The sequence below is a fragment of the Lutra lutra genome, chromosome 12 (assembly GCF_902655055.1).
Source record: "Lutra lutra chromosome 12, mLutLut1.2, whole genome shotgun sequence".
Lineage (NCBI taxonomy): Eukaryota > Metazoa > Chordata > Mammalia > Carnivora > Mustelidae > Lutra > Lutra lutra.
This window is the reverse complement of record NC_062289.1, coordinates 28,618,874-28,763,052: the sequence shown is the minus strand read 5'-3', so window position 1 is coordinate 28,763,052 and position 144,179 is coordinate 28,618,874.

Here is a 144,179-nt window from a genome sequence, read left to right as displayed (position 1 = left end):
CTACATGCTGCGATGTTCCTTTGTCATTTGGATCCTTTGTTGCTGGGTAACTAAGTGTGAGCCTGACTGGGGCATTATGGCAGGCCCTCCTCTACCGAGACTGGCTCTCTCAGCCAGCAGCTGGTTTGCTGAGTAGCTTGGTGGAGAGTACATCCGCCTTGGTGTTGCCCTGAATCTGCAACTTCATAATCATGCTGTGTAGCTCTCTTTCATAATCATGGTTCGTGATGGTGGCATTCTCATCACGCTTTATCTTTCTCATTTACTGCAACTTTCTTTTAAGGTAACACCTCATTGGGGAAAAAATCAGTTCTTTCACCTTTAAATTTTTAAAATTTATTTCCTACATTGCTCTAGGACGAAACAAACTAGTACGGTTTTCAGTATTTACGGTTAGGGCAAACTGCTTACCATTTTGTATAGCCAATAGCGTGGGGATTCTAAAGGCACATCTTTTACTTGAATTCTGGCTGAACCACTTAGTAGCTTTGTCTATGAACAAGCTGTGAACCTCTCAGTGCCTCTGCTACCCCATCTGTAAGATGGAAATAGTAATTAATTCCTACCTCTTATAGTTTGTGTAGGTTAAACTCAGCTGCGAACAGGGGTCAGAACAGTACCAGGTATACAAGAAACATTTAGTAAGTTATAGCTTTTAATATTTTTGAGATGTACTTAAATCCAAAGCATAGAACCTACACATTTAATTCCTTGCATCTTGGTAAAAGTGACTTCCTTTTGAAATTTAGCATTTTGTGATATAAGTTTTGCAATATGCCTGATCATGAGAAATATTCTTCTTTTGATGAAGTATTTTATTTTATTTATATTTATCTTTAGCCCTATCACCCATTTTTCCTGTCTCTTCACCCTCCCCTTTGGCAACCACAAGTTTTTTCTCTATATTTATGAATCCGTTTCTTTTTGTTGTGGTTTTGTTTTTTAGATTTCACACATACGTGAAATCATATAGTATTTATCTTTCTCTGTCTGGCTTATTTCACTTTGGATAATACCCTCTAGGTTCATCCACATTGTCAAAAATGGCAAGATTTCATTCTTTTTTAGGGCTGAGTAATATTCCATTGTGTGTCTATGTACCACATTTTCTTGATGCAGTCAGCTATCAGTGGACACTGAAGTTGCTTCCGTGTTTGACTATCATAAATAATGCTGCAGTAAACATTGGGGTGCATATATCTTTCCAAATTAGTGTTTTTGTTTCCTTTGGGTAAATACCCAGGAGTGAAATAACTGGATCATGTGGTAGTTCTATTTTTAGTTTTTTTGAAGAACTTCCATACTGTTATTCATAGTGGCTGCACCAATTTATATTCCCACTGACAGTGCACAAGGATTCCCTTTTCTCCTCCACCAACACTTATTTCTTGTCTTTTAGGAGGTGATATCTCATTGTGCTTTTGATCTGCATTTCCCTGTTGATGAGTGATGCTGAGCATCTTTTCATGTGTCTGTTGGCCATCTGCATATCTTCTGTGGAAAAATGTTCAGTTTTTTTGCCCATTTTAATTGGATTACTTGGTATTTTGGTGTTGATGATGAAGCATTTTAATCAGGGTATTGTTTTGGTGGGAAGAAAAGAAAGCTTTCTCTTTACGAGGCAGTCAGTGACTTGAAAAGAATCTGGTGATAGAACAGGCTTAAAAATGAAGAAATGGATTTTCAGCATACATCTACTGTTCCACATTTATTAAGACTTATTGGATACTTTAATTCCAGTGTCAAATGGTGCATAAAGAGTATGACCTTGGATCATAGGACCAAGTTCAGTGAGAAAAGAGGGCAAGAGTGTTTCCCTTACTGCTGTGTATGGGAACAGCTCAGTGCTGGACTGTGCACAGTAGCTGACCCATGAGTGTTTATTAAGTAGATACACAACTACTGAAGGTTTGAGAGTTAGAGTCTCTAAGAAATTAACCATATGTGGTTGCTGTGTTTATGCACATTCCTCTTATTCTAACATTCTGGGGATAAAAAAAAGAGCTTTGAAAGAAAATGGCATTGATGAAAAGCTCTTTGATTTAAAGTCAGTTATTTGCCAAAACATTGTCAAGGAGGAACTTCCCATATGAAGTAAGATATATATGTGTGTGTGTGTGTGTGTGTGTATAATTTTAAGTTTTACCAAGTTTTATTTAGTATTTTATGGAATTTTTGTTGAGACAATTTGGTGACCCAGTCCCTTCTGACATTGAGTCCTGTGACTGCCACATGTCACCTTCTGTAGCTGAGTCCATCATTGATCTGATGGCCAACATTAACATGCCTGGTTTTCACTGAGCACTCTCCCTCTCCTCTGCTTAATGAGTCACCCTCTTCTAAGGTTGCTCCTGCTGATGTCACCTCCAAGGCTCTTTGGTAGGATTGTAATCACAGTGTCACAGTTACATGAGTTTTTTATTTTTTTATTTTTTTTTTAAGATTTTATTTATTTATTGGACAGAGAGATCACAAGTAGGCAGAGAGGCAGGCAGAGAGAGAGGAGGAAGCAGGGTCCCTGCTGAGCAGGGAGCCCGATGCGGGGCTCAATCCCAGGACCTTGGGATCATGACCTGAGCCGAAGGCAGAGGCTTTAACCCACTGAGCCACCCAGGCACCCCTACATGAGTTTTTTAAAATGCCCCTAGCATAAAACACCTCTTTCGTGTGTGTCTCTCTTAATCAGTTTATGATAGGCTACCGTGATGACAGATGAATATAACAAGATATAGTGAAGTCCTACTCAAAACCATCTCTTTCCTACCACACTTAACCTGTGTTGCTGGTATCCCTGCTCCCTTTTTCTGTAGTTGCTTCTCTGTGCTGAACATTGCCCAGAGAGTGAAGGGCAGCCATAATTCCTTGCTTATGAAAGCCTCAGTCACTGGGTACAGCAAATGGGTGATACCACCTATCCTTTTCCTTCCCAACAGAACCCTCGGGCAGTTAGGAAAATTAAGTACTCCAGAGGCACATCCAGTCCCTTTGCTCTTTGCAAAGGGAATAGTTTCCTTTTAGAACCTTGCCAACAACAAAAACACAACCTAAAAAGCACTAAATACCTCAAGAGAGCTACAAATAAGATGTCTGGAGTTAAAGGAGAGAGAAAGAACATTTCTGCTGGGATGATGAGGAAAGCCTTTTAAAAAAAATGTGGTAGTTAAAGGTGGTTCTTGAAGAAAGAACTTGAGAAAGGCAGAAATAAAAGACTTCAGGGACATTTTGAGCCATGGCTCTGTCACTCTGCTACAGAGTGTCCTTGAATAGATCCAAGGTCCATCGTTTCTTCATTTCTAAAGTGATAGTGTCACAGTAGATTCTTAGGGATCCTGCACCCTTCAACTTCACAAACCAGGGTCTGGGAATAAGTAAGACTTAGAAAGGCAAGATAGTGAACATTAGAGACAGAGGCAGAAGAGCACACAAATGTTCAAGGTGTGTTTGGGAAATGGTGAGTACTCCATGCAAGGAGGTAAGACTTGAAAGAGAACAGACTCAAAATGGGAATGAAGTTAAAGTAAAGAACTTTATTTTGAGGAGAGAAGTTGGTTGGTACATTTGGTTTTCTGGAGATAGGAATATATATTATTGTATGTTTTCATACAGATACAAAAGGAACTCACTATCTTATGAGATTTTCAAAAACATTAGGGGTTCAGTGCCCTGCAAAATGGATTAAGTTAAGAGCAACTAAGACAAAATTGGAAAACTAAGAATTCAACTTTGCAAGTGATTTATAGTAATTTTTAATTCACTAGAAAAAACTAGATCAGTTTATATTTTTCATTGTAACTGGTAACAACTGATCTACTGTTGTGAACCTTAACGTTACTTTCCATTGAATCCCAATTTTCTTGTGGGTGTGAGCTAATGCGGTATGATTATGTTAGCTTGAGGAAGAAGCAGACTGTGATTTAGTAACTGGGAGCAAGCACATGGGTTGTGAAGGAGTCTTGAAGGAATCAGCCAATTATGAAATAATAAAAAGCACCATTGGAGATAGGAGGAGAAGCAAAATGTATAGCATCTACTTCTGTCTTTCACGGGACTAATAATCTAGTTAGGAAAGTCAGATGGACCCATATGGTCAAAATGTTGGAGAATAACGTATGTGCACATAGAAGGATTCAAAAGAAGTTCTGTGGGACTTTGTGGTTGGGAGAAAAAACTGGTCAAAGGTAAGGTTACTTAAGTTAGCAAATAAAAATATAGGATGCCCAATTAAATGTGAATTTCGGAAAAAAACTGAATAATTTTTAGCATAAGCATACCAGAAATATTGCATGGAATATATTTATACTAACACATCATTCAAATTTGAATTTTAATGGATATAGTACATCTTATCAGTCAACTTAAAAAAAAAGTCTATTTTATCCTAAAGCTGATGGATATGAAAACTTGCAGAAAAGAATGGGATATTTAGAGGAAAGAGAAAATGTATAATTTTGATAAGAGGCTACCATTTGCAAAGGGATGGTGAATAAAACAGGTAGTCTAAAATAGAGAGCTTATGTGGAAGAGAAAGGTGGACCAGGGGAATTCACCGTTCTAATTATATGGAAATTTAAAACTGATAGGTCCAATGACCTCAGAGTTGAAGATATAAAAGTGAGATAGATATAATCTTTATTTTTTGTAAATGTAAAAGTTCATGGACAATTAATACTGGAAGAAATCTTAACAGTCATCTCTCCCCTCATTTATGGATAAAGAAAGCACAGCCCAAATTCGCAAAGCTGAGATACAGTTCTGTTCTCTTAATTCTCAGGCCAACGTTCTTTCCTTTTCACCATGCTGCAGTTTCTTATTTCTCAAATAAACTAGTAGTTCCAAACCAACATTCTATTGGGACATAGTGGTGAAAGCTAAGTAAAGAAATTTTTTGCTAAGTTCCACCATGAATCCCTCAAATCATGTCTAACAATTTTGGAATCCTTCCTCAGGTGTTCAGATTTCTCTAGGGTACAGCTTCTTTTATTAGCCCTCACGGGGCAAATTGCCACTGATGTCCTAAATTTAGAGATGCTGTTTTCCTTCAGAGTTCTCCTGGTTGTTATTTTCCACTAACAACTAAATTCTCCACATACAGATCAGTGTCAGAAAATAATCTTCCATGTGTATCAATGTCGTAAGCAGTGATTGGCTTGGGTTGAGCATGTAAATAAGTCTCGACTTCACCCAAAGAATTATTCCCTTAGTTACTTTACTTCCTCCCTAACCTTTGTCTTGCACTCCCTGTAGGGACCCTCACATTAAGCTGGCAATGGAGATTTGGCTCAAGCTATTTCCCAAGTGTGGCCTCCTCCCTTCTTTATGCCCAGCAATATGTTCAGCCAAATAATTTATAGAAAAGAGCCCAATAATCCACAAAGATAATTCAGTGTTTCCCTATTGGGTGTGATGACGTTTCTTAGGAGCTAGTGTCATAAACACAGTAAATATATAATAAAAAGTCTAAGTGGAAATGTCATCTCAGTAGTAATCAAGGATGTTGAAATCCTGTTTTATCTGAATTTTCATGGATCTTGGTGGTAACTGGAACTTTTCTAGAAACCCTGAGCTCTACTAGATTATCTATCTTGTCCTCATATTTACTAGGTCATAGAAATTCATACTTTCATTTATTTACCATTTTTAGTGTCTTCCATTTGCAAAGCACTGTTGCGGCCTCATTGAAAGTTCTGGCTGGGGAAGGGAGCTATTTAGAGACTGTCCATATTCTCCCCCTTAGTTTACATATTGAAAATCAAGAACCAGAAAGAGAAGCGAATTTCCCTAAAGTCACTACTTGGGAGCAAAGCTGTTACAAAATCCTAGTTCTCCTGTCTTACAATCCTGACTCATTCATACACTGCCTCAACCCTAATGGAAATGACTTCGTAAAATGTAATTGTTGGAATTGTATCACCAACACAAAAATAGCTACTAAAGATTACAGCTGGCATTTGGAACTTTTACTATTAAATAAATACTAAATTGGTACTATTCAACTGCCAAATGCTCTCTCCTCACTTAGGATGAGTAAAGACAAGAGGAGGAATGGATCAATGTCACACCTCTTCTAAAAGGGCAAAGTAGAAGCGACTTACTGCCGCTGTTAAGATGCTGATGTGATTAGCTGTCTGTCAGGTAGTGAGTTCTCTGTCAGCAGGACTGTTAACCAACTAGCTTGCCCTTTGGCAGGAATGCTGCATAAGGAATTTTGAAACAGGTGAGAGATAGTGTTGATTATTTTTTTTTAATTTTTTTAATTTTATTTTTTATAAACATATGATATATTTTTATCCCCAGGGGTACAGGTCTGTGAATCGCCAGGTTTACACACTTCACAGCACTCACCATAGCACATACCCTCCCCAATGTCCATAATCCCACCCCCCCCTCCCAACCCCCCTCCCCCCATCAACCCTCAGTTTGTTTTGTGAGATTAAGAGTCACTTATGGCTTGTATCCCTCCCAATCCCATCTTGTTTCATTTACTCTTCTCCTACCCCCTCAACCCCCCATGTTGCATCTCCTCTCCCTCATATCAGGGAGATCATATGATAGTTGTCTTTCTCCGATTGACTTATTTCGCTAAGCATGATACCCTCTAGTTCCATCCACGTCGTCACAAATGGCAAGATTTCATTTCTTTTGATGGCTGCATGGTATTCCATTGTGTATATATACCACATCTTCTTTATCCATTCGTCTGTTGATGGACATCTAGGTTCTTTCCATAGTTTGGCTATTGTAGACATTGCTGCTATAAACATTCGGGTGCACATGCCCCTTCGGATCACTACGTTTGTATCTTTAGGGTAAATACCCAGCAGTGCAATTGCTGGGTCATAGGGTAGTTCTATTTTCAACATTTTGAGGAACCTCCATGCTGTTTTCCAGAGTGGTTGCACCAGCTTGCATTCCCACCAACAGTGTAGGAGGGTTCCCCTTTCTCCGCATCCTCGCCAGCATCTGTCATTTCCTGACTTGTTAATTTTAGCCATTCTGACTGGTGTGAGGTGATATCTCATGGTGGTTTTGATTTGTATTTCCCTGATGCCGAGTGATGTGGAGCACTTTTTCATGTGTCTGTTGGCCATCTGGATGTCTTCTTTGCAGAAATGGCTGTTCATGTCCTCTGCCCATTTCTTGATTGGATTATTTGTTCTTTGGGTGTTGAGTTTGATAAGTTGATTATAGATTTTGGACACTAGCCCTTTATCTGATATGTCATTTGCAAATATCTTCTCCCATTCTGTCAGTTGTCTTTTGGTTTTGTTAACTGTTTCCTTTTCTGTGCAAAAGCTTTTGATATTGATAACATCCCAATAGTTCATTTTTGCCCTTGCTTCCCTTGCCTTTGGCGATGTTCCTAGGAAGATGTTGCTGCGGCTGACGTCGAAGAGGTTGCTGCCTGTGTTCTCCTCAAGGATTTTGATGGATTCCTTTCTCACATTGAGATCCTTCATCCATTTTGAGTCTATTTTCGTGTGTGGTGTAAGGAAATGATCCAATTTCATTTTTCTGCATGCGGCTGTCCAATTTTCCCAATACCATTTATTGAAGAGGCTGTCTTTTTTCCATTGGACATTTTTTCCTGCTTTGTCGAAGATTAGTTGACCATAGAGTTGAGGGTCTATTTCTGGGCTCTCTATTCTGTTCCATTGATCTATGTGTCTGTTTTTGTGCCAGTACCATGCTGTCTTGATGATGACAGCTTTGTAATAGAGCCTGAAGTCCGGAATTGTGATGCCACCAACTTTGGCTTTCTTTTTCAATATTGCTTTGGCTATTCGAGGTCTTTTCTGGTTCCATATAAATTTTAGGATTATTTGTTCCATTTCTTTGAAAAAAATGGATGGTACTTTGATAGGAATTGCATTAAATGTGTAGATTGCTTTAGGTAGTATAGACATTTTCACAATATTTATTCTTCCAATCCAGGAGCATGGAACATTTTTCCATTTCTTTGTGTCTTTCTCAATTTCTTTCATGAGTACTTTATAGTTTTCTTTGTATAGATTCTTAGTCTCTTTGGTTAGGTTTATTCCTAGGTATCTTATAGTTTTGGGTGCAATTGTAAACAGGATGGACTCCTTAATTTCTCTTTCTTCTGTCTTGTTGTTGGTGTAGAGAAATGCAACTGATTTCTGTGCATTGATTTTATATCCTGCCACTTTACTGAATTCCTGTACAACTTCTAGCAGTTTTGGAGTGGAGTCTTTTGGGTTTTCCACATATAGTATCATATCATCTGCAAAGAGTGATAGTTTGACTTCTTCTTTGCCAATTTGGATGCCTTTAATTTCCTTTTGTTGTCTGATTGCTGAGGCTAGGACTTCTAGTACTATGTTGAATAGCAGTGGTGATAACGGACATCCCTGCCGTGTTCCTGACCTTAGCAGAAAAGCTTTCAGTTTTTCTCCATTGAGAATGATATTTGCGGTGGGTTTTTTATAGATGGCTTTGATAATATTGAGGTATGTGCCCTCTATCCCTACACTTTGAAGAGTTTTGATCAGGAAGGGATGCTGTACTTTGTCAAATGCTTTTTCAGCATCTATGGAGAGTATCATATGATTCTTGTTCTTTCTTTTATTGTGTTGTATCACATTGATTGATTTGCGGATGTTGAACCAACCTTGCAGCCCTGGAATAAATCCCACTTGGTCGTGGTGAATAATCTTTTAATGTACTGTTGAATCCTATTGGCTAGTATTTTGGCGAGAATTTTTGCATCTGTGTTCATCAAGGATATTGGTCTGTAGTTCTCTTTTTTGATGGCATCCTTGCCTGGTTTTGGGATCAAGGTGATGCTGGCCTCATAAAATGAATTTGGAAGTTTTCCTTCCATTTCTATTTTTTGGAACAGTTTCAGGAGAATAGGAATTAGTTCTTCTTTAAATGTTTGGTAGAATTCCCCCGGGAAGCCATCTGGCCCTGGGCTTTTGTTTGTTTGGAGATTTTTGATGACTGTTTCAATCTCCTTACTGGTTATGGGTCTGTTCAGGCTTTCTATTTCTTCCTGGTTCAGTTGTGGTAGTTTATATGTCTCTAGGAATGCATCCATTTCTTCCAGATTGTCAAATTTGTTGGCGTAGAGTTGCTCATAGTATGTTCTTAGAATTGTCTGTATTTCTTTAGTGTTAGTTGTGATCTCTCCTCTTTCATTCATGATTTTATTTATTTGGGTCCTTTCTCTTTTCTTTTTGATCAGTCTGGCCAGGGGTTTATCGATCTTATTAATTCTTTCAAAGAACCAGCTCCTAGTTTCGTTGATTTGTTCTATTGTTTTTTTGGTTTCTATTTCATTGATTTCTGCTCTGATCTTTATGTTTTCTCTTCTCCTGCTGGGTTTAGGGTTTCTTTCTTGTTCTTTCTCCAGCTCCTTTAGGTGTAGGGTTAGGTTGTGTACCTGAGACCTTTCTTGTTTCTTGAGAAAGGCTTGTACTGCTATATATTTTCCTCTCAGGACTGCCTTTGTTGTGTCCCACAGATTTTGAACCGTTGTGTTTTCATTGTCATTTGTTTCCATGAATTTTTTCAGTTCTTCTTTAATTTCCTGGTTGACCCATTCATTCTTTAGAAGGATGCTGTTTAGTCTCCATGTATTTGGGTTCTTTCCAAATTTCCTCTTGTGATTGAGTTCTAGCTTCAGAGCATTGTGGTCTGAAAATATGCAGGGAATGATTCCAATCTTTTGATAACGGTTGAGACCTGATTTAGGACCCAGGATGTGATCTATTCTGGAGAATATTCCATGTGCACTAGAGAAGAATGTGTATTCTTTTGCTTTGGGATGAAATGTTCTGAATATATCTGTGATGTCCATCTGGTCCAGTGTGTCATTTAAGGCCTTTATTTCCTTGTTGATCTTTTGCTTGGATGATCTGTCCATTTCAGCGAGGGGAGTGTTAAAGTCCCCTACTATTATTGTATTATTGTCGATGTGTTTCTTTGATTTTGTTATTAATTGGTTTATATAGTTGGCTGCTCCCACGTTAGGGGCATAGATATTTAAAATTGTTAGATCTTCTTGTTGGACAGTTCCTTTGAGTATGATATATTGTCCTTCCTCATCTCTTCTTATAGTCTTTGGCTTAAAATCTAATTGATCTGATATAAGGATTGCCACTCCTGCTTTCTTCTGATGTCCATTAGCATGGTAAATTCTTTTCCACCCCCTCACTTTAAACCTGGAGGTGTCTTCGGGTTTAAGATGAGTTTCTTGTAGGCAACATATAGATGGGTTTTGTTTTTTTATCCATTCTGATACCCTGTGTCTTTTGATTGGGGCATTTAGCCCATTAACATTCAGGGTAACTATTGAGAAAATTTAGTGCCATGAATTTAGTGCCATTGTATTGCCTGTAAGGTGCCTGTAAGGTGACTGTTATTGTATATTGTCTCTGTTTCTTTCTGATCTACTACTTTTAGGGTCTCTCTTTGCTTAGAGGACCCCTTTCAATATTTCCTGTAGAGCTGGTTTGGTATTTGCAAATTCTTTCAGTTTTTGTTTGTCCTGGAAGCTTTTAATCTCTCCTTCTATTTTCAATGATAGCCTAGCTGGATATAGTATTCTTGGCTGCATGTTTTTCTCGTTTAGTACTCTGAATATATCATGCCAGCTCTTTCTGGCCTGCCAGGTCTCTGTGGATAAGTCTGCTGCCAATCTAATATTTTTACCATTGTATGTTACAGACTTCTTTTCCCGGGCTGCTTTCAGGATCTTCTCTTTGTCACTAAGCCTTGTAAATTTTACTATTAGGTGACGGGGTGTGGACCTATTCTTATTGATTTTGAGGGGGGTTCTCTGAACCTTCTGGATTTTGATGCTTGTTCCCTTAGCCATATTGGGGAAATTCTCTCCAATAATTCTCTCCAACGTACCTTCTGCTCCCCTCTCTGTTTCCTCTTCTTCTGGAATCCCAATTATTCTAATGTTGTTTCGTCTTATGGTGTCACTTATCTCTCGAATTCTCCCCTCATGGTCCAGTAGCTATTTGTCCCTCTTTTGCTCAGCTTCTTTATTCTCTGTCATTTGGTCTTCTATATCGCTAATTCTTTCTTCTGCCTCATTTATCCTAGCAGTGAGAGCCTCCATTTTTTTTTTTTAAAGATTTTATTTATTTATTTGACAGAGAGAAATCACAAGTAAGCAGAGAGGCAGGCAGAGAGAGAGAAGGAAGCAGACTCCCTGCTGAGCAGAAAGCCCGATGTGGGGCTCAAACCCAGGACCTGGGATCATGACCTGAGCCGAAGGCAGCGGTTTAACCCACTGAGCCACCCAGGCGCCCAAGAGAGCCTCCATTTTTGATTGCACCTCATTAATAGCTTTTTTAATTTCAACTTGGTTAGATTTTAGTTCTTTTATTTCTCCAGAAAGGGCTTTTATATCTCCCGAGAGGGTTTCTCTGATATCTTCCATGCCTTTTTTGAGCCCAGCTAGAACCTTGAGAATTGTCATTCTGAACTCTAGATCTGACATATTATTAATGTCTGTATTGATTAGGTCCCTAGCCTTTGGTACCGCCTCTTGTTCTTTTTTTTGTGGTGAATTTTTCCGCCTTGTCATCCTGTCCAGATAAGAGTATATGAAGGAGCAAATAAAATACTAAAAGGGTGGCAACAACCCCAGGAAAATATGCTTTAGCCAAATCAGAAGAGATCCCAAATTGTGAGGGGGGAGAAGGTGGATAAAAAGAGGTTCAGAAAGAGGAAAAAAAAAAAAAAACAAAAACAAAGAAAAAAAAACAAAAACAAAAATAATTTAAAAAAGAAAACCAATAAAGAAAAAATATAAAAAGGAAAAAAATATATATATATTGGATAAACTAGTTAAAAAACGTTAAAAAAGAAAAGGGTAAAAGTTAAAAAAATTTAGCAGAAGAAGAAAAAAAATTGAAAAAGAAAAAAAAATTAAATTAACTGCAAGGCTAAAGAATCATGGGGAGAAAGCCATGAGTTCAGTGCTTTGCTTTCTCCTCCTCTGGAATTCCGATGCTCTCCTTGGTATTGAAACTGCACTCCTTGGTAGATGAACTTGGTCCTGCCTGGGTTTCTTATTGATCTTCTGGGGGAGGGGCCTGTTGTAGTGATTCTCAAGTGTCTTTGCCCCAGGCGGAGTTGCACCGCCCTTACCCGGGGCCGGTCTGAGTAATCCGCTCGGGTTTGCTTTCGGGAGCTTTTGTTCCCTGAGCGCTTTCCGTAGAGTTCCGGAGGACGGGAGTGAAGATGGCGGCCTCCCGGTCTCGGGCCTGGAGGAGCCGAGAGCCTGGGGCCCCACTCCTCAGTGCGCCCCCAGAGAACAGCGCCCAATGACTCCTGCCACCCTGGCCTCCGGCCGCGCTCCGAGCTGACCGAGCCTGCGACCGGTTCAAGGTAACCCCGAGTTTAGAGCTCACTCCTCGGCTCTGTCTCTGTAGCCGGCTTCCCCGTTCTAATACCTGTGAGCTCTGCGACACTCAGCCACCCCCGATCCTTCTGTGACCCTGCGGGACCTGAGGCCACACTGACCCTGCGTGGGCTTCACCCCGGTTAAGCCTCTGGAGCGATGTCCCTCCATGGAGCAGACTTTTAAAAGTCCTGATTTTGTGCTCCGTTGCTCCGCCGCTTGCCTGGAGCCGGCCCCTCCCACCGTGGTCTATCTTCCAGTCGCTTTGGATTCACTTCTCCGCCAGTCCTATCTTTCAGAAAGTGGTTGATTTTCTGTTTCTAGAGTTGCTGTTCTTCTCTTCGATCTCCCATTGGATTTGTAGGTGTTTGCAATCTTTAGATAAGCTATCTAGCTGATCTCCCGCTACCTGAAGCAGTCTTAGCCTGCTACTTCTCTGCCATCTTGACTCCTCCCCCCCAGTGCTGATTATTTTTGATGATTCCTCCATCTATAAGATTCTATAATCAAGCTTAGGAAGTCTTAAAGTAAAACCATTTCTGGTCATGGAAATCTAAAAGCAATGATAATAACAACAATGAGGCATCATACAGGATGCCCATCAGTAGTACCTGTCCACCACAGAAGGCCAATACCAGCTGAAGTTTTCTGCATGCTGTTGAGAGTTCAAGTGTCAAGAGTAGAGATCAACTGGGAAAGTGTTTATAAAGGAAAGAGAAAAGCAAGGCAAAACTTGATGGATGGGAGTGGGAAGATGACTCAGCAAAAATATCCTGACATTTAGCACTATAGGTCTGCTGCGAACCTAGGTGTTCGGGGTCTAGAGGGGCAGTAGGAGAGACAAGGGACTTTGGGCTGTGGCAGCTGGGAACACTGAGCACCTGACCTGCACCTTGAAGCATGAGTGAAGCACCACAAATAATTATTAATTATTTTTAATCCAGTGATAAGTACCATTTAAGTGTCAATTTTCTTTAAATGCTTGGAAACTGAATCTGTGGCCCTATTTGATAGCACCCTGGTTCTGTGGTCCATCAGGAATTCCCAGTGTAATAAAGCTGAAAAGGGGTCCTAAGAAGCCCCAACCTCCCCACACCCTATTTTATAGAACCAGAAACTGAGTCCAAGAATAGTTCAACAACTTGTTTTAGGACAAATGGTTGTTAGGTGACAGAGTTTAGTCTCCTGGTTTTACTCTGTTAGGTTGGTGGTCATATTTCAGATCATTTTCTGAGTCTCAGCTTAAATGCTATTATGGAGTAAACCATTAGTTCATGTGAGTGTGTTACCAGGTCAATTCTTGCATTTGATTATGCGTCTTTCCCACCCTAAACAGCCCCTCTACTGCGCTGGCTGTTTCTATTTTTAAAGCACAGGGTAGATCAGATATGTACACCTAGGGAATGAGTTTTCTTTCTGGCAGTATGCATGTCATCGTAGATCTCTCCCACCACGACAGCATCTCTATTAAGAATGACACTTACTCTACCTTCCTCCCTAGCGATAACAGAGTCCTGGCCATTTTTCTTCTTTGCCACTGGATTTCCAGGTGACTGACAAGTGGTTGTAAGGGTGATTCCTCCTGGACAAGTTCCCTCAAGTCCTATTCTTTGCTCCAACATTTTCCTAACTACTATCTTGAGAATAATTGTTCTAAGAAGACCACTCTAGGGAGGTTGCACATACTCTTTAATTTATACATTTCTTTCAAAACTGAGAAGAAATGAAACCCTGATGTAAGTGGAGAAAGTCTGTCAGAATCACAGATTTAAAAAAAAAAAAAAGTCAGAGCTTGAATGTCAGTCATAAATTGCCATTCCTTATTTCTTTTCACTTTTAATAATAGTCTCATTACTCCTTCTCCCCATACATACACTTAGATGTTTACTAATAGGGAATTAAAGCAAGAAAGGGCCCTGACCAAAAACACAGGGATTGAGTCCCAGGGTGTATGTTAGAAATTACAGAAGAAGGGGCTATGTATGTTTAAAATATCTGAGAAAAAGAGCAACCCGATAGATGGTACATATGAAATGTACCATGTTACATATGAAATGGTAATGCAAAAGGCTCTTATATGAAATGATGCACAACTCAGGCATAATAAGAGAAATGGAAATTAAAATTATACTCTGATCCCATTTTTTACTTATCAGATTTGCAAAAATCCAAAGATCAAAAACATACCCTGTTGGCAAAGCTGTGGGGAAACAGGCCCTTTTCAGACTTTGCTGGTGGGAATTTATATTAGTACAACCCCTATGGAGGGCACTTTGGTGATATCTGTCAAAATTACAAATGCAAATATGTTTTGACCCAGTAATACCACTTCTGGGAATTTATCCCAACGATATTCTTGCACAGGTGCAAAATAATGTACTTACAAGGTTATTAATTGCAGCCTTGTTTGTAATAGTAAAAGACTGGAAACAAACCACCAGTCTGTCAATAAGAAGGGCCTTTAAAATAAATCATCATATATCCTTACAATGACACAATATGCAGCTTTAAGAAAGGAAAGAGCTCTACATATTGATATAGAAAGATACCTAAGATACATGAAGTTTAAAAAGAAAGGAAGGTGAGAAATAGTTGTGTACATTTGGTAATTCAGTTAACGGGAATGGAGGAACAGTAGTACAAAACAACTCCAGAATATTTATGGTGGATAGATAGCTTTGGTTGCCTGTGGCAGTGCTGAGGCTTTTGAGTGATGGCTGGGCAGGCAGGGAAGGGGAATGAGCCTCTTCACAGCGTGTGACTTTTGTGACTTAGAATGGACTGTGTTCCAGGGAAAACAGGACCGAAGACCTAAGTTCTTGAGTAAGCTGTTTCTAAGGTGACAGGCAGGAAGGAATAAGACTTGGTTGGGTTCACTAAGTCACACTGCCAGCTGTTCATTGTGATGGTTACAACAGTGTGGAGTATTCTTGGTGTTGACTTAAGATTGAACCACAGGGTTAGCAACCTTGATGAGCCTGCTGTAAAGGGTGCTGACAGCATACTTTTGAAAGGGGTCATACTGTTTGAACACTTATTTGTTCAGGGAAGTAAAACATAAGGGTCTTATCAGTTTGCTGAGCCGTTAATTGTCAGTCTACGTGACAGTAATTCTATTAAGAGGGGCTGATTTCTTCTTTGAGAGCCTGTTCAGATAAATAAAATTTAAAAACTGTAGCATAAAAGAGTCTCTCTACTAATAACTTTCTGTTACCTCCATTTAAAATTTATATGAAGAAACAGAATAGATAATAGATTTTAGCAACCTGGGGAAGTGGCAGCAGCAAGCATACTGCCAGGGCGACTGTTGGACTGGTGTGCACAGCTGGTTGTCCACCTCTGCTAGCCCCTGGAAAGAGAACAAGCTTGTCCACTTGAAGTGAAAATCAGAGCTCCTGCTCACTGAGTGTTCCAGTGTGCTAGGCACTATCAGGAGTACTGTGCAAATATTAATTCTTTTAATGCTCACAACCACAACAGGTGATTAATTGTATTTTTGTTCCCATTCTGCAGGTGGAGAAGAGCACAGGAAACTTGCTCAAGGTTCCTTAGCTAGTGAAGAAGCAGAGCTAAGATTTGAACTCAGTCCAACTCCAGAACTGATGGGATCATTTTGCCTCATTACTTCCCAGTCCCCAACCCCTTACTCCCCATTCCCACAGGAGCCCCCCTTCCCACCTTTCCTTGCTCAGAAACACAGGATTTGCATCGTACAGAAAACTTCCACATGGTAAGTACTAATTGCCTAGCTTGGATTTTTCCCTTCACTTCCTCCCGCTCCTGGCTGGTACTTCCATTTTTATATGTACTCTCAGGTGGAACCCCCAGAATAACGTTTTTATGATCCTAGCTAGAAAGATAAGAAAGCTAAGGTGACAAATTTCTTGTTTGGCATTGTTGCCCATTAGTCCTTCTGGAAACCCTCCCTTCCTTTCATTCCTTTCACATCCACTCTCCTGATTTGCTTTCTACATTGTGGACATTGTGGTCTGATTTGCTGTTTCATGCTCTTCCCACAGCTGATAAATGTGAAGCTAGTTTCACAAAGCCCAGACCTAACCCACTTCTTGAGACACAACAGTTCCTCTTCCTCGGAAATCTCATGGGTGTCTGTAGCCTCAGTTACTGTCTATTCACCAAAGATTCACAAAGCCTAAAAACCTTTATTTTGGGCTCCAGATCTGGATTTTAGCTGTCTTCTTGACGTTGTTCCTTAGATGTCTCTATAGTTTCTCAAACTTGAATATTATCACAATAATCTCATACTTTTTCTTTCCAAATCTATTTTAAAATATTATTAAAATAATATAAAATAAATGAATAAATAAAATAAATATTATTTATATTAATATAAATATTTAATATAAATATATTTTTATATTTATATTTATAAAATAAAATATTATCTCAGTGAGAAACTACTGTCTAGCCAGATTGCACGAATAGGCATCCCTGACCTCCTCTCTCCTCCTACCCCATTTTTTCACCAGATTCTGTTACTTTTGCTTATCATATGTCTCTCCAGTCTCACCTCCATCCCTGTGCAACTAATCTTGTAGAGGCTTACTCAGGCCTTTAAAATAGCCTCTAGCTGGTTTTACTGTGTCCACAATAATTAGTCCTCTAATTCATTTTTTACTCCCCAAGCAGAGAGATTTGCTGAAGACTAATTCTAGCATATCACTACACTGCTTAAAACCTGGTTAGTGGTGCTCCATTGCTTTTAGAATAGAGATGAATGTCCTTAATAAGATGTACAGACTCTACCTGAGCTGGTCCGTGGCTACTCTCACAGAGCTTTGCATTCCATACCCCCCTCGCATTCAGTCCTACATCACTGTATTCACGTATATTCATTCCCCCATCTGGAACGCTCTTCCTCTCCTTCTATTGAATGACTTTAGTCCAGCCTTCTGTTATCAGCTTAAATGTCAGTTCCACAGAGAACTGTTCCTTGATAGCTACCCGCACCCAGTTTCTTTCTGCTCCAAAATATGTAATCACCACATCACTCTTTGTCCTTGCAATAGTCACAAATTCACAATTATATCTTGTTGATACTATGTATATGTGCTTCTTGAGAGATGATATCAAATGTATTTTGTTTTATCCCCAGTGCTCAGCATAAAGTAGACACGTAATTCATAGTTATTAAATGCCCATCTACATGAATGAATGAATGAGTGAAAGAGGGTGACCCAAAGTAAAGGATTGAGGTAAAGGTAGAGGGAGAGCTCTGGTCTCAAGATATCCTCTGGTTTTTCATGTATTTCATCTGTTCAGACTATCAGAACTCAAGCTGAAGAGGAAGAAGACACTGAGGGTTGCAGCTGAGTGCTCAGTGCAAACATAAGACAGAGATTTAAGCCACAGCCCAGAGGGCAGAGAGAGGAGCCCCAGGCAAAGAGCATAGCCTGCCAGTGGGCAACAGAGGATCTAACGCCACTTCTTCTCTTTCAGGAAGAAGAAATACTTCATTTATTTATGAGATCCATAAAAGACAAAACACTTAAAATAATAGCAAACTTTCATGTCAAAATATAATAAAAGTGAACTGCTATGAAAAATCATTTACTGTGGAAAGCAGAAAATTTGAAAACAGTTTTGCATTCTTAGTAGGAAGCAATAGGATCTAGTCTCCATAAAAGAAGTAATTGAAAGTCATATTAGGAGGGAGAGTAATAAGATGAAAACATTGGTGGATGAGATGAAAGAGATGGGTAAGATAAAAAAACAATCACAAGAAAACCAAAAACACAGTAGCAGTATTAAAGTATATGTTATTGGCATTAAAGAACAAGGAAGGCATAATGGAAAATTAAACCAGTGATTTAGAGGGCAAACCTGAGATGTTTTACCAAATATGAAGCACAAGCAAAGTAAATTATGGAAAAAAAGTAAGTATAAATGCCACTGAATAAACAAACAACAGAATTATAGGCATTCCTGAGAAAGGAGCTAGAATAATTGAAATGGAATTGATAGTCAAATATGTAACTGTGGTAACAGCTAACTTATATCAAGCTCCTTGCTTTGTGCCAGGTATATGCTAAAACATCTTTACATCAACAGCACATCATATCTGCTGCACAAAACAGTACAGATAGCTGCAGCGTTTCTCTCTGTTCTATAGGTAAGGAAGCCTGAGCCCTGAAGGACAGAATTTGCACGAGATTCTACAGCTCACACATGAGAGAGCCGGTGCACACCCTGGCTATTTGCGTCTGGCATCTGTAACTCTCCTCACTGTGATTAATTAGAAGATCTGTATTTTTGAGCTGTAGAAAATGTCCGATCTCGTACATAGAAGGGATTACTCTCTTTCCTAGCACAGTTTGTAATTAGAATGCTGCAACAAGTTTATATCCAGAGAACTTTATAAAATGGTTACTGCAGATGTCAGTTGGGGCATCCCTGACCCTGACAGATCTAAGTAAACTGTCTTCGATCTCCCATTCCTCTAGCCTACGACAGTTTGAAGCCTTCCTAGGTGATTTCTGAAAATTCCCAAAGAGCTTACCTTCTCTTCAGCCTCTTGATTACTTTTGGTGCTTTTCCAGGCACTGTGTGTTCTACCTTTATCAGTCTGTGTGCCAGACCCAGGCCCCTCATTAGCTTTCACAGAGCCATAGCATTGACTCATCTATTTACATGCCCGAGCTTAAGAGACTTGGGACAGGTCCTAAGGAGGCTTTGGAGTGCATGGTGTAGGGTTTGAGGCCATCTTGCTATCTCTTACTTCCTTTCTCCCAGCCCTGTCCCTCAATCTTTTCCCTTCTCTCCACCCTTGCTGTATTCACACTACTCGAACCAGCTTCAGAATGCCACGGAAACATGCTCTTGGAATATCACCTCCTGACCCTAGCAGTTTGTCAGTGTTCTTTCTTGAAAATGAAAAAAGAAAAGCAAAAAGCAAAAGCAACACAGGGTTCTCCCTGAAAGTTATCCTGTGTTTTTTCTACCTTCTTAATAAAAAAAAAAAAAAAATTTGTTTTAAAGAATATGCTTCATGTTAATTTAAACAAATGAATTTTTCTCAGGCATATAGGGACTCAAAAGAATATTTCTCAGGCATATAGGGACTCAAAATATACTGCCCAACTACTAGTTTTGAAAAAAAAATATGAGAACCTGTGGAAAGATTAATTAAAATTAAGAACTTACAAAAGAGAGGCAGCATAGCAGATCAACTGAAAACTTGGGCTGGACACCTCACTGCCTGGGTTTCAAATCCTGGCTGTGTTGACAGCTAGCAATGTGACCATGGGCAACTGTGCCTCTGTTTGTTCATTTGTAAAATAGAGATAATATTAGCACTCACCTGGTAGGGCTGTTAGGAGTGCTGAATAAGTTGTTATTATGTGCTTGCAATTCTTTGTACTTAGGAATCACAATGTAGTCATTTGCCAATTATAATAAGGAATGTGGACACTGAGGCATAAAAGATTGAAAAATAAGCATTGAAATTATTCACTTAAACATAGAATTAAAATTAAATAATTCCCGTAAATGTAGTTGCTTAAAAATAATTTAAATGTCAAAGAACTTGAAAGGTGATCTATGTATTATAAAAAGAATAGTGATTTATTAACAAGCTGTATAAAAATCCTAGTTTATTATTTTAAAGGAAAAAGTGTCAAGTCAGGGCAATAATACCATGCTAAATCCCTTCCCTTGTATAGATAAGACTTGAGAGTTTCCATTCCTAATTTTAGTAAGTACAGAAAATATCAACTAAAACTTAGTAAAATGGTATTTTTGAAAAACAAATATATTCACTAATAGAATTCAAAACAGGATATAATCCTTTCAATCTCTGGAGCATATAAAATCAAGCAACATTTATTCCACATAGCAAAATATGGAAAATAGGGGAAAGAGCACAGAAGTATATGAATAGAAAATGGGAGGCAATGTGTTATGTGGGGCCCTTTGATTACAAATTCAATACTTTTGGGTTCCCTAGGGTGAGAAGGGGGCCCAGGTAAGTGAGGGCGCCCAGGCCATCAGTCCAGCACACATGACGGAGACCTGGAATGCCATTCAGCTGTCAGCCTGGTTGTGTTGCTCCCCATCCCAGTTCCCCACTGCAGCCCATCTGTTGTACTCTCAGCATCCCCAGATACCACTGACTGACTTCTCTGTCATCTCCTCCTGCACAGGACTTTTCCATATGCTCTGTGTGTTTCAGGGGTTTGCACCCCTTTCTTTACTGCTGACTCTCTTTGTCTTGCTTTCAAACTCCCATAAGGTGAAGGAGTGTTTGGGCTGCCCAGTCATCACTACATAAGGTCACCCTACTGAGCTCTTGAGTCTCACCATTTCATAGGATCTCTTTGGATTAGATGTCTAATCCAAATCAGTCCTATTATTTATTCCTACTTCTAGTCCAACATCTCATTCTCTTCCTGGCCCTATTACCTCTGCTGAGCAGAGGTCCAAAGCGCCAGGAAGGAGGTATGGGTAGAGTAGGCAATGTGGCTTCTCAAAGGGAGGTAATATCACTCAAAGGATTATTGCATGGTTTTTTCATTACCCTGGAGGAAGACCAAACTAGACATAGAGTGAATATAAATTATCTTAACTCTTCTTTTGTAAAAGATCCGCCATTTGTAAATTTCCAAGTATATGCTCTTTTATAAGCAAAACAAGAAAGTTAAAACAAGAACAACAAAAACCTGTATCAAGCAAATTCAAACATTAGAAAAGAATAAATGAGAATATTAATTTTGGATAAAGTAAAATAAAAAATATGCAGAATAAGACAAAGGGTCATTTTTAATTGATAAAATATATCATCTGAAATAGAGATTTATATACCAATCAATAATATCAAAGTAATTTGTAAGAAATAAAAAGAAATTTTCACAAAAACAGGACACTTTAATATTCTTTAATGTAGGAAGTAGACTAATTAAGAGATTTAAATATAATGAGGTTGCATAACTATATATAAAACAAGGATTTATTTTTTGACATAGGCAATTTCCATAAAAATTTCTTGGATTTGAGAGGAAATGAAAAATATAATTACAAACTTGGTTAGAAGGTACCTAAAACAAGAGCACTGTTTATCAAAATGTATGGTTTGTGGGCAAAACAGAATTATTGGCAAACTCATACTATTATGTGTTTTTTTTTTTTAATTAAGCAATAAGGAATGAAAGTAATGAATTAAGCACTCAGCTTAATAAAGTTATACTTATCTAAAAATTAAAGGGAGTATGAAAAGAGAGAAGAAATAAAGATATCAGTATATTATGAAATAGGAAAACTAGATAAAAGGGATTTTAAAGATAATATCTGGCATATTAGGGGAAAAATCTCAATAAAATAAATGACCTCTTGAAAATATAATTTAAAAAAGAAAACAAAAAATTAAAAGGGTAAAATAAAAATGGGTAGATCCAAGGGAAAATATATACAAATTGGACTTCATGAAAATTTTTAAATTTTGTACATCAAAGGAAAATATCAACAGACTAAAATAACAACCCATAGAAAGGGAGAAAATATTTACAAATCATCTATCTTATAAGAGATTAAATCCAGAATATGTAGAAGGCTCCAAAAACTCAACAAAAAACCCCAAACAACCCAATCAAAAAATAGGCAAAGAACTTAAATAGGCGTTTCTCCAAAGAAGATATGCAGATGGCCAATAAGCACATGAGAAAATGTGCTCCACTAATCATTAGGGAAATACAAATCAAAACTACAATGAAAGGGGCACCTGGGTGGCTCAGTGGGTTAAGCCTCTGCCTTCAGCTCAGGTTATGATCCCAGGGTCCTGGAATCGAGCCCCACATCAGGCTCTCTGCTCAGCAGGGAGCCTGCTTTCCTCTCTCTCTCGGTGCCTGCCTCTCTGCCTACTTATGATCTCTCTCTGTCAAATAAATAAATAAAAATCTTAAAAAAAAACTACAATGAAATACCACCTCACACTCATTAATATGGCTACCATAAAACAGAAACAAAAACAAAAAACAAAACAAAAAGAAAATAAGTGTTGGTGAGGATGTGGAGAAATTGAAACTCTTGTGCACAGTTGGTAGGAATGCAAAATGGTACGGCCACTGTGGAAAACCCAATGGCAGTTCCTCAAAAAATTAAAAATAAAATTACCATATGATTCAGCAATTCCAATTTTGGGTATATACACAAAAGAATTGAAAGCAGGGTCTCAGATATTTGTACACCCATGTTCATAGCAGCATTATTCACAATACCTAAAACATGGAAGAAACCCATGTGTCTATTGACAGATACATGGTTAAGTTAAATGTAGTATATCCATATAGTGCAAAATTATTCATCTTTAAAAAGGAGTGAACATGGCTGAACCTTAATGACATTTTGCTGGGTGAAATAGTCACAAAAAGACAAATACTGTTTGATTCCACTTATAAGGAGTGCTTAGAGTAGTCCAAATCAGAAACTGAAAGTAGAATAGCGGTTTCCAGAGGGTGGGGGTGGAGAAGGGGGGAGATAATGTTAGATGGGTATGAAGTTTCAGTTTTACAAGATGAAAAGGGTTATGGAGATGGATGGTGGTGATAATTGCACAGCACTGTGAATGTGGTATTTAATACCACTAAATTTTATATCTAAAATGATTAAGGTAGTAGATTTTGTGTCATGTGTATTTTACTACAATAAAAAATAGAGAGAAATTGATATACCATATTTTTAAAGTAACATACTGCTATATAACACCCTATGGAGGTAAATTTGCATTTCTCAAAGAAATGGGTGTTGTTCTTGAAAAGATATACTTTTCCATATTGATTTAAAGAGAAGAAAAATAATTGGGGAAAAAAATGTCCTCAAAGACTCTAGCTGATTTGAAAAGTATGTTATTTCAAACTTTGGAAAGATAGGTAATCCACTTATACCAAAACAGAAAAAGATGGATAGTATTTCAGAAGAAATTAATGTAAAAACTATCAAAGCCAACAAGAGTATTAGATAATACAGAAAAGATACATAGAAATCAGGAAATTCCTATATTTCAAGAAAAAGCAGTTAGAAAATATTACTTTAAAAAGCAAATTATAGCTTTTTTTTTTTTTTTAAGATTTTTATTTATTTATTTGACAGGGTGAGATCACAAGTAGGCAGAGGCTGGCAGAGACAGAGAGGAGGAAGCAGGCTCCCTGCCAAGCGGAGAGCCCGATGGCAGAACTCTATCCCAGGACCCTGAGATCATGACCCGAACCAAAGGCAGAGGCTTAACCCACTGAGCCACCCAGGCGCCCAAGCAAATTATGTCTTTAAGAATACAAAAAATACAAAAATATATAAAGCAACAAAAAGCCAAAAATGCTTAATGTAGCCAAATATAAAATATGCTGTAGTCACATTAAGAAAGTAAAAAAGAAAAGAAAAGAAAAGACTGAGGGCATAAACATGACTTAATACATGAGAAATATGCCATGTTTGTATACAGGAAAACTAAATATTATAAATATTACAATTCTTGTCAATTGTAATCCATAGGTTCAGTTCAATCCGAAGTGATTCTAGAATTTATCTGGAAGAATAAAAGATAGAGATTGCCAATTTTTTTTTTTTTTTAGAAAATAAAAATTATGAGGAAATAATTAAAACAGTAGGTCTTGGTATGTGACTTGAATGTATAAATGACCAAAACCAGAGATTGCTATAGATTAGGATTATGAACACTTAGAAATACAGTTCGCAGGTTCATGTGTTTATAAGCTTACAGTGATTATGAGGGTAGTGTTTAAGAAAGATGGCTTCTTCCAATACCTTCCTACCAAATTAGATTGAGAGGTGGTCTTTCAGTGCTTTAAATCCAGGAATATCCTTCAGCTTCTTGCTCATGTATTAGCTCATCCTTTTGGAAACTGCCAGTTTTGTGGAAGCTGATAAAGAGTCCTGAGGCAGGCAGCTCTCCTTGAATATCCCTGAATGAACCCTGAAGACCCTCAGCAGTTAAAATAACTTCACTTGCTACCTTGCTGTTCATTTTCATGTGTTGATATGAACTAGAGTGGATCAACAACTTACTCTTACCACAGAGATTTTATGTTCTCAAACTCCTATCCTCTCAGAACATTTAACAAGTGGCATCTGATGTTGATATTTCTTTAGCCCACACCTAAAATATTACCCATTAGTTTCTTTGCTAGTGTGAATTATTATTTATATATTGCAGAGGAACCCACCATTTTCCTATGCTGTATGATTTATTTTTGTCTATCAGAATCATTTCTAACAGTGGAACTCATGGGTGCAATTTTTGCCATTTTCCGAGAAACTTCAAATGTTCATAATGTTTTATTTTTAAAACTGCTTTAAAAAATGATCTCTACTTGTGTTTCTATCCTCATCTTACCATATTCACACTGCTGTTGCATTTCTATAATATGGTGGAGTTAATGATAATAGTCAAATAGCTCAAAATTAGCAATGAAAAATACAGATGCATTAAGTAAATAAACAAAATAAACCATGGATGACCACTAATGCCACCTCTTGGTGCAGATGTAGCTGACATAATTTCACTCTGGAGCATAGTGTGATTCTTAGTTATGAAAGTCCATAAGTGAGGAGATTCTATAAAAATGTCATTACAGGGGCGCCTGGGTGGCTCAGAGGGTTAAAGCCTCTGCCTTCGGCTCAGGTCATGATCCCAGGGTCCTGGGATCGAGCCCCACATCGGGCTCTTTCCTTGGTGGGGAGCCTGCTTCCTCCTCTCTCTCTCTCTGCCTGCCTCTCTGCCTACTTGTGATCTCTCTCTGTCCAATAAACAAATAAAATCTTAAAAAAAAAAAAAAACAGTTTGGTCGTTCGCCTTTAAAAAAAAATGTCATTACAAATCAAGAGATAGATTTAAAACATGAAGGAATGACTTGTGCTGACACAGTAGTTAATTATTTGAAATGGAGATAGTGTCGGATCCTTACCTCACACTATTCACATTTTCAGAAATTATTGTCAGCTACCGTAGTACTCCCTGCTGCTGTCCAGATTGCTCTTAAAGTTCTCACCACCCAGGAGCAGTCTGTATTTTCTTTTAACTTAAAATGTTTTAGTCTACTTTGGTACATGTATCAGAAATAAGAAAAGCTTAAGGCATGACCTATATAGACCAGTAATGGAGGATCAGAGATTTGGAATGTTCTGTGGTTGACTGGATAGACAGACAATCTTGGAGTTTAAATGGGGCCTTCCCAGTGCTTGGGACCGTGTATGTAGAAGGAATGACAAACTGATAAGGTTTAATGTCTGCCACCAACCCTAATAGAGTGGACTTGCAGTTGGAATTAAGTTGTGGAACAATAATGGTATTTGTTTGGGGGATCTCAAATTGTGAACTGAGATTTATATTATCTAGGATACTCTCCTTGGGAAAAAACAGTATTGTTCACTGAAAGCCAGGGAAGAGATAGTCTTGGCACCATGGTGTTGGAAGATCCCTAGACCAACTAGGACTTTTCTACCATTAATGGGTGGTTGCCAAAGAAGAAGGTGAGGTCACCTCTTGATGCCCCTGAAGAAAAACATCTATGACTTGGGACAAATGGGTTTCCAGATCACTCTTTCCATGTCTTCTGATAACTACACCCTTTTCACAGTCTCTACTTCTGGTAAAAAATAAAATAAATAAATTCATTATTTTAGTGATAGGAAGGTTTTATCATTAGAGTATATTGTGAAAAATGTTTATCTTTGTGAAAATATATCCTTTTGAGTCAAGCTTGAATTCTCTTATGCCAATGGGTATTTTAAAATTAGTAACATTTCTTAATAAGTCTGTAAGAGAAAGTTGGCTACATTTCTTTGACATTACATTGCGACTGGAGGGCATCTGTGGTACAGTAGGAAGTGTCCTGTCAGCGCTAATAGAGGTATTTCCCAACTCACCAAAGACAGGTTTGTGCCATAGGCAGTTGCTACTTATGCCAACTGACCTTAAAGAACAGTATCCATGAACAAGAGGAGACTTAGGCCAGAGTTCACAAGATGTATACATATTCTGGGCATATCAATCTTCCCTGTTTGGAGCGTATAATTTAGAAGGTATTAGAAATTAAATATTTAGATGTAGCTACCATCTAGAAGTCCTTGTAACCAGACATATATTGTCAAACTGGAAATGATAGGAGATGGGGAGTCAATGTTGGTAGACCAGGAATATAGTTTGAAGGATGTATAAGAGAGAGGTGAAACTCAGTGGGCAACCAGACGTAGTCTTCTATCTTGCCCAGATCCCTATTTCCCTACTGCCAATATCCACAGGTGAGAATTTACAGAATCACTGGACGCCTGCTTAATGATGATTATTGCTAATTCATCTGGCCACTGATCCTGATCCAATTTATGTCTTAATCTAGGTGTGAGAAGCTGAGGAACTTTTGCTTAGGGAAGTAAGCATAGAGCTAAATCACAAACCCAACAACACAAGGAGAGTCAAGGGTGTGTGTCAAAGTAGGCAGGCAGTGTCATTCCTTATTCATCTTGGTTCACATTTAGAGAAGTCCCTCTCTCCCAGTAGCTCCCTGGGGAATGTCACCTTCTGGCCCCAGAAGACCCCTAAAGGTCACAGAGACTGAGATGACAGTCTCAGGTTTCCCCTAACATACAGCTGATGCCTGGGTCTTGAGCAGGGCACAGGTTCATAATATGAATTGGAAAATCAGGAAAAGCTTTGCAGGTGAGATAAGAATAATTTATAATTTGCACATTTCCCATTTAACAGCATTATTTGCATACAAAGTATCTTTTATAATTGCTTGGGAATCATTTGTTGACCTTTAATCTTCAGCAGGCTAAACATTTTCCTTGTTTACATAGTAATTTTCTCTGCAAACTCTTCCTTTAGATCTTCCTTGGGAAAGAAGGAAATCAAACTACAAAAGTTTACAAATCCCTTTTGGGGGGAGGGACAAATAAATGAATTTTGACACTTAATGTTGAAATTGGCACACCTGAAGCTGCTTCAGGTTTCCAGATGCTGTTTTAGACTACTCAAGTAGGTATTTAAAATATAGTTTCCCTGCTCCTATCCTACCTAGGCTGAATGGAACAGAATCTGGGCGGGTCTAACAGTCTGCATTTTTAACAGCTGTCCCAGATGACTAGTGTAAGAAGTTGGGTTTGAGAGTCATCATTTCAGGTCACTCCCTTTGGAATTTCTGTCCGTGAATCAATGACCAAGTTGGCCAACTGGTCTAACTGCTAATTTGAGATAAAGATGGGCTACAGCAGTGTCATAAAATTCATCAGGATCTACCTCTCCCTTTCCCCTTGCCTCCAGCTCAGTGAAAACCGGACATCTTCTTGCCAATTCCATGACACAAACGAAGTCCACCCTGCCAGCTTGGCTTGTCTTGTATAAAGCATCTACACAGGGCCAGGCACTTTCACATAAACCTCAGGATATCACTGAATTCATCAACTAAAAACAAAGGTATTGTTATTATTCAAGTTTTATAGATGAAAAAACAAACACTGAGAAGTGGAAAGTAATCTGTCCCGGGCCTCATAGCTAAGAACTGCAGGGACAGGATTACAAACCAGGTACATTCTCTGCACTCCATGTAGCCTTTTTGAGAAGGGAAAGGCATCACGTTTCCTTTGTTCCAGGTGGGGCATTTTGGCTTTCACTCACATGATTGAGAGAGAGAGAGAAAGAGAGACAGAGAACCATTCTTGCACTGAGTGACCTACAGTTCAGTGGGGAGACAAGAAAGCAAACCTCTGTTCTCTCAGTTGACAGCCACCTCCATCTCCACTGAGACTCCCTTTCCTTGGCTTCTCTCCCTTTTCAAGGCACATTTCTGTATGATTCCAGTCCTCTCCTCCAGAAGACTATGCTCTGTGAAGGCAGAGGCTGTGTCCCATTGGGAGTCATGTTCATCTCAGTTCCCCTCTATTACTCCACCCCTCCTGCCTGACCCATGGTCTCACTCATACTTTGCATGAGGTTAAGATGTATTGTGTAAGAGGATGAATAAAGTAGAAAAAATAAATATGGGTTAAAGAATTAGGTAGATCTGAGCCAGAGAGACATGATACAATATAAGATATTTCTTAACTTGTCAGCTTTTTCAGGGACCCCAGTAGAAAAAGAATGCCTAAGAGGAAATTACAGTTTATAGTGTTATCCATTTACACAGTTGTTTTGGAATACCATGGATAGTGAGACAATTTCTAAGATATATCCCAAAATAAATTATTTGTTTTTAATACTTAATTAAATGGCATATCTTGGTCCTCATGCCCAGGTCTGGCTATTTCTTGGGGACTTTGTTCAGGGCCCTCCTTTTTCTCCCTTAACCAGGCCCTGTAGGGTGCAACTCCATAGCTTTGTCTAAATATACCTGACCTTCCTTCTCAACCTCAAACTGGGAATTTGTCTACATCAGTGGCATGAGACATGGGAACTTTAAGCATATATATAGAATCTATGCACCAACTGGGTAATTTAGGTAATGGATTAGAGAAACCAGATAGAAACAAGGTGAAAAACCCATGAGTAGATCTGGAGACCATATCTTGCCTCTGGGGAAAGTGGGGATGTTTATTCTGGACAAGAAAAGGAGTTAGGGCAGCTGCCTTGGTGCATTTGATGAACTGTCACAAAGAAGGAATAACCTCAAAAGAGGAATTATGATGTGTGTATAAATAAAACTTGCCTTTATTAAGAAGCCCCAACTCATTGGGGAATCCATAGGATACGGATATGTATTTTTGCAGTCTCAGCATTCAGCTGGGCTTCATTGAACCCCTTCTTTCTGCAGGGTAGCAATGAACCTCTTACCCTAATTCTAGAATTTTTTTTTCACTTTCAGTTAGTGAAAATTTATACTAGGACAGTTTTTTTTTCTCTTTTTTCTTTTCTCCCCCTCCCCCCCACTCTTATTTTAGTGTCCTTGAAGATTCACATCAGGCATACAATTAAAATATTTTTTCAGTTTTATTGAACTGCCCATATTTAAATAATACAGATTTGATACATTTTGACTTATGTATGTATCAATTAAACTGTTACCACAGTCGATATCGTGAATATACCCATCACCCCCAAAAGTTTTCTGGTGCTTCCTTACAATCTGTCTCTCCAATGATTAACTTCTTATCTCACCCTGTCCTCAGGCAATCAATGATCTGCTTTCTGTCATTACACATTAATTTTCATTTCCTATTATTTTTGTAAGTGGAATTATACAGTATATTTTCTGTTTTGTGTAGATCCTTTCTCTCAGCATATTTAAGATTCATCCATTTTGTAGTGTGTATCAGAAGTTCATTCCTTTTTATGACTGTGTAGTATCCATTATACGTATATAAGGCATACCCATGTCATTGTGCTTCAGTTTATTGTACTTTATAGCTGCTGTGTTTTTTTACAAATTAAAGGGTTGTGGCAACCCTGCATTGAGCAAGACTATCAGTGCCATTTTTCAACAGCATTTGCTTACTTAATGTCTCTGTGTCACATTTTGATAATTCTTGTCATAGTTCATACTTTTTCATTATTATCATATTTGTTATGGTGATCTATGGTCAGTGATCTTTGATATTACTATCATACTTATTTGGGGGTTCCACAAACTGGCTATATAAGTTGGCAAATTTAATTGATAAAGCTGTGTGTTCTGTTTCACTGACTGGCCATTTCCCTGTTTGTCCCCAATTCTTTGGGCCTCCCTATTCCCTGAGACACAGCAACATTAAAATGATACCAATTAATAACCCTACAGAGGCTTCTAAATGTTCAAGTGAGAGGAAGAATCACATATCTCACTTTAAATCAAAAGCTAGAAGTGATTGAGCTTAGTGAGGAAGGCATGTCAAAAGCTGAGATAGGCTAAAAGTTAGGTCTCTTGCTCCAGTTAGCCAAGATGTGAATGCAAAGGACAAGTTCTTTTTTGTTGTTGTTGTTGTTAAGAGTTATTTATTTGACGACAGAGATCACAAGTAGGCAGAGAGGCAGGCAGAGACAGAGAGAGGGGGTAGCAGGCTTCCCTCTGAGCAGAGAGCCTGATGCGGAGCTCGATCCGAGGACCCTGGGATCATGACCTAAGCAGAAGGCAGAGGCTTTAACCCACTGAGCCTTTAAAGGACAAGTTCTTGAAGTAAATTAAAAGTGCTACTCCAGTGAACATACAAATGATGATAAAGTGATAAAGTCTTACTACTAATGTGGAAGAAGTTTAGTGGTGATAGAAGAACAGCCACAACATTCCCTTAAGTGAAAGCCTAATCCAGAGCAAGGCCCAACTCTCTTCAATTCTGTAAAGGCTGAGAGAGGTCAGGAAGCTGCTGAAGAGAATCTGAAGCTAGCTGAGGTTGGTTCATGAGGTTTAAGGAAAGAAGCCATCCTCCATAACATCAAAGTACACGGTGAAGCAGCCAGTGGTGATGTAGTGCAGCAAGTTATCCAGAAGGTCTAGCAAAGGTAATTAATGAAGGTGCCTATACTAAACAACAGATTTTCAATATGATGAAACAGTCTTTTATTGGAAGAAGAGGCCAGCTAGGACTTTCATAAGTAGAGAGGAGAAGTCAATGCTTGGCCTCAAAACTTCAAAGGATAGGCTGACTCTCTTGAGACAGGCTAATAATAGCTAAATGGTGAGTTTAAATTGAAGCTGATGCTCATTTACCATTCCAAAAGTCCTAGAGCGTTTAAAGCATTATGCTAAATTTACTCTACCCGTGTTCTGTAAATGGAACACAACTGGATGATAGTACCTCTGTTTACAGCATAGTTTACTGAATATTTTAAGCCCACTGTTGAGACCTACTGCTCAGAAAAAAAAAAAAAATGATTGTTTTCAAAATATGACTACCCATTGTCAATGCACCTTGCCACCCAAGAGATCTGATGATGTACAGTGAGATAAATCTTATTATACCCACTAACAACAACCATTCTGAATGGATCAAGAAGTAATTTTGACTTTCAAGTTTTATTATTTAAGAGATGAATTTTATAAGGTTATAGCTACCATTGACACTGATTCCTCTATGGATCTGGGCAAAGTAAATTGAAAACCTTGTGGAAAGGATTGACGATTCTAGATTCTAGATATTGAGACCATTTGTGATTCATGAGGAAAAAGTAAAAATATTGACATTAACAAGAGTTTGGAAGAAGCTGATTCCAGCCTTCATGAATGACTTTGAAAGATTCAAGACTTGAATGGAGGAAGTAACTGCTGATGTGGTGGAAATGACAAAAGGACTAGAATTGGAAGGGGAGCCTGAAGATATGACTAGATTGTTGCAATCTCATGAAAAATTAATGGATGTGGAGTTACTTCTTATGGATGACCTAAGTGTTTCTTATAGAAGTCTTTTATTCCTGGTGAAGATTCTTTGTTGAAATGACAAGGGGGTTAGAATATTACATAAACTTAGTCGATAAAGCAGTGTCAGGATTAACTCCAAACTTGAAAGAAGTTCTACCATGGGTAACATGCTATCGAACAGAATCACCTATGGAAAAATTGTTCACAATAAGAAGAGTCAATAGATGAGGTAAACTTCATTGTCTTATTTTAAGAAATTGCTGCAGCTTCCCCAGCCTTCAGCAACCTCCGCTGTGATCCGTAGGCAGCCATCAACATGGGAGGCAAGATCCTCCACCAGCAAAAAGATTAGAATTTATTGAAAGCTCAGATGATGGATTGCGTTTTTTAACAATAAAGGGTTTTTTAAAGATTTTGTTTATTTGTCATAAAGATGGGGAGTGGGAAGCAGAGAGAGAAGCAAGCTCCCCACTGAGCAAGGAGCCCAATGTGTGGCTCGATCCCAGGACCTGGGATCATGACCTGAGCTGAAGACCGACGCTTAACCTAGGGATGCGTAAAGGTCCCCATAATAAAGTATTTTTAAATTAAGGAATGTGCAATTTTTTAGAAATAATGCACAGGTAATAGGTAATAGGTTATGGTATACTGTAGACATAACTTTTATATGCATTGGGAAACCAAAATTTTCATTTGACTCGCTTTATTGCCACAACTCATTTTATTGCAGTGGTCTGGAACCCAACCTGCAATATCTCTAAGATATGCCTGTACACAATGTGTTTATCTGTTTTCCTGTTGATAGACATATGGGCTGTTTCCAGTTCTTGACTATTACAAATAAAGCTGATAATGAGCAGCCATGTAAAAATCTTTGTGTAAACATATGTTTTTATTTCTCTTGGGTAAAATATGATTGGAATGGCTGGTTCATATAGTAGGTATTGTTTAGCTTCCTGAAAAACACTAAAGCCTTTTCAAAAATGTTTGTGTAATTTTACATCCCCATAAGAATGTACACAACTTCCAGTTTCTCCACATCTTTGGCAACACTGGGTACAGTCAACCTTTTAAATTTCATCCTTTCTATAGATGTATAGTGTGGTATCTCAATGTGTTTTTTAATTTTTCTTTCTCTAGTCAGTATCTTTGTATGTGCTTATTTAAAAATTTTTTTTATCTTCTTTGATTAGGTGCCTGTTGAAATCTTTTGTTCATATTTCTTTGGGGTTGCCTGTTTTCTTGTTACATTTTGAGAGTTCTTTATGTGTTCTGGATACAAGTCCTTTATCAGATATATGTATATATAAATATATTTGTCAGTATTTTCTCCCTGTCTGTGGCTTTTCATTTTCTTACTGTCTTTTGAAGAGCAGTATTTTTAATATGAGGAAATCCAATTTATCAATTTCTTTCTTTTTTATAGATTTTGCTTTTGGTGTCAGATCTAAAAAATCATTGCTTAACCCAGGAATGCAAAACTTTTCTCCAGTTTCCTTCTAGAAGTTTTATTCTTTTAGGATTTACATTTAGCTACAATCTGTTTTGAATTAATACTTGCATATTCTAAGTTCACATTAGGCATGTGCATATTCTGTTGCTCCAGGACCTTTTGTAGGAAAGAATGTCCTTCTGAACCGTATTTTGCACTTTTGTAGAAAATATTATTATTGGGTATATTATCTTCTACCCCATGACTGCATTTATGTAGGCCTTCTTCAATTTCTTTCAGTGACTCATAGTTTACAATGTGTAGATTTTGTACATAGTTTGTCAAATATTCCTCTCCATATTGCATTTTTTTATGGCACTTTAAGTGTTTTGTTTTTTTCTGTTTTAGTTTTAATTTGCAATTTCAGTCTTCTTTGTATTGCGACTGGGAATGAGAGGAGAAGATCGAAGCTTATTGAAGGGGGAGCCATCTGTCGCCTCTCAGAAAACCCTGAAGAGAGATGTCTAGTTGCAACATTTCACATTGTGTAGGGACTTTGGCTTTACACACAATTCAAGACAGCAGGAAAAGTTCCAAAAACATATCTGGATAAAGAAGTTATCAAGAAACAGATCTTATCAAATATTCCAAAGAACTCTTTACCTGTCAGAAGGTCACTAAAATGATTGAAGCAGTTACTGATAAGAGAATAAGAAATTCTTATCTGGGATGTAGGAAAAATAATTTCTATATATGTGTCATAAATTCAGTATACTCAGTCTTATGCAACACTTTTTAAAAAATGAATTAAAATGGAATAGAATATCATAGAATAGGATAAGGCAATACCTATAATAGCTCAACCACATATAGTAGACGAATTTCCTGTAAATTTTTGGGGGGTTTTCATTTTCTTCCTCTCTCATTCAATTACCTGTATGCACTCTTCTGCAATGTAAAATGGAATTCTTACTGTGGATGGTAGTTGAAGAATTTTGAAGCGCCCTCTGTGAGGCTGTGATTCTCTTAAGTGGCAGTAAGATAAGGCTATTGTTGATCACCTTTTAGGTCTTCCCTTCCAGTCCAAATCTGCTTTGAGTTTGCCAACCTTAAGGTAATACTGAACAATATTTCTTTTTTCTTTCTTTTTTTTTTTAAAGATCTTATTTATTTATTTGACAGAGAGAAATCACAAGTAGGCAGAGAGGCAGGCAGAGAGAGAGGAGGAAGCAGGCTCCCTGCTGAGCAGAAAGCCCGATGTGGGGCTCGAACCCAGGACCTGGGATCATGACCTGAGCTGAAGGCAGCAGCTTAACCCACTGAGCCACCCAGGCGCCCCCTGAGCAGTATTTCTTAAAACAGATTGCTACCTTTGTAGAATAATGTAGAAGCTTGAATATAGATGATTGGAGGGTGGTCTGTGCCCTATCTCACTCCACCATCTCCATGACTTCGAAGGAGGCCTTATTGAGAGGAGTGGAACTGGTGTCTTCTCTCCACAGAGGAGGACTTAGAGCCATAAGACTTGCCATGAAGCAGTCAAGCAACACATAGCTAATTCTCCAGTGCCTTGTAGTTGTTTACACTGTTCTCACAGTGTGTTTCAGTCCCTGAAACAAGGGACTGCTTTCAGAAGGCTCTCCCAATTAATTGGCAAACAGAAAAAAATATCCCTGGAATAACTCAGGCCATGACAACATGTAAATAAGTGCTAAGCTGCATGTAACATTAAGTACAAGAGGAGTTTAAAGGTAACAGGAAGGAATGAGCAAATGGGGAAGCGTTCTCTGAGGGGGACTTGGAAGAATCATGAAGTATGGAAAATTCAGCCTGAAAAAGAGGCCAGGTTAAGGACCAATATAATCAGGAGAGGCATCCTGGAAGAGGTTGACCTTTTCCTTTGGGACAGTCTTGTGGCTCCTATCGGGCTAACCCTTCCCAGCAGTGACTCAGCACATTGATTTCAAAGGTAGCCTCTGGGCACTTCCGTGCCGCTGATGGGTTTATAATGAAAATGCTGACGCACTGCTAAGTTGCACTGGGACGGTGGAGCAGCACTACAGAATTGAGTGCGCCATTTCCCCCTGAACAATGCAGCTCATTCATTGCCTGAAGTGTGACCATTCATGTTGAAAATGAAATTCCACAGAGTGATCTGCTTGGGGAAATTATTCAGACTACTCACTTAGAGAGATCTTGCTATCTTTTGTGGTCCTCAATTAAGGCTCACAAGAACCTCTCCAGGGTAAATTGGTGCCAATCTAGGCATTGAGAGTAGAAGAAAAAGTGATGAAAGCCCAAAGCTTTTATGAACTTTCAAAAGTCATCTCTAAGGATCCCAGGGAGCAGCTAACATTGATTATAACCAGAACACCTAGAATATTGGTGTAAAGGGAAAAAGCATGGCCTCATAATTAGGAGACCTTGGTGCTAGTTCTGATTCTTCCTGAAGCTACCTGGCTGATTTGGGTAATTTAGAAATACACATATTAGACATAGAAGGAAAAACTTAGCCCAAACATCTTTAAAAAAAAAAAAACAGAAAAACATAAGGCATACAAAGAAAAATCAAATAATACGTGGATTTCCATCACCTCCAATTAATAAGCCTGAATATTTTGTGTTTTCTTTTTTTAATATACAAATAACTAATACATATAGATAAGGAGTCTTCTTGGACCCTTTACCCGATGTGCAAGGACTATTGTGAGTTTGACTCTTTCAGTCTGTTGAAACAGTCTATAGAGTTGCTTACGTATATGTGTATGTACATTATAATTATTAGGGATTTGAAATTTTTGTATAATAGGCATCAATGCTGTGTATAAAGTATTATTCTGAAAATTGCTTCCTTATATGCATTTGGATTTATTTCATGTTTTCTCTTCATGTTACTTCTTTCCTCCTCCCTCCCCCCGCCCCTTCATTAGCAGTCTTTTTGGGTGGATACAATTTTCTATCTTTTGTTCTTTTCTCCCTCATAGTGGTTTGTAAGTTATGCTTATTATTTCTTTTCTCTATTGGTTGCCCTCAAATTTTCTTTTTTTTTAAAGATTTTATTTATTTGAGATAGAGTGAGCGAGAGAGGGAGCACAAGTTCGGGGAAAGGCAGAAAGAGAAGGAGAAGCAGACTCTCCACTGAGCAGGGAGTCTGATGTCGGGCTCAATCCCAGGACCTTGAGATCATGACCTGAGCTGAAGGCAGACGGTTAAGCAACTGAGCCACCCAGAGTTCCCACCCTCAGATTTTCAGTATACATATTCCATTACTAATTTGTTAATAAAGTGTACAAGGAAGAATCTTAGTATACCTCATACTCCTTAGATTTCCTCACTCCCAATTTTCATGCTATTGCTGTTTAGAATTTTAATTCTAACATGTTCTAAACACAAAAGAAGCATATGTTCTTTATTGTTTACAGTAAGTATTTGTGTATATTTATCACTGTATCCACTTTCTTTGCTCACACAGCTTTCCTGAATCCCACTCTTCACTTCTGAATTGATTTTTCTTTTGATTAATTATATCCTTTAATAGTTCTTGCAGTGGGAATCTGATAATAATAAACTTAGTCCTTAAAAGTCTGAAGATACCTTCATTTTACATTTACTCATGAAGGCATAATATTGTACATTCACAATTATTTTCCCACAGCACTTCAAACAGATTCTTTTATTAGTGAAAAAATGAGCTGTCAACCAGGTTGCTCTTCTTTTTAGGTAATTTAACTCCTTTAGTAGGTTTTATGGTCTTCCCTCCATTATAGTATCTATGTGTGGATATATTTTTATTTCTCCTGCTGGGCACACAGTGGGTTTCCCTAATCAAAAGACTCTTATCTTCCTAATTCTAGAAAGTTTCAGCCACTACCTAATTCTTTTTGACTCTCTCTCTCTCATTCTTTTTATTTTTTTTTCCTTCTGAAATTCTTACTTAGACATGTTGGTACTTCTCAGCCTTCTCAGACGTCAGTTTCTTTCATTTTTTTTTTTCCCTACCTCTTTGTCTTTCTGTTTTCATTCTGGGAAATTTTCTCAATTTCATCTTTCACTTTGCAGTTTTTTGGTTGTGTTAGCCTAATATTTAACGTACTATCAAGTCTCCCATTCTCCTCCCTTATGTCTTTGAGGATTTCAAAAATACTGATTTTTAAACATCTTTTCAGATGATTCAGTTATTTCTATTTCCTTGAATGAGAATTCTCCCATTTCTTTGATTTCACTCATCTCTTGGGGAATTCCTTCCTGTGGCTCTTTCCTGGGAAGTCATTTTATGATTGCCTTAGCCCGTGCTTTTTGTATCTGGATACAGAAAGCTTTATTTCAGCATCTCAGCAATACCCTCAGCGTCTTTGCCTACAATAGCCCAGAAACCAGGTTCATTTGAGAATCTTGACTTTGACAGTAGGCTCTGGGAAAGCACCATGTTTCTAGATGCCACCTGCAGGCAAGAGATGTTCCAATCTCTGTGACACATAGTCTGAGCCCAGTTTGCAGCATGCACATCCCCATTTGAGGACCCACCTGCACCATCCATACACACCTAGTCTCATCCCCTTGGTGACCGTGGGCCTTTAGCCTCTGCCTGTATTTATAATTTCCTTTCCTTTTTGGTGCTTGGATGTTTTTTCATAATATTTAGTGCATTTCTACATTTATTTTAAAATAATTAAATTTATTATATTCTATGTTTTTAGATTGGAGGGGGGTTTGTATTATACATAAACTTTCCTCTATCCTGAAAGTACCTTTCATTTTTCAGACAGGAAACTGAACCCCAGAAAAGTGAGACAGCTTACCCAAGCCACAACCTAAATATTGCCAAAATATAGATCAGGAAGCATTTTTCTACCTTAAACACATTGTACATTTTCTCTTTCCCTCAAGATTCTTGATATTTATGATGGAGAAAGTAATGCCTGCCTTGCCTTTTTAAATTCATTTTTGTAGGAACTGACATTGCAAATAAATGTGAAATGTTTTTGAACATAAAAAGTTTAGCATATTATTGGTGTTATCATTTCTAAAGTTTTATATATTTACTTTCTTTTTTTAAAGATTTTTATTTATTTGAGAGAGAGAGCATGCACACAAACAGTGGGGAGGGGCAGAGGGAGAAGGAGAAGCAGACTCCCCACTGAGTAGGCAGCCAGACTCAAAGCTTGATCTCAGGACCCTGGGATCATTACCTGAGCTGCAGGCAGACATTTAATTGACTGAGCCATCTTGATGCCCCATATGTACTTTTATTGTTAAGAAATTACTTCTGATACTTCTGATTTTTCCACTATAGAATTTGCTTTTTTCATATACTACTTCTGCCCTCGGAGTCATTTTGATATTAAATGAAAGAAGACCTCTTGGAAAGTGATTAACTAGGATTAACTCACAGAGAATAAAGAATAAATTTTATTTTCATACATTCAGCAAACATTTGTTGATTGCCAGGGTATCTATACACTTAGGTTTTGCCTAATATAGTAAATAAGTTTTTTTTTTTTTTAAGGAAACAACCTTTTTATTTTAGAATAGTTTTAGATTTCGATTTATTTTAAAAAATTGCAAAGCTATAATTCGTATATACCCCATGTACTTTTTTCCCCTGTATTAACATCTTCTAATAGTATGGTACATTTATCACAATTAGTGAACCAGTATTGATATGTTATTACACTATTATTCAGATTTCCTTGGTTTTTATCTTTTTTTCTTCTAGGATCCCATACAGGATATCACATTACCTTTAGTTATCACGTCTCCTTAGCCTCCTCTTGCCTGTGACAGAACGTCAAACTTCCATTTTTGAATGACCTTGACAGTTTTGAGGGATAATGGTCAAGTATTTTGTAGAAAGTCCCTCACTTGAGATTTGTCCAGTGTTTTTCTCATGACTAACGTGGGGTTGTGGTCTTCTGGGGGGAAGACCACAGAGCTAATGCACCATTCTTATTACTTCATATCCAGGGTACATGCTATCAAGATGACATCATTCCTATGTTTGAGGTAATGTTTGTAGGTTTATCAACTAGAAAGTTAACTCTTTTTCTCCTGTTCATATTGTGTGTAATCTCTTTGGAAGGAAGTCACTATAAGCAGCCTACACTGGAGAGTGGGGAGTTATGTTCAACCTTGAGAATTGGTTACCCACATAAGTTATTTGGAACTGTTCTGCATGGGATATTTGTCTGTTGTCCCCCGTTTATTTATTTAATCATTTTCTTATGTTAGTATATACTTGAAGGAGTTCAGGACATGTCACTTCAAAATATATCACTTTAACGTATTGATTTTTTTTTTTTTTGAGCTGAAAGCATTGAGAAACAGATACAGAAGGATTCTCTGAGTCTCCCCTTTCTACCTAAAACCAGGTCCTAAAATTTCCCGTGAAAAGATGCCCTCTTGGTATCAGATCGAAAGGAACATTCTTTTCACCAGAGACTGGGAATCATCTCCAAAATGTACAAATAAACCTACTAAAGTAATCCTTATCTTCAATTAATTTTTCCCGTCTCTTTCCTAGTCATTGTCCAAAAACTTACTGCCCCTATTCTAAATGCCTGTGTCTTGTCATATCCCCACAATTTATTGCTTGTTCAAAAATCTATATAAGCTTTTGGGCCTAACAGCTCCTTAGGGTCTTTATTTTCCTTCTGAAGATTCCTGTATACATGTAAAAATATGTAAAATTTGTATCCCTCTTCCTGTTAATGTGTTATATCAGTTCAATTCTTAGACCCAGCTGCAGAACCTAAGAGAGTAGAAGGAAGTTTTTCCTCCCATACAGACTCATGAATATTTATTTTACCACTTTATTTAATTTGTTGTTGAAATCATTCCAGCTTTGGCCATTGGATGCTTTTGCCTCTTTGTGTTCCTTTGACATTCTTACCATCTGTGTGTGTGTCTATGTGTATTTAAAGTCTTTCTTACTTTTTGGTTCTGCAAGATTCTCTAGCTTATTTTATATATTTCCTGTCCCAGTCTTCAAATGATCCATTTCTCCAAGGAGCCCTGGTTCCTTTTAGTAAGGAGATTATTGAATAAAAGGAAGTGTTGCACTGAATCCAACATGACTAGACATTGTTTTCTTTATTTATCCCCACTTATAAAATATTTGGTACTTGTTCTCCTGTAAGCCTCATGGGAATGTTGAGAGCAGAGTGAATGGCCTCATAAAACCATTAGGTTTCTTTGAAAGGGAAAACATTCAAAATAGGGACATACAACTCTTGAGAAAATTAGGAAACTCCTTCAATAACAACAGAGAACTTCACTCTTAATTGCTGATTGTGACCATACATCTCTTCTAAATGTGGGTCTCATACTGATTTATCAAAAGGAAATGTTTTAAATAAAAGAGCAGGTTAACTTGGAAATATACTAAATTTCAAGAAGTAGAATCCCTTTTCTTTACTCAGAACCAAGGGCAATACCTCAGCAGTTATTAATAAGCTATTGTTGCTGCTTTAAACAAAGAACCTAAAATGTTTATTATTGCAGTGTATCTTTTTATGTGTGCCAAACTCCAAAGCCTAGTTTTATTTGTAAGGTTCCCCAACGGAGTGGTTGCTATAGATATAACAAAATCCCAAAGGGCAGCAGGCTGAGCCTTTGGAAAAACAGTTCCATTTCCAAAAGCAAGGCGTAGATATTAAGACTTAAAGGGAGTTGATCCTTAGGATAAAGTCATAGCTAATGTAAGGGTTTCAGAATAAAATCTAAGATTTCAGGGAAATCTAGGGACCAATTATGTGATGTTCAAAAGAAACCGTGAATATGAGTGAGCCTTAGTTTTTACCCTATGCTTAAGGCAAGTATGTGCAAATCATGCTGCTTAATGTTGGGGAATAAAGACTACATTTGTTTCTTCTTGTGATAATGATAATGAAAGAGGAGAATGAAATGAAGATGAAAGCTGGGGTTCTAGGCATCTGAGTTAAAAAACTTCAAACTCAGGTGCTAGAACCTCAGGTGCCTATAATTACAGTTCAGAAATAACCACAGGGATGGAATCTGACTTTGGTCTCATCCTGTTTCAGAAAGAAAAGGACCAGATCCTATGTGAAGGGTTTCTCATGACCTTTTCTCTGAATCTACCTCTCCTCTCTGAATTTCAAGGTAAAGTTTGTTCATGTACCAGCCTTCAAGACAGCCAGTTAGTTTCTCAAATGGAGTTTTCCATCCTGGGAAGGCCAGGTGTACGAGCCCTCCTTATCTTTCATCAGCTCGAAGACAAAAATGTCTTACGAGTATAAGATTTGTAAAAATTTAACCTCTCAGTAATGTGTAAAGAAAAAAAAAAAAAGGAGGAAACAGTGTGGCAGAGGGGAGGCCAAGCAGAACCAGAATGACCACAGGAAGCATGATCTTCCAATGGTTCTCGCTGGAGCCCCTGAGATGGGTTGTCTTCATGAGAAGCAAATTCGCCAATGGGAAAACAATCTGATCCACATGTAACATTTGACCATTGAAGGAGAACGGGATGCTAATGAAAGCAATCCAAGGGGAGGCACTTCAAAAGCAAATCTCCTTTATTTGCTGACTGAACCCACTTTAGTGCTCAGTTGCTGATAGAGAATAAGGACTGAGTGAACGAGGCTAGCGAAGAGCCGGACACACTTGTGTCCTCCCCATCAGCTGCCTTCTTTATCTTGACCACCTGAGAAGGATCCCAAATTCTGATTCAGATTTGTCTCTCCTTGGTGACATTGGCTACTCTTCTCAAAACCACCATTTCAAGGCTCAGGAACAACTGCAGGGTAAGGTATCACTCTTTCTCTAACTTTGTGCCCTCTTGCTGACATTTGGAAATTTGTTTCTACCTGTTCATGGAGAAAATTATTGTCTTCTAAGTTTCTTTTGCTTTTCCTCCCCATCCACCAAAAAACACAACATTGTGTGTGTGTATGCCCATACAATCATTTTCCTATTATTAAAAGATTTGAGGTGCTTGTTAGCCAATAATATAAATGATTTGAAAACCTTTCGAGGATGGGATCCTACTTGCAATGGCATGGAATGACATAGCCGTTATTTCTCATAGAGCATCTCCCAATTAGTTTACTTTCAACCCCCTTCCACGCCTCCAACTCCAACCCCAATTTAGATTACGGTGTTAAAAAGAGCATCATAAAATGTAGCCTTGTACAAGATGATCTAATTATTCAGCCTTGCTGTACCAGCCTAATAAATTATGCAGTTTTGCCTGCAGTATTTCACCTGAGAGAATGAGTGTGTCAAACACTATAGCACATGAATTCTCCAGCCAGCCTGTGGAGATGCCAGAGCAGTGAGTGTTTAGTGCCACGATCTGAACGTTGCTTTTACAGAGCTTGAAGAGTGAATGTTAATAATTCATATTTTTGGGGGGGTGGGGTTGAGAATGTACATTACCCTGAAGGGGCTTGTATGCACATAGAATATACTATATGTGATAATTGTTGTATATTATTAATAATGTTCAAACAAAGGGTATGCTCTCACCTAATTATGTGTATATTATTCTATAGTGGTAATGAAAAAGCTAAAGGGAATCCCCCAAGAGTTCAAACAAGTTTATTTGAGATGGGTGAAAATCAGCCTCTTGAGTCTCCTTTTAGTAGACGAGGACACATTCACAGATCTATCTGTGCACATGGGAGAGAGTTCCAAAATCTGTTTAACTATTCAGTCTCAAGAAATGGCTATTAAATGGAAACCTTCTAGTCCACACTCACCATGGTATGATTACAGAGCTGGAGTATGTGGTTCCCTGTTGACTGTGAACAGTCTGACTGGTCTATGGAGAGCTGGAGTTTGATGACCTCTGAGAACATTGTATGGGAAGGCATATAGATTCTATATAAGGGTGGGTTTAAAGGGAATGGTGATAAGCTGGTGCTCTCATTTTTGTTTTATCAATAACACTCTTGAGAATAAAGTGGATCTTGCACATTTATTATGGCTAAAAACTCCATGCTAATTGGCCTTGGCAATAAAAGAAATACAGTTAACAAATCATTGTCTTATATTCACGTTAACTGACTAATATCAAGGGAAATTTTACTGGATGTGTAAACCATACTTTTATATCAGCTAGTCATATTCAATCAATGAATTTTTACAAATTAAAAACAATTTCCAATTTTTAAACCTCTTTTTGAGGTCTAAAAAAAAAAAAAAAGCCTTTCCAGGTAAAGTACCTACCTAATTGGTTGCCAAAAATACCCCCCTGCCTTACATTCCATTATATAAATGTTGCATGAAGAGAGAATGCCATGAGGTGAGGGAAAATGGGAAGTAAGGGGTAATTTGCCTGAGGAGACACCTGTCTTTGGTAGCACCTCTCTCAGTTTTGCTCAGAATACCTAGACAGGAGATGTCAGTTGTAGCCTTGACCATGATAATGGAGCTAGTTGTGAGCTGGGATCTACCACTTGGTGCTGAGCATTGGAACCACTATACCAAGATCCCTTCCTCCAGCATCCCAGCATCCCAACAGCAGTGAGTTCCTGGAGCTTCCCCCAGCAGCACATGTCATCAAGCAGCATAGATGACCAGTGATGAGCATTATCATTTAGCTGCTGATGGATGATATCCTCAAACCAGCAGGCTAAAGGTGGCTTAGGTATCATGCATACACACTGCATGGACTTTGAGCCAGTGAATGTGAAGGACAAGCTGGAATGTTCTTTCCTCAATTACCTGACAAAGGATCTTTAATGACTTCATGCAGTACGTACCAAATCATTTTATTATGGTCAACTCTAAATTATCTGGATGGAAGGGGCAGACATAGCTGGACATCAGCAGTTATTGAACAGAACTATATAGTGAGGACCACTGGGGGTTAAACTCAGAAGTAAGAAAAGGGTTATTGCCTTTGTGGTGCTTATGAGCCCTTGATAGAAAAAGAGATTGAGTAGGTAAAGTTCAAAGACCTAAGACTTGAGACTTCACTGCATGCACTGAAGCTAAAATCCGATCACTAGAAAACCAATGCTGTGAGTTTAGAGATCTTTTCAGTCTTTCACATATTAAAAACATAAAGATCCTTTGGAACATGGAATATGTCAGAGAGCAAGGCCTTACAGAGTGGATTCCTTACAGAGTGGATTCCTGGCTGAACCCCTCTGGAATCCAGTCATTCTTTCATTTCACATACGTCAAGTGAACACTCGACATATGTGAATCCCTGGGATCTCGACAAAGGAATCTGTTGCAGAGGCCTTCTGCTCCAGTGCAAGAAGACAGGAGCATGGGAAGAGAGGGGGGCTTTCATAGGGAGAAAAGGGGAAGAAGGAAGAGCAGTAGTTCAGATCACAGGTTCTGATTTGGAGTTCTGCTTAAAGCAGAAGGATCTCCATTAGAGCATGAGGTGGAAAGAGGACGTGGAGAGGCTGTTGGGGACAGAAAAGGCATAGAAATAGAGGAGTAAAGGGTGTCATTTCACCTGCCCATATGAGATAGTGGTCATTTAGAACAGAATTGATCTTTTAAAAAAAGATTTTGTTTGAGAGAGAAAGAACGAATGAGAGCACAAGCAGGGAAGAGGGGCATAGGGAGAGGGAGACTTCCCACTGAGGAGGGACACTTATGCAGGCAGGGCTCAGTCCCAGGACCCTGGAATCATGATATGAGTAGAAGGCAGATGCTTAACTGTCTGAGCCAGGCAGGCACCCCCAGAATTGATCTTTATATTGACATTTAGAGGATAACTTTTCTAAAAGACCAGATGGGGATGCAATGAAATTTTGACCTTACCTCCCAGATATCCCATGTAGCTCTTGTGTAGTTCATGGTAGCCCCTGGAGAACACACTTTCCTGAGAGGCTGTATGAGGTGAGGGCATTTGATTAGGAAGACACACACACACACACACACACACACACACACACACAATTTGAAAAGGGTCTTGTCTTTATTCCAAGGCTAGCCTTAATGTGCGATAAGTTGTAAACAATTTTATTACATTTCATTCCGGCTTAAAAATTCTATGATTATATTTACATAGGCCTTTCTTGTTTATAATTTAGTGCCTATGGCAATATACTTGCTGTTTCCTAGGGGGTATTACTTTCCTTGACCTCCTATTTTTAAGGAAGGCTGAAATACGACACTTTAAAGACAAATGTCATCTGAGCACTTGAGGACCATAAACAGCTGCTGTGCAGGTGCTGGTTTGGGGAGTTGTGTGACTCAGGCCTCATGAAGGGGGTGGGGGGCTTGCACATACATTGAGCTAAGGATACCCAGAGGATGCTGAGTGGATTCATTATCAGATCAATAATCTGCAAACTGTGAATATGCAGGAAACCAGAGTCTGTCGCTTTTGAGTCCATTGTGAAAATCAGGGTCTTTACGTGGACTCTGAGAGTGTTCTGGTCCAGTGAGCCAGTAATTCCCATCCTATCATCGAAAGTGTATCACCCCTGTAGGCTGCAGAAGGCCTGAGGGATGCTCTTCCGTAACCAAGTGTCTTGCATAGTAGATTACGCATTAGCTTTATAGTCTGCTCTGGGACCTAATTGGTAAATAACACACAGTCAGGCACATCTTACCTACGTTTAACTAGAGCCTGTCTGAAGGCTCTGGAGAAAATGGTGAGGCTTTCCAAGTGTTTCCTGTAGACTCAGGCAGGAGAGAAGTAAAATATAGTCTCTCTGGTCATGTGGCATTTTCTGATAGGAGTATTTCTAGACTCTCACTGGAAGAAAGGAAGAGATGAAGGCATGGAGGAGAGAAGAGCAAAGGAGGAGGGAAGGAAAGAAAGAAAAGAAGGAAGAAAGAAAAATAAACCTGTATGTGTGTGTGTGTGTGTGTGTGTGTGTATAATTGAAAGTCCAAGCTTGAAAGTTCAGCGTATTTCGTTGGGTTACTAATGGCAAAAGTCTTCAAACAGTAAAAATAAGAATTTTTGTTAAGAATTTAACTCTGCTAAATGTAAATATTAACAGAGTTGGAGCTAGAACATGGATCCGTCGTACAGATATAAAGGAATCTCACTTTTCGTGATAGAAATTATTCTGGGGTGGTTGGAAATACCTCCACTACTGACTAAAACAGACAAACAAATAAACCTGGAGATGCCCAGAATGTTTCCTTAGCAGTAACTAACATTTGCAGAGCCCCTTATAATTTACAAGGCATTTTACAGCAATTACCGCAGTTAATTCCCACAATAACCCTGTGAGTTTAAATATTAGACTTCCTATTTTACAGCCGAGGTAAGTGCTGCCCAGGGAGGTTAAGTCACTTTTCCCAAGGTCACTCAGGAGTCATCCATAAAGCCAGAACCCAAAGCCAGATCTTTTGACTATTGATTGTCCTTCTATCTCAGCCTCTCTGCCTTCATATTCACTGATCCCTCTGCAAATAGTTACTTTATAAAGTAGAGAAGGAACTACCTGCAGCATGTCCTTGACACAACCGCATGGGCACCTATTCTTAAAACCAACACAAAAACTGGGGCTTGAAGCTCTAAAATTTCAGTGATTTTTTTTTTGAAGACAGAACTGAAATGTATGTTGTTTTTTTTCCCTCAAAATTGCAATTCTTTTAGGTATTTCTAACTTCTTTAATAGTAAACCTTTATCAACACAGTTAAGCTTAAATATAACACCACATGAGTTGCTGAGTGTCCGGTCATTAAATGTGAGCCTGCTTGTGGACATTAATTTTTGAGAGTCGTAGATGAAGGTGAGGGCAGTGGAGCGGACAGCCAGAGTTGTTCCAGCATCCTCGGTCTAAGACATGGGGCCAGGTCTTGTGAGGGGAGCGGTGCTGAGCAGGTAACCACCTCTGCTCTCAGAGGAACCTGCAATTTATTGACAGACACACTTACACATGTGGGCAGAGGGGAGAACACAAAGGTGGGGGGAATGAGAAGTGGCTTGTGCCTGTGTAGGAATCAGAGAGTGAGTTGGTGGCTTAAACCAAAGGACTCATCTCGGAAAGCAGTGCACAGATTGGAATGCCAGACTGAGAGGTCAGGTTTTATACCGAGCATGGTGGAGTGTCGAAGATAGAGGGTGAGGAAGGCATAGTGAAAGTGTATTTAGGGAAGGCAGATGTAATAAGAACATAGAGGATCCATTAGACGGGAGAAGTTGGGGACTGGAAAGACCTGCTAAGAAGATACTGTGGTATTCCGGGGAGAGAGAATATACACATAGGAATACCAACAAAAGGCAATTATTATAATTATTATTTATACTATGGTTACCAATAAGAAGCATTTCCAGAACTTTTCTGAATTGCTTTGAGAAATACTAGTGCCTCTGGATATTAACAGGTATTTTTAAAAAAAAACCCTGCACAAAATGTACAGAATTTATGGGTAAAATGAGTTTTTAAAAATTAAAGCAGGACTTATGGAGACTTTCATGTGCATAATATACATTTTACATTCTGAAAAGATGATAGAGAGTATGCCACAGTTCCCAAACACCTCCGACTAATTAGGATCCTCCTTTCTTTCCCCAGCAAGCCATCTTCCAATATTTGTGGAAATGCCTTGAATCAAAGATTATTTTTGACCGGGAGGTGAAAAACCTAAATTCTCATTCAATTGTAGACTAATGGTGTGACCTTGGACGTCTGTGGGCCTCAATTTCCTCACTTATCTTGCTATCCTAGTTTGGAGTTTAGGAAGATAAACAGGGACCACATGGTAAGAGTTGAAACAATCATTCCTTGAACAAGGACAATCGTTGAAGGGCATGTCCTCCTGTTGTGACCGTAACTAATTAGTGGCTGCCATGCCCTGCGCTCCTGATCCAGTTTGCTGTAGTTCTCTGATAAGTCAGAAAACTATCTACTGGAGACAAGGTCAAGCTTTGGGTTTCTCCCTTAATTTAAAAAATGTACGTATCTCACATGATTATGTAAGCATGAATGTGTCAGAATGATGTAGAAAAAGGAAACTCAGGGGAGTCAGATGTCTTCCCTCCCGTGACTGCACGTCTCCCCTCCTCAAGTATCCATGGAGGTAATATCTGATGGCCATATCTCATGGCTTCTTCTTTTTTTTTTTTTAAAGATTTTATTTATTTATTTGACAGACAGAGATCTCAAGTAGGTGGAGAGGCAGGCAGAGAGAGGAGAAAGCAGGCTCCCCACCATGCAGAGAGCCCAACGCGGGGCTAGATCCCAGGACCCTGGGATCATGACCTGAGCCGAAGGCAGAGGCTCCAACCCTCTGAGCCACCCAGGCGCCCCTATCTCATGGCTTCTTAAGCCCAAGGGAAGGATGCTGTGCTTTTATGCTAAGATCTAGAATCAAAAAAACAAACATCCAGGAGAAAATGAGCATTTCAGACCCTGAGATCATAGTTAATATCACTTTCTAAATATGGCATTATCTCAGCCTGTGTACAGATAAAAATAGCTTTATTGAAAGAAATAACAATCCAAGGGTGGTAACTCCTTTGAAGACAGCAAAGAGAACATTATTGTGCACCTACTGTGCGTGAGTTACTGAAGCAGGCATCTTATAAGCGTAACGTGGTAGACCACAGATGGCTTTGCTTTCAGCTAGTCCTTGGTTTGACTTTTAGCTCTGCTAACTACTGTCTGTAGTACTGTCTGTAGCCAAATTACCAAAATTCCCTGAGCCTCTTATTTCTCATCTGTAGTATGATACCTGCTTTATGGGATTACATGGAGTATAAAGTGATAGTAAGTGTGAGAAATAGTGCTCTGCATATAATAATGCCCCAAACTGTTAGCCTTTATTATTGCTATTAATGTATTACCAAGTTCCCCACATGCCCCAACACAAAGGAAAGACACAAAGACTGAGGCCTGATACGACAAAAATCTACTTAGGAAAATTACCAAATGGAATTTTACTTTTGAAGGTAACAGAATATTTTCCTTTCTTCCCCTCTGCCTGGGTCATGATTTCTCCTTCCAGATACTATTAATTAGAGATCAGAAACACCAGAGAAATCATCTATTTCATTTTTTCCTCTAGAAGGAGCTTCCACATCTTCCATCTGGTTTTAGAGTGCCAAAATTAACCTTTACCACGCGGCCAAGTAGTCCATTTGTAAATAGCACAACTGAAATATTTTCCATGTGCCCAGAGTACAAGTTGACAACATGCTTCTTACCTTTCTCCTGCTTTTCAAGCCCATGATCTCAACCAGGAGCTCAGTTCTCATGACATTCTTCTTTAGCCTAGAGAAAAGGTAACCAATCTTAGGCAAAAAAAAAGAAAATTGCACAAAGCCTAGGATGAAGAATAGCATAATTTTCAGGGTGCAGGGCATATATTTAACATTCCATGTTGTTTCAGATGGTATTTTGTACCTTTGGAAGAAGTTCTGACACTTAAAAAAAACAAGAACTAGAAATTGTCATTTTGATCCTTTATCTCTGGCTGTAAGTCCGCCTTCTTCCTCTTCTCATTGTCCTCTTCTTCTTAACTTTTCTCTCCTCCTCAGTCTCCTTCCCTTCCTTCAGCTCTCCCTCCTCTGCTTCCTCTTCTTTTTTCTTCTTATAGTCCTCATAACCACCATTGTCAACTTTTATTCATTGTTGACTTTTTAACTACCATTTGCCTAACACTGCACTAAATGCTCAACATGCAGTACATTTCTTAATCTGTCTCACAGAAACATAATTTATAGAACAATATGCTTTCTGGATAAGAAAAAAACCGTTGAAAGTCTTGTGCCCAAAGGCTATACAAGTCTTGGATGACGATGGACTACAGTGGAGTGGGTTGAGTTAAGGTGTGCTCTAACCACCTCAGTGGAAATGACTTTTCCTACAACAGAAAGAGGCAGTGTTGATGGAATTAATGTTGTCACCTCAATGCTAATTATTTTGTGGCAAATAGTGAATGTATTCCATTATGTATGCATGTGGATTTGATATATCTGCTTTAAAATAAGCTTAATATTCTTTTAAGTGACTCATTTTAATTGGCTCACATATTCATTCTTATGTATTTTCCTATGATGGGGTTCTACAGTAATTATCTTGGGGGTAAAAAGGGGGGAAAACAGAATGTGATATTTGTTTTTTTAAAAATTTTTATATAGATATATTTGTAATCCAACATAGGTCAAACTTTTGCATATATATTATTGTAATTTTGTGTAATGCACATGTATTGTTTGTGCAAACATACCACAAGCCATATTCCCTGGAGTTAATTTGCACATTGCAAGAATCTATTGTAAATCTATGTGATGTGAAGCATGACTGTATTATGGTTTTGAAGACTGCATTAAAGTTTTGAAGCTAAGCAGACGTGGACTTTAATCCAGTCCCTGCAGTTTTTCAGCTGTGTAACCTTGAGCAAGTTCCTTAATCTGTATGAAGTTCATGAACTTTCCTCCTTGGCAAATGTGGAGGTAATAACATCCACATTTTACAGCTATTGTCACATTTAAATGAGAAAATACATTGAAAGGCTTGGTGCACAGTTCATGTTCAACAGAAGCTAGTCCTCTTTCTCCAACATGTTTTCCATTTATTGTAATAATACCCCCCAACCTATATCTATACTCATATCAATCCTTATTTATATAACCTAATATTTTTCTTTGTATGTAGGTGTTAATACACACATATTTATATCCACATATGAAATCGTACTCATAAGAACCTATACATGTGCCATCCCAGGTATACCTCCAATATAAGATCAAACCTAAGGAGGTATGAAATACCAGCGCATACTCACTTTAATCCATATGGCATTCCACATAGGGCCTTGCCTACAGAGGTGTGAAAGCATTCTATCCCTTGGCTCTGTCTTAGCTGCAGTACCCATGGGTGCCACAGGTGTATCCTAGCGCCATCTAGTGGGGATTCCTACTTTCTGCCCCACAGTGCCAACCATTGCTTCAACTCACCATTTTGCCCGCTACCCCCATCATCCTGAAAAAAACAACCATCCTAAATAAGCTCCTCTGTATTTTTATTTAGGCTCTTTCCAGTTTTCTTCCTGGGTGTTTCAGGATATGAGAACATCCCATTGAAATATTTCCACCTCCATCTACAGACAAAGAAAGACTTGGAACACCTCTCTCCACTGTCAACTAGACTTGAATGACCGTGAGTACCTGGATTGTTTCTAAGGCCATGTCTTCAGGATCTAGAAAGAAAACTCTGTATCTTATAATGAAAGCTTCCTGCATTCACTAAATATAGGAATACGTTATACATGTATAATTCTTTCTTTATTTCAGTAAGAACTTTGGCTCACAGGAAGATACCTCAGGCCAATTATTTCAAAGAGATGAAATGGTTTTGGTCTTCCTTTGGCTGTGAAGGAAGCCAAGTTGGCTATAAAAATTGTTACTGCTACACACTGATTAACCCATGGAATTCAATCCTCATTTCCCTTAGCTAGTATTTTTAATGCACAAAAGTAATTAATAATAGTGAGGGAAAACCAGGCCAATTTTAGAGCTATGTCTATATAGACAATTAATTTTGCAAGTTCTTTAACCCATTCAGATTTTTAAAGGTGACTAAAAAACATGGTAATGGATGAGGTGAGGAGTAAATACATTCATTCAAATCTTGTTGGCTGGTTAATTAAGCCAAAGAACTAGTAAAAGCTATTAAAAATCAGTCAAATCATTATCAATGTTCCATTGAAATGACCAAATTATCCTTGTTCCAGTTGTCCATAAAACAACGAAGCATATGCACTCTGGGGGTAGAACATCAATTTCTGCCTCCCCCTGCTTTTCCCTTCCTCCTACCTTGCTCCAGATCTCTGCCCAGAGCCCAGGGACATTTGGGTTGTCCTGATTAATATTCACTGCTGTATCAGTTAGACCAGCGTTGGCACTGAGTATGTTATATATATATATTCAATAACAAAGTAGAGAGCCTTTTGCCTAAGAGTCCCCCACCATCAGGATAAAAGAAGGTGTAAATAGAAAAAGAATAAACAAAGAATAACAGAGGAAGGTAAGATGAGGTTCACTGTAGGAACAAATTTGGCCCAAACTTTCTGCTCCTAATAAGCCAATTCTTGTGGAAGAAGACAAGAGGTAAGTGGATTGATTTGCTCTCCTTGTGTATGTAAATTAGGGTTGTCTGAGTTTACTCAACCTGACTCATACATAAGAACCTAACTTATTTGAAGGGTTGGGTTTGTTTTGGCAAAGGTTGAATGCCCACGTTTGCTTTCCTGCTCCTTTTGTTTTAGGGGCAAGTGACACTCATTCGAAGTATCTTGTGAGAAATCAACACCTCAGTCCCTGGGCTAGGGAGATAGAGAAGGGAGGAAATGAAAACGCCATGTTTCATTATGCTCCAAGTTACTTTATTTACAAACTTCATCAAGGGACTCTGTCTTTTTCTCCATGTATGGCCTCTCAGTGCGCTGCCTTTGTTGTAATGTTATATTTTGTATCTAATATTTCTTGCTACTATTTAGAAATCACTGTGACTACATTGGTCTTTATCGATAATTTTATGTAGCATAATCCGTCACCATGTTGGATGTTGGGCCAGGGAGAAGGGCATTACTTTGTCTTTCACTTGGAGCTCAGACAGCTCTTTCATATTGATTTCTTGGCTTGCGTGTTCGTTAGATGATGATTTGCACTTTTCCTGTATTGTGTTTATCCAGATTATGTTTCAGATACATCTACAACACATCATCATTAACAACAAACATTTATTGAACTCTTACGGGCTGTGGATCAGGCTCCAGGCTAGGTACTAGGGATAATAAGAGGAATTTAATGTGATCCCTACCCTGGAGGATTTTATTATCTATTGGACCATGTTTGTTTAAGGGGGGAAAAAAAAGGTACCTAACAGCTTATGCCCAGTGAGTGCTAAAAGCAATAAATGCTCTTCGAGTTCAGAGAAAGGAGTGGTTGATGATGGCTAAACTGGTCAGGGAAGGCTTTATGAATGAGATGAAATTTGAGTGTTTTTTTTTTTTTTAAGGATGAGGAGGATATTTTTTATGAGATACTGAATATAGTGAGTTTCTGAATACCACTGTGCCAGGTTAAAAAAAAAAAAATTTCGCCTGTATCTTTAAACTACAATTGCCTCTTTAATTATTTATGAGCTTTAGACAGAGAATCAATATTCACCTGCTTTCCACACTGCTTTTTGCCGAGTTCTGTTGTTAATAGCTTTGCACACCTCATCATGCACACCAAGGAAAAGCCAGCCAGTCTGTTAACTTTCTCATTAAGACTTCCCTGGCCTTGTTGCCAACTTTTAAGATTGTCTTTGCTTTGTCTAAAATTTGTCCTAGTTTCTCTCCTACTGAAAGCTCCAATTAGAAGAATGTATATTCAGGGACTTCTTAAAGCCAGATGAATTTTAAGGTAGGAGAATAAGAAAGAAAGAAAGGAAAAAAAAAAAAAAAAAACACTTCTCAGGAGTGTTGCCTCACTGAATCTTCAGGAGGATGCAAGTTTGACCCTGGAGAGGATATTAGTTCCCCAAGGGAAATATCCATTTATGAGAAGTTTCAGGATTTTTTCTCTGTAAGAGAGAGAGATGTTCAAATATTTTTGAGGATTGAAAACTTTGCTTATTACTTTTGTGGGACTTTACTGGTCCAGCTTATTGACAGAGACCTTGGCAGGAAGATTGTCTGTGGCCAGCGGTATTAATATTCCAAGGACTAAACCCTGTGACTTTCCGAATGCCAGTTCTTTTTCCAGAACTCTCTCTGTGATTTCTCTTATGTTATTTTTTTTTTTAAATCGCTCTGTTTTATAATTTATCTTGACTTTGGTGGAACGAGAGGCAGGGAAGAAATGAAATCCATATTTTTTTCCTTTTATTTCTTCATACAGTACATTTTAGGGGCACCTATTGGGTATATAGCATAAAGCATTCCACAGATCTCCAGGACAGGGCAGTCTGCTTGCTGTGTTAACCATGTGAAAAGGGATTATCATTTACATACTCTAAGTTAAATGGGTCAAAAAATAAAAGAATACATTTCTTTCATACCTGTTCTCCTCAGTCCTGCCCATCTTGGCAGGGTGAATTTAAATTTTCCCATTAAAAGTGATTCAATCTTTTTCATTTTAAAATAGTTTCTTAGGTGTAATTGGGTCTATTTGGGAAAAATATTTAGTGAATTTGAACTATAAATGCTCTATCAGGGATATTTCCCCTTTCAAGAGAAGCACTTCTCTCTCTCTTCCCAAGAGGGAAGGATGCGTGCAGGGAAAGCTGACACACCCTCTGGGAGTGAGGAGGACTTTCCCACACACTGTCTTCCCTGCTGTCCACAGGGTGAAGTTGGTCTGCTCTGGGCCCTGAACACTTCGTGCTGGTAGCTTCCCACATGGTGAATCTCATCTGCCTTTTTGTGGGTATTGTGCTGTTGCTCTCACCATCAAAAGAGACAGTCATCAAATATATCTGTGTTGGAGAGGTCCCTGAATTTTTTTATCTTTCTCATCTAATCCAGTGTTACAGGGTCTAGGTAACTCTCTGTCTGCTCCTGCCCCCTAGGGAGGCATCTGGGAACTCAAGTTTTGCCCACGAAATGAGAAATCAGAGATCTCTTTCTCAAACTCTAAGCCATCTTTGGTGCAGAGGGACAGAATAGCAACCTGGGTGTTCTAGAAGGCCTCGGTCTGCAGAGTCTGATGTTTCGGTGAACTATCTTCCTACCTTTGGTCAAGACCCAAGAAAGTCCAAGCCTTTGATTCTCAGAGAATCTGCTGATATTCTCACCCTGGGTGCATACACAAAGGTATCCTCTTTCTTGCCCACAAATGCTTTCTCTTCATCTTATCTGGTAGAAACTTATGTGTTATCTCCATTCTCTGTACTGTGAGTTAGGGTAAAGTTCCACCATGGAGTTTTCCAGGCTTGGCTTCCGACCTGAAAAGGGGAACTTATAAAATTTAGAAAATCCTTTCTCTCCTGACCACACCTGACATTTAAAATTTTATTACACTATGGACTCAAAACACCATTTTCTAATATTCCCTTTCATTCCTATTTTAACAATTTTAGTCATCCCCAAAGCAATGGATGCCTCTAGCCAAATAGGAAGAACATATGAAAATGCATAAAAATATATATCAGCCATGTTGCAATGTCTACGTAAAACCATTGAGAGAAAAGGGCAAGGTTTTGAATGGTTATCAGAGTGTGATCACAGGAAGAGTTCAAAAGTTGGGCCACAGGGGGTTAGAACAATGACCAGTGGCTTCTGAGAGGCAGTGGATCTGGATCTGGATCTAGATCTCAGTGCTGGGAGAATGAGGGTAGGTATGAAGAACAGGAAATGGATCCTCAGTCAGACTCACTGCCCCCTTTCCTGGTACTCCCAGAGTTCTCTTAGCAGTGTGTCTTGACTCCAGGTTACTCGTGGATGAGTCTTACTGTGAGACTATAAATTACTTGAGAACAAGGATAAAAGACTGAGACTGAGGCCGAGAACATCAGAGCCCTGAGCTGAGTGGATCGTTACACACAGACAACTAAATTCTCCTCTGTTTGGGCACAAAGGCACTTAGATTCATAGTCAGAGAACTCATTTGTTATTTATTTTAAAAATTCTTTAGCTCAACTCAAGAATGTGTCTTGTGTCCACATAAAGAATCTTGAAAGATAGATGTGATAAATAATTTTAATATTTTTTTTGTCTGCATTTTTGTGGAAGACCTAGCGATGGTGTTTAAAGAAATGTATTTATTTAGATAAATAAATACGTAACATTTTATTTAAACAAAGGCTGTTTAGGATCACATTTTTTTGTATAGTCTTTCAATAAGTGCCACAAAAAATAGGTACAGACGGTTATTTGTTACAAGCACGTTCACCACAAAGAACTGAGTTTTAACCACGGTTTTTACATGTGGTACGGTCTGCTGAGGACAAGAGGAGGTGAAAGGTGGAAGGAGATTATCAAAGCCATGGATGAAATATTAAGGGAGCTACATGAGACTCGTGGGGAAAGATGCATTTGAAAGAGCAAAGAGAACTTTAAAAAAAAATTCCATTTTCTATTTTCACACCTGAAAACCTCAAATACCAGATATTGAAGACTTTTTGTAACTTAATAAATTTCTCATTGTTTATTTGTAACCTCTGTTTGCTGAATCTTCCTGAGTAGACACCTTTAATTTACTCTTAAACAAGCGAGGGGTTTATTGACATGCGGGGTGGCAGGAAAATACATTCAGAAACTTTTTTTTTTTTTGGTGAAAGCATCTCTGCAATGGAATGAAGCGAGCAGGCAGCAAGCAGTATATGAGGACTGTAGCAGGGAAAACAACCAACAAACACCATCAAGTGTAAATAGACCATAAAGCTTTTGAAGGTTTAAGAAGTAGTCCCCAAGGCTGACGCTTGTAGAAGGTTAAGACATTGAATGTAAGCTCAATGATAGATGTTCTGTAGGAACCTAAGCTACTGTGGTCAGGCTACACTGTTTTCTGATGACTAGTAGGCATGCAGTAGATATTTGGTAAATGAATGGTGGCCTAACCTAGAATTCAGGCATTATTAGATGAAATAAAAGAGTGATGTTGATGTTGACCAAATAAAGTTATTCTTAATAGAGCTAAGAAAAGCCTCTTCCTGGGAGTAAGCAAGTAGCTGATTTAGAAGTTGGAAAAATGCCACGGGGGCGGGGGGAGAATTCATCCAATCATGTTTAAAAGCAAGCCACCTGATCTTAGTTGAATGGCCACCTTCACTGGCAGGACTAGGGGTTAGGGATTCAGCATATGAATTTGGGAAGAGGCACATCAGCCTGTAATATGGTTATTTGATCAAATCATGTAACTGGCAGGGTGAGAGCTGCATTGGGAACATGAGGGATCAGACACAGCCAAGATTCTCTTCTTCTAAAGAGTCTTCACTCTTCTTTCTCAGTCAGCTTCATCATTCCAGAATGACTTCTCCAGTAAGAAAGAACCATGGCCTGCAGTCCCTCTGACCTCTCATCTTTAGTCTATTATTTGAGGGGAAAGTAAGTGCCCTCTTAGCAGCTTAAGCTTGAAACATCCTGGAGAGAGCCTCTGCTTGGCTTATTTTGCCTCAAGGAGTCTTCTGTGGACCAAGCAGTGTGGCCACAACAGTGAGACTCTTTGATTGGTCCAGGTTCATCTGGTGCCCACTGTCTGGTCAGTCACTGCAGCCAGGGAGGCAGGGTCTTATCAAGATGGCAGCCCATGTCTAGAACATATTTTAGGAATGAACAGGAAGAAAGGAGGCCTTCTCCCAAAGAACTAGGGCAGCACTTGGTGGGAATACCCCAGTCTTAGGAGGGCTGGTGAAGACTTCACATAGGACTTAAAAATAAGTCCTAAGGAGGAGTGAGGCTTAGGGAAGATGGGCAAAGCCTTGTGTGGGAGCTTTGTGGGGACAGTAAGTATTTTAGTAGGGTAGAGTGGAATGTAGAAGTTGAGACTAGAGAGTGATGTCTTCAAAATAACAGAGTTTAGAAGACTCACAGTAGATCAAAAGTGAGCATACATTTTTGACTGTGTTTCCAATTAAACAACAAAGGTCAAATCTTCCATTAAGATAAAGGTATAAAAGGGAAAATGGAGAAGGTGGGAGGCATAATTTGGTTTGAGTTCTCTCTTATAAAGCTTAACACTTCCCATAGCCTGAGTAGAGAAATGCTAGCCTGGGCTCTGATATTAACTGTGACTCTGGCCCAGGAACATCTTCTCTTTGTTCTCAGTTTATTTATTTATTTCAAATGAAAGCATTTGTCTTATGGCCCTGCCAGGTCAGTTGGTTGCTACTTATCTTTCTGTCCAACAAGTATGTAGCTTGAAAACTGGTTATCAGCTCCATCTGGCCTCCGTACTGACCTCAGTTTTGGAATGCAGAGGTCTGTATTTGGCATGGGCCCTGTCCATGAAGAACTGCGGACTAATCATCAAGGCTTAAATGTGAACAATGGAACATTAGTGCAAGGTCACCATACTGAAACTGACATGTGAGAGATATAGACAGTTCTGATTTAAGGGCTCAGGGAAAGGAGGGGGGCATTTGTACTGCAGTGGTGAGAAAAGCTTGATGGAATGATGGAATTTCACCTGGGATGTAAGGATGTTTATGATTGATATAGACAAAAGCAAGGAACAAGGGCCCGGATATGGGGGTAGGGCACTAGCTAAAGCGGGAGGGTTGAACACGAAAGAGGAAGTGGGACTTGACAGATAGAGACGCGTAAGCCTGCAGAGTTTACAAGCTGCCCTTCTGATTATCACTGCACACAATCTCTTAAATATTCCAGACCATTTTTATCCTGTTGTTTGACACTTCTTAAGTCACCTGCTAGGGATCAACCTCCCTAGGAGTTGGGCCTGTTCATGGGAAGCCACCATGTATGGGGCTCGAGCAGCAAGTGTATGTCCTAGCATTCATTAATGACACTCAGGTTATGTCACCGAAGAGCCTTTACTTCCCTCTCAGTGCCGCGCAGGGTCTCAGCAAACTCACCGAAGCTAATACCATTATGCCATTATGAAGTGCATGCTGGGTTGCCATTTCTACCAACATACTACTCCTCACCAACAATCATGGCCAATGTGACTGTGTGCCAAGTCATGCTAAGGCTTTAATAGTTAATATTTCCTTTAATCCTTCTAGTAGCCTTGTGAGGTGGGTTCTATATTATTATCGCCATGTTTTCAAATGAGGATAATAATTGTCAGAGATGTTCACTGACCAGTCAGTGTTATGGAGGTGGGAGCTGATGGAGCTGGGACTTGGACCCTGGCCTCTGACTGCAGGGAGCTCATTGGCACTGTGCATGTGGGGTCACAGAGGATGGCAGTTCAGGATGGGAAGCAGCCCCGCTCTAGGTGGTAGGAGTTACTTGTCATTACACAGAATGTATAAACCTTCATTAATCAATGTGGGAGCTCTCCTCTGCCTTCTTTGATAGGGTATTTGCTTGGTGTCTATGCTGAGACATAGTCTGGATCCTAGAAGCCTTTAGAGTAGGGTTGGGTACAAGGAAAAGACAGAATAGTTTGCTAAATAAAATAGGAAGAAGGTATTCCAAGTGTGGTGTTTCCAATGGAACAGGAATGGATTTGGACATTGTGGTGGAAAGATGAGGCAGGGCTGTGAGTGGAGGGGGACAGGAGATGCTGAGGAGGAGCATGGGTTTGGATCCAGGTAGAGCTGGGCCCCAACCCAGCCCTCCCAGTCCATGGACAAATCCCAATGTCTCTGAGCCTTAGTCTCCCCATCTGTAAGGTGGTGTTATGAGAATGGTTATGGTGGAAAATTCTTTTAAAAATATATCAAGTTCTGCAGCACTGCTGAACAAAGAGTAAACTTTCAATAAATAGTAGCTCTATTTTTCAAATTGCTTTTGTGATTGAGGAGTGAAATCCTAGCTAACTCCTCAGGCAGAGTGATAACTCCTACCTGGAAACTTCCACTTACCATCGCATTGATCCAGCCTGTTCTTCATCAGTTCTCCTGTGCAGTTATTTCAACCGAAGGACACTTCCTTAACCCCTACCAGGCACCAAGTACTGTGGGGACAAAGACAAGAAGACGATCCTTCGATAGATATTTTATTTTTTCAATCTATATATGCAGAAGTCTTGTCTGTCATGTAGAATACAAGAAAAGAAAAAATCTTTTATTACTTGCCTGCCTGTCTGCAACACTTGGGGAAAACCAAACACAGTAAATAATCCTGGTCTTTGCTAATGGATAGTCAGGAAGGAACCTCAACCTCAGACAGACTCTTATTTCCAGCAGCTTTTTTCTTTCCTTTTCTTTTCTTTTTTTTTTTTTAAAGATTTTATTTATTTATTTGAGAGAGAGAAAGAGTGCACAAGCGGGGGGTAGGGCAGAGGGAGAGGGAGAAGCAGGCTTCCCGCTGAGCAGGGACCCTGAAGCAGGGCTCAGTGCTAGGACCCCAGGATCATGACCTGAGCTGAAAGCAGACGTTTAACTAACTGAGTTACCCACGTGCCCCTGATTCCTAGCAGTTTTCAGTGTGTGTGTGAGTGTGTGATCAGCCATTCCCTGATTAGGCTTTCATGACCTGTCTCCACTAGAAGTTCTTCCATGGGAGGCAGCCACTCTCTTCCCCACTGATCAGTAAGGACACAGACACACTCTCGAAGTTCCCAGAAGGGTTCTGAAACTTAAGTCGGCCCTGAGGTCCAGATAGAAGGTCATGCACTGTGGTCAGAGCCTGAGGCTGGGCTTTGGAAGCTGGCAGACCCCCAAGACTTTGGGCTTTTCTGTGTTGGAGTCGAGCTCCATGGGGCAACTCTGGGGAAACGGAGCCTTTGTGAAATGCTCCTTTGATGAGAAGCATAATATAAATACAAATTGCTATTATGTCAGCTTCTGAGGAGCCACTTCAATCCATTTGGTCACCTTTGATTTTATTCTCCAATTGCTTTCCTTCTTCAAAAAATTTAATAAGAGCATGTTTTCATCTGGCCTCAAGGGAGTAATTTATTTATTTAAAGTAATAATAAAGTTTCAGCATAATCCCCTGTTCCCAAGAGGGAAAGGGACTCTTTGAATGATTTATTTTTCCCATCCTTGAAGTGCCAGGGAGACCAAGTGGCTGCTATAGTGGTGTCCTGGAGCCCACTGCCATGGCAACAGCCAGAGCGTCTGGGGCCCCTGGGAAACAGGGGGATGGAAAATGGAGTCATAACTCTCTTCTTTCCCTCTCTCCACTGTAAGTTCCTCCTTCAAGGAAGCTAAAGGATAAAGGAGAACGAGGCCCCAAATCAGTTGTGGGAGCCAAATAGCAACCATGAGAGCTAATAACATCTGAGTCCCACTCAGGCTCCCAAGTGGAGGTCCACGAAGGCAGGTCCAGGCAGATGGGTGAGGTGACTCCTCTGGATTCTCTCTTCTTAGGGCAGAGTCAAATATGTGGCTCTGTGAAGGGGAGGAGTGAGCCCAGCTGTAGGACACAGGAAGAGTTCAGAAATCTCAATGTTCAGCGGGTGCTGAGTGATGATAGTAGCACCTCTGCCAGGAAAACGAGTGTTATTTGACACTTATCTGACAGTCATGTTTCAAGTATTTTATATACAGTATCTCACTCAGCATTTATATGAAGTACTTACCACTGTGATTCCTATATTATAGATAAGTAAATGAAGCTTCTGGCAATTATGTAATGTGGCCAAGGTCATATGGCTATTCAGTGATAGACCCAGGATTCAAAACTAAGGTTGATTCCACAGCCCAAGTTTGTACCCACTGTGTACATGGCCTCTCAGGTTGGATTGCTTAGGGAAGGCTGATGAGGATGGTTACATCCATTAAGAATACTTTTGATTGCAGGGGTACCTAAGTGGCTCGGTCAGTTAAGTGTCCAACTCTTGATCTCAATTCAGATCTTGATTTTAAGGTGGTGAGTTCAAGCCCAGAGCTGGACTCCAGCCTACTTAAAAAAAGAAAAAAAGAAAGAAAGAAAGAAAGAAAGAAAGAAAGAAAGAAAGAAAGAAAGAAAATCTCTTATCATTTGGGGCACCAGTGTGGCTCAGTTGGTTAAGCCTCTGCCTTCGGCTCAGATCATGATCTCAGGGTCCTGGGGTCAAGCCCCGCATCAGGGTCTCTGCTCAGCAGGGAGCCTGCTTCCCCCTTGCTTTCTGCCTGCCTCTCTGCCTACTTGTGATCTCTCTCTCTCTCTCTATGTGTCAAATAAATAAATAAATAAAATCTTAAAAAAAAAGAATACTTTTGATTGCAAGTAATAGAAAACCTGACTTAGAGTGACTTTAAAAAGCAGGAGTTGATTTTTCTCTTTTAATAAGACTCAGGAGGTAGGTGGCTGCTGCTACACAGTCAACAGCTCAGTTGGATGGAGACTGTTCCTTTGCCCTTGCCCTCAGGTGCCATCACTTTCTTGTCACAAGAAGGCCATGTGCCTCCAGACTTCACATCTGTATTCAAGGCAGAAAGATGGAAAGGAGAAAGGTTGGTGCCAACACTATCTATCTCCTTCCAACAGATAGGAAAATGCTTTGCAGGACAACCTCTCCCCAACAAAAGCAACTTCTTATATCTCATTGATGAGAAAGGGGTCATAAGACCTCCTCTACCTAGAAGGAAGTCTGAGAAAAACACAAATTTCTTTTTTTGCTTCCCTTATTGGAAGGACAGGAATGTTTTTTTGCCACTGCCCCATAGCTAAAATCTGGCCTGTGCACCGGATGGTCGGAGAGAAGGGGAAGATTCCAGGGGGGAAGGTGGCATAGAGATGGGAGGCTGGGCTATCTGGACCCCGGTTTGTGTGAAGAACTGGTGGGAGCCAAGTTGGAAAACCAACTGAGGTTCAGACTGCAGTGGGATGTAAGTGCCAGTCCTGAAAGCCAGACTTCATCCTCATGGGCACACACTGTTGTTTTCCAGGCTTCTGTCAGCCACATTCTCTTGCTCCTACTTTAACAAGATGCATGTGTTAACTAATTTGCTAAATTTCAAAAAACTTGCCCCAAGGCTTGGGGCCAGAATCCACTATAGGAAAAAAGGTTCTAGGTTCATGTATGAATAGATGCTTTGTGCTCCATTTAAAGTAGATTCTATCACTTTAAATAGATGATGGAAGAATTCTTCCTCTTCTACTTCCATTTTCTCATTGGGAATGTCCTTTCTGTGAGACAAGAATCTGTCATTGATTAGAGGCACTAAAATAAAAGGCAGTGACAATAGGGGTTATATTGGGTGACAGGATATGGGGTGATTTATTATTATTATTACAACATTTTCTTTAAAGTTGAATTGTATTTTGGTAAAAAGAAAAGGAAAAATATTTAGGGTCATAGAAAAAAGAATCTATTGTCAAGCTACCATGATGGCAGTTTTAGTAGGGATGAGTCTTAATAAATGTAATTGTCAGAAACTTTCCTAGAGGTGGAGCTATTACCAAAATCTGTGGGGATGCATTCTGGGAGACCTGCCTTGACTGTTCCTTTATGTGGGACACCCTCCCTCACCTTCCTACCAGCATGCGAGGCTTGCTGTAGTTTGGGGTTCTTTCAGCCTCTCTAGGACTGTTCTAGATGCTCAGTGACATAGAGGTCACGTCCAAGTGATTGCCACAAACGCAGGACACAGCCCCTTAGTGCCCCTCACAGAAGGAAGTCTTTTCATGAGAATCTCTGCCCCACCCCACCCAAGTCCTCTGAGTCACGGGTGGGTTGGGAATGGGGAGACATTCTTCTCTACCCTTCAGGGTAACCAAAAGTCTGGAATGAGGGACATTCCCTCACAGGAATGTCCCTCACAGGTAATTCCCTAGCATTGGGCTGCCTTTGACTTTTATCATACTTGATATAAAACACCACCCTTCACCTTTCTCTATAAGAAAGCCAATAGCATTCACCACTATGTCAGTTCAAAGCCTTGACAGATGCTTTGGGAGGCTGCAGAGAAAAGTCCCAGTGCATACAGCCTATCTCCAGCTCTTTCTCCTGGCTGCTGCATTTCTCAGGCCCCACCCCTTCAATATCCAGCACTCCTGTCACGTGGTGTTCCATGGTCATGCAGCTCCTGAATGTGAGGCCCAGTGCATCTCTCCTGTGGTTTCTACAACTGAAAGCAGGCCTGTTGGGCCAGCTGGCCTTTCCCAGCTCACACATCCCCTCACCACCATCACCACATCTCCCAGGGCAGAAATCACGGAAACTGCTGAAATCTGGTGTCTGGATACTCTCCAGTTTTTAGCAAGACTGTTTGGTTTGGCATACACATGTTTCCTGAACGTCTGCTCTGTGCATTATTGGCCTATAGTTTTTTTCAGAATGCAGACAAGGCATGTATCACCAGTAAAAGAAGTTCAGGAATGCATAACTTGACATGACCATTCATTTGTCAATTTCTTTTCTAGAAACCCCTGTGCTGTTAGGCCCTAAAATACGTGCTGGAGATACACACAGATAGAAGCCAGTTCCTGCCTTCTTGAGGATCAGAAATCAGAAGTTCATAACTAAGGAGTTTAATGTTGAAGAAAAGATTCAGAATTTGAGAGGCAGATAAGTGTAGATCTCCTGAGAGTCAAGCTAGTGATTTTTCCCATAGACAAGGCTTTAAAAAAATAATAATAAATGACTCTTCTCACTGCCTTCCAATTCTTGCTTTCTTGATGGATCAGGTAAAAAGCTAAATGAGTTTTGCATGTCACTCCGTGCAACTTCTATAGCTCCCTTCTACCTACAAATTAGGACCCAGTGCCCAACATGGTCAGAGGTTCATGATTTGTATTGAACCTACTATTCCAAGCTGTATCTACTAATACACCCTCTGGCATTCAGTGATGTCAACTCATTCTTCACTTTCGCCCATGCACAGTGGCCTCCCCAAGCCATTCTTCACACTTCTTCCATTAGTGATCTCACTAGTCTCTTCACTCGAAATCCTACTCACCGGTTCAAGGTCAAGCAAAATCCTATCTAATCTAGGAGGTTGCTGCTGGGTTCCCAGGTGAGATATTTCTACCCTGTGGAGTGAACATGGTTTCAGATTCTACATCTGCATGTAATTGCACCATGAACTTGGGCAAGTTAGTTATGATCCCTTTGCCTCAGTTTCCACATCTTTAAAATGGGGTCCAAGGTAAAACATATCTCAAGCATTACATGAATGCTATTCAGTATTATTTAAGCAATATTATGAAAACCATCATTATTATCAATGTTACTGACTTATCTTGCTCTTGAGGAATTAATTCCCAGATGTCCTTAGATTGTCATGATTTCTCCCTTTGTTCCTGCTTTATTTCTTCATGAAGTCTGTGTAAGTTTTCTGTTGCTGTCATAAAAAAATTGCCACAAACTTAGTGGCTTAAACCACAAATTTATTACCTTATACTTCTGTAGGTCTGAAGTCCATCACAGATCAAAATCAGGGTATTGGCAGAGTTGTGTTCCATTCTGGAGGCTCTGAGAGAGAATTTGTTTTCTTTCTTTTTCTAGCTCCTGAAGGCCACTTGATTCCTTGGCTTGTGGACCCCTTTTACCAGCTTCAAAGCTAGCATGATGGTAGCTGTCCAACCATTTTTCTGTAGTCATGCCTCCTTCTGTGACCACCATGAGGAAAGGGGCTCCAATTTAAGGAACTTTGTAAGCAGATCATGCCCACCCTGATAGGCTAATCCAGGAAAGTCTCCCCATCTCAGGGCCTTTGACTTAATCACATTTACAAAGTTCCTTTATCCATGTAAAGTAATATATCCACAGGATATGGCGATTAGGACGCAGACATCTTTCGGGGCCATTACTTTGCCTGCAGCAAGATCCTTAAAGACAGATCTTCTCCTCTCGCTCAACTATTCCTTATGGGGCCTGGCATGTGAAAGGCTTTTAAGAAATGTTGATCTAAATCCACTCCTCACAGAGAGTCGAGGAAGGAAGACTCAAAAGAGAATTTTAAAGAATCTGTTGTTGTTTTCCAGAAAATATATTCCTAATATCATTTGTGCAAATTATTGGAGCGAATTGTTGTGTGTTAATACCTCAGACAGGAAAAAAAATTTTTTTTGAGCCCAGGTTGCAGTTATGTTAAATATTTAACAACAACAAAATTAGCTTATTAGCAGAAGTGCCGAAGCGTGGGATGTTCTACTGTCATTCTGCACAGACTTGTAGAAATGTCATAGAGTAGACTGACATTGCTCTCCAAGCTTCACAGAGTAAGGAACCAGTAAATGAAAGGAGAGTACAAGTAATCTGCCCAAAGTCACAGTATAATCCAGAGGCAAAGGCTGGAATATAAAATCTTGGTATTCTTATGATCAAGGTAGGCCTTTCTTAGCTCATGACCCTACAAATCCTTTCTTGTCTCTAGCCAGGATACTCTGAACTTGACTTTCTCATCACTCAAACTGTGTCCAGATCATTGTCTTCACGCCATCTTTGTCATTTTCTTCTAATACGGCCATAATGCAGATTACATAAGCAAATGACATGAGCAATGATAGTGCAGGAGAATGAGGGGCCAGTTTGAAGAGTGGTACGCACCTCAGTTACATCATGTTGTGGGATGTATGTAGTCTATGTGGGGGATTAGTAAATGGTTACTGAACATCTGTGAGGGTTGTGGGTTACCTGATGAATATCCAGGGTGCAGACACTGCCCATAAACTGCTCTGGGAAGAAGCAACAGGTGAAACTAGAATCCCCTCAAGTAACACCTTGAGAACCAGGCTGAAGGATTTCAACTGAGAGCCAATACAATAGTAAAAACACTCAAAATAACAAGATTCAGACCAGAACTGAACCTCTGGGTGCAGAAAGAGAAGGAGCAACTAGGTCATCATATTAACACATCTCAACCAATTGTGCTAATTCTTTGGCATTCCAGTGACTATTTAGAGATGTGGAAGAAATAACCAACTTGGATTCCAGCTTTGAAGATCCACTTGGCAAACCAGGATACACCAAGCTGATATCATATACAATCTCTTTGGGACCCAATCAGGAGACTCTATTTAAAGGTATTCAAGGCTGTCACTTTTAAAAATCTGTTATATGTTCAGCTTAATTGGTTTAGTCACCAAGGTCTTTAAAGAACAGCCAGCTAGCTCCAGGCCAGATGTCATGGGAGATGATGTTAAGAGCTTGTATACCCACTTGAGAGGCACACCCATGAAACCACAAAAGGATAAGATAATTAAACACATGATCAAGTGCCAAGCTATATGGAACAGGCTACCAGTGCTGTGTGGGTCTTGGACAAGAGAGGTTGTAAGTTGACTTCCTATGCAATTTTTCTCCAACTTAAATGCCTACATGAGATTTTTAATATTCAAAATGCCTCCTTTCTGTTCAGACATTTTCTTCTTATTATTGCATTGTTTTTGAAACAACAAGAAATATTGGGTCCCTGGGTTTCATTCTACTTTTATAACAACTCTCTAACACCGTAAGTGGCCCAATAGTAGAATCCGCAAATTGGAGTAGCCAGAAGTTCCTGCCTCGGAAGAGGCTCACAGGGAACCTGAGTGACCATCATTCCACAGTGTCGTAGAACAGATTCCTGTATTGTTCAGGAGATTCCACAACCTGACTTCTTCAGATCAGCTTTCTCCTAACCTAAACACACCTGACTGGCAAAAGCACTTCATTGGGATGGTATGTCATTCACGGCAAACGACCTCTCTCCCCAAACTAACCTCTTGCTGTACAGATTATGTGATTCTTTACCCCTGATTTTTTTTCTCTTGGTATGGGTGAAAGTGCAGCACTGGAAGAAACCAAACACAAAATTCCCCTACTTCATAGTTCTCTCTTTAATATCCCTTCTGTGCGTCATGAAAAGGTTTATGGAGAAAGGACAATCTGTGTGACTCTGAAGAGAAACGCAGTTAAACGGTGATGGGGCCATATTTTTGTCACAACTCTTAAGTTTGGCTTGCTGGGTTGTTTTTTTAAGTGCCTCTTAGCCTTATTGTCTCCTGAGGCCATCTTTACATCTTTGGGCTTATTCCCAAGTGTTCTTCACTTTCCACCCCACCCACTGCCCCACCTAAAAAGCATTTCCCAATGGTCCCAGTGCCTTTATGCAGAAAAGTGGAATTGTTTCTTTTCTATGCACAACTAGCTTTTTCTGCTTTTTTTGGAGCAAGGGGTGACTTTAGAGCTACCTATCAGAAAAGTGAGAAATTAGCTCATTTGGAGAATGCAGGCTTAATATTAGATAAAGAAAGGCTATCTAAACTGTTCATTGTCTAGACTGCTTATGGCCTTCCAGGCATTATCAGAGGTAATTTCTTCACATTATACCTCTGGCCAGAGTCAATTATTCTCTCTGTTTGAAAAATTAGGAAAAATTAAGTGCTGATTACTTAGATAAATTCCTTCATCTGCCCAACAGTGCCAGATTACTCAACAAGCACCATGTAATTGTACATGCAGTCGTGGGCTGAGGATCTGGGCCTTGGTGACCAAGGACCATTGCCCTAGAATATCCCCAAAGACCTCATGGTGGACTCGCTAGGTAGAATAGCATCTCCTACTCTGTAAAGTTATAGATGGAAATTGGAAGACTATCATTTATCTCTTAGTCTTGGAGTGTTCAAATTCTGTACTTCAGTGGATTTATTTATTGGTCATTTATATTTATAAGTCTTTGCTCATGCAAGACATTCTGTGACTTTAAAAAAAAAATCTATCTCCCTCATTTCAAATTTAGGAAACTGAATTCCAGAGTGTTTAAGTGGCTGCAAAAATATACAAAATTTTGGAGGTAAAGCTAAGGGAACAGCTGTTATTTAAGTGGGAGGTGGATATTGTAAATTAGAAATATTCATTTGTCTTTCCATTCTTTTGGCTTCCTCTCTGTGTTTATACCACAAATCAAGCATGCTCTGTCCCTGACCTGCCTCAGAGAACCAATTTCTATTCTCTACTGCCTGTTGGGAGACCCTATCTACCTAGAAGTCAACCCAGAGTTTCTAGAACCAAACTCTATTTCTAATGGAATGAATCATTTATATAGCAACCCTTGTCTTTATCATTTAGCTCTTTTTGTGTTTGTTTGTTTTACTTTTTAAAATGTATGTTTTCGGGGCGCCTGGGTGGCTCAGTGGGTTAAGCGGCTGCCTTCGGCTCAGGTCATGATCTCAGGGTCCTGGGATCGAGTCCCACATCGGGCTCTCTGCTCAGCAGGGAGCCTGCTTCCCTTCCTCTCTCTCTGCCTGCCTCTCTGCCTGCTTGTGATCTCTCTCTGTCAAATAAATAAATAAAATCTTTAAAAAAAAATGTATGTTTTCACCAAAACTTACTTGACCTTTACAACATCCCAGTGAGACAGAAGAAGGTGTTAGTAAAGCACATTATACATAGAGCAAAATACCTGTAAAGGTAGAATTTATTTATTTTTTTTAAAGATTTTATTTATTTATTTGACAGAGAGAAATCACAAGCAAGCAGAGAGGCAGGCAGAGAGAGAGGAGGAAGCAGGCTCCCTGCTGAGCAGAAAGCCCGATGTGGGGCTCGAACCCAGGACCTGGGATCATGACCTGAGCCGAAGGCAGCGGCTTAACCCACTGAGTCACCCAGGCGCCCCTAGAATTTATTTTTTTTAACAAGAGAATTTATCTGCTATTTCATTTTATAGGTGGGTACAGAAAATCACTTTGGAACCCTTCAAGTTTGTCTCTTCTCTGAACAGACAGGTGGCTCCTCCTAATTTAGCAAATGTAAAATATGAAGAGGATAAGCCTTTGTACCCCTTCAATACGCTGTAGTATCCTTAGCTGGAGAAGAGAGAAGTTTGCACAAGGGCCAAGGGATCCCCTAGAAGCCTCCGATTCTAGACATCCCCTTTTACATCACCTGTATTAGCTTGGGATAGGTCAAGTGATTTCTCTTGGTAAGAAAGAACTTTAGACATCTGGAAGTATTGCTCTGGTCTCAACCCCAGAGCCTGGAAGTCTTAGGGGAGAACCCAGAAATACTGCTGCTGGGCATAGGCACGTAACCAGACAGCCTAGTAGTAGGGGGTCACAAGTGAGGAGACGCCTTGCAACCCATCACAGGATCTGGACTAGAAAAAGCATCATCTCAGCCACAGAAAGAACACAGGGAACTGTGTGGGGTAGGAATCTTTTAACAGCAATACCTGTGGTAATAATAAAAACAAAGACAGCTCAACTGGAGACCCTTAATGCACAAATCAGTCTCCTAAGTTCTCCCAACATTTGAATGAAAACTGGACCCATTGGCAAATCTCGGATAATTAAAGAAGGAGAAGTGTCAAGAGGAAGACAGTGGACTCCCTGCTAATATGAAAACAGAATCCTCAGGGAGGTGTCTCTGATTACCTACAGATGAAGCATAGATGAGTTGAGGTATAGGTTCCAGGTGACAAGAGTTTAAGGACTTTACCCAAAGTCATGTGGCAGCTCAAAGCCCCTAACCCCTTTGCCCAGCTTACTGCTAAAACTACAGTCGGCACGGTGTGCTCAGTTCACTCCTAATGACCCTGCCTTAACCATGCGCCCCATTTCTCATGCCTGTGAGTGGAAATGTGACCTTGGAGTGGTGGCAAATCATAAATCCTCTCAAGCTTTTCTCCTGCCCATGCGTTGGCTGTTTCCCATCTAATTTTTCATATTGTTAGGGACAGTTCTCGGAAGCCATTAGATGCATCATCTAAGGGCCCTTAAGCACAGCCCTGGAATGCTGAGAGCTCCGTGCAGCTTGTGGGAGTCTGGAGGTAAAAGATGATTCTCCTCAGCCCTTCCCTGAGAGGCTGACAGAGAGACCAGGGGCACCTTAAGGTTTTTCGGCAGAGGTTGAGGGGCCCCAGGGAACGCATTGTCCTGGCTCCTGCAGACTTCCATTGTGGTTATTAGTATGCATGATAATGGCAGTTTAGTTCTTTTCCCTTGAAGATAGCTTTTAAATTTGCTCTGTTGGCCTCTTGATGAAATAGCTTCATGCATATTAATGACATCTTTTATTTACTGAGCAGTGCCATTAAGCACTTTGAAATGCCAGATTCCACCCAAGGTCTCCAGGGAGACCAGCCAGTGTCTCTAGACTTACTGAATGAATGGGAAACTGAGGAAACAAAACAAAACAAAAAGCTCAGTAACTTCCTGAAAGCAGCACAGTAAGTCCCTTAACTACGTATGTAGTCTGTCTAGCAGGTGGTTAGGGTCTTGACTGGGTAGCATTATACTGAGTTTCGTGCATGTCCATTCATTCTTATAATAGGCTTTTATGGAGTGCTTGCTGTTTGTTTAGCACCTTACAGGGCACTGAGTGGGGGAAAGGTGAATATAAGACCCATGGAAGGGTCTCTGTTCCTCTGTTAAAGGAGCAGTTAGGTCCCTGATGAACTGAGAGAGAGAGGTTAGAGTGCAGAAAGCCATGTTGGAAAGGAAAGATGGCACCATAGTGTTGCTGAATTTGAGGTCTTGTTACCCAAAGGTGCCCATGCTTCTTGACTGAGTACTCCATTTCTAGGAGTGCAAGTATCAATAAAAATGAGATAGATTCAGATGATTGGGAAAAGATAGGCATGAAAGAACATTAAAATTTCATGTTCACATGGGTAAGTATAGGATTTATATGCATACAGTATGCATGTAGACAGATGGATGGGGATTGAAAGATAGATAGGAGGGGTGCTTGGGTGGCTCAGTCCATTGAGCAGCTGCCTTTGGCTCAGGTCGTGATCCCAGGGTCCTGGGACCAAGCCCTGCATCAGGCTCCTTGCTTGGCCGGGAGACTGCTTCTCCCTCTCCCTCTGGAGCTCCCCCTGCTTTTGCTCTCTCTCTCAGTCCAATAAATAAACAAATAATCTTTTAAAAAAGGAAAGAAATATAAGAGATAAGAGAGAGTGGAGAGTAAGAGAGAGGCAATTAGAACAACAAGATGAATTTATATGCAACTAATGGCAATGTGGGGAGAGCGGTGGAAAGGGCCACGTTCTTGGTCTGTATTTCACATAAATTTTTGAAGTCAGATTAGGAGGGATTCTTGTGTTTGTGTGTTTTAATATTTAAAAAGTGAAATGTTCAAAAGTAGATACCTGAAAGGTGTATAGTCCCCACCTTCAAGGGCCTTATAAGCGAAAAGAGCAAAGAAGCATTAAGTATATATTATCAGAAAGAATAAAATAAAGACACTGCTAGTTCAAGTGGAGTGTTTTCTTGAACAGGTGTGTATAAGACAAAAAGGCCACATGTTGAAAGAAAATTTCCCACCAGGAATATTGACCAAGGACTTTATTCTTTCATCTGTAGAGTGGGAGCTGCTAATGAATTGCTTCTTGGGGTCCTGGGGTAGCTGCACTTAGCTCCATCCACCTCCGGAGCTAAGCACTAGCCAGCTCCAGATCCTTCTGAGGTGGGAAAGTATTGGACCCAGCTTTCTAGACCCCTGGTTCCAATCCTACTTTACCAGCAGGTCTGTCCAGAAGGAAGCACAGCTTTGTGAGGGCTGATCTAAGGAAAGATTTTGGTAGCTTCTCTGATTTAAATTTTCCTTGGAACTTTGGTCTTTTTCAAAGTTAAGACCAAATTACAGGTAATGTAACAGAAATTAACTTAGCACTATGTGGGTTTGCCTGCCATGATGGGACCCTAAAGGTGGCAAACCAGTAGGTTGAGGAAGGTAAACAGGCTGACAGTTGGTTCGGTCACCTGCTGTGATCATCTTATGCAGTGGCTCCTATTGCTTATGAAAATCATGCCCTTCTGGGCAGAAACATGTGTGACTTTTGTAAAAATTCTAAGTAAAAAACACACGCAAGGGGGTAAGGAAGGCACAGAAGGGTGCCTCATTCTAACAGGAAAATCTAGGATGGCTTCACTGAGGAGAAAACATGCTAATTATTCAAGGATTGGGTTTTGATTAGCACAGAAAGTAGAAGGAGTATTCTAGAAGAAGAAATACAGAAGAATCCAACATTCAAATAGCAGCTTACACTTCAGTGGTCCTAACTCTGCCAGGTGCTGTTCTAGACTCCTCACATATCTAGAATAAATTAATCCTCATAACAATCCTATGAGATAGGAATTGCTATTATACCCATTTAGCAGAAGAGGAAACTGAGTCACAGAAAAGAAGTAGTTTTCCTAGGGTCCCAGAGGGTTAAGTGGTACAACTGAGATTTCCACCAAAGGAATTTGGCTCTAGGGTTCAGGTCTTGACCTCTCCAAACCTTTTAGTAGGTGGAGAAATGATGGAGGACAGGAGAAGGAGTGATGGGAGTGTTCAAGGTAAAGTGCTGGTGCACAGACCATTTACTCCCTGGCATGGCTTGAATGGAGGCCATCACCTTGGAAGCTAAGATGGTGCTGCAGTGTGGTTTTCCTGAGATGTTGAAGAAAGGATCTGAAGGAGGGGAAAGCCACTGGACATGTTTTCAGAAGAGAAATGACATGCTCTCGCCGTTGCCTTCGAAAAGTATCTCGCATGAGGACAGGAGAGGTGAGGGGCTGCAGGCTTGGAGCCAATTAAGCAGGAGATGCCTAGGCTCTGAATTAAAATGGGTCACCTCAGTTAGAGACGTGGAAGTGAGGATTCTTTGTAGATGGAAAATGACTTTCCATTTGTTTCCACCTCACTGCTGTCCCTGGCAGGAAGTGAATGGTGGAGACTGAGGGGCCAACTGAGGACAGGTGAGAACCAGCCAGTAGTAGTGTCATCTTCAAGCCATTCCCTGGTTTAATTTAAGCCTCGGTTGACTCATTTGATTTTCAAAACAATCCTGCCTCCTTAGCACCCTCTTCAGCTCTTTCCCTTGTTCCACCTTAGAAACTGGAAAGTGGTTCTACATGTCTGAGAAAGTCTTTCAGAGCACCTCAAGGCACAGCAAAGCCAAAAGCAACCAGCACAGTTGTGGCTTCTCCTAGTTCAGGTCTGTAGGGGGGCAGCTTGGACAATTTTCCTGGGGGTTTTGGAAGCAGGTGATGCCAAGCCCAGGCCTGGTTTGTTCTCACTGTAAATTGCAGACATTATAGCCGGGCACTCTCTTTATGGCTCACTTTCATCCTGAAATGTTCCCGTGCTACATTTTCATGTAACTTATGCACCTCGAATGTTGTAAAAACTGCCGTAAAAGTCAATATAAATGCAATAATGTCACGTCAGTCAAAGGCAGCAGAGCAGCCCTTTTGAGCAAACAATTGGGGAAACTAGAGGGAAAACTCAATTGCTCCATGTTGCAAATTGATTAAAGATATGAATCAGAAAATTAAAGGGCTTTAGGAGTTTAGGTTATTACTAACTGCTTTACTTTATGGAGCAATTACTTTGATTCTATCTCGAGTCCAGTAAAGTGACTGCCAACATATGGCAAGATGGGGCCCTGTATCTTTCTTATTAATGTGAATTACTCAAGATCAGACTAAATGAATGCATACGTGCATCTTGGCCATGCGAGTTCATTTCTTAAGCACTGTATTTAAAATTATAAAGGAATAATTTATAGCTAGGGTCACATCTCTATTAGACTAAACCTGCATATTTTTTTTTTCCTCATCAGCCAGGAGGACCAGTCCTATTTTCAGAGACGGAGATATTATAACAGTCACTTGCATGTTTAGTTTATATTTTTTAGTTTATATTGGAAGTGCAGGGATGTGTGGGGTATTGTCAATATGGGTTGATTTGTGCTACCTCAAGGTTAAGCCTATTGAGTTCTGAAATGTCATTCTCATCTGATTGTCTCAATATCTGAAAGTCCATAATTAGCCCTTCCGTTAGAGCTTAAACCTTTTGGTATCAAGCTTCTTGTATAAGTATCATAGAATTGAATACACTTGGAAACAGAAAAAAAAAAAAAACCTTAGCAATAATTAATATGACCCTTTGGGCCTTGGCAGCCAGGAAAGCAAAAAGCTAAACTCAATATTCAGTTGTAGGTATCATCCTGTGCTGGTTTCCTGGGCTAGTGTGGGGCCAGGCTCATTTCGCTGGGTGCTCAGTGAAGAATGGCTGAATGCAGGAATGAGGAATGCAGAAAGAGGAAAGATTTCCAAAGAGTAGATCTTGATTGTAAATGGATTGAGAATTTCAAGACATCTTTGGGGAAAATGGATCAGGTAGAAGGAGTCCAGTAGTAGAAGCACAGACCAAATGCAAATGAGGGAGGCTGCTGTGATTAGTGCCCACCACCAGTGTCTCTGAGACTGGGTGCCATAGCATGGGCTTTGCACATCATAGTTCTATTGTCATAGGATGTTCTCTGTATCTCTGAATTAGTTTTTTTGGTATTTTGTTTTTGTTTTTTGTTTTTGTTTCTTTTTAGATTTCTCACTAAGTGAGTTCATACAGTGTTATCTTTTTCTTTTTTGATTTACTTGACCTTAGTGCCCTTAAGGTCTACTCATATTGTTCCAGATAACAAGATTTCCTTCTTTTATGGTTAAATAATATTCCATTATTATTCATATACATATATGTGTGTGTAGTATAATAACCTATATATCACATTTTTTTATCCATTCATCCACCAGTGGACACTTAGTTTGCTTCCATGTTTTAGCTTTGTAAATAATGCTTCTGTGGACATGGGGTGCAGCTATCTTTTTGAGTTAGTGTTTTCATTTCCTTGGGATAAATAACTAGAAGTGGGATTTCTGGATCCTATGGTAGTTCTATTTGTAATTTTTTGAGGAACCTCCATACTGTTTTCCATTGTGGCTACACCAGTATACATTCCCACCAATGGTGTCCAAAGTTCCCTTTCTCCACATCCATAATAACATTTGCTATTTCTTGTCTTTTTGATAATATCTATTCTAACAGCTGTGAGGTGACATCTCGTTGTGGTTTGATTTGCATTTCCCTAATGATTTGTGATGTTGAGCATCTTTTCATGTACCTGTTGGCTGTCTATATGTCTTCTTAAGAAAAATGTTAATGTTAATTTAATTGGATTGTTTTTGTTTGAGTTCTTTATATATTTTATTTTATTTTTTAAATTTATTTTTAATTTTTTTTATTTTTTTAGATTTTATTTATTTATTTATTTGAGAGAGAGAATGAGATTTATTAATTTATTTATTTGAAGAGAGAGCATAAGAGGGAGGAGAGTCAGAGGGAGAAGCAGAGTCCCTGCTGAGCAGGGAGCCCAATGAAGGACTTGATCCGGGCACTTCAGGATAGTGACCTGAGCAGAATGCAGTTGCTTAACCAACTGAGCCACCCAGGTACCCCTCTTTATATATTTTAGATATTAACCCTTTATCAGATAAATAATTTCCAAATATTTTCTTGCATTCAGTAGGTCACCTTTTCATTTTGTTAATGGTTTTCCTTGCTATGCAGAAGCTTGTTAGTTTGATGTAGTCACACTTGTTTATTTTGCTTTTGTTGCTTTTGCTTTAGGGGTCAAATTAAAAAAAAAAAAAAACAACAAACCATCACCAAGACTGATATCAAGGAGCTTACCCCCATGTTTTCTCCTAGAAGTTTTATGGTTTCAGATCTTATGTTCAAATCTTTAACCCATTTTGAGTTGCTTTTTGTGGATGGTGTAAGATAGGGGATCTATTTCATTCTTTTGTGTATGGCTGTTCAGTTTACCCAACACTATTTGTTGAAGAGAGTGTTTTCCCCACTGTATATCTTGGCTTCATTGTTGTAAACAATTGACTGTGTATGCATCACTTTTTTTATATTAACATATAATGTATTATTTGCTCCAGGGGTATAGGTCTGTGAATCATCAGGCTTACACATTTCACAGCACTCACCATAGCACATACCCTCCTCAATGTCCATAACCCATCCACCCAATCTCCCCCCACCCCGCAGCAACCCTCAGTTTGTTTCATAAGATTAAGAGTCTCTTATGGTTTGTCTCCCTCCCAATCCCATCTTGTTTCATTTTTTTCCCTCCCTACCCTCCATGACCCCCCACCCTACCTCTCAAATTCCTCATATTGGAGAGATCGTATGATAATTGTCTTTCTCTGATTGACTTATTTCACTTAGCATAATACCCTCTAGTTCCATCCACGTTGTTGCAAATGGCAAGATTTCTGGCTTTTTGATGCCTGCATAGTATTCCTCTGTTTGTGTGTGTGTGTGTGTGTGTGTGTGTGTGTGTGTGTGTGTGTGTGTGTATACCACATTTTCTTTATCCATTCATCTGGTGGACATCTAGTTTCTTTCCATCCATGGACACATCTAGATTCTTACCATAGTTTGGCTATTGTGGACATTGCTGCTATAAACATTCAGGTGCACGTGCCCCTTCAGATCACTACATTTGTATCTTTAGGGTAAATACCCAGTAGTATGCATCACTTTTTTAAAAAAAGGTTATCACTTTACATGAATTACTACTTTTTTAAAAAAGGTTATTTGAATAAGAAACTTCACTAGTTCATTTAAATTTTTATTCTTTCTTTAGAAAAACTGATTATACATGTACTTTCCAGAAACACGTCCATTGTATAAGAAGATATAACTACTAAAACCAAGAAAATGATCCTGAAGAGATACTGATAGGGAGAATAATAGCATATGGGCTTCTAGATTATGGGAGCTTGGAAACCTGTGGCCTGAGTTCCCAGATCCTAGCCTCAGCTACCTATCTGTACCAAGACTTAAATATGAACAACAGATTTGCATATGAATATTTGTAGATTTCTCTGAGAAACATGTCCCACTTTGTCTCCTCCTTCATACCTATCTTCTTTCTTCCAGAAATACTCCTCTTCCCTTTTTCCCTGAGGAGTCCAAATGGGAGCTGCCATTTTCTAACAGATTTGTCCCCTGAACAGGTGGGACCAACAATAAAACTTTACTCTATTGTTATTGGTTGCTTATTCTGGTCATGTTCACCTTCTTTACATTAGCCCAATCAAAGCCCTCGCTCAGCATTTTCAAACTTGAGTTCTAAAGAAGGAGAAGCTCTTTGGTGATCTGGTATGAAGCACTGGAGTTGTATATAGCCATGTGCCCCATTATAAAAGAAGCCACCCTTTCATGGGAGAGAGTGGAGGTGCCTTAGTCAGAAGCATAGATGAGAGGGAGAGAAAGAGGAAGGTGGCAGAATTATAATCCCTAACCGCAAGTGTTTCTGAGGCCCAGGATACCCACACCCTTCAAGCAGCTAGGTGAGCTAGTAAGTTCACTTAGTGCCCAAATCAGCTTAGGTTGGATTTGTCTTGGGAACAGAAGACTTTCTCCTATCAATAAAGACTCTTGAGGGAGAGGAAGAAATATACATTAAATACTACCTTGAAAAGAGGGTAGCAGGCTGGTCTGAATTTGTGCAGTAAATAATTAGCTGGCCATAGTCACTGCATGGAAAAGGAAGGAGGGAGGGAGGCAAGCAACAAGAAAAGAAACATCCTTTTCCACTTTTGCCAAGGTTAAACTTTGCCATAAAGAACAAAATACCGGGGCGCCTGAGTGGCTCAGTGGGTTAGGCTGCTGCCTTCGGCTCGGGTCATGGTCTCAGGGTCCTGGGATCGAGTCCCACATTGGGCTCTCTGCTCAGCGGGGAGCCTGCTTCCCTCCCTCTCTCTCTGCCTGCCTCTCTGTCTACTTGTGATCTCTCTCTGTCAAATAAATAAATAAAATCTTTAAAAAAAAAAAAAAGAACAAAATACCTCCAACCCAGAAAAAGGTCTTTGTCTTTGTCAAACCTATTTTGTCCTACCATAGCGCATACCGGATGCTTTGATTTGATTTTTATTTCTTCTCCTTGAGACTTTCTGAAACCCAGGGAAGGCATTGGTCCATTCAGAAAGATCCTGATCCCTGGGATCAAGGTATTTAAACTTTATTATCCTCATCCTGGTGCAGAACTGGAAGACTTGGCTGGTTCCCTCCAGAGATCTCAGCACTTGTAAGAGCCCTGCATCACAGAATGAGGGACTAAAAATTGGCTGAGCTGGTTCAAACAAAGTCTCAATTTCCTGACAAGCAATTGCAACTTGGGGTTACGTGTTGAGGTAGACTTCAGACTCTCTTAATGGCATTCAGAGACACTGCTCTCCAACCAATTGGCATTCAGGAAATGTTTATCAGTTCTGACAGCCACAGTTCCACCCTACCCAATTTTAGCTCCTATGACTGGAAGTGACTTGGATGTTTGAAATTCTGTAAAATACAGGCTAATTTTGAAAGGGAGCCGCAGAACTACAATGATATTCCGGCTTAGCTCTTAGGCAATTCGGGTCAAAATCCTCTGTCTTCTGAATAAGGGAAGAAAGTTTCCCTGAAAGGGCTGGTGATAAATTTTCAATAAATCTGCTGGGTGGCGGGAAATGAAAGAAGAATATTTTAAATGATTTATGAACCTGAGTGAAATGATATTTTCATTGCTGTCCACTTTCCATAATTTTTCTCTTTTAAATTCCCTTCAGTGTCTTTTCAAGGAAATAGAAGAAGGGACCTGGGTTTCTTTGTGGGGTTGCCTCCGAGACAGTCATCTTAGGACTATATATATATATGCATGTGTCTCTACACGTATGTAAGCAACATTCACTTGGGAGCCCCTGTTAGCTGTTTGTGTGTTTGGCTCAGTATCAACAGAGAAAGATTTTTACATAAGCATATTTTTGACATAATTGTTTCCTTCTTTAAGGACTTTTATAAAAATATTTTTACATATTTTTTAAACTAGAGAGAGGAAGTAACTTTAATTAATTTGTTCACTCATTCACTCCTTTGCTATTATCTTATATTTGGAGTGGCTCCATCTGTGATGCCCTGCTGGGGGCATTAAGGTTAGGGTCAGCACTCCAGCCTTATTTCTCATCTGCTGTGCATGTAGATAGAGGAGTAGGGTGTTGTTAAGTGTGTATATGTATGTGCACATATGCTTAACATTCATTTAGCACTTCCCTGGGTTTGTGCTATTTATGTTTCAAGCATTCTTTCTTTTAATCTTCTCAAAAATCCTTGAAGCAAATATTTAATGCTCCTTTGAGAGTAGATATAACTGAGCTCAAAGAGGTTGAGTGACTTGCTTGAGTTTTACTAGAAGCAGAACTGTAGTGTTTGGTCTCCTGGAAACCACTTGGCCCCTCTGGTCTTTGTCTCCTTATAGGTCCAGTGAATGGTTTCTTTCCTCCTCCCAGCTGCAACACTCCACAACAATGACTTTCATGGCTAGTGTAGGAGATGTCAGATTCATTCCATGAATCAGAGACATTGATTATATATCAAACAGGCCTAATAATCACCAGAAGGAAAGAAGGATCCTCACTAAGGCCAGATCCTGGACTTGAAATAGAAGAAATGGAATATAAACCCACCCATGGAAATTCAAGCAATGGGATTTACCAACATGTCTTGATAACTCTACTGAAATGTGGTCACTTTAAAGAAACAAGTGGCTAAAATCAAGAGTCATTTAAATAGGTCCTAATTAGCATCTATATTAATGCTTTCCTGCTCAGAGCATTAGCTCTAGTTTGATGTTTGGGTTGTAGGTCAAGGATACCATTGACAAATACCCATGGATGCATGCACACAGTTGAGGGTATATTTTCATTAGTCCTCATTTGATTTTTCATCTTGCTTTTTTTTTTTTTTAATTTTTTAATTTTTTCAGCATAACAGTATTCATTATTTTTGCACCACACCCAGTGCTCCATGCAATCTGTGCCCTCTACAATACCCACCACCTGGTGCCCCCAACCTCCCACCCCCCACCCCTTCAAAATTCTCAGATCGTTTTTCAGAGTCCATAGTCTCTCATGGTTCACCTCCCCTTCCAATTTCCCTCAACTCCCTTCTCCTCTCCATCTCCCCTTGTCCTCCATGCTATTTGTTATGCTCCACAAATAAGTGAAACCATTTTCATCTTGCTTTTATTCCATGACCACTTTTATAATGTTTTATTCTTACATGTATCCTGTTTATTTTCCCACTTTATTCTTTTTTTTCCTTTTCTACTCTCCCTTTTCTTTCTTCTCCCTTTCCTTTGCTCTAATTTTTTTCATTATTCTTTTCATCTCTCATCTTGAGTTTTCCTTCTTCATCCTCTCTCTGTACTCATTGCCCCTTCTGCCTATTTTCTAAATGTCCTTTCCGTATCACTGGTCTCCAAAGGTAACTGGTGGTGGATAGGGTGAGGTCAGGGCTGTCCATGGGAAAACCACTGCACAGTGCTAGTCTGGGATTGAGAAGTGGTCCAAAAAACCAAAAGGCCTGACTCCTCCTGAACTTTTCACAGAAATCTGTCCTACAACTAGATCCTCTAGGTAGTTGCTTTTGGGGGTCTGAGACATCTTGGGGAAAAAGAAGTGTTATCTTTATAGGTCTCTTTCCCTCAACTGAAAGCCAGTTATGAACATTATTGGAAACTTGGAAGATTAGATGCCTGAGGCAAGTTAACTAGGAAAACATGTAGGCCCGACAACAAATCATACTCACAGCTATCCTGAAAGAGTTAGTGGAAGGCTACAGAGAGAGGTTTCATAGGGAGGCCCCAGGAGAGTAAGAGAAACAAATTGTCATCTCTTCTGGAGCTGAGGATCCCATTCTTTTCCTTCCCTTGGTCTCTCTTCCCATACGTGTGTACTCTCTTCATTTTTGCAGCTGTGAGCCAGCTTTGGAGTCTTGGTGTCATAATCAACACTCTTCCCTTAAACACAGGTAGGCTGCATACCAGAGCTCTAATCTAATTCTGGATTCTTCAGGTCAGGCCTTGGGTGAGATGGTGTTAAAGAATAACCTTTTCTTGTCTGATGTTGTCAACCAAAATGTTCATGCAGAGAAAAGCTGCATGCTCTTCCATACAATGAAATCAGAGTAATGTAAGAAAACTTCCCGTTCTTTCCATATCTCTTCTGAGGTACATGATCTTTTATATTGCAGGTGGGCAGTGTTCTCCCATTGTGTTGCTAATCTGAAGCCAGTCATTACTAAAATCCGATCATATCCTTTCATTCAATAGTGATCATACTGGTTACCTTATACATGCCAACCACTGTTTCAGGTACTTTGTTTATATTATGGAAAACTTATATGAATAATCCTGCAGGGGACAAGTATGTGTGGAACAATAGGCATTCACAGAAGGAGACCACTATGAGTGAGTGATCCTGCAAAAACCTGGCTTATTTTCAAAATGGAGGTCATTGTCACTGTCCTTCCTATCTCCTGCAACACATTATCAAGTTTGGTCAATTCAGGACATCATGGAGTCTAATTGTTTGGGCTTTCAGTGATGTTGGAGCACCTTCTCTGCATCTTCTCCCTCCCTGGATATGAGCATTTCTGTATCTCAGACATCTGTACTCCCCACCTGATCCTCAAAGCACATCTCAACACCAGTGACCTACCAGAGAGGCAGCTGACTCACAAGGTTGCGTGTCTTGTGCCTATTAGAGATGGATCTGGAGTAATGGAGCTTTCTAGTTTTTCTCTCAGAAAGACAAGTCAGGTAGAAAAGTAGTAGTTATGGATAAGGATGAACAAATGAATATGCAGAAAACCATGGAGGAGGGGGGAAAAGAGGAGGAGGGATGGAGAGAGGAAGGAGGAGAAGTAAAGGGTGGGAAAGGGGGAATTTAAGTTACAGAAAGGACTTGCCCTGAAAGTCAATTGTACTGATAGGTCATGTCAGGCCTCGTCTGTGCTTGGCAGGCCTCCATTTGGGCAGCGCTGTATAAGTCACTCGACCACTCTGAATGTCCACCTCTCTTTTTCCTCTCAATTCTCATGTCATTCACATTTTCCTTTCTCTCTCTCTTTATGTTAAATGTTGGTGTTTAACAATCTGTCTTTATACATCCTTTCTTCTCATCCTTCAAATTCTCCTCCTAACAAACTTTCTGCTATCATCTTTTTGATAAAAAACTCGTGCCCAGGTACAGACAATGAAATGTGCATGCCCTTTGGCAGTTTGACTATGCCTTTTCAGAATTTTTTTTCCTACTTATTAAAACTTGGGCTATTGAAATGAACAATCTAGGGTATCTTTATATAAATTACATTGGGAATGATGATTCCTAGAAACTGGCAATGAAGTGGATCAATATGTAAAGTGGGTGTACAGTATTGGGCAATATTGTCATAATAAATTATTGGAATCACTTAAATATCCATTAGTAGAAAAAGGGTTAATCATATCATGAAATAAAATGCAGACGTTAAAAATGTTATGCTACAACAGTACAAGTGGCTGACATCACAAAGAATGACCATCTCAAGTGTTGGTGAGGCTATGGAGGACTTGGAACTCTCATAAACTGCTGGAAGGAATAGCAAATTGTGCATTCATGGTTCTGCACTTTCTTAAAAAGATAGCCATACATGTATGATATGGTTTTGACACCCCACTTATTTTAACACCCCAGCACATTTGGAATCCAAATATTGAAAAATCTCACCATGTACTTCTGTTGCATACTTTTGATTAAGAGATACGGTCCTTAACCTAAAGCCTTTATCGTAACACCTTACATATAGTAGTTCAGTAAATGTGTTCAGAAAAAGAATCGAAAGCAGACTGATATGGCAAAGGAAACTAGGATTGGGATTAAGACTTTGGACCAAGGTTTGTCTCTGCTAATAACTAGCCAATGACACAACACAATCGCTTAACCTTTTAGTGCTTCAGTTTTCTTTCTATAAACAAAGGGTGGGAAAGGCCAGTAGATCAGATGATCTCTGAAATCTCTTTGACTCTGTCATTCTAGGAAGGAGTGTTTGTCATTCAGAATATAAAAGATGATAAGATCATATATACAGTGAAAGAAGGCCAAGAAAACCTCATAATTCACTTATACACAGAGAAGAATCTTGCTCAGAGATTTTTCCCACTGTACTCAAAGAACTCAAACTATCTTTCCTATCAGAAGAGGATTCTTCCCTTGAAAATGTATTCTAATTCACAGGACAGGTAATGTCTTAGTTTCCTAGGGCTACCATAACAAAGTACTACAGACCAGGTGGCTTAAATAACAGAAATTCATTTTCACAACAGTTTTGGAAGCTAGAAGTCCAAGATCAAAGTGTCAGCAAGGCTGGTTTCTTCCGAAGCCTCTCTCCTTGGCTTATAGATGGCCATCTTCTCTCTCAGTCTTCATATGACCTTCCCTCTGTGTGTATATGTTTCCTAATTTCCTTTTCCTGTAAGGAGACCAGTCATATTAGATGAGGGCCCCCTCTAATACATCATTTTAACTTATAGTATCTCTTAAAGACCCTATCTCCAAATATAGTCACATTCTGTGGGATTAGAGTTTTAAAATATTAAGTTGGGGAGAGCACAGTTCAACCTCTAACATTATTAGAGCATCTCTGCAAATGGCAGCCTCCACCTAACTATAATGGCAGAGGATCTCCTGGTCTGGTCTGGAGCTTAAAGAAACAGAGAAGCATTAGCTTATAAAACATTAAAATCATGATGAAAGAAACATGTATCTTTTGAGTCCTTTGCTTTAATGCATCAACTTGGCTTCAGAAGGCTCTGCTACTGATAAAACCTATTTCTGCAATAGAAAGACATGGTTCCCCACTGTTACCAGCAATGAGAATTATACCAGGGGTGCTTTGAGCCTCATACCAAACTTTGGATTGGACAGATTTTACCTTCTTAACATCTATGTCAGAACCACAGACTTTTATTTTATTCATGAAAAAAAAAAAACCCAAGAATTGATTGTATTATAAGAGAAATCTAAAGATTTGAAATCAGTTTTCACCTGAGATTGGGATAGTAGATGAGACTGTAGAAATTTGAAAGCATATAGGAACCTCAGAAATGACTTATGGCTGTGTTTCCTAGACTTTTTGAATTTTACTTCCAATAATTTTGGAGCAAGAGTGTCTTTTAGGGTTTCTAATTTTGCTTTGCCCAAATATAGAGATTATTTTTTTTTAAGGGAGACATGTTAACCACAAAAAAATTTGAAGGACATAATCTCAGACCCAAAAGAATCACAGTCATTTAAATGGACTATCTGGCCTTTTAAAAAAACAAACAAATAAATGCAAAATAACTTGAACATCTCCACTTGAACATCTTGCCTTATTCTGACAAGAACTCAATCACAGATCAGGAACAGTCTGTCGAGTGGTATTTGTGACCCCTGCTATTCTACATCAATGTTGTTCAAACTTGAGAACGGTCAGGCTTTCCACAAACCTAAGTTGAAAAACATTAAAATCAAAGCTGATTATTGTCACTTCAGGTTTTACCTAGGTGCCAACATACTCAAAGCAATTTTAACGGGGAATTCTTTTTACAGACAAGAGAACTCAATGGTGGGAGGTCAGAAGGAATTAAGGAAGCATGACTGGGCATATGTTTCCTCCATTTCTGCTGATAGGCTAAATACAGAGAGGCATTCAAAAAGGATGGGAGTTGGGTGGTCAGGAAGCAAATCCGTGACTGACAAAAATAAAAAAGGTTGAGTTCTGCCACCCTGCAACCTTCTTCTGCTTTAGTTCCGAATTCCTTCCTTTAACCCAAATTCTCAGATTGAGCATCAGAATCTCCTGAGGAACATGTCAGAATCCACCCAGTTTCTGATTCCAAAGGTCAGAGCGGGGGCCCCAATAATTTGTGATGATAATGAGTTCCCAGTTGATGGTGCTGCTGCTGGCTGGAAGGGCACACTCCGAGAACTTTTGCCCTAACATGGTTTGATAAGGGGAGCTTCCCATGCCCCAGTATCAAGAGGCAGGAATGACCAAGTATAATGATGAGAAACACAGTGGATGAAAGATTTAAAATGGACCAAGAAACAGTTCAAAGCAAGTTGAGAGAGATCCATGGATTTGGAAAAATGAGCAAAGTACTTTCATACAATACTTAAAGTATTTGCTGTTTGCATTTTGTGGGATGCTTTGAAAACAGTCATTCATTATAACTTTAAAAGTCAAATGACTGCATAAAAAATCTTAATTTGAAAGCACAGAACTCAGGCACTTTAAAATTTGGTGCATACACATGATTTCCCACCAGCAGCTGTTAGGAGGATAATTAAGAATTAAATTTTCATTTAATCATTTTCAGATATGTGTATACTTTTCGTCTCCTTCACCCCAACCCCAAGCCATTTGAAAGATGGAACCAAACTTCTAACTCAAGGTCTTATCATTAGAGAACAAATAGATTTACTTCAATTTTATAAACTCATTAAGTGATTTAAGAAATATTTGACTTAATTCCTATTTCCCAAATTAAATTATAGTGAATAGTTGTTGTTATCATAGTTCCCATGTGCCTGAATGGGTGAGAATTTCCTCTATTTTCCTCTATTCCAAGCCTAAAAAGAAAGAGGGCAAATCACATACAATTTGGTTTGTTAAGCTTATTGGAAATTGGTGGACGTGGACACTTTGGGGGAAGTTGGGAGGTTTTGTAGGAGAATCACAGAACTGAAACACAAGTTTCAGTTGACCTAGAGGTCACTCAGTCCCACGGCTTCTTTTTTACAGTTGGGGAGTTCTTGTGCCCAAGGTCACACAGCCAGGCAGTGTGTTTCCTGAGACTATAACCCTGGTTGTCTCATTTAGAAGCCTGGTGCTGTTAGCCGGGCACATTGGCATGTCCTTGCTCTTATGGTTTTGACTCAACATCCTGAGACTTTGGGGAGAGAAACAGGTATGTGGAAGAGCTTGCAAGCAACCTGAAGGCAGGCCCTGGGCATGTGTCCATCACTCAGCATTCCCTACATAGAGCCAAAGGCCGAGCACACTGTAGGTCACACACACACTTTAATCAAATGAGCTGATGCTTAAAATTTGGAAAGGGGCCCTGAGGGGAGGTGGAGAGAGAGGTATAAATACTAACCATCCAACTGTACAATGGGGCCAAGATTTTGTTTCCATATGCTGGGAAACACTGGACCTTGATTCCAAGGCTTTGAAGGCCTAAAGGCAGTGACTGGATTTTGCTTTTTCTCTGGGAAAAATCCATACTGCTTTATCTTTACCTCTGAGGAGAGAAATTACCCCATTCGAATATTCCAGCAGTTTAGGTGAAAATGCGGCCACATGGGCCTGGGTTTCAGGGCTGCTGAAGCCTAGGGTAGGCCAAGTTCTTGCTGCCCCAGAGAGGCTGATGATTCTGGCAGGCTTGAGCCAGACCTTGCCAAACCAGAGGGCAGGGCTTCCCACTGCTTCCCCAGAGCCGGCCTGGGCAGCCGCCCACATTCACTCCAATTGATTCCAGCTGTGTGGTGCCATGCTGGCCAAGTCCTCTGCATTAGTAATGGTATCTGAAGGGACAAGGGGGTTTTCCATGAAAGTCCCTGAAAAAGGGACACCCTGCTTTCCCCCTTTGCTCCCATCTTAGGTATTTTGCTGATTCTCTCCCCATGCTCACTTCCATTTTCTGCTGCTTTCCTTCTCTTTGTCCCCATTCCCTTTCTCCTTTTTCCTTCTTTATCATTCTCCTCACATTATGCCACCCTTTCTCTTTCCCCTTGCATCCTTTTCAACTCTCCCTTTCTGTTCCCCCATCCTTTCTGCCTCCCTTGGCACCCTCTATCACCCCGATGTTTCCTCTTCCCATCCTCAGCTCACATTCCCTCTAGCATCTCACCAGAGTTAGGCTACAGGCCTTGCTCCTTTAAAATAAAGAGATCTTGGTTTTGCACAGCTGCAAGCAGGATTGAGCAAGACTGTACTTAACAGCATGGGTTTTTTGTGGCCAAAAAGGAAGAGTGTGCTTGTGTGTGTTTAGTAGCTTTGTCCGGGCTTTCATTGTCCAGCATTCAAGAGCAGATCCTTAATTTGCTGAAGAATCACAGCCGAATAGTCAATTTGCTCTAAAAGACTCTTGATTTAAGCCTTCTGAGAGCTCTACCTCTGGCCGTGGTTTTGGAAAGTGATTGCCTGTCATCTCAAAACGTTAGAGTAAACAGTGGGTCTGCTCAGCATCATATGTTTATTTTCCACAGTGGCATTTGCTAGGTCACGTGGTGGCCATTTAATTTCCACGACTGACATTCCACAGGTCTGAGATTTCATTCCTTTGGGAGTATTTCAAATACTTGTGGTTTTAACCAACATGAAAAAATACATATATTTAAAAAGAAAACCCATATGCCACCAGCCCCCAAACCCCAGTCCCTGGCGTCCCTAGCACAGTCTCATGGGCAGCTCCTCTGCCCTTCACATCTCAGATGCCTGCAGATGCAGACAGAAGTAGGAAGGCCCAGATATCTGCCTTTCATAGATCTTACAAGACTAAGACCTTTGAATTGACTCCGGCCTTTCAGCCTGGGGCATTCATCCTGTTTTTTGATTCCTGACACCTGGTTTGGCCTTACCCATTGAGAAGCTGGGAGTTGGTTCAATCCTGGGCTGCCGACAGTGCTGGAGGAGCCTGAACACCTGCCCACCAAGACCCTCCAGGGCCCTTGATTTTCCTTGGTGAAGAGGCTGGTAATACCATCTATCTGAAATTCCCTAGATTTCAGACAGTGGATGACAAGAGGAGGAAATTCTTATTAAAGGATCTGGATTGTTGATGCCTCACTGGGAATTAACATAAAACAACAGGAGTAGTTACATAAACTATGACTGCTGAATAAGAATGAGGTGTCAAAGATAAGGCCAGCCCAAAGCCACATCACACAAAAGAAAAACAGATACATCAACTTCATTTCAATCACCCCTTGGACCTGTTTGAATTCCAGTGGAACTTGGTACCTCTTCATGGTCTTCTAATTGCCTGGAGTGCTCCATAAAGGTGTGTCCTGTTAGGGTCAAGGATAGCTTCCTGAGTCCTGCCTCTCCTTTTCTGTGACTCTTACAAGTCCATGTTCTCGTTCCCTCTTAGCCTGTCCTCTAAGAAACCAATGTACTCCGTTGAGTGAAGGCATCTTAACTGATGCTTCTCTGTTGTTCTTTTGGTGCAATAATTTCAAGAAAGGCCAAGTTACCAATTGTGGAACTATCACTAAAACATATATTGGAAAGTTCAAATTCAACAGGAAACTTTCTATCACGAGTTGATGACTAAAATAAGAAACTAACAGCAGCTTTTATTTTTCAAAGCTACTTTTCTTGACTACCTAGAGAAAGAAAGAGAAAAGAATTAAAACACAGGTATAACATGAATTAGGGCTTTGGAATGTCAGTGCTGGAAAGGCCTTGAATGGAAGGCCTCCTAAGTGTCATGTAGACACACCTAGAGACAATATCAGAAATCAAATTTTATTAGATTTTGCTACCCTTACCTTCTTTCCTGACACTCCAATGTTCTGCTAAAGGCACATCTTCTGAAAAGGTGGCATGTGGTGAAGGTGGGTCTGTGCAGAGACTGGCAATGATAACACATTTTCAAAGAGGTAGAAGGTGGACATTAAGGTGATCACTGCATCCAGACACATTGGCTCTAAAAACTGCCTCACAAAATGGCATTTCAGTTTAGGAAATTAATTGTCCCAGGGATGATGGAAGCTGAAGTGTTTTAGATAAATTCTAAATTAGTTAAATTCTTCTTAAATATCTTTCACTTAAAGGTTTTTTTTTGTTTTTTTTTGGTTTTTTTTTTTTTTTTTTGGGTGCCTGGGTGGCTCAGTGGGTTAAAGCCTCTGCCTTAAGTCGGGTCATGATCCCAGGGTCCTGGGATAGAGCCCCACATCAGGGTCTCTGCTCAGCAGGGAGCCTGCTTCTTCCTCTCTCTCTGCCTGCCTCTCTGCCTACATGTGATCTCTGTCAAATAAACAAATAAAATCTTTAAAAAAAAAAAAGTTTTTTTTTTTCTATGTCTCAGGCTGAGTTAAGCTCTCTTGGGAGTTATCCCTAACTTGTGTATTTGCTGGTGGATGAGACACATGTACTCCTCACCGCATTCCTTGTGGCCCTCTTGTCATTAGTGAGACTGAGAATGACACAGTTTTAAACTCCCTTTCAAATTACAGGTGAGCCATGGCCAGAGAGAAAAATCAATATTTTAGTCAATTTTAATCAATCAAATAAAAAGCTAATAATTACATGAAAATATGCAAACCATTTATTTGACAACTTTTTAACCAATCACTTAAAATAGGAGTTAATATTTCTAATTGATTTCCTTGTTGCTATAGCCCTTAACTAAGCTCAAAATATTTATAAATTGGAGATAGCCTCCCTTTCCTTAACTCCCTTGGGGTAAGTTCCCTGACGTGTGCTTTATGGAGGAGGTCTAAGGTCACTGGTGTTATGTAGGAACCAAGGGCCACATGACCAGGTGTGTTTAGACAACCTGGTTGGTCTATGTTAAATATCATTCTTTAAGGATTTGTCATATGTCTTAGTCCTTGTGCACATTTTTATGTGTAACTGCAGCAATTACCATATATTTCAGCCACAGAACCCACTCTGTGAGGAATATTTTGTAGGACTAGTGTCTTCTGAACATACTGGGGGAAATACTGTACAGTAATAGTAAGAATAACAGTGACAGTAGCTATAACTCTGAGTAGCTTTTACTAAGTACATGTCATAGGCCAGGCATTGTACTTGGTATTTGACTTGGGTTCACCCATCATCCTCACCTTCCTATGCTAGGTACAGTTATGGGACCCAAGACCTGAAGAGTGCGAATAACTTATCCAGTGTCTCCAGCTGTTACATTTGGGAGGTTGTGATTTGAACAAGGCTAATTTACCCTACAGCTCACACTTGTCAGTCTTACATCATGCTCCCACTGCTCTTTTCTTTTTTCTTTTTAAAGATTTTCTTTTTTTTGAGAGAGAGATTTTCTCTCTTTTGAGAGAGAGTGAGAGAGAGAATGAGAGGGGAGAGGGTCAGAGGGAGAAGCAGACTCCCTGCCAAACGGGATGGGGAGCCAGATGCTGGACTCAATCCTGGGATTCCGGGATCATGACCTGAGCTGAACGCAGTCACTTAACCAACTGAGCCACCCAGGAGCCCCTCCCACTGCTCTTTCCTATGACAGGAGGTTGACGATGGTGGAAGAACATGGCGGCCCAGAGCATGAGAGTCACCAGACTAGGAACATGGATGCCTAGGAAGTACCTGCCTCTCACATATCGCCCATTGTTGCTGTCTTTTTAAAAATTACCAGGACTTAGAAGGAGGGGTATATGATCAATATTATTCTTTCCTACTAAGCTATTTAAGTCCCTGAAATCCTAACACTATTGCAGTGTATGCTTATAGCAGAAAATTTAGCTCCAGATTTTCTCTGCTTTCTCATGTTCAGCTGTGTAAGTGCGGCAAACTGTGCAAGTTTTGTCTTCTCAACTTGACTTTAAGCTTCTGTGGCCAAGGACCTTGTCTAATGCTTCTTACCCACATCATGGGCACAAATCATATTGATCAGTTGATTTGAATGGCCATTTAATAACCATGCTTTTTTTCATTGCTATAAATTCTGTTTTTGAATAATAGCATCCACGTGGTATTTTGCTGTTTGTAAATACTTGGACAAGTACAGTGTGACAGCCCAGAGAGGGAGATGTGAATTGTCTCTCCCCTTCCTAAAGATGATCACATACATGATTTGATCAAGGTCATGGAAGAGAGTGTGAAGGTGGTGGAACTAAGACTCAGTGTAGGTTCTTCAAATTCAGACCCTGGCCTCTCTCAGCTTCCCTGGTCTCCATGCCACCCCACATAAGTGGAATGTCTTACTGAGGAGTAGCCTCTTTATTTGGAGTAGGCACGTGCATAGGCACACCGGCTCATTCATAGGTCTATGCATCTCAGGCTTTGTTGCTTTCTGTCTCCCACACTTAAAATTGAAGCCCATGGTTTTGGCCCACCAGAGCTAGGCAAGGAAAGAAAGAAGAAAAGATTTGGAGGACTTCATTGCTAATGTTTTATCATTTCCTCTCCCCATCAGAGGCTTGGGAAGTGCCCCTGGCATTCTGGGACAATTTTTAGGGTCAGGGGAGCAATTAAGTTTCTTGGAGTCGTGAAATATTCCACTACTGAGTCATAGGGGCAGAATGGGAAGAAATAATATGTTGGAGAGAGATGACAACCAGAGTAGGGAAGGAGGGGGAGCATGTGGGTAATTCTTGAGCAAAATCACTGCTGTCTGAGAAAATGAAAGGAGTTTGCAGTGTGCTCGCATCTATAGGAATTCACTTCATACAAATGGCACCAAAGGAACGATCATAATGATAGCAACACACCAGGATCCCGACTTGGCTGCCTCGTATTTGGCCAGAAATAATTTAGAAGTATGTAAGTGGAAGAAACACAAAGAGAAGGAAAGGTGAAGAGTAAAGATAAGAGTGATTCATAAATTGAAAGATGATATTTTTTCTTTTATGGAATAATGCATGCAGTAAGGACACAAGTACATCTTCAAGGGCACTGAAGGAGTGCTGCATGCTAGATACTGAAAATGGGAGTACCAAGAAGAATGTGGCCAAAATGCTAAACGAAGAGGGTGATATGTTATTTCTTTAGTAATTGCCAAGCATTGAAGCTCAAGTTGACTCTGAATATGTATTCTTGGAAACAGGGACAAAAGAACATAAAGAGGTAATCTGGGGAAGTGGATGGCAGGATTTTTTTTTTCTTCCAGAGAAGAGCAAAGAGAAGGGTAGAGTACAGTCAAAGATTGAGTGTGGGGCATGCTATTTCTGAGTTTGTCTTCTCAGACATGGTGCTGACAGGCGATTTTTGGTGGAGAGGGTTGGGAGGAAGAGATGTCAAAAAGCTAACGACTCCCATAGCAAACTCTGACAGAGTTCAGGAAAGACCAGTTCTAGCACTAGAGAATTTTCTATTTTCTAAGTTTGTTTAAATATACACAGATGACAAGTTGGCCCGAAGCAAAATTGTAAAGTAAGAGAACATTGGTTTTATGAATGAATCAATCATCAGATGTTTAGTGAGCTACTCCTCTGCACAAGGCATCATGCTGGAGAAGGCTGAAGCACAAGCCACATACATCCTGCCCTCAAACAACCTACTGTTTAGTGAGGAAGGCACAAGTTGCCATACCCAGAGGAGTTACACAGTATTCTGAATAATGTCATGAAGCAGGAAAAATGACATTAATGTAATGTTAAGAGCAAACACTATTGCGTTTACTATGTTGCAAGATTAAAAGTTTTACAAATAGTATTTCCTTTAATCCTTTCAACAACCCTGTGAGGTAGGTTCTTTCATTACCCTCATTTTATAGCTGAGGAAATGGCACCACCATGAGCATGTGGTGGCATTATGATGGGGACCAGGCAATATAAACCCAGAGTCTGGGGTCCTAACCACTATACATGCCAATCCTCATAAAACATTGCTGTGTACAATGAAAAGTGAATGAATTAGACATGCAGTAAATGTGGTGGGAATTCTAAGTAAGGTGATGCCTCTGGCATTGCTAGGCCCAGACTCTCACTATGGCCTTTGAGCCTATCAGTGGCCCTGGAAGTAAGGGAGGAAAAGTCACTGCTTATGCTCATTTCTGATGGAAATGATTGATAACTTTCACAAGGTCGTTTCAGCAAATTTGATGAAGCCAGAATTAGAGTTAAGGTCCTTTGCTGCTAGTCAGAGCTTCAGACTCTGGGGGGAGCCATCCCACTTTGCAGTCTAGGCACACGACCCAGTCCCAAGTGCTTTCTGCCTTACTGCCATTCTTTCCTTTCCCAGCACTAACTGAACACATTGCTATGTGGTGAACATCAAGGAGAGGATGGAACAAAGGCAATGCCAGCATGAGTCAGAATGAGTGATCAACCCTGGAAACGTTTGTTTTAAAACTTTTTATTTTGAAATAATTTTAGACTTAAGAGAAAAGTTGCAAAACTAGTACAAAGGATGCCTATATATGCTTCACCAGTTTCTGCAAATATTACCATCTTGCATAAACATAGCACAAATATCAAAACTAGGAAATTGGCATTACTACAATACTAACTATAGACTGTATTTGGATTTCACCGGTTTTTCCACTAATGGGCCTTTCTTGTTACAGGATCTGATCCAGTATCCTACATGGTATTTAGCCCTCATCCCCCCTGAATCTCCTCTCACCATGACAGTTCCTCAGTCTTTCTTCATCTCCCATGCCTTGAAACTTTTGAAGAGTGTTGGCTTAATTTTGTAGACCTTCCATCTGGGGTTGTCTTATATTTTCTCATAATTAGATTGTGGTTATGCATTTTTGGTAAGAAATCTACCTAGAAAGCGATGTGTTTTCAGTGTATCAGTCAGGTGTCACATAATGACATATTTATTGGCTGATGATATTAACCTTTATCACTTGGTTAAGTTGGGTGTTTGATACGTTGCTTGAGTTTTCCCTCTGAAATTTATAAATCTTAGGGAGATGAGATTAGATTTTACAAATATCCTGTTTTTCCTCAAAACTTCCCCAAGTAATTTTAGCATTCAGTGGGGGATCTTGCCAGTAACAATTCTAATGTAGAATTTTAATGATAATTTTCCATTTCCCTAATTTTTCTATATTCTTAAAGTAAAATTATTTTAGAAGGAAAGCTATTACTTTTCCCACATTTCTTATTCAAATGTCAGTGTATATTTGTATGGACTTATGCATATTTATTTTTTCCTTTTGTTCCAAATTTTGTCATTTAGAGCTCTTTCATGTTGGTCCCTGCACCACTTTGACATATCTATATCCCTTTTAAAGCAGTTCATAACTTTTTGGCACCACAGTATTCTCCAGGTTCATCTTATGTTTTCTCTGATGTAGCTTTGGAATCAAAAAGGCTCCTCAGAAGAGCCTTGGCTCTTTCTATTGGAGAATGGCAGTTAGAAACCAAGATCTGCATGCAGGTGTGCTCATTGCTACTGCATTGTCATTGCTCCTAAATCCTGTCACAGACAGAGCTTGCAAATATGTGAATGGATATTAACTCATGCACTCACATGCATCTATATTTATTTATGTATCTTATGTATAAATATATTAAAAAGCCTTGAGTTCATACTCCTATTTTTCACTCTAATCCAATACCACAAGCTCTATTTTTACCATTTGCTCTTTACTTATTTGTAATTTTATTTTCCAATAGTGAAAAAGAAAAGATTTTCTAACAGACTTTTAGGTTTTTCTAATCTGACTTTTATTATCTATAATATACTTATTTGTTCTAAAATAGAGTACACATAAAATAGTTTCAGAATTATGAATCCATACCCTTTTGAGAAACAAATTTACTAACTATATCACGGTATTTATATGTAGGTTTTTTGTCCTTTGCCTTACAGTATGGTTTTTGGATTTTGAAAAGCAGAAAGTCACATTTAGCCCTCAGTTGTATTATTTTCTGTATAGCCCACATCTCTCCTGGAGGTTTATGTTGTACAAAATTAACTTTGAGACTGACACCAACAAAGAGGAGAGTATGTAGAAAAGAATGGCCAAGGTGGTGAGAAGTCTACAAGCAAGGTGTTCATTAACCAGTGAGTGGACCATTTCCTTGTATGCACCCATATATTCATTCAACCAGGATGGGTACATCCATCCATTAAAAAAAAAAAAAAAAAAAAGATTTATTTGGGCATAAAACATATGGCCAGTGAGGAAAAGTGTGCTGGAATTATTGGGGCTATTTTGGAAATCGGAGTGAGGCCAGAATGATTCTCTTCAGGTTTGTGAAGGCCTTTCATGTAGAATAAGAATTAGACCATTTCCAACTAGTTCCACAGAGCCAAACCAAGACCAATTAGTACAACTTAGAATGAAGCAAATTTCCATTAAATATAAAAAAGAATTTTTTAGTTCTTGGAATGGCTCAACCATTGAATAGGCCATCTTATAGAGTTTTGAATCCTCATTGCTAAGAACTTCTATAAGAGGCCAGAAAGTTGGACAAGAAGGTCTCTAAGATCCTTTTCAAAACCGAATCTCTATGATTCTATAACACATGTTTTAGTACCTAGATATGCATTTGCTCTGTGTCTAACTCCTCTTTCATTTCATCTGGATCCTTGTCAAAAGCACTTGGCTTGACAAAACACCATCGGAGATAGAAAACCTGCCCATGAAGAACAGAGATCCTGTCTCTATCTCATATTAAGAAAGAGACACAATTATAATTTAAACACTTTTTAAAGTAAGTAACTAAGCAATAATTTAATATTTGCTGGCTAAGTAAAAAGTGTTCCAGAGATCGGTCTGAGATCGGTCCCCATTATTTGGGGAAGTTACATAGATAAGGGTAATTTGTGAGCATATCTCAGTGAATTGCATGGTTTTCAGTGTTCTTAAAATTCATTTCAGGTCAGCAAATATTACTGAGGACCTAATTTGTGCTGGTTGTGGTTTTAGGTGCTAGGGAAACAATAACTTACCAAAAGAGACAACACTTACCAAAAGAGACAAAAATCCTTACTATTGTGAAGTGTACATTCTACCAGGCAGAGGCAAGCATTAAGTACAGTGGCTAATTAAAGTATAAAATAGGTAAAAAGGGGGATATATAAAATCACTTTTAAAAAAGTGGGAGAGGGGAGAATCAGGTACACCAGAGACCAGGGTAGGAGATTGTGACATAAAGTGAATAGATTATTGTGGGTCTGCTTGAGAAGGTGACTTTGACCACAAACTTACAGGAGGGGTGGGAGTCATCACTGCTAGGCTGCTGGCCCCCTTCTGCTTTCGTAAGGCAATGTGACTAGTCCTGGCCAATAAAATAAGAAAGGAAGTGGCCACATCCCATCTGGGCTGGAGGATGTAATGGCATGAAATTTGAAGAATTTGAATGTAAATTTTGACAGGTTTATTTCCCAAGTATACCACATTAGAGGCTGAGTGGCTGTACCATCATAATTGGCTACCTTTAGTCATTGAGTTTATTTACATATCCTTAATCCTTTCATTTGAATGCTTGAAACTTCTGTTCAGGCTGAATGTGAGACCTCTTGGTAGCTATTAATCAATGTTTTATTTTCATGGGGAGTTTAACCAAAACTCCCTTAAAAATATACATATATTTTATATATATCAGACATACTTAAGCAAAAGAATAGTTTTAAGGCCATGTTTTTTATACTTTTTCATCCTCTCATGGCCATAATGCTATGAAAAGCTCACTGTAAAGTAGAGGTTTTCAATTATTATGTGGCTATTCCCTTGGTACCAAACACCTTCATAGACACAATGCCAAATTATACATACAAGCTAAGTGTGCACTAACTTTGTTATAACCAAGGATCTATAATTTTATAGCTGTGGCTGTCAGACTGACTGCTAAGCTGAGTGATTCAAGTAATTCTTGTTACAGGTCAGGGTAAAGAATGTGGCATGTAGTCAAACAAATACCAGACAAACATCCTGTGTTTTCTGTAACACGTGAGAACACTGCCTTGTGAGTTAATGAGGGCAGAGTCTGAACAATTACCAGATCTCCTCAAACATGACACAGATTTGAAGTGTAACCAGGCAGTGTATATATTTATGTGGGTGCCTTTATGGGCACTGAGAGGTTCTCCTGTTGTACTGGTGATTGTCTTGCCCTCATTGACAACTTGTTTAGAAACATTTAGTATTTCGTGTTCTGCCAAAAATTCCAACTATTCAATCCTGTGTTAAAAATCCTGACAACATGTACAGACACAGGCCCTGCCCCATTGGATCACTTTTTCAAACATGAGATAGGTGGGTATATAATAAGACATCAGTGAGACTCGGTCTTCCTCATCTAGCTAGCAATAGACAGAGCGGAGAACCTGACTCTGCCTCCTCTGATCTCTCAATTTCTACACTGTACTACCTCATCTGATAACTGTACTGCATTGTGTGAGCTACCATCCCTCTCTTGTTATTTAAAATTGCATTCTTCCTGGCTTCAAAAGCATGAAGATATCATGTGGTTATCATCCCGTTTAGACCCATGACAGCCATTCTTGGGAGAACTAGGTACTTTTAGGAATGTGAGCTAATCTAGGCACCCAGCACCCACTATTGCCGGCACTAGACACTGAGATACAACCATGAACTCAAAGTGTTTTGATGTCAAAGAACATCCAAGCTGTTGCTTCTAAAGTAGTCTGCATCCTGTGAGTCACACTCTAACAATTTATTTAATACAGAAGACATTCCTGGGTAGGAATGCGATCATTATCATTAGGGAAATATAAAGGAAAGAAACCAGAGATGAAGGATAAGGATGATGAGACACTGGGAACACTGGGCCGCCAACCACATCAAGCAGATGGAAGACAGAAGTATTAGAAGATGTAGCTTGAGAAATGATGACAAGGAACTATGAAAGTTAGAAATAGATGGGGCAATAAGTGTTAAGTGCTGGAAAAAACTCTCTGGAATGGAGAACACTTTGATTGTTGGTGTTCTTCAATGACTTTGATGGACGCTGGATGCTAAACAGCATTCAAGACTAGATAGAACAACTTGAGATAAATTGTGAGCAGCAGTTTGGTATAGACTAAAGGATGGGCCTATTTGGTGTTCTTTCATTTCAGTTCATGACTGTAAAAAGTTCACTTTCTCAGGAACTTTTGTTTTTTAAAACCCTATAGCAAACATAGCCCATTGCTCATAATGCACCACTGGACCATAAAATATCTTGCATTTGTCTCTATTTGCTTCATATTCATTAATCTTACTCCCTACACACACCCCCACCCCAGCAAACTAACAAACTCTGTAATCTCCAGGGGAGAGAGAGTATCATAAAGTTTTCTTCTGCAAATCCCACAGTAACCAGAACAAAGTTGAAGCAAATACCAAGTGCTCAATAAATATGTATTGATAAACTATGGGTTTATTTAATACAAATATCTGCATAAGCCCTCTGCTAGGAGCTGGATAATGTAAGTATGTCTTTTCCTCAAAATACGAGAGAAATGGGAAAAAAGCCACAAGTAGGGCCCCTGGGTGGCTCAGTGGGTTAAGCCTCTGCCTTCGGCTCAGGTCATGATCTCAGGGTCCTGGGATCGAGTCCCACATCGGGCTCTCTGCTCAGCAGGAAGCCTGCTTCCCTCTCTCTCTCTCTCTGCCTGCCTCTCCGTCTACTTGTGATCTCTCTCTGTCAAATAAATAAATAAAATCTTTAAAAAAAAAAGCCACAAGTAGTTAATTTCCATATAAAAGCTAAACAGAAATGTTGAGCACTAATATATAGTAATAATATATAATATGCAAGAAATCAAAAGCAGTTTCTGATCCATGCTAAATAAATAAATGGTAGGATATTGTATGCACAACTGCTATGACTTCATTGTTTCATAAACAGATTCAAAATGACAAAAGATTTTGCCTTATCTAAAGAGAAGAATGATGCTCTTGTTTATTTTTCCCTTCTTTGTCCCGTTGTCTCTTTGGAAGAGCAACCTGATTTTGTAAAGTCTAAATACATGGCATTGACTGATTTGGAAACACATATATGCAGTTGTCCAGCCTTGGAGCAGCAAGCAGGTAGTCACAGGTCCAGACTCCCAGCATTTCTTCTGGTTGGGTGAGCATGGGTGGAGACCTGGTAAACACTGTGGGTCAGGCGGGCTAAAGGTGGAGCTCCACATGGTGGATGAGGCTGGATGGTCAAACCATATCATGAGAGTAATTGAAAAGGTTCAGAGTTCAGCAGATTAGAGCAGCAAAAGTAATGGGGAATAAAAATGGCGTTACCGGTGGAAGTTCCAACCTGGCAGGAGAAGCTCTTCATTATCATTCTGCCTTACTTCAGTGTATATGTGTACTAAATGGGATGAGTGGATGCTGAGGTCACTAGTAATGATCACTGACAGAAAGAGGTAAGACCCTAAGGTTGCGTCTTGCTACCAGAAGGAGACTTGAATGGGCCAAGTTTTACAGTGCCAAATCAAGATAAAACTTTGAGAATGACCTGAACTTGATTCCCAAGGGTCTGTCCTTTCATTTCCATTACTAGGGCCCTCCTTACTCAAAAGCAAAATGGATGGGTAGGATTTCAGTGTGCTGAGAAGTTTCTTCTCATTCATTTTTGGCTGATGCCTACATGTCTTTACCTTGAAGCAAAACTGTTTTAAAACAGATATTCCTTCTAGGGGAACACGGTAAGCTTTTAGCTGCTTTTATACATCAGTGAGGCTATTCTTCAAAGACATCCATGCAGGGCTAAAAGTAGGGAGCAGGCATTGGTAGATGAGTAGTATAGCTAATGGAACTGATGCCCACATCCCCTTTGTACAGTGAGGGCACCACTTCCAGGTAAAGAAGGCTAGTAAGACCTGTTTGAATTTAAAGCTGCATTTTCAGGACTTAACCAAATCATAAGAGCAAAGGGAAAAAAGTAGTTCTTGTAAGATCAAGCCAGCATTTCCCCAAAGGATATATCCTCTGTTGTGTAGATATTTTAGTATTTGGGCCAGTTTAGTTTTAGTTCTCTCTAGCAATGTTTTGTTTTTTTTTTTATTTTTTTGTTTTTCTTTCCCTTGAGAGGTGATTCTGGAGTCTAAAAGACCATGCTAACCTAGATCCTAGAAAAACCATGAAGTCTCAGCTTGAATGTAAATATAGGCTAATACTTTAACTGTTCACAGTGTTATGAAAATCATGCAGCAACTGAAAAGTGACCTCAAAAGTATCAGCAAAACATACAATGATAAAAAGATACGTAAACCAGCAACCAAATCCCTTCTAGGTGAGCCTAGACATTAAACTCTACACTGAAGAGTCTGTCAGGAAACTTGCAATTGTAGGTGTCAGGATAATGGACCCAAATGGCTTAAATAAAGGGGCGATTTTTTGGTTCATGTGATAGAAATGTCTAAGGGTTTCAAGCTCAGATGAATTGAGTTCTAACAATATCATTAGAAGGGGTTTTTCTCCATCCTTCCACACTGCTTTGCTATGTATTGATTTCATTTCAATGACTCCATACATTGCTGAAGTAAAATGATCATCCAGCAATTCCAGGCTTATGTCCTAGTAACTGCAAGTTTAGCAAGGAAGAGAAAATGCCTCTATTATGGTACTCCTGACAGAATGCCTCTATTATGGTACTGCCTTTTTTGGGTCTGATTGGGTCATATTCTCATCCCTGAACCAATCTCTGTGGCCAGGACAATTGGATGTTGTGATTGGTCAGGTCTGAGTCACATTCCTCTCTCTGAACCTGGACGTGAAATCAAGATGCTACTCACACCATTGAGACTGAAGTGGGTAGAATATTTTTCAGGAGGAAGTTTCCCCTACCAAATAATAGGGAATGGATAGTATATGATAAAACCATCAAATACCACTATGCTCTAGAGTCAGTTTTTTTTTTCTCTGATAATGTGTGTTTGTTGTATGTTTGTGGTAGGAGGTGACAAAGAGGAAGAGAGGAAGCACAAACAGATGGGCAGAGTAACAAGGTCTCCATAGAAAAGTCTGGTTGATATTCTATAAAGAAAGCATTAATAAGGAGCTGGGATGTAAGATGTAGGACAAGTAGAAAAGCAAACCAGATTCACTATATTAGCACAGATTGTTCTTTGAGTTAAACAAAATCTTCTTTTTTAGAAATTAAAACTTAACTGTGGCTACCATAAGTCACTTTTCTTCTCTGGGCTCAAGGTAATCATCTGTGAAATGGCATGGAAGGATGAAGAGGATTTAAGTCAACTGAATATTGAGGTTCCAAATTTATGTCAAATTTAATGTCAAGTGAATTTTATTTAATTTGACTTATAATTTTAAGACAGGACTAATGAGGATTACCTAATACAAGAAATACCGAATTTAAGAAAATGTAATATACTTTACCACTACTTCCTTATATTTTTGGATTCCATTTATATTACAATGGAATTGTGGGGAGTCCCTTGTATGAGTGATGATACAACCTAACTGACCAACAGTGGTATCAGAGACCTTCTGTACTATGCTTGGGGCAGAGGCCAAAGTAAATTGATCATCTGTAATTTGGCTGGATAGTTTCACCCATGTTGACCTTCCTCAGTCAATTCAGGTAAGATGTGAGTTGTTCTCATTAGCAAGATTAAACATCTGTCTTAAAGAGAAAATTTTAGTATGCTACTTTCTTAAATAGCAAAGACGAACAATTGATTGAATGTGCAGTCCCTTTTTTTCTTATATTATTGGGAATCTTCAGGGTTAAATGATGCCCTAACCATTGTTTTCCAAGGCTAAGACCCAGCCATAGATCATTTATTACCTTTCCTCATAGATACTGTCCAAGTTTTTATGAGATCCAGGTTTTCCAAATGTCTGATTTTTCCCCAATTGTGAATGAAACATTTTATTAAGGCTGCTTTGTTCTATAAGTCATCCATAGAGTAGGAAATCCATGTTCCTGCAAATTCGTATTTTTTTCAGGGCAGGATATTACCAGTCAACAGATGTCGAAGGTGGGAACCACCATAGCCCAGAAGAATCAGGGCAGTGTCCTCAGATCCAAATTTATAACCACTTCTGTAGTAGTATTTCAGGCAATTCCCAAGGGAGTCTGACTCATAATTCTCTGTGACCTCCCCGATAACTCTCTTGTCCTCTTGAACATCACTTACTCCTCATTGAACACACCCCAGGCTCCCTTGAGAATGTTATTCTTGGTGTGAGTTCCTCAAGCACAGCTCTTCCAAGAACAGTTTTTCCAGACATGATTCTCTGCCTGATGAATGAATTTGAAGGTATTTTCCAGGGAGAACTGTGGAGGTGCATTAACAGAATTCTCTTTTTAATGTTCCTGCCTGGGGTACACTCTTTCCTTTACTAGGTTAAGATTGTGTTTTCCTGTAATACTTTATTCAAACCAAAACATTACAGAAGTTAGAGCCTAGAAAGAGGTAGTAGTGGGTGAAGACAAGTGAAGTACTATTTTTCATGTCTCACAGAATATATGGTAGCTGTTCCACATTTTTAGTGACTTCAATGTTGGGTGAAAATAATAATGAAAGAGTTGTTGTAAATAATAGGAAGAAGAAACAAATACTTTGCTGTATGTACCCCTGGGAATAGAAACATATAGGATAAACTTGAGTAGTGAATAAATTGTTGAATAAAGGTAATGGGGTAGATAGATTTACAACAATGAGATAGTGTAAAGATAGCAGGGTATAAAAGAGAGTGCATGGGATTTGGAAGAATCACAGCCCTTTCCTCTTTTAAATTGGGTGTAATGATACCTATGTAATAGTGCTGTTATGAGCGACAATTGAGATAATATATGTAAAGAACTTAAACTGGTGTGTTGCTGTATTTGGTACTCCAAAAAAGTGACTTACTCTAGAGGCACTATGCCCAAAGTTCTGCTTTTTACCATGAGGTGGAAGTAGTCTCATTAAAGATAGTAATCAACTCATTCACTTATTTATTACTGAGTGATTACTTGTTTATTATTTGCAAATAAAAAGCCTCATCTTCCTAACCTTACATTTCAGTGGGGAAGATCAACAAATTAAAAAAAAAAAATGAGTCATACAAATATGTAGGTTGTTGGTAAATGCTAAGAAGAAAAATAAAACAGGTAAGAGCAGAGAATGAAGAACAGAGGTACTCATTTTGACAGTGTAGTCATAGAAGACTTTGTGCAGATGGCATTTCAACAGAGACCCAAATCAAGAAAGGGAATGAGCCACAGCACACATCTGAGAGGAGAGTGCTCTGGACAGTTGTAAAAGCAAATGTGAAGGCCCCGAGGTCTGGTGTTTGGGGACAGCAAGAAGACGTTTGGGTTCAGATGGAACTATATGAGGTGGAGTGTGTTGGGAAATGGGGTGTGGGAGGCGGCTGGGGCAGATCCTTCGAGCCCTCTAGATCATGGTAAGGAGTTGATTTCACAGCGTGCACACCTCACTCATCCCTTTAGCAAGTTCACTATCATGTGTAAATCAGGGCTATGCTGAAGAGTCCAAAAGGATAAGGTGATTCACAAGGACCAGACAGAAATGCACTCCAAAATATTTAATGGAGCTTCATGGTCACTGCAACAGAAATATACACAAAGTGCAGAGAGAGCATAGAGGAGACTCTGAAGTCTGAGGAAATCAAGACAAGCTCTTAGGAGATCAGCTTTGACAAATGAAAGATGAGTGGATTTTTCTACGCAAAGACAAGGGGAGTGATGAGGTAGAATAAATATGCCAAGTAACAGCCCTATGACAGGAGTGAGCATTACAACTTCAGGAACACAAATGGTGTGTGATAGAGAAAGCCCACAGTCTAGCCCATGACTTTTTCTTGAAACATTGTTGCATTCAACAAGTATATATATTGGACATTACCTATCTGTGTTATCACTGTGTTAGAATACCATTTGGAACAAGTTCAAAATAAATTCTGTTCTTAGGCATAGATTGGCACTATCTGAATAACTGAATTACCCTCAAGTGCTTCTGAGTTAAACCAGATTTTATCGGTCCGCAACCTCCCATGCAAGTCTGAATCACTGTACCCGTGTCCAGGAAAACCAGTGGCATAACAGTTGATGGTGAGATGTGACCTCCCACTCTAATCCTGGCGACCTCTATCAGCAATTCAGTGTTTTATTTTATTACTTTATTATATATGGAGTTTATTATATATTTTATTGTATATGGAAATATATATCTCCTATATTTTTAACTGCTTGTCTTCTGTTAGATCCAGTCTCTCATTCTTGATGTCAATAATAATCCTTGGCCTTTACCTTTTTGTTCTGTCCCAGTAGTTTAATATTTTATTTTTTTATTTAAGAGAGAGAGGCAGAGCTAGTGAGAGATAACATGAGCGGGGAGGAGAGAGAGAAGCAGGCTCCCCACTGAGCAGGGAGCCCAATGTGGGGCTTGATCCCAGGACCCTGGGATCATGACATGAGCTGAAGGCAGACACTTGACCAACTGAGCCACTCAGGGACCCCTGTCCTGCTAGTTTAAAACTTCCCTAAAAACACAGAGTAATAAATACACCACCTTCCTTAATCTCTCACTGCAGTCATCCACTCATCTCAGGAAAAAACACTCCAGCTGAATTTAAGAGAAGTCTGTTATGCACCACTTGAATTTCCTTGCTGGATTAGAAATGAATCACACCTAGCACCTTACAGTTGCCAGCTCTGCCATGTATTAGCTATATGATCTTGGATAAGTGACCACATTTTACGAATCTAAGAAGCCAGAGATCGCAAGATGCATCCCTACTTCAGATATATTAAAATGTGAAAAAAAAGAAAAGAGGGGAGACAAAGCCAACATTGATTCTAAGATGGCGTCAATGTAAAGATGCTTTCCATTCCAGAATGTTAAAATGTGAAAAATATGTTTGTTTTAAGATCTATGAAATACACCCTTAGTTTTTCTAAGCCTCAGTTCCTACCTATAAGGTTGTTGTGAGGATAAATGAGATAACACACTTAACACAGGATCTGTTTGATATATTAGAGGCACACAAAAGTAGGCACAGGATCCAAAAGGTCCCCATCCTCTCTTAGCCTGTTTTTTAAAGGGGCTTACATTTCCTGACCTTCTGAACATATTCAATATATATATTACTAGCCTGATAGTATGGATTTCCCCCAATAATTACAACCTGATCTTGTACCACCTCTCTCTCCATGCCAGAACTGGCTCCCTGTGATTGTCCACACATGAGAGGACTTTATTTATGAGGCCAAATTGAGATGGTTAGGGTGTTCCCCAAATATCCCCAAATTCTTTGGTAACCACTGTGTTTCTGTGGTTTAGTGAATATGTGGTACTTTACAAAGGTTCTTCTCTAGGGTCTTCCCACATAGCCCATGAGATGAATCAGTGTTTTCCTTTTAGGGTGTAGGTTTTTCTAATATTAATTAAATGTCTCATTTGTAGGTTTGGTGGGAAGAACATGAAATTTGCTGTGAATTCAGGGTTTCTCAGCCTTGACACTGGTGACATTTGGGGTCAGATAATTATTTGTTGTGGGGGCTGTCCTCTGCATCGTCTGATGTTAGCAGCACCCCTGGCCTCTGCTCACTAGATGCCAATAACATCCCCCAGTTGTCTCCAAAAAATTGTCAGATGTCTCCTGGGGATAGGAGACACTTCCCTGTTAAGAACCACTGTAGTAGATGGGGCGCCTGGGTGGCTCAGTGGGTTAAGCTGCTGCCTTCGGCTCGGGTCGTGATCTCAGGGTCCTGGGATCGAGTCCCACATCGGGCTCTCTGCTCAGCGGGAAGCCTGCTTCCCTCTCTCTCTCTCTCTGCCTGCCTCTCCGTCTACTTGTGATCTCTCTCTGTCAAATAAATAAATAAAAAAATCTTTAAAAAAAAAAAAAGAACCATTGTAGTAGAGCTTTGGAGGCAGGAATTCTGACTTTGTCTAGATACCTGGGTTCGGCAGGAAATAGTTAACATTGGCTCACCTAACTCACAAGGTCACTCTGATGGACAACAAGCATAAAGCTCGTGAAGTATTATAAAATGTCATATAAAAAAATATTATCATTCTTCTCTTCCTAAAAACTATGGTGTGATCATTGCTTGTTTTGCTTTTCTAAACAACATGGTTGCTGAGAGATACTTACTAGTGCCCATTCACTGTATTTGAGGTGTGATGCAAAACACACGGTATATATTATTTCACAATAGCTCCTGAAGATAGGCAACTGACAGACCGATCTCATAGATGGGAAACAGAAATACAGAGATAATAAGCAACTTGACTGACACCACGTGCATGTGAGTAGTGGGACTGCTATTTTCAGCAGGCATTCTGGCCCTGTAGCCTTGCCCTGATCTGTTCTATAGGCCGGGGGGAAGGTTTGCATCTTTCTCAGCAAATATCCACTAACCATCCGGTGGGCCAGTTCCTGCTCCAGGCAGCCAGGGATAAAAGAAAACATGACATGGGGCACCTGGGTGGCTCAGTGGGTTAAGCCTCTGCCTTCGGCTCAAGTCATGATCTCAGGGTCCTGGGATCGAGCCCCGCATCGGGCTGTCTGCTCAGCGGGGAGCCTGCTTCCTCCTCTCTCTCTCTGCCTGCCTCTCTGCCTACTTGTGAACTCTGTCAAATAAATAAATAAAAATCTTTAAAAAAAAGATTTTAAAAGAAAACATGACATGATAGCAATAGCAGATTGTCTGAGATGTTTTAGGATAATTATGAAGGAGCAATAGAAAGGCTTTGAAATTTACCTATAATATTTTCGAGCAAAAAGAGGTCACTTGATACATTTCTGATGAATTTATGTACAAAGGTGACATTCCCTCACACTGGCCAGGCCCCGCTCATATGTCATTTTGATGGCTTGCAGTAAAAAAGGGATGAATTTAGTCAAACAGCCTTTCTTTTGTTGTCAACCTGCTGGAAAGCTGTGACTTGACTGTATTTTTCTCTTTTGAGAACAACATATACCCAGAATGACCTGGATGTCTTTTTAGCGTGATCTACTGACACCGGATTTGGGGGAGTCGAAAAGCTTAGTATATGGCTTTACTTCCATCGTAAGCCATGAACAGATGAACCCAGCTCTACAACTCAGATTACTTTTATCCAGAAGTTGATGCCTGGTGACGCTTTTTGCTGTGCAAGGCTCTGAATGAGAAACAAAGAGGTTTTAGACACAGCCTCTGCCTGCCCTCAAGAAGCTTACATTCTTCCAATTGCACATATGCATTATGTATCCAGTGGAAGCTGTCATTGATAAAAGAAAGACTCATGAAACACCGAGAGACATTTTAGAAGTAACCACAGCACTATTGACATTTGGGGCTGGAAAAATCTCTGTTGTGGAGAGCTGTCCTATGCATTTAGGGTGGTTAGCAGCATCCCTGGCCTCCACTGACTAGCCGCCAGGATTAACCCCCCTTGTGCACTTGTGACTACCCGCACAGCATACGTTGAAAATGTGGCCCCTGGTTGAGAACCACTGATTTCAGTGCAGCAAGCCTGCTTTCCTGCTGCAGAGTTTTGCTCTGCAAACCAGGAAACTGAGGCTCCAGGAGACTGACTAACTTGTCCAGGAGCATGGTGCTAATGAGGGAAAGACTTAAGTGGAGTCTTCCTGATTTGAAATGATGCTGTAACCACACCACCACACTGCCTGCTGGATGCTAAGGGCCCAGCATGTGTACTAGGAGAAAATACAACAAGGACACTGCATCTACCAGATAAGGCTGGGCATGTATGAGAAGGGACCTCAGTGCAGACAGGTGGGATGGATCAGAGAGGAGGGCAGGACAGCCCAGGTTCAGAGGCATACAAGAATTGTGAGGGGCTGTGGGCTTGTTGGGAGGGGCAAGGGGATGATCTGGTCTAAGTAAGTTGAGGTACCACCTTTAGAGAGTATTATTTCCCCCATTGAGTGAGGTCTGCTGCCTCATAGGCCACAGTTTATAGTGCTTTTATATCCCTTCAGTCTCTAGTTTTCCTTCTGGATAACATTTCTGTGGTCCTGGAAGAGGAACACACTCTATGTGGTTGCCTCTGACCCTCCATCCTCATGGGAGGCATTTGTCATTGGGGTTTCTCTCCCTGGAGCGCTAAGCAGGACTGCCAGCTCCACGAACTGCAAGGAGAAATAAAGCGCTGGGCAGTGATGCTTATCCCCCCTGCAGTCTGGCTTTTGGCCCCTACCTTTACCTCCTTAATAATCCCCAAAGAGGCAGATGTGGTAAATGCAGTTCTGCCCTTCTCACCTCACCCCACCACTAGTATCTCAGTCTTGCTCTGCCTTTATCTTCATAGCTCCTCTCTCCCTGCCTTCTACTTTGAGAAGAATTCCTGTGCAGGCTTGTCAATCTGTCACAGAGGTCTCCAGACCGCCCCCCCCAACACACACATCCCGCTGCCATGTCCCTCCACCCAGCACCTCCTTGGCTCTGTCCTGAACATCAGTCTGTGTCTGTCAAAACACTGACAGTGCTTCTCCCTGCTCAGAGAGCATCAGATCCCATCTGTACCACAAACAGCCTTCCAGGTTTATTTTGCCTATCACTTCTGAACACTTGCTATTTAAATTCCAAATCATTTTTCTGGGGGTTAACAGTGTCCCTGCTATTCTTAGAGTTTACTCACTACATCTTCAACTCAGCCACCTTATTTGTGTGCTTCTAGACACACACACACACACGTACACACACACACACACTTGCACACACACAAATGCACACTTGTGTACATTATGCACATGCAGACACGTGAATGCCTTGCCCATGCCATCCCTGCCGTAAGCATCAGGCTGAGTTATTGTCAGTCTGTATGTTATATGAACAACAGAATGTCTAAGATCATTCCTACTTTCAAAGACCTCTTGAATTATTGGGAAAAAAAAAGAAATATGGGATGGTTTAGATATTTTTTGTTTGTTTCTTCAAGCCCTTTTCAATCAAAATTTTAAATACATGACTCTGTCAGTTGAAATATGCTGAGAATGCTTGTCATCATTCTCTCTCGCCTTTCTTAGATGGTGGGGAGAATTTAGAAGTATTTCTTGGTAAATAAAGCACAACCATCACTTTCTCTACTTATTAGTAGAAATAAGATCACTCCACAGCAAGGAGAGCAAAGTAATCCTGCCTCTTTCCAGTGAAGGACTCCTGTGCCAGATATGATACATTTCTGTTAATATTAAACCCTTCCAGGTCCAGTGATACTGACAGTAACCAAGACTATAGAATAGACAAGGGGCAGACAGTTTCAGCTCTAGTATCTGAGGTGGATCTTGCTCACCAAAGCTCCAGTAAGTGGCTCAGCCTCTGACCTGCTTAAGCTCTGCTTGCTACCTGTTCCTTGCCCATGTAGCTGCTTTCCTACTTGAGTTAAGTCTTACTTCCTTTTTGAATCTGTCCCTGGAATGCCAAACCCTGGTCAGGTTGCATGCTGACACAGCTCACTACCCTGTGGCAGTGAGGGCCTTTGGGTCAGGAAGGTGGTACTACTACCAGGCTCATGCAAATTGAATGAGATGCTGAGCCATTGCATCCCTGGCCTGATTTCAGAGAGGAGATTTGAGACAGCTGGTGCCAACTTCATAAGAGAAGTCCACCCTGCCTTTTAGTAAGATCAGGCTTGGAATGGCATGTGGGGAGTCTGCTGTGAGTGAGAGATGCCCCAGTGTCTGGGGTACTTCCGTTAGGAGTCTTGAGGTACTCAAGCTACATGGATCCCAACTTAACTCCATAGCTTGTCATTTTCAAGTCTGGCATTGTTCTAGAAGTCAGGGAAAGGTCCGTGATCTGTTATGGGCTCAGCTGTCATTAGAACCCAAGTTGTATCTTTCCAGCACACCGATACAATTCCAGGTTTTGCAAATCATGTGCCTTTCCGTTTTTCTCATAAAAGCCAACCAAAGGGTCTGATGTCAAAGAATCATCTCATAAAAGACACAGGATTGTCAAAAGAATGGTCTTCTGCTAGAGGGAAATGCCAAGGCCCAGCCTCATCTGCTCTGGAGTATCCCCATGTTTAGGAGACACCTGCCCTAGGTGTACGAGCTAGACAGTAGGGAAAACCACAAAAAGAGAATATCACAAGACAACAAGGCATCTCTCTGGACAGGGTCAATTTACACCAGATGGACATTCTGCCTTCTTTCAGTTTTCCTTATTTGTTATCTCCTTCTTTCTGTCCCCCTCCAATTCCTTCCTTCCTTTTATTTCCCTTTTATCTTCCTTATTTACTTTGTATGCATTTGCGTGAGGGCCACTTCTGATTTTCTTAAATATCAAAAGAATAAAAACATTTATAAAATATATGCGGGCTATGAAAACTAGCAATATAGTCAACACTTGTGCACCATTGCTGAGTAGAAAACACAGGACGTGGTCACCACTTGAAACTCATTTTCTTCCCTCTCCCATGAGAACTAATCACTCCTCCTCCATTGTATGCATCTGATTTGTGATCCCCATAGCCTGTTGAGAATTTTACAATCCCAAACTTTCCAGACACTGACTCATTATGTCCTGTAAAGAGAAGTTTCCCTCTAACTTGGAGACAATGACAGGAGGGACATTTCTGAATACTTCCAGTCTTTTTCTGATTAACAAAAGTAGAAGATATTAAAAACTAATGTATCATCATCCAACATCATCCAAGAGAAACCTGCAAATTGATAACACAGCACATGATTCCAAAGCTACTTAATATGATGTGTGAAAAAGTTTTAAATGTTACTAAATCTGGCATATATAGCACTGCCTTTCCCAGATTTCTAAGATCTATTATGTTCAACAGGTTCCTATTGTATTTTCTTCTTCCTTTGCAGTTCTGAGTTCATTAAGAATTTTTTGGACCATTCACTAATGTGAGGTTTCTTTTAGATACAGAGATATTCTCCCTAGTGGATTCTTGTCCTATACTCTCTCAAAACATGGAAAACATATGAAATCACTCAAAACTCCAGGAGTCAGTCACTAGCCACATGTAACTATTGAGCACTTGAAATGTCCAAATTGAGATGTGCTGTAAGTGTAAGATGCACAATGGATTTCAAAGACTTAGTATGGGAAAAAAAAAAGTGAATTATCTCATTAAACCTGGTAATATTGATTGCATGTTGAAATGATAATATTTTGGGTATTTGGGGTAACGTAAAATGTATTATTAAAATTAATTGCACATAGTTTTTAGTGTTTTAAATATGACTACTAGAAAATTTTAAATAGCCCACATGGTCTGGATTTCATGGCTTACATTCCATTTCTATTGGACACCCTGTCTTAGAGTATCAGATAAAACAAGATATGATCAAACATTGCATTCTGTTACGCAAGCTATAGGTATAGTATAAATCCTTACCTTTCGCCCACAAACTCATTCCTTACCCTGCTCCCACTTTGCTCTGTGCCCAGGCGGGAGGCTGCAGCTTGCAAGATTCTGTTTCTCAAGTTCCCGCGGCATTTGGCTTTTGCCTGGATTCAGCGGATGGGAGGCACTACTGGGAGGATGGAGGGCAGAGTCCTCCCCTCTCTGCTTCTGCTATGGCAGTGTTTTGGCAGATGCTATGTCACCTCTGTGCTTCAGGTCTCTACTAGATAGACCATCCCAGGGCTCTAGTCCCCCCCCCCCCCCCCCCAGGTAGAGGGTTACCTTCTCCATTCTTTCAGCCTAGGGAGTAGCTTCCTGTTGTTTGACCACAGCTTCTCCCTTCCACACTTGGCTTTTCATCTTTTGTACCCTCCAGGTCACAATTCCTTGTTTCTCTTGTCCTGGTTGGACACTGACTGATCCAGAAACTAAATGGAGAGATTGGCCAGAGCTGGAGGAGATAGTGGAACACAAGATGGGGCTCTGAGGGCTGGAAGAGTCTCAAAAGTGACCAAGTGAAGAGTACCTGGGTAGCTCAGTTGGTTGGGCGACTGCCTTCGGCTCAGGTCGTGATCCCAGGGTGCTGGAATCAAGTCCTGCATCGGGCTCCCTGCTCCTCAGGGAGCCTGCTTCTCCCTCTGCCTCAACCTGCTGCTCTCCCTGCTTGTGCGTGCACTCTCTCTCTCTCTGTCAAATAAATAAATAAAAACTTGAAAAAAAAAAAAGTGCGTCTTTAGGACTATAAGTGAGGAACTTAAATGGGGATGTAGGGAAGGGGAGAGGGAAAGAAAGAGAAAAATTAGGGGGAGGGGGCTAGCCCCAGGAAAGGCTCAGACATGGGTACATGCACCTTGGAAGGACTCATGTTCTCACCTGGACACTTCCCATTTGGCTTTAGCACTGTTAACATGCAACTGGGTTTCTCCTCTTCACTTGGGTCCATTATTTATTTCCATCTTTATCTGTTATTTCCATCTTTATCTATATGATCCACGTGGCCTTGATTGGATGCTCAGAGCTGTTTGGATTCAGAAATACATCAATGTTTTGAATACCATCCTTGCCACCTCCAGCCTCTTCATCCAGTGTAGTTATCATGTCCCTCAGCCACACATGTCCAAAACTCCCATCACATTGCAGCCTCTCTTTTCTTCTTTATTAAAACTTGACTTGTGGTTTCTCACTTAGCAAGTTCCAAATCTTAGAATCCAAAAAAAATTTTTTTAAAGATTTTATTTATTTATTTGACAGACAGAGATCACAAGTAGGCAGAGAGGCAGGCAGAGAAAGAGGAGGAAGCGGGCTCCCCGCTGAGCAGAGAGCCTGATGCAAGTCTCGGTCCCTGGACCCTGGGATCATGACCAGAGGCTTTAACCCACTGAGCCACCCAGGCACTCCAGAATCCAAAAATTTTAATGATGGCAAAAACCAAGAGACTATATTTGCCCTCATTCTGTAGAAGTGTGGGAAAGGGTGCTCCAATTTTTTGTTGAGTGTTGCCTTGAATCTCATACTACATCTCCTCCCTCTCAGAAGCTGAGGGACTGGGACTGAGACGGTCTCTAGTGTTCACAGATCCCTCTTTCTTTTTATTGGCATTCCCTGTTCTAAGGTGTGCATGACTCTGTGTGTGTGTGTGTGTGTGTGTGTGTGCGTGCGCGCGTGCGTGTGCGTGTGCACATGCACATGTGTGCACAAATATTAGGGTCCATAATACACAATACCTGTAAGTGCTCATAGACGTTATGGAAATGATGGAAGGGCTGTGCCAATCTTGCAGACACAGAGCATGTATTATTCTAAGACTTTGGTTTTCCAAATGGGAACACGTAAAAACAGCTGATAGATTTATGTTCATATATTAAACAGGCCACCCTGCCACAGTGTAAAATCAGGGTGACAACTGAATACATCACTGTTCCCAGCAGCTACCTGGGTGCACTCATTACCCAGTGGAAAACGGGCCAGGCTTGTTCATTAGAACTCCCTTCTCCTAAGGAGAGCCATTTACACGCTGTCTCATTTAAAACAAACAAACTAACCCCACAGAGATTTAAAAGAAAGCAGAAAGACCTTTCCCTTTATAGCCTCTGGAAGGTGGTGCCTGTTCCCCCTGTTTGCCTGTGTCTAAGCTGTCGTGGATGAAGGATAACAGCACACCTGCTCAGGAGAGGGAATTGTTTCCTTGTGGGAGGAGGGATTACCTGTAGGCATTAATTAGAAAGAGGTAAAAGCTGGTAAATATTTTGGGGAAGAATTACTGCAACTTGCATGAACAGCATACTGATCGTCACTCATGTCACCTCAGAGGAACAAAGGGACTGATTGGAACTGGGGTACAGTCCTGTGAAGGTCACACACAGGTCAAGGCCCTGCAGGTGAATTCCCACATGGACATCTGGAGAGCAACAACTCAAGGTCCATGGTGAGAGAGCTCATTGTTAGCCCATGGGGGAGTTCATGGGGACAGGGGAAGAAAAGGGTTCTCTCCTGGACATCTCTGCTTGCAGCTTTACTCTCTCAAATTCTGACACTTTGAAATTTTAGGTAGGAAGTGGAGGCCACATTGTGGCCATGAGAATCACATGAGCCCCCTTCACTCTGTCCTTTGTCCTCCTGCACCCCCTCCTCACCGGCTGTTCCAGACTCCTACCTTTCCTCTCTAACTCTTTGGCTGTTTGTCTGGGCTCCCTTCCTCTCACAAGGGGCACTCTGTTCTGATAGGCCCTTTGGGCAGTGCCTCCTACTTTGACCTTCCTCCAGGCACAACAAAGTTCTCTCCCTTTGGCCTGATACCAGCAACAGGGAGTAACCCACCCCCGAGGACCCCCACTGGCACCGCTGCCTTGGCCGACCTCAAGCCTGGGGGACTGGACAGTCCCAGTATGCTACCCTTCTGCTGCTGAATCCTGTTACGAGCAGAACTACTGCCCTTCAGCCCTACCTCCCTTTGTTTCTTGCCCAGAAGCTTTGAGCAAGTTGCTTTAGTTCTGTGTGCTTCCATTTCTCTCTCCAAATAGGGACGCTGTGGGGCTGCCACCAGTTCTTATAGAAATATTCAGTTCACAGGGTTGCTAGAGGATAAAAAGAAATCAGAGCAAGACAGAGAATGAATCTTGTAGGCACAAAACTCTTCACAGTGGCAAATGGTGGCACCTGTTGCTTCTAACAACCCTCCTTCTCAGTCATGTTTTCTTGGGTCTCTGGTGGGCTTAGGAGTAGGGTCCGTTGCTAAAAAACTAAACCAAACTCTGGGATCCTCCTAATGATTTAACCTGTGTGTTGGGATCGATTCTACATGTTAATAAGTGAGCAGACTTGCCCCTACTCATGGACAAATGGATGTCATGCCAGGCTCCCTGCTCCATCCCCAGTGGGCCGGAGGGTTGGTAGCAAGAACACCAGCAGGTGCTGGGATGTGCAGCTTACCAGCCCTGGGCCAGCACCCCGCCTCTCCAGACCCTTCTGTCTTAGCCCATGTAGCTTTGGAGAGAGGTGGGCAGGCATGACACCCTCACCTACCACCTCTAGCTTCTCTGTGTGGCATAAGTTACCAGACACACAGTGTACGCCGAACCCCCGAACAGGTCACATATTTGAGGAGAATGAAACCCATGTCTGTTAGGGAACTGCAAAAATGGGGTGAATAATACAGTTCCTTCCTTGTAACAATTTTAAGTGTCAGTTGAGATCATCCATAAGTAGATGACACAGTGTCGTTCTGCAAGTGCAGAGAGTGTCAACTTTCCCTCTGCTCCACTCTGGATCTTGTCATTCCTAGTCCTTATCCCACACACACACACACACACCTCTCACCCCCAGTCGGATATGTGGACTCTGAGGACTAGGGACATCTCTAATCCTATTTGTGGTTCCTGTGGGATGAACCTGCATACATGCAGTAAGAGTGTAGTCCACCAACTTATGCTAAATGTAGGTAAAAGCCTTCTAGGGCTGGCTAACCTAATCTCCCTGGTCTGTGCCAGCCTTGGGGCCATCAAGGTATTCCTGGGCTCTGAGCAAGCAGGGCCAGGATACCTGCTGGCCATTCAGCCCACTTCAACAAGGGCACCTATCTTCCTGCCAAGGGGAAGAATTGGCAGGGACCTGGTACACTGCTTGTCATTTGCTTTCATCACTGCATCCATCTCTCTGTCACTACATTCTCTTTCTTCATTTCCTATCACATTTTTAAAAAATCTTTTTTTATTAAAAAAAAAAAATTTTTTTTTTAACCTGGTAGATGAGCCCCACCAGCCCAAGGGAAGAGGCAACAAGGATGCTACTAGAAGCAAGAAGGCTTAAGCAAAAGAGAACTGACACCTACCTACCTCCAACTCTGGTCACCTCCAGAGTGACCCATCAAGCCCCCTGGGAACCAAGATTTAATTTTAAAAGCCCTAATTAAATACCCGGGGATTCCAGTAATACAAAACTCTCCCCATCAATATAAGAGGGTGACAGTCCTATTTGTCCAAACCCCCACAAAGCTGATAAACTCCACTGAACCACAGACCAATGTCCTTAACTTTCACTCTGTCCCTTGACCAAGACACCAAGGAGTCATACTGTCAGTGCAGTTTGGCTAAGTTTCTGGAATATCATCTTTATCCTCAAGTGAAAAGCTCCTGTGGCATCATCTAGATCCCCTGTGGCACACCTATTTCCCCAAAAGTATCCTTCCCCCAGAGCTGAAGCTGAACAGAGGGGAGGTGGTTTCTAATCTCCAGGTGGTTGTTAACTCCCAAAGAGACTTCCTCTGTTAAGAGGTGCCAAGATGCCCTGCAGGTAGGGATTGTGTTCTCTTCTAACATCATTTAAATGGTCACCATCAAGTTGAGGAAAGACTAGAAGAACCTGAGAGAATCAGGTTCTGATATTTATGCTGCAAGAGAGAAGTATGGCACATAGGGTGAGGCCTTCCTTGCTAACGGATGGACAGGTTCATTGGATTCTTGATAATAACTTTGACGAGGTCCAGCTGCCAAGCTCCCATGGTGTCTGATCGTCCTTCCTCCGACCAGCCTTTGAGCATTATTTTAAACCCACATTGTTAAAAGCAAGGCAAGCTCAATTTCTCTTGAGTTCTCTTAGCTCCATGTGGCTGTGAGCTTCTCAGACATGTTTGTTGGAGTTTGGCTCACAAGGTGAAGCCAGGAGACCCTGCAGGGGGCAGGGAGAAGGGGAATCACCTCTGCCCTGTGAGGTGGAAGGAATATTGGCTGGGGGATCAGGAGATGTGGGTTCTACTGCTGTACTACTACTACCTGACAAGTGGAAACTTTGAACTGTTCTGTCCAACACGATGGCCACCAGCCCCACGTGACCACTGAGTACTTGTGATGTGCCCAGTCGGATTTGAGATCTGCTGTAAGGGTAAAAACACACTGGGTTTCAAAGACTTAGCACACACCCCAAAATAACTCGTTGATCATTTTTGTGTTGACTCCATATTGAAATGACACTGTTTGGATTTATCAGGTTAAACAAAATATCAATTTCATCTGTATCATTTTACTTTTTAATATGGCCATTAGAAGTTCAAAATTTCATGCCCCACTTACGTTATATCTCTCTGGGTCAGTGCTGCTCTAGACAAACCTGTACAGTTATATCTCTCTGGGTCAGTGCTGCTCTAGACAAACCTGTACAGTAAAATTAAGTACAGCAGAGACCACCTCTGAAAATCAGTATTTTCTTTGCATATGTTATATCCTCCAAGGTTCATTGACTTCTTTGATATTTTAGAAATGATTCACCAGCATTGTCAGGGAATGTTAAAGAATTACCAAATACAAAACATGCCGTGTGGATCACATGTTGGCATCCAGGCATTATAAAGGTATAAAAACCACGAGCCCTGCCCTCAAGCAGCCCATGCTTGGGATGGAGTTATAAGACAGGGAAACACAAAACAATCATGAATGGTACAAAGCCAGATGTAATTAACCACCAAATTAGTTCTTCACATAATAGAGGATGTGTAAGTTTTTTATAAGTTCAGAGGACTCACATGAGGAGACTACTTCTGGTGGGGATTAACAGGGAGAACAAAACAAAGACGAAACTACTATTTTTCATTCTCCCATGAATAGTTGCATGATAATAAGGTGGAACGGTGAGTGAGCATGGGTAAGTTAAATGTTATCCATAACGGAAAATGTCTGCTGAGCCGTGATCGTCCCCTCATTTCCCCTGCCTTCTTCCCATCAGGACTTGGAAACCTAGATGGTGCTACCCATTGCCCCAGCTTGCTCAGAGCCTCAGTCCTTTTCCCCATCCTCCAACTGTGGGAAGTTAGGGATAACATGAGCTTCCAGGAGGCAGCAGGGAGTTATATTAGAGAATTCTGGCAACAAAGGCGGTAAAGGTGTGAGGCATCTTTTTCTCTTCCAGGAGAGGGAAAAGGTGGTGTTGTGGTATTACTCCTTGGCACACCAAGTGGCTTACAGTCTGCCTTGTGACTTCTCTTCCCCTCTCCGCCTGAAGACAAGTGCCCTCTCAGCAAATGCGACTGTAGCAATTCAGAAAGCTTACATAGGTGTTATGGGGATGAATCAATTGAACTGTCATGCTAGTCCAGGTTCCTGTACCGTGCGGGGGGTGGGAGAGACCTTTGGAGAAAACCATGAACCAGCCAATATCCTCTCTCTCCTTCAGACTTTTCCTCCCAGCTAATCCAGGAAATAATATCGCGGAGGTCCCCATCTTGGTGTGTGTGGTGTTTTTAAATCCCTTCTAAATGGTTAAGAAGGCAATTCTTTTCAGTCATTTGCTTTGTGCAACCTTCCCCTTTCCCGGCAGAGACAGTGTATGCACTCTATTAGAGCATTTTTTTTCTACATATAATGGCACCAATTAAATTACCTTGCAGCCCGACCTTAATCTGGCAGGAATGATTATTCCATGGAACAGTTAGGGCTCTAATTGACATGAAGTGCCTGCAAAATATGTCTTTTGCGGCAACCCCTGTCAAAGTCACATTGATATGCTAATCCCTATAGCTGGCAGAATCACTTCATAAAGAGAGACATTGAAAATTGAATTATTTCAATTTCAGTACCTAGGAATCTAGTGATCTGTCTGTATATGTAACTAAGTAGGTGCAATACTTTATATGGGTAAACAGCTGTACTAGGGCGTTGCCATGGAAACTGCCTGACTCATGGCAGTTGTGTTAGTGATGAAGTCATTAGCAGTGTGAAATGTACTTTGAGGTTGTCAAGTGTAACACTCCAGGAATATTTCAGCAGTATTAGTGGAGCCTTTTCATTTACATAATTTAGGCTTTCACACGTGATCTCATTATGGTGCAAGGAAGGAGTGGGTTGTGGGGGCAATTGTACCCAGACCAGATGAATCTCCACTGTAACACTCAATTATTATTCTTTCTCCTGAAATAGGGTCCCCCAGATAAGTCTTATGGGAAATTGATACCTCCCTCAGAACAATGACTTTGAGAAGCCCTGTTGGTGGTGGGACAGGCTGGATTAGCCTACATGTTGCATGTGCACTTAGAAACTATTGGAGATATTGGCCCAGTTTATGTTCAGAGGCACCTGTTACTTTTGTTCTGATGTTTCATTAACCCTAAAAATTAGGAAATAAAATTCTAAAGTCACAAGATTCATTTTTTCATCAGTATCAAAATAAGCGTTACCCCATTTCATGTACGTCTCTAGTAGCTCCTTAATAATTGCAGTGATGATGTGATGTATGTTATTAGTGTATTTGCAGTTTGGAAATTGTCCTCCAAGTCAAATTATGAGCTCTATTGCTTGTGCCTTCCCCTCCCCCACCCTTTTCCACCCTCCCCCACCCCACCTCCCTGCCAAGATGACTCAACTTCCTTCAACTTCTTCAGAGTCCGTTCTAAATGATTTCTGGCTATTTCACAAAATTAGGTCACCCTGAATCAGGTTCTGAGCACTCTTCCAAAAGGAGAATTCTAAATATATTCAAAGCAGAGATTACTTTATTAGTGAAAACAGGCAGCTTCCCATGGGGAACTTTTTTGACATGCAAAGCACTCAGATGTGTGAATTTAGGTATATGAGTTTATAGCTACATCTCAATTTTTAGTTTGGTATTCTGATTTTTTTCAGCCACCATTCATTTCATTCATGTATTCATTCATCAAATATTTATTGAGTATCTTTACACCAGGACGTGTTCTAGATGGTGGGGATTAAGTGTTAAACATAATAGACACAGCCCTTGTCTTCATGAAGCTTAATCTAATGGGGAAGGCATATTTTTAAACATAAATATACAGTAGTAAAAAGCAGATATGATGAGAGGGATCAAAAGGAGGTGCCTGATCTAGATCGGAGGGATCAAGCAAGGCCCTCAGGAGAAGTGCCATTTAAGTTGAGATTGGATAGAGAAGGGGGATCTCGAGGGGGAGAGTAAAAGGAAGCACATTTTACACAGAAGGAGAGAGCCTGTGTGAAACACTGAGGCCAGAGGAGTTTGCTGAGATGAAGGAATTTAAAGAAAGTAGGAATGGGTTCACTCTAGGCCTCATATTTGGAGGGAAACAGATGTTGCCTGAAAAGGGTCATTGCATTTACCATTCTCAGACGAGTGATGATTTTCAAAGAATGCCATTCACATAGGATGAGAATCTTGACATTTTCCTTAAGTTTAAATATCTGTCAAAATCTCAAATAGCCAGACATTTTTATTCCTGCTTTCCCCTTGTATACAGTCAGTCATCAAGCAAGTATTAGATATTTACTCAAGGAAGTAACTTCCAGGTTATGCCATAGGGTCTGCTCTAATTTATTTTTTCAGTTTGACTTCTAAACAGACTTTCTAATCAAATTTCCTTGCACTTTATGTATCCTTCGACTATATAAGCTGTAAATTAATACTAGTACTATTAATATTAGCATATCTGTTGCTGTTCTTATTAAATTGTAAGATGTTTAGGGACGGGAACAAGCTGTTATTTATTTTGCTTCCCCCTCAATTATCTTTTAGAACTATACCCCATAGATATTGTAGAAGTTACTAGAAGGAATGTATGAAAAGTAAGTACTACACAGACAAATTTTTAAAGATTTATTTATTTATTTATTTATTTGAGAAAGAGAGAGAGAGTGTGTGTGTGCGTGCATGCTTGCTCACAAGCTGGGTGGTGGGGAGAGGGTGGGTCAGTGGGAGAGAGAGAATCTCAAGTCTACTCCCTGTTGGGCACAGGGTGGATCCCATGATCTTGAAACTGGGACATGAGCCTAAATGGAGTCAGACACTTAACTGAGTGAGCCACTCAGCACCCTAGCCCTATAAAATTCTTAAGTGCTTACTAAGCTATACTGTTTCTGCAGAGGAATTTTACAAATGTTAACAGGAATAACTGGAACATTATTTCAGTGGTCAGATACATTTGGCTACACAATATAACACCTTTGTGAAGATATACAGTGCATACTGGCGTCTTACAAGCTTGGAATCCTGCTTTAAAGGTGATACTTGACTTTGCTTAACCCTGAATTTCCAAGCTCATTTGATCATGGACCTCCCTCTGTTCCCAACTCCATTTTCGGCCAGACGTTTCTCTGCATCTGAGAAACGCAGTTTGGGGAACCCAGTTTGTATTAAGGCTTTTTCAAAATGTTTAAAATATACATATTTGTTTTTGTAGTTTTTAAAAGCATACAGCAATCTTTAGTTAAAGTGAATCCTTAATGAACCATAAAACTTACCCTTTCATTCCATTACCCATTCATCAAACATACATTGATTACCTCCGGTGGACTGGTAGTGGGCTAGAACTCACAGTTCAGGCGAAGCAGCTAATAAGAAACCCCACTCTTGCAGTGATGTGGTAAGTGTCGATGGGGCTTTATCAGCACCAGTCCTGGCAGGGAGGTGCAAGCCCTCCTGTTCTACTTTGGACCAGTGGGAGATTGTGATTCATGCCAACGATGGACCATTTTTCAGCTTGGTTGCATATCGTCCGTCTACTGTGCATCCTCTTTAAATGTTCCTTAAGATACATTTTTTTAAAGTCTACTTTTTGTGAGTAGGGGAGCACCCATGAAAAGTGCAGCTTCTCTCAGCCCTCTAAGCCCCTCGATGTGCGGCTTGCAGCAGCAGTGGCAACTGTGACCAGGATAGGTATTATTATGGGTTGTCATAGGGCTACCCAGGGTCATCGTCAAGGAGCTGTCCATCCTCTTCACGGACTGTAACTTCCTACCACTGAAAAGGAGAAGTCGGGAAGAACCCATTACAAACATGTTTCCTTAGAAAAGGTCAGGGCATAGTCACTGCTGGATAAGAATCAGCACATTTCTCGGAAGCAATACCAATCCTTTCCATCAGTCCTCCCAGTGAGGCATGTCATGTTCTGTCCATTTTTACAGGCCTTATCTATCCGCAGCCTGCCTTTTCGCCTTGATAACTGATTTCAGCACCATCAATCGCGTTGGCTATGGGAGCTATCAGAAGCACCGCAGAAGTGGGCGGAACACCAGATTTATCTCACTTTTCCTCTCTGGTGTCTTATCATAGATGCACTTTGTTAGATCCTTACTTGCTATATAACCATGGGCTACTGAGTTGGGCTCCAGGTTTGCCCATCTACAGGATGGGAATAACAACTAATGCTGACCTCAAGGGGCCATTGTGAGCAAAAAGAACACAGAGGGAAGACACTTAGGGGGTGCACCGCATAGTAAATCCTCAAAGAATGTTTGCTATTTTTTTTTTTTTTTACTCTTCTTATTTCTTAGTACTCTTTATCAGAGGTAGGTTTGGAATCAATTTTTTGAAATCTCACCTTCTGGTTGAATTACACAGTTCTTCAGTGAGCACCAGACATGTTATTCAGCAAGTATTTATTAACTACCCATGATGTGCATGAGGAAATAAAGGGGCTCTGAGGAGATAAAGGTAACTAGAATAAGAATCTTGTCTCCAATGGGAAGTACCATGGAATAAAGGACTTCTTAGAGTTTGCTCTGTGTTTGGCCTTCTATGAGGTCCCGGGGTGGAATGGGATAGGTACAAATGTAAGAAAAGACAGTTCTAGTCTTCCAAAGGTCCTATGACTACGGCTGTGCAGAGACAGCAGCTTTTTATGCAGGTAGTAAGTTAGGTCGGGATATAATTAGGCACCCAACTGACAGAAGCATTTCTGGGGCATTAAGGAGAAAAGCCAGATGTGAACCTAACCTGGCTACAACATCTGTCACCCAGGGGTTCATTTGGTATCTCAGGATTAGCTAAACCAGCATCTTGGTCCTTTTACCAAATGATCAAGGAGTCAACCCTGCGTTTGGAATTTTGCAGGTGGGTCTGTCAGTTAAGAGAAACTGTATTCCTGTGTCGGTTACCTCCAACCAGTGCTCTAGGCCCATCCGTAGATCCGTAGAAGTAGATGTTTCTGTATTCAGGGGTGGTGAAGGGGGCATTCTTTCTGAGGAGCGGTGGTCTCTACTTCCTCAGCTTATGGAGAAATGTAAGACAACTGCTTTTCTGAATGTATTTTTCCCGGGGTAACCATCATAAAAGTGTCCGTCTCTGTTGGCTGAGATATTTTTCTCCTTTTCAGATATCCTATTGTTCTTTTCATGTTTATTGTTTCCTTTATGCCTCTCTGATAGCTTCTTTTGAGGCCTTGTAAGATATTTTGATACTGAGTAAGGAAGGCAGATGTGAGACCCTCTATTATTCTGCCTCTTATTTTGATTTAAAGTTACATGTTCCCCTATGGAAGAAAACAATAAAACTACAGTGCTGGAAGAAGGAAAGAACACGGGAAGATGAATAGGAACCTGTTTCACTGGAGAATGAAAGAAGAAGAAGGATATTGGGTATAACAATCAATGCAGGAGATCATGAGTGACACTCGGATAGTCTATTAACCTGATAATAACTGCCTTGTTAGATTTATTTCTTGAGGTACGGCAACTACTGAAAGATAGTCTAAAAGTGTGGTTTTTCCCGATATGTTGTCTAATTCAGTGTAATCACCATCTTTTATGTATTAATTATAGCTTAGCCTCGCAATTGGGATGAACGGAAGAGCTGACATCAAATCAGGCCAGATTTGATTAGCATTCTTTGACAGGATTCTTCTCCGGGATGGCATTTTGCATCTCGCATCCTCTGAGGATGAACGAGGATGAGAGCGTTTCATCAGCAATCGTGAGCAGGGTCGCACATCAGGCCAGGACGCTCCGTGTGGAAGTTACCTGCAGTGGAAAGGACAGCAGGCTTTCAGACAGGCTTTGTCCGAATTGCCGCTCCATTACCTGCTGGCTGTGGATTGGGGACAGGTCACTGAACTCGCCTGAGTCTCAGTTGCTTCATCTACAAGACGGGACACTCTGTTGACTCAGCAGGATCGTTTGGAGGATCCAGTGGGATAATGTACGTAAGGGTGCCTTCTGCCAACTTTAAACAATTTAACAGGTGTTAGTGTCAGTCCCTAAGTGACCAAAGACCCCAGTCCCCGCTGGATGAATAGCTCTACCTTGGCTGGTCTTCTTCAGGGTCTAGGTTAGTGCTTCTGCACACAGCAGACACTCCCCCCACGGGACTGACCAAACAGCCCTGACCGCCTGGCATGGGCATCACTGTGAAGGAGAGTTTACAATCCCATTCAGGACACAGATAAAATGTGACAAGCCACTCATTCAAAAGGTCAAAATAAGTTCACTTTAAAGACGAAGAGGCATTTTATACTCTATGCCTGTGTCTCCATTTTAAAAGTAAGTGGAAAAATCCTTCAAAGATGAATTTACTTAATCAAACCACAGTTGGAGCCATGAAAAACCTATAATCATAATATAGTATCTTCTGAATATTTATTACTTTTAACTGGACATACACATCATTTCTTTTATTCCTCACATCATTTTTTATGAAGTAGCACGAGAGATCATTTAAGATTTAGGAAAATGTGTTCTAGAACCATTTGTCGGAGGTGACATCGCTGTAATTGGTAGAGAAAGCAGGTCATCCAGGCAACGCTTGTTGCTCTTACTTAGAGAAAAGGCTAATGAAATACCCATTTATTTAAAGCGGCTCGTTTGTTTTGTTTTCCCCTTGATGCAAATATGACAGTGCTGCGGGCAAAAATGTACCTGGAGCCCAGGCTACCCCTATCCAGGGGCAATATCTAGAGCGAGTATGGTGTTTACCGTCTCCTGATCAAATCATTTCAAAATAGGATTTCCTCTTCCTGAGGCCCCTTTTGCACCTTTTATTCCCCAGCCCTCGCCCCCTGTAGCTTCATTTTTCTTCCTCTTGTTCAGATAGCAAACCTGATCAAAGACCATCTGTCTGCAGGCTTTCAGTGGAGGTTAGCATGCGTCAGAATGTGATTAATGTTTGATTGTATATTAACATCATCTTAATTATGAAAAACTGAAATTTAAATAAAAATATCCAATTTAAATCTCTCCCAGAGTCAGCCTCCTGTGTGGCTCTCTGGGACAGTAGAAAGGGAGAATTTTTTTACTTAATTCACTGGGAAGAGTAGGAGATCGGATACCCCCAAAGCTGGGTTTCTTCCTTGCCTTTTAATATGACAATGACATCTTTCTCATTCTCCAGTAAGGAACAATTCACCAAGTTTTTGTGTTTTTAATGACAGAGTCTGGATCTGAGCTCCTTGACCCATTGGTTGAAGAGCCATTGTTTAGTGGTGAAAAAACGCAGAGTAACTGATAAAGCCCGTCACAAGCCCTCTGGCTAAAAGGTAGTTTTGTTTTGCAAATTAGATTCTTTGACACATTAGAAATTCGGTAAAAGAGATAAGGCATTCAGCCTGGGTTCTGAATAGACAGTGTTCCTGGGAGATAGCTCAGCTCCTAATGCATAAACAGTGGGGTACTCTGGAGCTCTACTGGTGTTACCCATGACATCAAGCTGCCAGCAGAAAATGCAAAGCCCTTCAGAGCCTTTCCAGCATCCTGTGCAAGTGTCTGTTCTGTGCAAAGACAGGGAATTAGGGAGAGACTCTTTGTATGCCAGGTTAACTATTGTCTTCTTCAGGCCTTTGCTATGGTGGTGATGTGGATTGGATCCCAGGAAAAGCAAGGGACACACACACACACACACACACACACACCCTACTCAAAATACATCTGGGAAAAGGTAGCAGCACAGAAGTCCCCCTCCGGCTCCTTTCCTGACTCAAGTCCTGGCCTACGAGAGTCAGTTTCCAGTAGTTGTATCTTGAGCCTGTCCTCCGAGGCGGTCTCAAATGGCGCTAAAGCTTGAGGGTGCGCGCAGATGCCCATAGGGGTGACATCCTGGTGTTTCATTCTTTTTAGTTATTTGGCTGGTAATTAGATTTGTGGTTTTGCCTTATGCATTTTTCTGCAGAAGGCAAGTATCTAGTCTGTCTTATTTGGTGTCCCTTGGAGGCTAGGCACTGAGGGCAGGCACAGGTTTGGCCTGGGCACAGTTCAGAAGAGAGGCCTTGGCTCCATGAAGGGAAAGAGCGAGACTGCTTGTATGGCTTTGCTGTTCTTCTCTCTTGTCCTTTTGTCAGCATCTGGAGGCCCTTTCTGAGGACCTGTAGCCTCCAGTGTGTTGGAGGTTTCCCTTTACCTTCCATTTTCAGTGGAAGTAGTGAGTTAGGGGCTGTCGCATCTTCATTTTACAGTTTACATTTTACATTTACATCTACATTTTACATTTTATAGATCCAAGCACTGGAGCTCAGAGAAGTTAAGTAACTTGCTCAGGTTTGCACAGCTAGATAAGTGGTTCGAGCCTGCTGTGTCTGTGTCCAGAGTCCTTGTTACTAACTAATGTGCGGTTCTACTGAACCCTCCCACATTGAAGTCGTAAGAAGCCGCATCATTTCCTTCCCATTTAATCGGAAACTGATGGTAATACTGTATTGTAATCATTCATTCACATGATCAAAAAAAAGTTTATTTATCACTGTCTTAGTCCATTCGGGCTGCTGTAACAAGATACCGGATACTGGGTAGCTTATAAATAATAAAAATTTATTGCTTGTGATTTTGGAGACTGGGAAGTCTAAGACCGAGGCTCCAGTGTGGTTGGGTGAGGACCCTCTTCCTGGGTCAGACCCCTACTCACTACTTCCGTTGAAAATGGAAGGTAAAGGGAAACCTACAAGGAAGTGTAGGGGATGAAACATAATTTCCCTTGACCCTTTTGAGTTCTCTCTGGCTGAGACCTCTGTAATAATAGACTAACAAGGAGAAACAAATAAATTTATTAACATATGTACCATATAAACATAAGGGAGATACTCAGAAAAAGAATGAGTAACTTTAGAGGTGGCTGAGAATTCAAGTTTAAATACTATCTCAATAGAGAAAAGGTTGGGGAGAGGCCTCTCAAGAAAGAACAAATGATTATTAGGGAAGATAAATGGACCCTTAGAAGAACAGATAGAGGGGGTGCCTGGGTGGCTCAGTGGGTTAAAGCTTCTGCCTTTGGCTCAGGTCATGATCCCAGGGTCCTGGGATTAAGCCTCACATCTGGCTCTCTGCTCAGCAGGGAGCCAGCTTCCTCCTCTCTCTGCCTGCCTCTCTGCCTACTTGTGATCTCTGTCTGTCAAATAAATAAACAAAATCTTTAAATAAAAAAAAAAAGAAGAAAAAGAAGAACAGATAGAGGTATGATAGTTAGTGACAAAGTTTGTCTGGGTGTGGTGTTGACTTCTAGTCTCTTCTCCTGTGGTAAGACTCAGTCTTACCTGGTTGATGAAACTCCTGGGGAGGGGATTTCTGACACCAGTTGGTCAGAACACCTGTTGGCGTTCCTACTGGAGGATCTGTCTTTAGGCAGATAAAGGCAGTTCAGAGAAAGCCTCTCTCTGCATTTTCTTTCTTTCTTTCTTTTTTAAAGATTTTATTTATTTGAAAGAGAGCATACCCACAGGAGAGGGGGCTGGGGGTGGGAGGTGGAGGTGGAGAGGAGCAGAGGGAGAGGGAGAAGCAGACTCCCTGCTGAACAAGGAGCCTGACATGGGGCTCTATCCTAGGATCCCAGGATCATGACCTGAGCCAAAGGCAGAGGCTTAACTGACTTGAGCCACCAAGGCGCCTCTCTCCCTGCATTTTCTGTGTTGGAAGTGGAGGACCAATTAGAAAGTACCCTCCAAACTAGGAAAGAACTTTAAGACCAAGAAATGAAGCAGGCAACTCCATGTGGTTTACACAGAATTTTATTCAGTATAACTTCCAGGAAGGATCCGGCAGACCACGAACCAGACAAGCCGTGCAGCACTGTTCTCTGCCAAGTGCAGACCTTAGTCTATGGATTTTATAGAGGAGGGAATGTGCAGGAGGGCACCATGGTGAGGCCACACTTAACAGAACTTGTGGCACTGTCTGCACATCAGGAGGGGCTGGGGAACTACATTGTCTCTACTTGTTATCTAAACAAATTCAAGAAAACCAGAGCAAGCCTCCCCACGTTCTGGCCATGATATGTATTAACCTCCAAAGGGCCTGGAAGTTGTCATCCCCAGGGAGGTCATCCTGTGGACATGGACCAGTTGGCAGGCCAAAGATGGAATCCCTATTGTCAATACTCCTACGTGCTGGTTTTCAGGCGCCTTAAACCCGAAGTGATCACTATGCGAAAGTGGCATATTTTAGCCAGTGCCTTCTCACTGTGTCTTCACGTGGTAGAAGAGGCTAGGGCTCTCTCTGGAACCTCTTTTTATGAAGGCATCAGTCCCATTCCTTAAGAGTCCCACCTTCATGACGTGAGCACCTCGCAAAGGCCCCACGTCCTAGTATCATCAAATTGGGCATTAGGATTTCAACATAGGAATTGTGGTGGGAGGGCCACCAACATTCAGTCCATAGTAATTGCCTCTCTCTTATGAGAGAACAAAACGTTCTCTCATAATGGTTATTGACTAATATTGATTACTTTCGTACTACTGACCCGGCACTGTTTTAAGCATTGTATACTTGAATATGATGAATCCTCAGAGCACCTCGGAAGTAAGTAGTATTATTATCCCCATTTTATAGATGAAGAAATGGAGGTATTCATGACTGCTTGCCCTAGATCACACAGCTAGGGGGAGGCAAACCTTGATTTGAACCTGACCTGACTCACAGCCTGTAATTTTCACCCCACGAGCAGCCTCACGAAGGAGGCTGGCAGCCAGATAAAGGAGGAAGATGTGTGTCAAATATCTCTGCTATCAAAGACGGAATACCACATGAATATGATATTGATGTGGGAGGACTGTTGCCTGGACCTTGAAAGTTGAATTCCTAAGATGGGGTCAATGACAGGTATATTAGCAATTCATCTGCCTGGTGGCTGGCTCAGGGATAACCACTATTCTTAGTACAATTTATGATTTATAAAACATTTCCACAATTTTGTAAGGTGGGCAGAGTGAGTAATATTACCCCATTTTAGAGACTGGGAAACTGAGGTTCAGTGAGGACTCTAAGGTCACATACTGCAGTAAGTAGTTGAGCCAGGACTAGAACCCTGATACTGAGTCTGTGTTTCTCAGCTTAGCTATTTTGGCCTCACTGAGCTGCTATGCTGGGTGGGGAAGAAGCCAGTGAATGAAGACAACTTGGGGTCCCCAGACAGAGCAGAAAGAATAGCTGGGACCCTGCCTGAGTTGACCAGAGGCTCTACCATTCATGGATCCATGGCAGGTCCATCCATAAGCCTCTTCTCCTTTACCCTTAAAGAGGCCTGACCTACTTATTTACCAAGAGGAAGTTCCTGAGAAAAACTAAGAACCGGTTATTGGCATCACAGACATCAACATTTGTCCACATTCACAGATACCCTGCACTTGGCTCAGAGAATTTGTGACTGATTTCAGAAATTTTGTTTCTGTTCCATTCAATCAAACTGGTTTGTTTGTGTGGTGAGGCTATAGGCTGAAGCAACAGCTTTGAAAAAAGAAAATGCAATCTCTCTGGCAGGTCGTTCCTTCTCCTGATGCCACATGGTCAAGTGGAATGCTTTTGTAGCTCGTGTAGTCTCCTGGCCCTCCTCTTTGGAAACCTTGTTTCAGCCAGCTTGGTCTTTTCATTAGTTCCCGAGTGTGCTGCAAACATTCTCACCACAGTGAATACTCATTCTTATTTAAAATGCTCCTCCTCTGCCTCCCCTCCCCAAATCCATCCTCCTCTTTTTCAGGTTGGGACCTCCCCTATGTTCCACCCAAAGGACACCTGTCTCTGATGTGTTTTGCTCAGTGCCATCCCTTAGGTCTCATTACCTCTGTTGGGTTCTTCCAGGTCTTACAATGGCCACTGTATTGGTGCTTCCCGTCTCTGACCTGTGACGCTTCTCATCTGTGTTTATGACTCCTCTCTCTTCATCTACATAGGAAACCCTGCAGAGGAAGAGACCCAAGTCTGTGCTTGGTACCTCTCTAAAAAAGGTCACATAATCCAGTCCTGGATGAGGCCAGTGTGGGGAATCAACTCGAGATATGTTGGTTGATCTCTAGCAGGTTTATTTTTACATGAAGGTGTTTCTGGCTGCTGAGGTTTAGAATAAGTAGATAGTTGGTCTATATTTGCTTGTAGATAGTTGGGAGCCATTGAATTATCAGATGTCTGTGCTAGTGGGAACCTTGCAGAACAGCTTTCCCAGTGACTTTATTCACTAGCGGAGGACATTGAAATTCAGAGAGGGACAGTGACTTTGTCCAAATTGCCTCAGGAAGTTAAGGACTAAGGCCCCTCCCTGTCTGCTTGTCTGGGCTCCTTGGCTCTTTTTCCATCACAATACCTGATCTTTCCAAGATGTCTGGCTCCCTATATTTTCTAGGGAGAGGGACCTTCTTTATTTCTTCTTTAGTTATCCATTCTTTGTTTTTTTTTGTTTTGTTTTGTTTCATTCTTTGGTTTTATCAAGTGCTGGGTTAGGGTCTTCTTTCTCTAGCCAACAGAAACTCAGTTTATATTACAGAAAGAAAAATAATATTCTTATAAATTCATATGGTCATCCTAGTATAGGCCACTGCAGGAAACCTCAGATATTTCAGATTCAGTCTTTACTCATAAAATACATGTGGTTTAAGCAAGAAGATGGGACATGTGCACAGAAACTGTTAGCAGAAATGTAAAGCAGTGATCAGTGTTCAAACTGCATTACCCAGCCAAACAAACTACTGAAACAGTTCCTCAGAAAGACCCTTCCTGTAGAAATCATCATTGGGTAACTGTGGATAAAAGCAAATCTCTGTGTCAGATGTGAAAGCTGGGGTCCAAGGTCACTGTGGATCAAGGAACTTTCATGAAAGTGTCCAGGGATGGGGAGCGTGGGAGAGACAGGGCTTCTGTGATGGACATTTCCAGGCACAGCCACCCATACTGGCTGTTCTCATCCCTCTGATGTGTATACAGTCTTGGTTGTGATGTGCCAGATGAGGAGACGCCTCTGCCCTCTCCCATGATTTCTTGTGATCTTTATATTGATGGGCCTGGAATGTCACAATAACATTCATTGCGGAACCACCTTGGCAAGTCAGTTTTTAGGCTAGTTGAATAGTTGAAACACACCATGCTACTTTAAAAGTGGGTCTGTTCTCTGTATGTTATTACTCTTTCTTTTTTCTTCCTTTTGGCCAAAAGATCAAGATTAAAGCTTTATACCAAGATGATAGTCTCTATAACACTACTGTTGGAGCAAGTTTCACTGTCCACATTAGTCAATGATGCATCCATCCCCAAGCATTTATGATGTGACCCAGACAGGTTAAATATGCATTGTCCTGACAGCCTTCCACATAACTTGTAGCGGTGGACACATTGGAACTATCTATTAAAAGATGTTAATAATACACCAGTTGGACTTCTAACTTAGTACAATTATAATTTAAAATGTGCATTCTTTAAATAGTTTGTGAAAACTAGATGTTGAAGAAACCCAACTCGTCAGGACTTGGGATGCTTTTCCCTTTTCTCCCATTTTTTTCAGTATGTATAAGATATGTTGGTCATGTTAGAATACAGTTCTTTCCAGAGTCTCCAAGAAGTCATTCTTTGCTGTTTCAGCTCAATGAGCATAGCTTTACCTGGTCTCCATTATCCCACTTCCTGTGTTGGTCTCTTTTTTTTTTTTTTTTAAAGATTTTATTTATTTGTCAGAGAGAGAGGAGAGCGAGCGAGCACAGGCAGACAGAATGGCAGGCAGAGGCAGAGGGAGAAGCAGGCTCCCCGCCAAGCAAGGAGCCCGATGTGGGACTCGATCCCAGGACGCTAGGATCATGACCTGAGCCGAAGGCAGCTGCTTAACCAACTGAGCCACCCAGGCGTGCCCTGTGTTGGTCTCTTGACCCTCTCCATAGAACCTTTTGGTTTATGTTTACATGTGTGTATCTAGGTTCTCAACTAGACTCCAAGCCCACTGAGAGCAGGACCTGTGTCTTATACTTGTCATATTCTCCCTGCTCTTCCAAGCTTATATCATGCTATCTACAAAATGCAGGAACTTTAAGAAGATGTGATGATTGGGTGGCTCAGTGGGTTAAGCCTCTGCTTTCGGCACAGGTCATGATCTCAGGGTCCTGGGATCAAGCCCTGCATTAGGCTTTCTGCTCACTGGAGAACCTGCTTCCCCCTTTCTCTCTCTGCCTGCCTCTCTGCCTGCTTGTGATCGCTCTGTCAAATAAATAAATAAATAAATAAAATCTTTAATAAAAAAAAAGATGTGATGATTAATTAATACCTGAAATGTCTTTCTAATTACTTGACATCCTGACTTATGGAAAAGATGACCCTGATATCGTATTATTTAGGGTTTTCTTTTTCTATAAATAGTTTCTATAAATAGAAACCTAATGATGTAGAATACTTTTCCAAACTGTGGGCCACTGACCACAGGCCAGACAAAAGATTTCAGTCGCACATAAAATAAGTATTTTCTTCATGAACATATAACAGAAGTACAAATATTATCATTTGGGCCCTTCCAAACACTCTGCCACTTCCATAGCTTTTAGCTTAAGGCTTTGGAATTTTTGTTAAAATGCAAACCCTAGGTTGTAGGTGGTCTGTGTGTTAGGAGAGAGTGATCATTCTTTTTTGGGGGGTGGTGATCATTCTTTAAGAAATGAATGGAAGATTTATCTATGGCTTGTATTGGGAGCAAGAGGGGAGACAAGATTCTGAGCACTAAAGAGGAAAAAGTAAGCTCACTGCACAGTGCTACCTCGGGACCCCCTGAGAGGTAGACAACATTCAGGATATGCTCCCAGTTTGTATTCATCTGCTAGAGAGGAGGACTCAGAGGCCCACAGTGTTCAAAACCACCTCGGCGTGAAGGCTTCTGCTCCCTATTTCATTTAGGAACATAGGTTAACTCTTCATTAGCACATTGATTGCGTCTAACATAGATCAAATAAAGCCTCGTTAGAGAATACATATGTGTTTTCCTTGCCCGCAGGGAGTCAGTAAGAAACTGTCGGAGAGGCAGAAACCACCTCTGGGAATCATTCCACAAACAGGGCTCGTGCTCAGATGCATAGTGAGCGATTCCAGCCTGACCTGTGAGGTTGGGAGCAGGGCTGATGGGCTTGAGCTAGCAGTGGCCCTGAGGAGAGATGGGACTTGTTCCAGATACAGAAAGGTAATGGTGATGTGGTGGGGGAGGCCAGAGCATTGCAGGAACAGCAGCAGTGCTGTGGTTAGGGACATAGGATACAGCCCTCAGTGAATACGAGTGTTAAGGAGGGAGTCTAGAGTCCCCACCCTCCTCTGATGCACCCAAGGGTAAATCAAGCCAACAAACTGTTTAATGTTATTACCACTTCCTAGCCGAATGTATCTTTCCAAGATCAAAGGATTTCAAAATCTTAACCTTGAAGGGCATGGGGATGCCATGTAGTCTGACTTCCATCAGTAGTGGGAATCTCCCTCTAGGTTTCTAAATAGGCTCTACTTGAATTCTTCCAGTGACCAAGAGCTCACTGCTTCCTGGGGCTCTGGATTCTTTCTGGATGGGTTGTATTATTAGGACATTCTCCTCCTGCTTCTCTGATGCTGTGTCCTTTTGTGTTTGCCCCTTACCCTCTCTTAGAACCCTCTCCCTCCAAGCCACAGTGCGTTGGATGGAGACCCAACTGACCCCACCACTTATCACACTTCCACCCACTACTTGAAATTTAGAACTCTAAATTAGACCTGCTTCTCTGCCTTAGTCACCAGCTTAGGGCTTCTTATTCTATTAATTGCTGTGTATAGCAGAGATTATTTTTTTTTCCTGCCAGATTTCTTCTCAGCCTTATTATTGTTCGGAAACCATAAAACTGAAAACTGCATTTTTATGACTTCAAATGACCTTCAGAATTCCAGACATGGCTGACTCTTGCTTGGCTATAATATTTTGGCTCATTAATTTCAGAGAAGATATTCCGATTTATAATTTTATTAAGTTTCTGAGGATTTTTAATACTGTGTTTCTAAATATGATGAACTTCTATCCACCAAATTTTAATTAGGGAGCATATTAAATCCTCAATTAATGCTTGCAGTAATGCATATTTAATATCCAATAACATTTGATCAGGATCCTCTCAGCAAGGAAGGGACTGGGGTATTCAGGGTCCTTGGTTCTCACTGACCAGCAGGGAGGCTATATCTTCCTTTCAGCCTTTCCTCGCCCTGGAGAGTAGAGCCCATTTGGAGGTATTTGGTCAGGAACACAATTGAAACTCTCATTATTAACTTCCCCCTGAAGTGAGCAGAGCATATCCTGCCACTGAGTGTGCAAGAGGCACACAGTAGATTTTCTGAATAAGCCAGTCCAAAGCACATGAAGGAACTTTAAAAACTATGTGCCTTAAAGGTATTTTATTTCTTCTTTTCATCTCTAATTTATTTCCCAATGCACAGAGTAACATGCATTAGTGCAGGTGTCTGCAAACTTTTTCTGTAAAGGGCCATTTTTTCTATAAAGGTATTGTGGGTCATATGGTCTCTGTCCCAGCCACTTGATTTTGCCCTTATAGCAAAAAAGCAGCCATAGACAGTACATAGATGGATAGGTGTGGCTGTTTTCCATTAAAACTTTATCTATGGACAATGAAATTTCAATTTCATATCATTTTCACATGTCACAAAATACTGTTCTTGATTTTTTTTCAACCATGTAAGCATATAGAAACCATTCTTAGCTTGTGATTTGGCCAATGGCCAGTTTTCCAACCCTTGCTTGAGTGAAGAGTCCACAGCCTAGGTCAGGAGACCTGGAATCTCGGACTAGCTCTGCCATTAGATCACCTGGGGACACTCCGGAAAGTCACTGCACTCTTGAGAACCAGTTTCTTTAGTGGTAAAATGAAGACGTGGACTGGATGACAGCTAAGATCTTGGTCTAAGGATGAGTGATCACTTCCACAGCCGTAACTTGCTCAGGCGCTCTTTCTAGAGGCCATAAAAACCATCTGTTCTCATTTTCCTCTTCTTTTTTTTTTTTTTTATTAGATAGTGAGTTTTTTTTTTATTTTTATTTTTTTAAATTTTATTTATTTGACAGAGAGAAATCACAAGTAAGCAGAGAGAGAGGAGGAAGCAGGCTCCCCGCTGAGCAGAAAGCCCGATGTGGGACTCGAACCCAGAACCTGGGATCATGACCTGAGCCGAAGGCAGCGGCTTAACCCACTGAGCCACCCAGGCGCCCCTCATTTTCCTCTTCTTAAAGCAGTCCCTTTCCTTTAGCCTCGGAATGCTTTTGGAAGGAGAACAAAAGTAGCCAGAGGCCCGTTCCAGAGTGCCCGAGGCTCATGATCTGCACTTTGGGATACAGGAGCTTCGTTTTGGCCTTGGTTGCAATAGGAATGATTTCTCTCTCTGGTTCTTTACAACCTTTATTCTCTTGAGAGCTTCAGAATCTTCATCCAGAAAATCCATCCAGGAAGTGCTGACCACTGGGGAAGCCCATAGAATTCAGAGGCAGACAACATGACTATGAAACAGAGAACATGTTTCTCCTTCGGGGGGCTGGCCCTCAGCTATATTCATGCCAGCCAAGGAGGCAGAATTCCCTCCAGTCTTCCACTTTGGTGCTCATCCTTTCAATAGTCATGTCTACCCTTTCACACTCTCCTCCTTCCTGTAAAATCCCACTGTCAGGATACAAGGGCATAATTTGGCCATTCATGTTGAGATAAGGACAGTTGTTGGAAACTTATAACACTGGAGAAACCTGGAAGAATTTGGGCTTTGATAATTATGAGAACCAACACTTAATGGGTCCTTACACCTACTAAGCTCTGTGCGTATCTGTGCATATATGCATGTGTTTATTATGTGTGTGTTTCTACCTAAAATCCCCATTTTGCAGATAAGGAAAAAAGGTCAAAATTTAAAGAATCTTAATAACTTGCCCAAGGTTCATTACCTAGTAAGTAGTGGGATTTCAACCCAAGCAGTCTGACTCTAGAGCTGCCACTCTTACAGTATACCATCTCTAGAATGTTAATATGTGGAGACTTAGTAAGTGGAAGAAGAGAAGTATTAGGAGAGCTGCCTGAGCTTCCATCTTCTACATACTGTGTCGCCGCCGCACATTGTCTCCAGTGAGGTTGCCTCTCCTGTCACATGCTTTCCTTCCTCATTCACAGTTTGCCAAGAAGGAGGATCCTTGTGTACTGGAATCTGGGAGCTGATTGTCCCAGGAGCTGTTGGTTCTGCCTCCCTCTCTTCCTGTCAGGTTGCCTTGCCATCCCTTGCAGTATGATTTCATCCAGATGGCCAAATAATAACTTCATTATAAAAATAATTGCTTAAGTAACACTAATATTTATAATTTATACTCAGAATTTTCTTTCCCCCTGTTCTGAACATAGCGAAAACATAACACTTTAAAATGCCACCAAGACCATCTGTTGTTTCCTATCAGTTCTTGACGTCAGAGTGGCTCAGTTATTTTAGGGTTTCCATAACTGTGATCATACAAGGAGGCATTTCAGAGAGTATTAGGACCACTGAACAAGGGACTCGGACTTGCAAGGGACCCAGGGGTCATCTATATCTTCCTTCCATGTTCTCCTGAACATGGAACTTAAGTAGAATTCTAGTGGTTGAGAGATTTATTAGGAAGATCTCCCTCTCTCTAAATGCCAGAGTATTTCTCCTCCCTGAAGCATTTGCTCACATGTCTAGGTTCTGACCTCTGGACCTACATAGAGTAAGATGTCTGACATGAGTAGACGTTCAAAAATTTTTAAAGCCGTGATCACTTCTTTCTGGAAGCTTCCTTATTCTATAGAGAGCTTTCTCAATTCCTTCAAATGGCTCTTGTGTGATTTGGTGTTGCTCATGCTCACTTTCCTAATCTTTTTCTTCCAATTAGACTCCAGGAATCCTCTTAACATGGGTGACCTCTGACCTCTCAGAAGCACTCTAAGAGTTATTTCATGTAATCTTCACAACCACTCTTTGAATAGAAAGGACAGTGGGGTTCCCAATGTACAGATGAGGACATTGATTGCAAGGTCAACAAAATGATGTGTTCACCATCAATCCCTGACTTCTCTATAGTCCAGTGAAGAGTCACAACCTGTCCACTTTCTTTTCTCTCTAGCCCAGTGTTTCCTCATGGTAGAGTACCTTGTAATAGATGTGCTCAGAGCACTTTTTTCTTTCTTTTTTCTCACCTTAAATAAAATACCTCAGAAATACCAAAAGAGGATAATTAATAACTTAATGAACACCCTTGTAGCCACTACCCAACTTAGGAAATAAAACATTACAGATAATAACTTATATACCCTTCTATAATGACTCCCATCTCATATCCCTACTTTTAAATCCAGAAGTAACCATTATTCTAAATGTCATGTGTATCATTCTCCATTTATATATATATATCCCTACATAATACATAGTATAATTTCATGTTTTATTAAACTTCATATATATGCTCTTCATAATGTACATATCCCAATTTTTTCTTTCATTTAACAGTTTGGTTTTGAGACTCATTCATATTGATACATGTGACTAGAGCTCATGTTTTTCTTTGTCCTATAATAATATTCCTTTTAATGTGTATGCTATTTGTTTACTCTTTCTACTTCTGATGAGCATTTTAGGTTCTTTCCCATCTTGCCATTGCAACAGTGCTTCAACAAACATGCTGCTTGGCTCCCTGAGCCCGAGTTTCTCTAGAAGTGGAAATACTAGGTCATAGAACGCATGCATGTAGAATATGTGCAGCAGTTGTTACCACATTGCCCCCCAAAGTAGCATCTTATGCTCACTAGCAGTGTATAAAGGACCCCATGGTGCTCCCTCTTTAATCAACACTTACTAGTATCATACTTTGTCAGCCTGATAGGTATGACTGTCATTGTTTTGAGAAAAATAGATATTGTTGTTTCTAATTTATGTTAGAGTGCAAAACACTGAACTTTATTTGCGTTAACTGGCCTGACCAAGCCACACAGTCTGAACTAGAATGCAAGCTCCTTAGCAGGAGTAGAATTTGCTTGCTGTTGTTAGCCATTCGTCAATATTGCCTAGGCACTAGTGTATTAAAAAAAAAAAGCTATCCTAGGTGCCATGAGACTTCCATAGGAAATACATTTGCATTTGTATTTGTTAATGCTGATGGAGGCAATGTGCAGGTAAATGGGTTTGTAATTTGGACTCATGCTACTTTTGGGTATATAACTGAAGTGTGCACTGTGCCAGTCTATATAACAGCAAGTCATGTGATCATTTGGTTCTGTGGAAGTGGACACGCTCCATATTCTCAGGTAATCTGCCATTAAATGGTGGAGCTAATGAGGGCCACAGGCAGTAGCCCAAATGAAAGAAAGGCAAAGAGTATTGCTGGGACTAAATTCATAGAAATAGAAAATCAACACTACTTTGCAAATGTGCTCTGAGAGATGTGCCCTGCTTACTTTGAGGTGACAAGAAGGCACAGACAATCTGGGACACGAAGACCTGCTAGCCAGGGAAGGTCAGGCAGATATAGGAAGCCTGGCATCTAGCAGGGGAATGCCACTGAGCCTACTAGAGCAATTCCACTGAAGGAGCTTCTAGGCATGTAGCACAGGGAAGATGGTGATGCTTCCCTTGGCACTGCACATTGGACTAGGGAAGACCAGGGCAGTAGATACTGACTAGTTCCAGAAGGCAAAGCCCACAAGCCCACAGATGAAGCCTGTACATATTTTTGCTCTGTACCTGCCAGCTTTAGGCCCTTGGGGAGGTACTGAGATAATGGGTATAACACTTGGCCCTTGCCTCAGATTTGGTGTATCATCAGAGAACTGAGACAAGGAAAGCAAAAGGGCATTCTAGGCTTTTTATATACGTATATTAAAAAGTAGAAGTAAACATATGGTGAGGGGTCAGTGGTGGAGAATAGTAGTACCAAAACCTAAAGTGAAGAGTCAGAACCACTGATGGGGAGCCTTGAATGCCAAGAAAAGGAACTGAACTATCATTCAGTAATACTATCAGCATACTTGAATGGCACCTGTTATATTCTAGGCATTCTAGGTCTTACACACTCTACATACTTTATCTCATGTAATTCTCTCAATTACCCCATAGGTGGGTATATTTCTATCTCTGTTTTATAGATGAGGGAACTGGGCACAGAGAGGTTTGGAGATTTGTCCCAAATCTTCCAGCTACCAAGTGGTAGAGCCAGGCTTTGGACTTACGCAGTGTGGCTGGCTGCTATAGTCCTATAATCCCATTATAGGATCTGGGGGTTTCTAAGTAAAGGTTGGTTAAAGCCTATAGCTTTTGAAAAACCCAAAATGCTGGCCACGTCACTGGACATCCAGATTCCACGCATCTGAGATATTGAACAACTTCCGGGATAATTCAGACGCACGTGCACCCTTGGGACTGTCACTGCTGTCAGCCCGTGGGAGCCGCTTGGGTTTCTGATAAGCCCAGCAGCATTCCCAAAGTTCAGCACTTGAGAAAGGGAGTGTCACAAGCAAAGCAGCGTTTTAGCAGAACTGATCTGGCAGTTGTGCTTGGCAGGAACTAGGAAGGTCCAGAGAATCAAGGTTGAGAGAGCGTGGCCGACTGTTGAGAAGCCAAGTCAGAGGAGAGGAGGGGCTGGGCCAGAAGGAGGAAACAAAAGCTAACTAAACCATTGATGCTGGAGACCAGCTAGGACCATGTAAAAGGAGATGTGGATGCCTTCAAGTGGGGAACTTGAATAGGGAGTAACAACAGGAAGTAACAATCCTCATGCTGCTGAGTCCACTCTAGTGGTTAAAACCTGGGCTCAGGTCCCAGTCCCTGCTCCATCATTTACAAGCTGTGTGGCTGTGGACAGGCAGGCTCCATAGCCTTTCCATGCCTCACTTGGTTCATGTATGAAGTGGAAATAATGACAGCACCTCTCATTGGGTGATTACTGTATAAACAATGCTTAGAACAGTGGTTTGCTCACAATGTGTGTGCAGCAAATGTTAGGTCTTATTATTTTTAATGGTAGGAGATGGAAATTGGGCAGTGTAAGAAACCATAAACTAAGATTTAGAAATCTTGGTCTTTGATTTGGCAAGATCTCTGATCCTACTATAGGCTACCTTCAGACTGGGGAGAAGAAAAAGAAAAAAAAAAACAAAAAACCCTGTTTTTTCCGAAATGACAGCAGCTTCATTTTCAATGAAAATGATGCTAATTACTGGGTATTGACCCAAGATGAATTTCTCTTTGATGAACTACATACTGCTCTTCAGAAAACCTAGCCAAATCATCTCAAATACCAGGAAGTGTGGGGTAATGCAGCAAATTGGGGGAAAATGTGTATCAGAAAAAATTATTGCTACAAAAATATTTTCAGTAAGTTTGTTCCCTTCATAAATAGTGTGAATGGAATGCCTCAGCAATCAGCTGAAAGCCCGATCTTCGCTGTGGGCTAATTGCTCGTCTGGTTAGTGCAGAATTTAATTTGTGCTATTGTGTAGGCAAGGCTGAGAGCGTGAAATAAACAATGTGTGTTAATTTCACGTTTTCCAGTCTACTTAGCCAAAGAGAAAGCTTGGGCTCCTTCTCAGGCCTCACCCCACCCCCTTCCCCAGCTTCTCATCCTGGAATTTACAGACCATGGAGGGGTGGGATATTTGCTGACTGCAGGTGTGGGGTTCGGGCTCTGAGACTAAAGTTGCAGGAAAGCCAGTTGACCTGGGCAGTGGTGCTAACCAAGGATACACAGAGTACTCACCCCATTTCTACCCCATGCCCAGGGCTGGTGTCCAGATCTTTCTTCCATGAAACACATGGTGACCTACTGGTGCCAGGCAACTGCATTTATACTCTCAGGCTTGGTGATGACCCTGGCCTCCTCCGTAGCTGTTTTCATCAGGGCAAAGAGAAAACTATCTAACTGGATGTATCCACACTGAATGGAGTAATTTGATGAGCTAAGGGGAGTTTTCTCTGTTTAGGGCAGCAGAAGTAGCTTTATGAGGAAGTAGAAGAGATGCCCACTTTCAGTTTGGGGATTGAAGGAGGCTAAGTTGACTTCTCCTTTGCCTGCTTTCCTCCATGTTCCACTCCAGGAATCAGAAATCAGCACTCCTCCCTCCTTTCACTATAGCTGAAGGCCCAGAAGCCCAAAAGAAGTGCCTGGCTTAGGGTCTGAGGGGCAGTCAGTAGCTTGACAAGACCCAGAACTCAAGGACACCATCCACTCTTGTAGTACTCTCTGCTACACCATTTCTCATCAGGTCTATAAAGTGAACCCAGTTACCCTCTTTATAGGTATCTATATCTTTATCTATAGATAAATATAGGTATATTTATCTTTATGATCAGGGGCCCAGAGTCAGGCTGCTTGAGTTCAGATCCTTGCTCTAGCCAGATAACATTGCGTGAGCTACTCATTCCTTTCCGTGCTTCAGTGTCCTCATTTGTAAAATGCACATAATAACAGCACACTCTTCAGAAGGTTATTATGAGTATCCAACTAGTTAATTCATGTAAAGTGCTTGTACCAGTGCCTGGAAAAGTCAGTATTCAGTAAACAGTAACTATCAGTGTTACTATTTGGAATATTCTAAATTTCTGATGTATTTTTATTGTAAGATTGTGTGTATGCCTGTGTATGAGAGAGAGAAAGAGAACTCAGTCCTATCCTCTCAGAATGAGGGACTGTTATTCCCTTGCCTTCATTTACCATCTGTCCTGCTTTTATTATTAAAAATCTAAGAGGGGGAATTGCAATATCTGGAAATATCTTAGGTCCCCTTTTTAATTGAGAGAAGAGCTAAAGAACTGAAGTCATTGATGCAAACCCTTGTTTGTCTCTGTCTTCCCAGTGACAGTACAGGTCCAGTACACAGTACATCTTGAATGTGTGCTGAGCCACCAACAGTCCAATGGGAGAGGCAAAATATAGCTGCATCTTTAAGCCTGCAGAGGACAAAAACAAAGTGAGGAAAAAAAACTCTTCCCTTTAGGCCTTCCTTGATCATGGAGATGACTGGTATTTCTTTCCAGGAAAAAGCAAGATCAGTCTTATTTTAACCCATTAAAGCATTGGTTAGAGCCAACTTACCCTGGTCTAAGAGGTATATGCTTTTGGAAGGGCCTCCATAGGTATTATATCAAGGCCCTGTCTTGAACTGGCTACTATACCAAATACTAAAAATGCAAAGATTGTGCATGTCCTTCGGGAGGCCACAATCCGGCTAAGTAGGGATCTTAACTCTATAATGCAACTTGACATTGACACAAGTTGCTATTTGTAAAGCACTGTGCTAACCATTCCTATACAACAGGTAATGACAGTCGGACAATGAGGGATTAAAGGACTTACTCAAGGTTACACAGCTGAAATGTGACTTCAAGTCTCTGGACTTGAGATCCTCTTCTCTCTCCCCTACATTCATCGACTCCTCCATGGCATAAGGGCTGTTTGGCCTGACAGCCTTGTTCTGCTGACTATTGGTGATGGCAAAGGAAAAGCACACGTGATAGTACCAGGTGGGGCTGCGTAACCTGAAGATAAAAGAAGAAGCATGTTTTCACAATGCTACAATTATGAACTGGGGATCTCGGGAAAATTAATATTCTCAGTAAAGCAACCATAGTTATGGAGCACCTACTGCGTGCAAGACAATGGGCTGGAATTATGATAGGAGAGAGTGGAGGGTTGACACAGAGATGAGTAAGAGGCCGTCCCTGTTCTCTGGTGTATCACAAACTCTGGAGAAGATAAAATGAGCATCCCTAGAAGGAAACTTGATTTTAGCTTGTGGAAACTGTTACCCAGTTGTATAGGCTGGATGGGCTTGGAATTTGAGAGAAGGCGAGAGCCTATAAATGCTGGGCTGGATTTAAGTTGCAAAAAGAGACTGAGGTAAGAGATGACCCCAGGAAGGGGATCACTGGCTGCCTGACAGTGAGGGGAACAGTATCTTGCTTGGGGCAGGGTGGATTAATCAGGGAAAGCTTCCAGAAGCAGGGGAACCAGAAGCAGGGAGCCTCAGGGAGGCTCAGGGAGGAAGAATTTGAATATTGGAGGAGTGGGACAAGGGATCCAGACAGGAGGAGTGTCAAGATCAAAAGCACCAGAAAAGGTAGGAAAGCATCACATCTGTCCCCAGTCATAGTTTAATTGGAAAGATCATTTGGCTTTGATGACAGAGAGTCTTTGACAGAGATGAAGAAGATGGTTGTTGAGTGCTTCACTCAGCAGAAGGAGTGGGGAGAAGGGAAGGAGAGTTTAAGATGAATACACAGCCAAGTGACTTTTTCCCATGATTCCCCTTGTCCAGCCAGAATTCACAGGTTAGACAGTGAACTACAGATTGAACCTATTGGACAGATAGACAAGAGATTGGAAATGTCCCTGGCTTGACAGGAAATGAGAAGTCCTCTCCCTAATAATTTCTTAGCTCAGAACCATCCAGGGCCCATACATGGTTGCTCCCAGCTTGGGGCTCAAAGGCTCCCTGAAAGCTGGCATGTTGGCAGTAAGACGGCAAGAGTTAATGAGGTAAAATCTATTGTAACCCATAAGCCCTTCACAATCTTCAGGCAGGCATGGTTTGAGGATTTCTCCTCTTTAGCATTCCCTTGAAGTTCATTCGCAACTGATTTCATCTAGGTACAAATATGTAGAGAAAGAAGGTAAGAGATGAAAATGGGACAAGGTAGCACCCAGTGTTTCCAGGGACCCTATTCCGTCATTCTTGTGAAGGATCAGTTGCTCTGTGAGAATGCAGCCTTCCCCAGTGGAGGACCAGCATTCACTGCCATCCACCCCTCCTGTGGTTGAGACCGTACACCTTTCCTTGGTGCCTGCTTTCTGGGAGTAGACTCCTCTGGGAGAAGTAGGGCATCTACATTCAGAGACCCTTTGAGGAGCCAGAACCCCCTCCCCACCTCACAGCATTTCTACCTCTTGGGAGCTGTAGTGGCACAAAACGAGAACCAAAGGAGAAGGGTGCTGACGCAGAGGACATGAGGGAACTCCAGGCAGTTGTTCCGACCTCACGATTTTCACCAGGCTGATGTGGGCTCTGTCTCCTGGTTTCCATCCTGAGAAAGCCCAAGGAAGAGCTGCCTAATGTGTCAGCCCCAAAAGACCCTCAGAGTAAATGACAACCCCCGGGAGGCTGCCTGCTGCCACAGTACCACAGTGGACAGGCAGAGGGAAGGGAAGTTCAGAGGAAGAGGGATGCCAATGGCAAATAATCCAGCAGGGAAGGGCCGGGGCTGGCCTAAGCTGCACAGCTAGTCATTTCACCGAACCCGTAAGCCAGTCTGGTATTTGAAATCTTCTAACATGTGCAAGTGGGTCGGTGGTGGTGTTGCAAAGAAAGTGGTGGCTTGAGTGCTTCTCAGGACCCTGTGCAAAGTCTTCTTTCCCTTTGGGGTTTCTAGAGCTGAGGAAGCCTGAATTCTAAATCCTCCATGAGGCTTGGACCTCCCTGAACCTTTGAAAATCTCCAAGTGTGAGAATTCTAGGGTGAGGAGCCGAGAAGAATACAGCAATACTCTGGGTGCTCTGCCTCGTGAGGTCACCCATTGACACGCGTGACCTGAATGACTCAGTCCTGTGCCGTGCTCCCAAGGGCAGAGGTGCCTTCCCTTCACCTTCAACTCACAAACCTTTCCCGTCCTTCCAGAACCAATTCAAGGTTCTGCTCCATGTAGGTAGCACCAAATTGGTGTTTCCAACACCAA